Genomic DNA, 119327 nt, shown 5'->3' with positions numbered 1-119327 from the left:
TACGGTTTGGTGGTATTTCTCTTCATTTGAAAGTGAGAGGTTTTAGGTTCGAATCTCATGGATGGCGAATTTGATACCAAATTAGGCTGCCCATTGTGTGGCTTAGTCGAACTTTTCTTCTCTTTAATGTAAAAATATCGATGTACTCAAAAAAAAAAAAAAAAAAAAAAAAAAAAACCCCTTTTTAGTGTGGCAATGACCTTTTCCTTTCTTATTAGTTATGCAATGTAATTAATATAATAGGGTAGAGAACAATATGCGAAGCAATTACGAAAAATTATATGTATATAGGTGTATAATACTTGTAGAATTATAACTAAAAAATGTGCAAAAATTATGTGTATTAAACGTCAAAAGTATGTTCGTACATGTATAGTACGTCGAAGGTTTTTTTTTTAAACATTAATTTTAAGAAATCATTGATAAATGTACGACAAATGAAAATATTTAAAAGAAAAATGTATTTACATGTATAATACTTGTATTGCACGTAAATTTATTAACTAAATTATGCAATTTTAAGGGATACAATTAAACATGAGATAGGTCAAGAAAACAATACGATTTTCCATTACTTTCAACTGAATTATGTCCAGTAAATTAGGCTTATTAAACAGGTCTTTCTGTTGCTTCCACAGGCACAAATAGTCGGCCTTTACCCTTGTCTCTCCTTCTGGCTTCAATGTGATATGAGAAATATTTATGTACATAGTTAAAACTTTAGCGCGCACTTGTCAACCAAAAAACAAAACAAAAGAGAGTTAGGTTGAATATGTACAAGAAATGCCGAGTAACAAAAGTGACAAATAAAAACAAGTCGTTTGACCAAATACAAGATAGCCATCAAGTTGTAGGCCATTTCAGGTGGAATATATATTAGCCGGGCCCTGAAGTAGGTAGCCTGGACGAGATTACAACATTAATTTTTTTTTTTTCCTCCTGTGTTGTGTGTGCATTGAACCATAATATTACACGTGTTATACGTATAATACTCGTTTCATATTTTACTAAATATGCTCAAATTAAAATGTTTGATTTCTTGATATTTGATTATATGTATTTTCTCACAACTTGTGGTGTAGTTTTCGAAATTTTACGAGTAATTTTTGGTGGTTTATTCCAGGGTATCATACTTCTTTGCATGCGAAGATTCAAGTTGTCATCTTTGATGTAGAATTTATTCATACACGTGGTTGACAAAATTTGTGACTTAAAAGTGACTCTTTTAGGGTGATCTTTTGCTTCACTTCTTGCTCTTTTTCTCCTACTTGGCTCTTCTGGATTCGTTGGAAATATTTTTTTTCCCAATTGCAGCATATTGTTTTCCATTACTTTCATATGTTTCGAGAAGAGAATGTGGTTACTGACAAATTAGCCAATTTAGAATTACCCTTGTGTTCACTTGTTTGACATAATATCTCCTCTTTTTTCATTCGTAGTTTTTTAGCATTCTTGCCTACAAGTTTGTCTTCCTTCATGGTGTCTTTATTGTTTTGTAGTTTTTTTTTTTTTTAAGGCACTTTTTAAGTTTTATTTTAGAGGGTTCAATAGTATGTTCCCCTCTTCTTGTATTATTATTTTTTTGGTAATTCTCTCTCAGTTAAGATTTCTTTAAGAAAACACATCATATACTCTCCCTTCTCTTGGAACAATAAAAGAAAGAAACTTAAAATAAATATACAAAATAAAACCCGCCTTAGATTTTGCATTGAGGTAAATGGCTCACTTTCTCATTTTAAAAGAGTAACTTCTAGTCTTCTACTGTTAATAAGAGAGTAGAAAAACAGGGGAAAAAAATTGTTAAAAGATAACACAATCATTTATGGTGTTTTTGGGTCAATAGTCAATCACTTTGAGGGTAAAAACTAGGGAGGTGGATTATCTGCCCTCTTATTTCCATACTCTTCTCATGCATTTTTATTTGTGTAGTCACGGTTAAGGCACGTCAACATTTTATATTTCTATTACTTTTTATTTTATTATTTCTATAAAAAAAATTAATATAAAATATTAATATGGCTCAATCATGACCACACATCACAGAAGGACATGAAGAAAGTATAGAAATGAGAAGGCAGACAATCCACTTCCAAAAACTAGTAAATGTCTATTATGCTACAGACTTCCAAGAATGTACACGTAAAGGAACTTATGGATCTCATAGAAAAGTAGTGGGATGCTTATTTTTCCAAATTGTAATTTAATTGCCGAAGAAATATTATATATGTTTCAATGATTTGTAAATAAGTAGAACTCATGTAAATATTGTTTGCATCTTGCACATACCTCATGTGTGAGAGAAAGCATGACAACATGCATGCATGCATGCAGCAAATTCACTTATTCATGTCATTTGAGATCAATCAAATTTATACCTGGATTTAAATGCAACAGCAGGTTGATCCTCTAATTTTCTGTTTCTTGTTACGACACTACCCAACCAGGTCTTCGACGGTGAATTTTTACGTGAATTTAAAAGCAACAGCAGGGTAATCATCTAATTATCTGGTTCTTGTTCCCACACTTTCCAACCACGTTTGTGGCGGTGAAAAGAACAGGAAAATGGGGTGAGTCGTAATAAAGTACAAGCCTACAAGGAGAGTAAAGCCTTTGATGAAGGCACAGGCTGGACCTACCAACCATTGACGTGTCAGTTTCTGAACCAATAGGGTTTTGAAACGTATCAAGAATGTCATGTCACAGTTAAAGGCAATTCCAAAGTTCCATGCACTGAGGAAGATGACTGGTGGACCTCTATATATACGGGCTCTAAAAGCCTACACGGTTTCATCCTATTATCCTCTGTGTAATAGCAGTCTCGCTCTCAATACCTCTCCTCTCTCTCTCTCTCTCTCTCTCTCACACACGCACAAACAACAGTTCCTTGATGTTCCTTCTCCACTTTCTCTCTGTCTTTTATTTTTCTCAGGTTTTTCTCGGAAAAGAAAGTAAAGTCTGGTCAATTTCCATGTGAAAACTCCCCCACAAGAAAACAAAAACAAAAAAGAAAGAAAAGAAAAACCTTGGTTCCTAGTACCGGTCTCTCTTTTTCTCGCTCACACTTGCACTCTCACTCGCAAGTATCGCTACATTATTGTTGCTTAGTTTTTAGCTCCTTTTTTCTTTGAGAAAAATATACGTATGGAGGATTTTCACAGGATGAACGCAGGTGTGATATCTGCAGGCTCAGATGATCATGTGAATGTTCATCAGCAAGTTGAAAATATGGCTACTAGTACTAGCAGCGCCAATTGTGGTGGGTTTCATGGCAGTGGTCATGTGGTGGATGATCATAACATGCTGTTATTTGCGACGGAGGGTTTGGGATCCGATCATATGTCTGATCTGATAAAGTCCCAGATAGCCAGTCATCCTCGTTTCCCTGATTTAGTAGCTGCATACCTTGAATGCCAAAAGGTTAATTAATAATGCACAAGTGCATGAATATTCTTTTATCCTTACTGAATTTTGCAAACATTAATGATTTCTTGTGTTATTCTCTGGTTATTTAGTACTTACTGTACCTTGAAAAAAAAGAAGAAGATGTAACTGGAAGTAACAGAGGCTACAAAATCGTGGCATTATTTGTTGAATATTTTAGTTACATTCAGGGTTTCGAGCTTTTAACCTAGCCTACTCCTACCATCAATCTACACGCACCCTCACCACTGGGCAGTATGCAGGGTTTTAATTATACTGATTGGTTATTTTGAGTTTTTCGTAAAATAATTTTTTTTATTTTTATAGGTTGGAGCACCAGCGGAGATGAAAAATCTGCTTGAAGAAATTGAAAGGGCAAGCCACCCCATGAGCACTTGCAGTGAGATAGGAGCTGATCCTGAACTTGACGAGTTCATGGTATACAGTTTTATCCACTTTGAAGCTTCTACACCATATTAATTAGTTATTCAAGTTACTTATTTCTTTTGTGGCATTTTGAACTTGTAAAATTCTGTTTGATTGCTGAGAAAAGAAAGGAAAATGTACAGAAAAACTAGGACTTAAATCATGTTACATCTATTTCTTTTCGTTCTTTGTTTTGCAAGGAATCATATATTGAGGTTCTCCATAGATACAAGGAGGAGCTATCTAAACCATTCGATGAAGCAACCACATTCTTGACCAACATTCAAACTCAACTTAGCAACCTCTGTAAAGGGACATTCTCAAAAACCTGGGACTATCACTCTGGTATAAATAAATCTCTTCTGCTGTATATACATTTTCCTTTTTCAATTTAGTTATGTTGGAGGTTTTGAACAGAGGTGGATTGTCCGTCCTTCTATTTTCCTACTCTTCCTAACCCTCATGTGATCATTGTTAAGCTATGTCAATATTTTATATTAATTTTTTATAAAAATAATAAAACAAAAAGTAATAAGAATATAAAATATCGACGTGGTTTAACCGTGATCATACAAACAAAAAAGCATACGAGATTATGGAAATGGAAGTGCAGACAGTCCACCTCCGTTTTGAACCCCGAACCTATTCGTACTCATCACCCTAACCACTGTCACCACTCGGCTAATCTCAGTGGCTTATATATACATTTTCCTTTCCTTTTCATCCAGTCTAGGTTTTGGTTTCTTTTTTCTTCTTCCAATTGTACGAAGAAGAAGATACGTACAGGCATATACATCTGTTTATTCATCAGTCCAAAGGGGGTTGTATGCGTACGAGATTGTACCTGGCTTTCATTTAATTTGTTCTAGTTTTATATATGGACAGATCATGACATTTGGGATGAGAATAACATGATGGTGTTTTTTATGCTCCCTCATAACTCCATTGAGATATCACTTGTTTCACTAAGCCTTCTACGACTGTTTGGAAGTTATTTTAGGAGGACCAGAATCACTTATGGAGAGAAATATGTGAGCGGTGTTTCTCTATAAAACCACTTAAGGTGAATGGACCATATAAAGGTTTTGAAGAGAGAATTGTTTTCTTCAGTTAGAAAAAACAAACTGCCTTCATTTTACATAAAAACCCTCATTTCTATACGTAAGTAAGTTGTCCTAATAATAGTAGGGATCCTAATAGGAAGATATTGTGAATGAAATCTAGATTTTAAGTTTTTGTATTTTATTTAATTCGAGTGATATTCTAATTAATCTAATATAAACTATGGAGAGAGCTTTGAACTTGAACTTGGATGAAGGGTAGGAACACCCTACGATAGTCAACTTAGTTCGATCGCAAGTTTGGTCTATCGGGTAGAAGAAAATGGGGATAGGTTAAATGATCTATAATCTCTGGTCGGCTAAAAGTAATTAAAATTAATCTACCTGTTTTGGCCTGACTATTGAATTAAAAGTAATTAGCACTTTAAAAAGATCATCATGCACAAGGAGTGCAAGATGATTTTTTGGAGTGTGAATATAACATCTCCAATCAATAATCCTTTTCCAAAACCCCAAGTTATGTTTTCCTTTCTTTATTCATGGTACATTCAGTTGAGATATTAGTGGTCGTTTCTAAAGTTTGAGTAGCTGGGATGCTAGGGGACAGTGAGACTTGCATGTAAATTGCAATATTATATGCTTAACATAGGATTGCGGCCTAATTTTTAGTAATGCAGATGAAGGGGTCGGCAGTTCGGAGGAGGAACTTAGCTGTGGGGAGGTGGAAGCAGCAGAGGGTCAAGACACTGGTGGTGCTCGTTCTAGTGGTGATCGGGAACTGAAAGATATGCTGCTGAATAAGTACAGTGGCTACCTTAGCAGCTTGAGGAAGGAGTTCTTAAAGAAAAGAAAGAAAGGGAAACTACCAAAGGATGCCAGGAGTACCCTATCGGATTGGTGGATTACTCACTATAGGTGGCCATATCCTACGGTAATTTCATTACAATGTCTTTTCTGGTTTAAAATTAAAGTTAATGGAAAACAAACATGGACTATAACGTGTAATTCATCCATATATAGTGTAAAGGCTTATTTCAAATGCAAGTTCGCCCCCCAATTCTGTGTGTGTTTAGGATTATTTCAGAATTTGACGATGGTAAACATGTGTACATAGGAAGAGGAGAAACTCCAGCTGTCTGAGATGACTGGATTGGACCAAAAGCAGATTAACAACTGGTTCATAAACCAGAGGAAGAGGCATTGGAAACCATCTGAGGACATGAGGTTTGCTCTCAATGAAGGTGTCGGCGGGAGCATCGGAGGACCTATGATGTTTGACACTGGTGTTTGAACTGGAAATAGTCACGATGATATGTGATATCATTGTATCAAGTATTTGGTTGATTCTAATATTCGACCTAAATGTAGTAATGTTAAGACTTGTAGTAATGTTAAGACTTAAATGTTGTACATTCTGTATCTGTGATATATCCTTTGAGCTGAGCCCATCCTTTTCTTTTGATGGTCTCCTGGACCCTTTTATTGGTTTTGTGTAGATGGTCTCCTTTGGGCTGAGCCTATCCTTTTCTTTTGAGCTCAATCAGTGCACTCTTCCTATCAGATAGGGATGACAATAGTTTGGTTTGGGGATGAAATTGTTATATCCATCTTTATAATTACGAAAATTAACTATATTTATAATCATAAATTAACCATCGGAGATTATCCACAACTATACTCACCGGATAACGGATTTCATATCGGTTAACGAATTTTTTATCGGTTAACGGTTATATCCATATTTATCAAAATAAAAAAACTATATTCATCCAATTGACGCACAATAATTTAGTATATACTAATTTCATCATTAAATAGCTCCAATAATAAAAAACATAACAATGAATGAATTTTGCAAAGTATAAAAACAAGAGTATTGAATAAAACATTGATGATGTTGGTTGTTGATATCTCCCATAAGCATGATGTTTGGTGCATAATGAATATGGTATAGAGTTCAGCAAATACTATTATATTATATACTAAATATTTATGCGGTGAATAATGAATATAGTAATAATGGTAGAGGTTTACTCAAATAAAAAAAAATATATATATATATATAATATATTTTATATAATAATAAAAAATTATATTATATATTATTTGGTTCGGATTCTACGACGGATATGAATTGTGAACCTCTATAACCATACCTAAAACCATAACCGAATAAAGTTCATAGTTTTTTCCCATATCCATAATATACATGAATTTTCATACCCAAATCCGCTCTATTCGGACAATTATCCACGGTTATTGGGTTTAACGGCTACCAGAAATATTGTTATATATATATATATATATATATATCCTTCCTTTGTGAGAGGAGGCCAAATAGTTGTTGGACGTGGCAAAAATAGTTGGTCTTGGAACTCTTGCTTAAGGTGGAATTGCATTTCAATCAAGTACATATCCTTCCTTTGTGAGAGGAGGCCAAATAGTTGTTGGACGTGGCAAAAACAGTTGGTCTTGGAACTCTTGCTTAAGGTGGTGGAATTGGATTTCAATCAAGTATTATTGTCCTATGGATAGGCTATTCACACATCTATTTTTGTCTCTCACACATCTTTGTTAATTTTATGTCATTGATATTCTTCAATTCATTCAATCCGATGACTGAAAATTGAGAAGAGTGTATGAGAAGTAAAAATGAGTGTGTAGATAGTACTACCCTTTGTCCTATATCTTGCATTTTGCTAACTATAGTTAAACCTTTATAAATTAATAGCCTTGGAACTGAAGAAAATTTATTAATTTAGTGAAAATTAAATAATCGATAATTTATTAATTTATCGATTAATTAGTAACTTAATAATTTAGCAAGGTATTCTTTATTTTCTTCAATATTGTACATTGTATTTAATTTCTTATTTTACGAACTAACAAATCAATGTATTTGTTTAACTAAATAAAATTCATAAATCTATTTATTTTTTTCTAAAAATAGATTGTACATTGTTCAACCAAGTAAAATTCATAATTGGACCAAATCAGAAATTAAGTACATAGAGTACTCACTTGAGTGCCCAAGTGTTATCCTACTGGTTATGGTAACTCAGAGTCTAGTCATGTGTGAATTAACTTTATTCATGATTTTACATCTTGATTTGTGGAGAAGAACTTACATATACTTTTTTTATTCTAATATGGCATGAGTTTTAATCTTTACATGATAATAAGTGATAGGTTAAGAGCACTATCATCTTTACGTGTCACGCCCCTTCGATCCAGGTCACTCTTTTTTAGCGACTTTAGGTCCGTGGCATGACATTACGTTTTTGTTTTATGTAATTCATTCTCTATTTGTAAGGTGAAAAACTCACATTTTCTTTGATAAGTCAGAAAAATGCAACTAAGTGAAAGAATCTCGAATTAGAAGAGGTTCTCTCATGCAACTATTATATAATTTAAGTAACGTCACTATCCAATCAATATTTGTCACACATGTTTAAAAGTACATTATTTGTCGAACAAATAATTGTCGCATAATAAACTAGTGACATAAAAAGTCTCTTAAATCGGCTATAGGTAGATAAACTCTTGTGTGTATATCGATATAGTTGGTCAATTGATGCAAGGGAATGGCAATTTCTTTTGGTGATAAGAATGGTCAACTCACTCAACGTGGTGTCCCTGATAAAAATATTGTAGACTATAGCCAATAAATTTACATGAATATTAAATTTTGTTATCTTTTAGGTAATGTTATATATGCACGGAATTGGATTCATCGGGATCCATTTTGTGGGGATCTTAGGGATCCTTAAATTTTAGATATTCATCGTGTATCGTGCGGTCAGAAATCGTTTGATTTTTTTTATTTAAAGTTAAACACAAATAGTATCTGACGAAAACTGGCAGCACGATATACGATGAACGACTAAGATGTGGGGATCCTAGAATCTCCACAAAATGAATCCGAAGAGGATCCCTTTCCTATATGCACATCCCAAAAAAGTCCAAAACGCACAATTCAAACTACATTAGTATGTAGGTGATTTTAAGTATTCATCACCCAAAATGATTTAGTGCTATACTTGGAAAAAATATTCAAGTCTACAAATAAATAAATAAAAGTGTGGCTCATCCTGATGTAAGCCGTGATGAAATTGTATTCATTTGTTCATAATTGAATGCAAACACATACAAAAATTCAATATAAATTTGTAGAAATTAGAATTAATTTCTTATACATTAATACTCTCGATGCCCTTAGATTTTCTCATACAACTTATAAACTTTGTTGTGCTTTGCTCCCATAGTCCCATACCTCCTCTCCTTGTTACCCCATGTCGACACTATGAGAAAGAGATTCATATTGCAGATCTACATATGACAACACTCACCGCTCCAAAAGCGCCCTTATTTTAAGTGCACTATGCAGGACAACATTCCCTTTATGTCGACACTCTACACTACATATATATATATATATATATGTCCATATGCATATACATGAGCTTACAGTTTACAAACCCTAGCCCCAGCCGAATTTTTCCTCTTTAACTTTCTTGTACACTTAACTGAAATCTTGTTTTTAAATTAAAAAAATAAAATAAAATCTTGTTAGTAAATGTAATATTGATAGAGTAAGTTAGATCGATGTATCCAGAATAATGAATCATATATTTTTAAGAGTTTCATAGAACTGGTATTATATGTGTACTAATTCTAAATTAAAGGGATGGAGATTCAAACTTAAGTGCATAAGGAAGAGCATGGGCAACAAGCCCAAATCTAAACAATAAATATAGTTTTAGGAAACTTCCGAATTCTCCATTCCATATATTTCGGATCAATTATACTTTGCTAGCTTTCTAGCTAATTAAATAACTGGACAATGAATGTGGTAAAAAAATTCACGTACAAGAACTCAAAAGCCTGAAAGTCTCTACTCTGTACCTTCCCCTTAATATTTTGTAATTAAGGATCTGTGCAGCTTTCTCTCTTCTAATGTTGACATTATTTTATCTCCCGCTAATTGGATAATTAATTTATTTATCTTTAGCGTTGTATGAAATTCATGCATCTCTAGTCACAGGACCTTGTAATTTGTTGCAGATGGAAATCTATATACAGCTAAACAACCTTATTCTAGTCACTAGATTTTGTAATTTACTGCACATATATAGCTAGAAAAATACTTGGTATAAGTTAAAGAGACGTGATAACAGATATATAACCTTAGTCAGTTAGTCATAGCACAATGCAAAGATATCCAATGAGAGCCGATAAATTATAGGCATTCACTAGGGCAAATGTTAAATTATTGGAGCTTCAAGAGGCAGACATCTTTGGCTTTTCAGATTAGATGTGATGGGAAAGCAACAAGAATCGATAGGGGAGAATAACCACGATTGGTGAAACTCTTTGAACAAATCACAGTTAGACAAAAACCACGCAAATCAGTTGTTGTTTCCTAACCGACTTGCTATCAGATGACCTACTGCAACAGCCTTTTTTGTCCAAAAAAGCACAAAACACATTAAATATTTCACCCGAGGATCAATCAATATTGCAAATTTCATCTAATGAAATGACATGAGTTTTGTAATATTTCTGTAATTAAGGTTCTGCAGCTTTCTCTCTTTTATCTCCTTCTAATTAGATAATTAATTAATTAATTTTTAGAATTGGATGAACTTAATTCATGCATCTCTGGTATCTGGATCTTGTAATTTATATTGCAGATGGAAATCTATATACAGCTACTAAAATACTTGGCATAAGTTAAGAGACTTGATAACAGATATATCACCTTGGTCAGTTAGTCATAGCACAATGCAAAGATGTACAATGAGGGCTGATAAATTATACGCATTCACTGGGGAAAATGTTAAATTAATGGAGCTTCAAGAGCCAGACACATCTTTGGCTTTTCAGATGAGATGTGATGGGAAAGCAACAAGGATCGATAGAGGAGCACCGGCACGAACGGGGAAACTCTTCGAACAAATCAAAGTTAGACAAAAGCCACCCAAATCAATTGTTGCTTTCCTAAACGACTTGCGATCAGATAACCTAGTAACCTACTGTGACAGCCTTTTTAATATGTCAAAAAAGAAAAAAACACTAAATATTTCAACTGAGGATCAATCAATATTGCAAATTTCGTCTAATGAAATGACTGCAGAACCCAACAAAATTCTGGTCTCTCTCAATCTTTTCTTTTCTTCTCTGAGGTATCCCCTCCACTCAAACTGTGATGAAAACCCTACATGCTTATCCACATTGTACATAAAAGGAAATTTATCAAGTGGGGTTAGCCTAGTGATGAGGGTGAGAGTAAGCTAGGTCGAGGGTTTGGAACCATCCAATGTACCAAAAAAAAGAGAGAAATTTATTTTGAACCATACAATATCGAACCTCTTCTTCTTAACCTAAACCCAACTGGATGGGGTACAGAAGTCAGAGTAAACATTAATGGGCAAGCTAGTGTCTCATATATCAATGGTTGGCAATTAACTTTGGAATAATATGAGTTACAACCTTCTCAGCCCTAATTGAATTTGGAATATTGTGAATAAGTCGGAGATTCCTTTGCTAATTGATCTTGTAATTGACTCGCATTAGCCCTAATTGTTTGTTAACAAAAACCCTAATTGAATTCCACACACCTTTTTACTCCTGGCACACACCTTTCGGATAAAAGAACGGAGAAACAGAGTGTGCTAAAATATTTTTTTTCCTTTCGTTCCACTATTAACAATCTGAATAGGAATTTTCTCATTTTCATAAGTGCAAAATGAAATAACAAACATTATGTATCCAAAAATAAGGATCCAATTTCCATGTGATCTTATTAAAATTTAAGATTCCATAGTACATATTTGATATGTCACAATAATAAGTAGCTAGATAAACAGGTCAGATATGCATTAAACACATAATATTTAAACCAACTAAATGGATTTTATTTCCATGCATATGAGCAACATAGATGAAAGCATGAAGAAAGATCATCCAAGGATGTTTTAAGAAAGCTGTTCCTCAAAGGCCAACTCCTCAATCATGTTGCCATGTTTATGGAGGGGATTGAAGGCTTCAAGCTCACAACACTTGCTGGGAAGTATAATGGCACCAGCATTAAGACCCTGAGAATCAATTGGTGATGAGTGCTGAACAGGCAATGCATACTTACGCGCGATGACAATTGAGTTAATGACTTCATCGGTGGGATGAAACACAGAGAGAACCTCAAACCCTCTAAGATCATCACAAGGATCAATCACTGGATACAGAAAAGCCCTCGCACCGTGTGCACTCCTTAGCATCAAGGTTGCTCCTGGAGCCATGTATTTTGCCAAATGATCGATAATTTTCAGCTTCTCCATCTTGTCCATGCCTACAAGAGCAGCCAAAAACACAATTTCATAGTCTTTCAAAGCAGTTGTGACATCCATTATATCTGTGGTGTGGAAGACCATTCTTTTCGATAGGTCAGGATCGGAAGACACCAAGCCAAGAGCCCTGGAGTTGGCCGAAGCATCGATGTCATAGTTGTCGAAAGAGGTTTTGGTGAGGTGATATGAGGCCAAGACAATTGAGGTAAGGGGAAGAGGGCCAGAACCCACAAAGGCAATTTTTCTAGGCACACGAGTGACGTGTTGGCTCAGGATGTTGAACTCAAGTTTGCTAAGCCTGAGGTAATTGGAATAGTAAGGGAAAATGTCGAGATGGTCGAGAGGGTGTTCATATGAGCCTAGGATTGTCGAGAAGTGATTCTCCAAAAGTCCTTCTGCCTCTCCACAGAGCCTTATAAGGTTGGACCTTATTTCTTGCACCCCTTGGCATAACTTGGAAACATCGATTGGACTTGGTGGTATGCATGTGAGAACGAGTTGGGTGAAGAGCATGTCGACATCTTGGGAGGGTTTGAGGCTCTCAAGGCCTGAGATTTTCTCATACAATTCGCAAACTCTTTGTACCAAAGCATCTCCCTGGCAACACATGTCGACACTATGAGGATATGGTGATCAAATCTATTGGGAAATAAGATTGAAAATTCGAAGTTTCAAACACTCTTGAGAAAAATCTCCACGGCTTACTTGGTGACATCCTCCAGGAGTCGTTATTTATGGGCACTTGTGGGGTCCATGTTGTGAGGGGTTGCGAGTTGATTATTGATTTATAATGCATTGTGATAGTAGGTCCATCGCACCTAGATTGCCACCTCAATTTTTTTTTTTATTGGTGTAACAATTAGTACTCGATCATGAGTTCTGTAAAATTTCTAGAATAATATTAAGAAAATCAAATTTTAAATAATTTAATATTTGACATTTAATTAATAATCTAATTATCAACAATAATATTATTTGATAATAAAAAATTTATTTCCCTGGTATTATCCAAATTTTACAAAAATGCTAGAATTTTCTTGTATATTGTTTTTCTTATGGATGCACATATATTTGTAGTACATAGTCTTGTTGAGGAAGAAAATAACATTCATATTCTATTTGAAATAGAAAATACACCTGAAAAGGAAAATAATAACAATAATTACAATGCTATTTTTTATTACAACTCACGCCAACAAATATTTATATTATATATGTTATGTTGTCAAAGTGTGAAGTTAATAAATGTTATCTAAGGCGAACAGTTTGTGCACACCTTAGATAATTAAAAACATGCATGCCGTAACAATGAATGTAATTACGGTGATAATAGTTTAGAAATATGCTAAAACTGCTTTTACAATGTGTTTTTTTCTTTATTTAAGGCGTGAAAATGCACGCAGTAAATGATAGGAACTATTTTAAGGCATGGCCTTTTACAGATTGCCTGGTGTGCATCGTAAACAACTTCTACGACATGCATTGCGCACCATAAAACCTATGTTTTGGTGTAGTGAGCTTCAATTTTCTAATGTGGCACCATTAGGTTTTGAAATTGTATCAATTTATGCTTATCAATTGTATGACCGTGTATAGGCTAATGTGAAGTATATAATACTCAATATGGAACTTCTCTTAAGTCGTTGCTTTGTGCCTTAAAACGATAACCAATTGCATAGTTTGGTCCAAACTCTATTAGTGACAGTGTGGCTTGTCTGACAATTTGGAAATAAGTCTCACATATAGCATGTCATCGATTGAGTGGAATATTAGACATTCAAAGAGATGAATGTATAAATTGATTTTAATAACTTCATGATGTTATATGAGAAAATTTAAACTCCATTTAAAAGCTACCTCAAACTTGAGGAGTATAAAATGTAGTTTATCCTAGTTTTCATTACAATATCATTCAAGGGTGAGTTAACCTTCAACGCTTTACAAATCAGAGTCAATGGTGCTTCCTAGTTTTTAAACCTGAAACTTGGCTTTTCTCGGGATTGGACATGGCCATGATCCCAAGGCATACAGCTAAGTTTCGGAGTTACAAATTTTGATATGCTGGTAGGGTAGTGTTTTTTATACACTTCTTTTTAATTTTTACATATCTACATTTTCAGTTCATTCGATTTCACAGTTAAAAATTAAGAGATGTGTGATAGATAAAAATGTGTGTGAATAGGTAAAGTAGCAAGCCATCCCTACCAACGGTTCTGGTTAGTTCAGCAGGGAAAAGTAGTTATATGTGATGTAGAGCGATGGGAGAAAATGATGCCATCTCTTTTTTTCTTACATTGAATGCACAAAATGGGACCTAAATATAAATAAATAAATAAAGGGAGACAGGAGTCCTCAAAACCCTTTTTATGGTAGACACTCATGATCAAAAGCTAGTGACAACTGATAAGATCATAAATTTAACAATAGTACTTACTCTTAATTACCATTGGAGTTTGTAAATAAAAATTTAGACTATATTAGATTTTCGAAGTAGAACAATCTAAAACGCGAAATGTATATCCTCATCAAAGATACAGAGTTCTACACATTATATATGTATGATAGCTCAACACCGTCTCTTATTAAATTAAGAGAAAAAAGTAACATCTAGACAAATAGACATGAAAACACTTAAAAAACCTAATTAGATGTTCGATGTTACATGATCAATATCATAATGAGAAACAATTCCTTAACCTAAATAAGGCCTAGCTTAGATCCCCATGAACTCCAAGATGAGGTAAGTTGGATAAAGATTCTCCTATTTATACTTTCACACAATACTGATTTATATAGATAGTAAATTAAACATTTTCTTGAGATTGGCCTCATGAGTTACTATCAGCATCTTTCAGTTCACACTATAGCAATTGGCTTGACATTTTGTTGTGAACCCCACTTGCCTTATCCTAACTATAAACAATGTCATAGTCAGGTCCACATAATGTAATTGTCCAGATTAAAAATAAATAAATATATAACTTTGGTTGAGTTTTGAAGTTTCTTCACCCAAATTCTTCATTCAATATCAAAATGATGATAGCTGCTACTTGTTTTGGGAATGATTTTTGTGTATCATTCACACTTTTGTTTATATATGTCCCGTAATTCTTCTTCGGCTATTTAATTCAAAGATAAAAAATGAATATGAATGTGCGTCGATTACTTCTTTTTGTTTATATATACTTTTATTGGAATTATATTCTGCCAAATATTTTAGAAACAATTTCAAGTTAGTTTGGGCGAAGTTAATGATTCGGTTATGCAGTTCCTCAATCTCTAAACACACAAAATCGGTCCCGATTTACATCATCAGATATTCGGATGCCGTATATTGCAAAAATTAGATATTCAAACGTGTTACAAAATTACAACAGTGAGTTAATATTTTGTATTTGAAGACAAAACCTATGCTGCTGTTTCAACACATATCGTGTGGGGCCTTCATGTATCTACAATGTTGTCATATACACTGAGTTCTTACTTCTTAGACGTTGTCAATGTGCCTCGTAGCTTCCACTATGCTTATTCTGTTTTTTCTCTGGCTGAAGATTAAGTTGGCTTTACAGGGACTGGATGGCCACTATAATTCCAATCAGTAAAAGCCCCCTTCCTAATTTGAATTCAACTTCGTACGATATTGTTATATTAATATTATTTATTCCTTTTTTTTTTCAGCTTTAATTTTCTCTTTTTACTTTCAATGGTTTAGATACGATATACAATTGAATCCGAATGCTCTCCTTTTCCATTTTCTCCTTTCCCTCCAGTCCTTTCCTGTTTGAACACTTACAATTAAATCCGGATGCTCTCCTCTCTCACCTTCTTTATCCGGATTTAGGACTGGCAACGTAAAATAAATTTACACACAGAGAGTTAAATTATTCCTTGTATAAAAAAGAAAATTTTTAGTTGCCTTAATCTTAATTTTTGAAATCGAATCCACTGAGGGAGGTAACAAAGCATGGATGTAGACCACTGATAGTGTCATTTGGGTTTTGATAATGTTTTTATGTCCCTTTTGGTCGGAAGAAAAAGGGATGAAGCATGCAATGTAGGGATAGAAATAAAGTCTATCATGCAATGTAGGGATAGAAATAAAGTCTACTTGTTTGTGCCAATTTGGCCACTTTCACTCCCAACGATAGCTGCAACGCGACTACTCGACACTGAAATTGGGATTTCTTTTCAGAAATAGTGGGTTCAACTTTGAAAACTTATATATTTTTCATTTCATAAATATAAAATCATGTAAAATATTACACGGGGGATCTCATTTTGGTAAACCACATTGTACCACCACCAGGGAGATCACGTCTGGGTAAACCACGTTGTACTATCACCATGATAAAGGTATGACCACCAATAGAAATAGGTCAAACCTCTATTGGAGATATGTTTTATTGTCGTGAAGTAGGGCTGGAAAAGCAGTTTTAGATTGGTTAAATTTGATTATAATACTTACATGTGTTAAATACAATTACAATCTTGACGGTTAAATTGTGATTGTATTAAATACATACTTACATGTATTAGCTACATATATTCAAATGAGTTATATTCTGACTGTCAGATAATGATTATATTAAATAAATGTAAGTATTGCAACTAATTCTATAAATTTCAATGGAATAGTGTATTAGGAGTTTCTAGAGTCCATTTCAATCCAAGATATCTTTATGGAAAGAAAATGACGAGACGAGTCAAACTCGTTATTTTTCCACGACATAAGATGGATTTAGGGAGTTTGAGGATGTTTAGCGAGTAAAAAACATATTTAATTATTTTGGTACGTTCATGTTAAATTTTCTATGATTGTTTCGTGGAACTTTTTAAATATTTTTAGGGTTGTATATTAGTAATCTTTCGTTCTATTATCCATCAAAAGTTTCTCTCAGTACTTCAGTATTCTAGAACTTTATCCAACAGTAGCGTTCGTGATTTCTTTACTTATAACTCACTGTGTGTCATATATGGTTTTTCAAAATTTGAATGTGGTTAACTTGATTAAATTAACTTTTGTTCTTTTTAATCCGGTCCACATAACTTCCAAAATTCCCTCTTAGATGGTAACATTTTTGTGGGCATTTGGTGAAAACCTTTGGCAATGATTTTCAAATGTGCTAAGTTGATGTCATGGATTAATTCTGACATATATGATTTGTGTGTTTGGATATTATATTGTAAGTCTTTGTTTAGTAGGATCTTCGATTGCTTATGTTAATTTTCTTCGTTTTTTCAAGAGAGATGCTATTCACACTCCTAATTTATTATTCTGCCATCATAAGTTGTGTGTATCAACTGCTTTCTTTAACATAAAGTATTGGAAGGCCTGCCCTATGCCATCAAGCACTAGTTAATCATAATGCTTCCTATCTTTAATTTATGAATTTTAAATAATAAGAATCAATTTAAAGCAAAGGCCATAAGCATATTGGTTGGTTAGGATGAAGTCAAATGAACTGTGGCCATTTGAGCAACGAGTGTGTGTTGCCCACACGATTCCATGTGCCTTACACTGGCCCTGAGAGTGTGATGGGCATATTAGATCTTCAACCATACTACTTGCTAGTCCATGCAACGCCGAAACTTGAGCTTCAACTTGAGCCCTCATAAATTCACAAATTGCCTTCAAATCTCTTTTCGTGGTGAAACGAAATCCTTTGTTCCTTTCTTCATAACTTGTTGGACTCATCCCTACAAGTGGAAACTTTATACATGACAGGTGACTCGAATACGATACAAATATAATTTTTATGGTTTTTAAAAGTTTAGGGGGAGGATAGACTACTCATTCCAGGGTCAGTGCATACTACAAGTCTCTTTGAGAACTTTATAGAGAGGGTCTTAGCCCTTTTTTTGATTTTTTTACAGATTACCCATCAAAGGGAATTGCCAGCAACAGGACAACTATAATCGAATAAACTGGTACACAACTTTTTAGCATCTATAATCGATCTGAATCTGCTTTAATATCTTACTTGTGATGAACAACTTACATGAAACAAATACGTTAATGTTACGATATTTCAAGCTTTCCAAGTGCTAAAGGGTAATAGATTTAGAATACCGTCACATTAACATTCACATTGTAACGCTGCCCAAATCTAAAAACCTTAGCCCATCTCAGTCCAATAATGTTATCGATTTAATTTATTGCAGAAAAAGACCTTTCGCCCAACTCTTAAGCTAGAGGAAAGTTGTTGAAATTATGTTCAAGGCCTAGGCCCAGGGGTTGGGTTGCCAACTTGCCAAGTCAGTCTCTTCTATTTCAGAACTCCAAATTACTAGAGACCTCAATGGGAGAGGCTTGCTAGCTTACTACCCCTCCCCTATTTTTCTAAATAAACATAACTATGTATAAAATGTAAGACGATAGCAAAATGGCGTTTATCGATGCATTTCAAAGAGAAAAAAGACTCCGGTGTAAGAATGAAGCATGCAATTCTGTGGAAATACAATCCGTATGTAAAGTTATACACAAATATGAACGAGTCACCCGACCTATTTTCTTATATTACATCTACAGAATAAGATTTCGCGTAAAAGAACGGAATGGACCTAATTCATTTCATTCACCTCAGTTCAGAATGTTCATATGCTTCGGAGCTGTCATAGGTTTCATAGGCTTCAGCTTCAGGGTTCTCATATGTGGGGACTTCATCAACATTAGAGTCATCAGAACCTTCAGAGCTTTCATAAGCGGAAGTTTCACGAACTTCACTGTTTTCGGGTAGACCAAATTGGAGCAAGTAGTTCACTCCATCAATCACATCATATACCATCAATCCAATCCTACCTCCTGCCCAACTGCCCAATTGACTTCCCACAAGGTAACCAAATCTCCCAAGCCTTTGCTCTCCTACAAAGCCTCCTCCATAGGTGCCAAACAAGGTTCCCGTGCCCCTGATGGTCCCTTCTGTAATTGTACCACCATAGTATATGGCTTCAAAGAAGTCCCATCCGGACGAGATGATAGGACCTATTATCCGCTTGGCTTGCCGAGTTGCCAGCTTCGCTGCCTTTGCTCCCGCTTCCTGTGCTTGTTTGGCTGCATCTTTAGCAGATATCCCCTGCGACAATGCATCAGACAATTCACTTTCAATCGCCTTATGCCTTATCATCTCAACATGAGCAGCTCTGATGTTGTTAACATACAGCTTCACTCCCTCTTTCACAGAACAAGCTAGTGTTCCGGAACTCATATCAAAGCAGTTCAAGAATGTAAACTTCCCACTCTGAGATGCACGCTCTTCCCCAAGCAGTTGCCGACATTTTTCAGCTACGGCAAAAATAATCTAAATAAGTAGTGGATACACATTTTCTATACTAAAATACTAAAACCCTGAATGTTGCATTACCTAACATATATTAGTAAATCGCAAAATGCTTTACAAAACCTAAACAAACACAAACTCCAGACGCTAAACTATCACATAAGTAAAATATTAGGAATAGAAACATTTTATTTGCATCTCCATTCAACCAGAGGTCCAGAACAAAATGTAATATTAAACAACAGAACATTAACATCAAAATAGTGATTCATCTTCATTTATAAGTTCTCTATACTGATTTGTAACGTGGGTGGCAGGGTGCGGGATTCTTTTTCCTTTGCTCGGGTTTTTCCCACTGGGTTTCTCCGAGCAATGTTTCAACGAGGTACTCAAGTCCCAAACCTTGTAAGGTTTTGTAGCTATCAGCTCAGGTCTACAGGACAAATCAAATTCCCCACTCCCCTCAACAGATTCATATTAAAAGAAGAAAGACACCAATTTCCTAAGCCTTGACAATAAGGCGCAACATCGAAAGCTAGAGCATTATGTGGCAATGGGTGATTTGATATTTGTTATTCCTCGCTATCAAATATCATACACAAATCACATCACCACAATGATCCTAAAAGAGAGACCTAATTATACAATCTGGGTTCATAAAATTTTGGGATTTTCATTCAAACTCATACCGTTTGTTTGCAATGATTTAGGGTTTACAAAGATCCTAAAAGAGAGACCTAATTATACGAAGATCCTAAATCCAAAACCCTAAGCCAATGAAACAGCCAAAAGAACAGATCTTTACCTAATCAAGTAAGAAAATTTTCAAATCCCAGAAGATGGGTGAAAGAAATACTTCAAAATTTTAATTCTTCCCAATCAGTTTTCACAGAAATACAAAATAAATTGATAATCTTTACATGTATATGTGTATATATATCTATATGTGTATCTGTGTTTGTGTACCTGTGATACTGAGGACGATGATGCCAACTATGAAGAGCAGTAAATGGATTCTCTTCTTCTGGAAATCCATGGGATTATTAAGGTGCTTTTGGGGAGAAAAGAAAAACCCTAATTTTGGATTTGTATGGTGAATGGAGATGGAATTAGAAAAGCTCTGAAATGAAGAAGCTTCGATGACAATGAAGAATCTCTTAAGCCGTGTGAATGGAAGTCAAGACTCCAGATTTGAAGTTTAGCATGGGCCAGTGGGATTCGATTTGAACGACTGGACAATAAAACGCTGCGTTTTGTTGTAGGTTTAATTATTACCTTCTCCAGTCGAACCTGGGACTTTAGCTCAAGTGTCTCGGAGCAATTACATTCCCTAGTCGAACCTAGGACTTTAGCTCAAGTGTCTCGGAGCAATTACCTTCCCCAATCGAACCTAGGGCTTTAGCTCAAGTGTCTCAATGCTCCAAGATACTTGAGCTCAAGTCGATTGCACATTATTGTACTTTTAAACTAATCTAAAGTGTTTGGAGAAAGATTTAAATTTGAATGAATAGAGAAGACACAGCTGTTCTAATCAATATGATTACGCCTACGTATACTCTAAGTAATGCTGTTACATTTTCCTCTTGCCAATCTTTTTCTTGGACGGGTGGTTTTTCCTTTTTGTTGTAAAATGGGGTCAAGAACCCAAAAAAGAATTTACTTACAGACTTAGAAATAAAAGATAATAACCATGGATTGGTGAATTTGAACTTGAGTGCATGAGAACGACTTTGCCCAACCGGTTTAGTCAAGAGAGCGACTTTGCCCAACCGGCCTAAACCGCATCTGCTTGACCTGATATAGTTTGGTGGTTTTAGGCCTTTAGCCGAAAGAAGTTTGAGAGTTGCACTACAACTTATTGTCCCCATAACTTTGTGAGACTTTAGGCTTCTGCTGTAGTCCACAACTCAAACATTCAATCATAGAGTATTATTAAACTCAATCAAATTTAGCCAACAAGGCTTACAAATTCCAATCGAATGTCAAAGTAGATGCAGAGCCTCGTCTTCTTTTCTCCATGAGAATTCTCAGAGCCGGAAGAAGCTTGAAGTCACGATATATAAAGAATGGTGTGGAAGCTTGCAAAACATTCAGCTAAGGATCATAACATTTAAGAGGTGAGACCGAAGAGACGAGAGTACTATGAACACCAGTGTGCAGATGCTTACTGAATTATGCTTCGCCGGTGATGCAGAAGAAAATACACTTCATTAGGGTGAGATTGAAACCAATTCGGTTTCTCATTTCGATAGTTAAGAGCTAGATAGACTATAAAGGTGCCAGTCTATATCAGGAACAAAACCTTTATCAGTCATTTCCTTTCATACTATTTTGTAAGTAGTTTGACTATCAACCCTTTCTCCAACATCTCGTTAAGAAGCTCATTCACATCTTCAAGCTTGCCCTTTGCGCAATACCCTATGATCAACGCATCATAAGCTGCTATATTTGCTCGCACGCCTTGTTTCTCCATCTGTTCTCTGACCTTCAAATCCGCCCTGAGGTTTCCTTCCCTGCATTAGTCATCCATCAGAGTATTTGCATGTCAAGTTACTGGAAACAAACCCTTTTTGATCGTCTGCCGTCTGGTTTAAGAGTCGCAATGCCTTTCTTAACTTCCCTTCTTTGCACAATCAATCTATTCATACATTATGTGTTACAGATTTATGAGATTAACTTCCAAGCCCTTCACCTCCATTTCATGTAAAATGTTCATGGCCATTTCAACGTTTCCCTGTCTACACAAACCAGTAATCCGGCAGTAATGCCACAGTGTTGGGAAAATCCCTCCCTCTAACATTAAACTGCGCAACACATTTGCTTTTTCCATCAATCCATCCTTACAATAGGCATCAACCAACATATTATAACACTGGGTGCAAAGCCTTGCATTCTAATGTCGTTAAACCACTCTCTAGTTTTCTTCAGCATCTTCTTACAAAATGCATTTATAAGGGCATTGTAGGTAACAACATTTGGCTTCACACCCAAGCCAAGCACTTCATCCAGCAAACCACCAGCCTCATCAAGCTTCCCGTTGCAGTAATACCCCAATCAATCAGCGAATTATGTGTAATCACAGTCCGTTTCAAACCCTGCTTCCTTGTCGCCTTAAACACCTTCATCGCAACTTCTGCGTTCTCATCTTTACTACAGAACCCCTCAATCAAAGTATTAAACATAAACCTGACTCGGGCGAACAATATTCTACACCATCTCCATCAAAACGGCATCAGCTTTGTACATTTTCCCCAAACCACCCATCTTGCAAAGCCCATCAATCAGACTCTTATAAGCAACCACATTTGGTGAAATCCCCCAAGCCTTCGTGTCATTGGCAACATCCTTTGCCTTGTCCAATTTCCCAACTTTACACAAATCAGCCTTACTTCTCCTCCCAATCCTTCCACTGTACGCATTCAACGTTGAAAATTCTACTGTGCTCTGGTGTATCCTATTCAACATAACCAATTTCACCTTCCTTTAACAAAGCACTCAACAAAGGATTACAAGATAATTTGAACCCATAATTTCGAGCTCTCTGAAAGCTCCAAAACCCAAATGTATCTGCAAACTTTTCACATATGCCAACACCAACATATTGTACTCGAAAATGTACAAAAATGGTTTGCTACATACACATTGAAAGTTGAAACCACGTGAAAAATCAAAGAAATCGAATGCATTTTGGTGTTTCGGACAAACCCATCTAAGAAAGCTCGTATCTTTGAGTACCTGAGAGTTAGCTCTGGCTCGGCGCCGGAGCCGAACAGCTGGTGAAGAGCTGCGGCAAAGCTCGAGCCTTTGAGATGGGTTTTGAGCTCCGACCAGTGCTGCTTCCCTAGCAGCTCCGAAACGAGCGGAATGTTGAAGGACTGCACGGTAGGATTTTTGGTAACACAGGGAAGCCGAAGGTTCTGTTTGTTTACCGGGAGAGTTTGAAAAAATTTTATCGGGAAACTTCAGGGGTTCTGGATGCATCGTGCATTTTGCGCCCACCATTCTTTATGTAGTTCTTCATAACTACAGGGGCATTTTCGTCACATGAAAGTACGAGCGACAAGGGTTTATGAAGGGCTTTAACTTTAAATTCAAGCGCTTGAAGAAACCCAACTTCTTTTGCTTCAAGGAGTTTTAAGTTCCACAACAATGGCGGTTCTCTCCAACCCACTACTGCTCCGCTAGGGCTACCAAAAACCCTAAACCCTAAATTCAATTTCCGATTTTTCCCACAATTTCAACCGATTTGCTGCCAAAGACAAATGCTGAAGCTTCTGTCTTCTTCCTCCTCATGCCTCCAGGGCCGAATCCATAGCCTGGGTCCTAATCTGGGGCTCCGTCCCGGGCCCACCGAGCTCGCCTCGCCGTTTCTCCGAGTTATTAGCTCGCTCACCGGGTTGACTCGGCCCAATTCGGTTGGCCGAGCGTATTTTTGCTCGGACGGGAAAGATGGGTCTGATCAGGTGGCGGAAATTGAGGTAAAGAAAGCCGAGGCAGAGGGAGAGGCCGCTGAGTCGAAATCTTCGTCGGCAATTGTGCCCACAAATCCGAGACTCGACGATTATCTAACGGTTGGTTTGGATTTGGAGGTTTTGGTTATGCTAAACTAGTTTAATTGGATTAGGAGAAAATGAAGATATAGGAAAATGTTCAACTTACAGTTAATTGTTGTGTTTTTGAATTGTAATCTTAAATTTCGCAATTCAGTTTATGTTGGTGTTTGTGTTGTTAAGGATGTTTTTAGTTCTTGGGATGTTTGTTCAAGTTTGTTTGTGTAAGTGTTTTTCTTTGTTAAGTAGAAAGCCAGAAAGTTTGTGTTCTCCGAACCAACAGATAAGTTGGATGATGGATTCATGAATTATATACCCTATCTATCCATTAACTTTTTGTTTCCTATTACCTTTCGGTCAGGTTTTAGCATTGCCATTGCCGCATCGACCGCTCTTTCCAGGGTTCTACATGCCAATTTATGTGAAGGTACATGAGATTATTGGATACAGTGAAAATCAAGTTGGCATTTTGGTTGTTGGGTCAATTCTTGAATTGCGGTTACTGCAAGGTGTTATATAACATTTGACTTACTGAACTAACTAATCTGTCGCTTCTGATGTAGGATCCTAAGTTGTTGGCAGCTTTACAAGAAAGCCGAAAACGGCATGCTCCATATGCTGGTGCTTTTCTTCTCAAGGATGAGCCAGGGACTGATCCTAGTGTGGTCTCAGGTTCTGAAACAGATAAAAACATAACGGACTTAAAAGGGAAGGAGTTATTTAATCGTCTGCATGAAGTCGGTACTCTTGCCCAGGTATCTAGTTTACTCCCAAGTTCCATATGCCCTTAATTCTGTGGATTAACTGGACATACAGTATAATTTCCTTAAGTTTTTATGAATTTTTATACCTGTTGTCTTCATATTTCAGATTTCAAGCATTCAAGGAGACCAAGTTGTTCTAATTGGTCATAGGCGACTTCGAATTACAGAGATGGTGAGGGAAACTAATCAGTAAGCATGAACTTTTGGTCAATGACTTTAGCAGGCATATTTAGCATCTTTTTTTGGCTCATCACCTCATATATGTCTCGCGATTCATTTTCACATTTCATTGAACTGATTATAACAATTTATTCTAGTGAAACTTTTCAATATTTAAGTATGTGCCCGTAGATTTTGCAATTGCAAATACACACTCAAACACATTTATAATACAAATTGGTATAGTTAAACTAAGCGAACTTATGGCTTGTCTGCAGGTTGAGGAGGATCCTCTGACTGTAAAAGTTGACCATCTCAAGGTCCACATTTGTCTCAATTTTTTACAATTCAGTTTGTTTATTTTTGGAGGTTCCACATATAAAGTAGATTTTTCTCTCTCTTTTGGGTTTATACTTTGTATTTCAGGACAAACCCTATGACAAGGATGATGATGTCATAAAGGCAACGTCGTTTGAGGTTATATCGACTTTAAGAGACGTTCTGAAGACTAGTTCCCTTTGGAGGGATCATGTTCAAACATACACTCAGGTTCAGTTTCTCATAATCTGTGAAATTTAAGGCATCTTTCATTTTGAATGCCTCTGTTCTTCAAAATAAATTTATTTGCTTGCAACATGTGAAACCTTTTTTTCCTCACATTTTGTTTTTTCCTCTTTTTATTTATATTTGTGCAGCATATAGGTGATTTTAATTTTCCAAGGTTAGCAGATTTTGGAGCGGCTATATCTGGTGCAAACAAGTTTCAATGTCAGCAAGTGCTTGAAGAGCTAGATGTAAGCATAGGTTAATCAATTCGTAACTGGGATGATTGATGTGACTTTATACTCAATCTTATCATATCGACAATGCTTTCTAACCATGCAATTTTTGCTCAGGTTTATAAACGTTTAAAGCTTACACTGGAACTAGTGAAGAAAGAGATAGAAATCAGCAAGATTCAGGTGTGACATGCCAATATGTCATTGTTTTGTAGCATATATTCTCCACTATGGTTTGATTCTCTTTTGTTAATTCCTTTTTTTGTTATATCTAGGAATCTATTGCAAAGGCGATTGAAGAGAAGATAAGTGGTGAACAACGCCGCTACTTGTTGAATGAGCAGCTTAAAGCAATAAAAAAGGTGTTTGTCTCCCCTCTCCAACCATCATTAGACATTTTTTATGCCATTACCCCATTGGATGTGGATGAGGATTTCTCAGTGATCTGTTTTCTTTATGAGGGGTTTTATATCCATTTCTTTATTTCATTCCTGGGGATTATGTAAAACTTACTGGGCTTGACATGATGCAGGAACTGGGATTGGAGGCAGATGACAAAACAGCACTTTCTGGTTAGTATTATTTTTTAATATTTTTATTTTATTAAGTTAACACTCTTGCAAACCTAGATATTGTGTGTGTGTGTATGTGTGTGTGTATTGTTTTCCCTGCCTTTTCAAAAGTCAAAGGCTGTTACATTACCGTGAAATCGAAAACAAATATATGTTTGGCCTTCTCTATATTGTTATAGATGTTTAGTAAGACAAACGTTGTTTATGTATTGCATTGTGTGATCACATGATGCATACAATCGAGGACTAAGACTGACTTTGTATAACATTAAGTTTCTCGACCATGCTTGCAAATATGTGCACATCATGGCTGCTGTTGGTGCTTTCTCACATCAGTTTTATTCTGACTGTGACTCAAGCATGTTTGTAGATAACATTGATAATCTATTCTAAATATTGATTGTTCATATACATAAAGGTAACGGCTGCATCATTTTTGTGATTCTGTGGTGCAGCAAAGTTCAGGGAGAGACTTGAACCAAACAGGGAAAAATGCCCACCTCATGTGTTGCAAGTTATAGAAGAAGAGCTTACAAAACTGCAGCTTTTGGAGGCTAGTTCCAGTGAATTTAATGTGACGCGTAATTACCTAGATTGGTTGACTTCCATTCCATGGGGAAATTACAGGTTTTTGCACTATTCAATTTAGTTAATCAAATTGCGAAGGATGTTCGACATTCCAATAATTGATGTCATATTTGTGGCTTGGATGCTGAAAGATAATCTGTTTAGACTCCTTGAACTATACTATGAAGCCATTTATTGTTAATTTAACACCATGCCATACTTGGATAGGAATATCTGTAATGAATATTCGTTTATATAAATCTAAAATGGGATAATGGATACTAGCGTGAGAAGGTTTAAAAAACTATAAAAAGATATATTTGGTAGGTATATAAGATATATTATTTGAGTTACTGTCCTGTTCTTATTATTTTGTGGTAAGCATTATTTTGTTATTTAATTGAAGTAATGCGTCCTTATTGTATTTTTAACTTTTTAGCAGATTTCTAAATATTACAACTTCTCTTATCCAAATCCCAAATGCAGTGATGAGAACTTTGATGTTCTTCGGGCTCAAAAGATTCTTGATGAAGATCACTATGGATTAAGTGATGTAAAGGAAAGGATATTGGAATTTATTGCTGTTGGGAAACTTAGAGGAATGTCACAAGGTTGGTATAGTTTTCATCTTTCACAATTGTCTACCTTGATTTAGTAGCATTGCCTCATTGCATTGTTTATCTTGTTTCTCAGGCGCTGATTTAACTCTTATTTTATATTGATATCCAAGGTTGTAAAAGATGCTGCAAATCTGTGCTAGTTTTCATGATAGCAGTGCGGATTATTGATATTCTGCTTATTTATCACAGGGAAAATCATTTGTCTCTCTGGTCCACCTGGAGTGGGCAAAACCAGCATTGGTCGCTCAATTGCACGTGCCTTGAACCGTAATTTCTACCGATTCTCTGTGGGAGGATTATCTGATGTCGCTGAAATTAAGGTATTTAGCAAGCTTTGTGCACTGAAACTTTGATAACAACTATACAGCACGAGCTATTCCTTATATACTTCTAAAATCACATCCAGGGGCATCGTCGGACCTACATTGGTGCTATGCCAGGAAAGATGGTACAATGCCTTAAAAACGTGGGAACAGCTAACCCTTTAGTTCTGATTGATGAGATTGACAAGGTAATATATTATGGCTGGTTGGCTTGATTCATATTGTACCTGAGAGACATCATATTGCCGGTCTCTTTTGTAGTTTAGAGTGAGGAATGGTTTCTAAAATGATTATTTACAAAACCAGAAGTGCTTTGAGTTTTGCAATAAGTTCATGGTTGTTTAACTTTGCCTTGTCTTGTGGCAGTTGGGAAGGGGGCATGCTGGTGATCCCGCAAGTGCTTTGTTGGAGCTTCTTGATCCAGAGCAAAATGCTAATTTTCTTGACCATTATCTTGATGTTCCAATTGACCTGTCAAAGGTTAGTTTTTAATATGTGATTTTTAGGCATTCTGATGTCCTACTTTTGCTGGTAGTATAATTGCAATTTTCAAGCAATCTGACGTATTTGTGTGAAGGTTAAACTAGTATAATTAATATCTTTTAGAATATAAGTTGCAGGCCTTGCGGCATGGATGAAATGTAATAATGATTACAGATGGTTTCTTTTTATTCCTCTTGTTCTTAACTTGATCCTGCCTTTGGAAATTTTGTTACAGGTTCTGTTTGTTTGTACAGCAAATGTTGTGGAGAATATACCGAATCCTCTCTTGGATAGAATGGAGGTTATTTCCATAGCTGGGTATATTACTGATGAAAAAATGCACATTGCTAGAGATTATTTGGAGAAGACCACACGTGAAGCATGTGGAATTGAACCTGAACAGGTTGAAGTGACCAATGCAGCTCTTCTTGCTCTTATAGAAAATTATTGCCGTGAAGCAGGAGTTAGGAACCTCCAAAAGCACATAGAAAAGATCTACCGCAAGGTTTGTCGCCAATGTCTAGATTTAGATCACCAGCACAAACTTTTAAACTTTTCTATATGACGAACCATAAAACTCTATACACTTGATTTAAAGTTTAGGTCTGTAGAGCTACTGCTTGAAAATGTGGAACAAATTTGTGACCTTTTTGCTTTAACCTATCTTTTATACCCTGGCAGATAGCTCTGCAACTTGTTAGACAAGGAGCATCAGATGAACCTGCAGTTGCTGACCAAAAGTCTCCCACTAGTCAGATTGATCTCCCAGTCGAACCTGGAGTTCTTGAAGCTCAGGTTGTAGAGACCTCTGAGGCCAAAGTAGAAGATATTGATAAAGTAGATCAAAACGTGGACCAGACTGCAACTGAATCCTTAGAGAAGGATCTCCCAGCCGAACCTGCAGTAGGTGAAGTTGTGGTTGCAGATACTGATGAACCTACGGATTCAAAGGTATGTGATAACATATAAAGTTACCGGGTAGAGGTTACTTCACAAGCTGTATGAGTAATGGTGCAACTTGAGTGCAATCTTAAGAATTATTTTACACCTGAGAGCGTTTAAAGATGATTCTTATTTTAAAGAAGCTTGTTAAACTGCCCCTCAATTCAATCCCATTTCATCTGTTTCTGCTATCCGAATGTGTTTGCCAACTGAAGGATTAAATGGTTGTACTTGTCTTTACAGGATGCGAAAGAGACGGAGAAAATTCAGGAAAGTGAAGGTACAAAAACAGTTGAAAAAATCTTGGTTGATGAGCCAAACTTGTCTGATTTTGTTGGCAAACCTGTTTTCCATGCTGAACGCCTCTATGATCAGACTCCGGTTGGAGTTGTGATGGGTCTTGCTTGGACTGCCATGGGCGGTTCCACCTTGTACATAGAGACCACTCAGGTTGAGGAAGGAGAGGGGAAAGGAGACCTTCATGCAACTGGTCAACTTGGAGATGTTATGAAAGAAAGTACCCAAATTGCTCACACAGTTGCAAGAGCGATATTGCTCGATAAAGATCCAAGCAATGCCTTCTTTGCCGATTCCAAGCTTCATCTACATGTTCCTGCTGGGGCCACACCAAAAGATGGACCTAGTGCTGGTTGCACCATGATAACATCCATGCTGTCCATTGCCATGAAGAAGCCTGTCAAGAAGGATTTAGCAATGACCGGCGAAGTAACGCTAACTGGGAAGATCCTCCCAATTGGCGGGGTAGGTTGAGCGATCAGACATTTATTAAGAGTTTAAGTTGCATTATATTCTCTATTTAGGAAATTTTATCGAAGTTTGCTGTAATGCTTTTGTGTACATTGTGGTGCATCTCAAACTCATCGAAACTTCATGTTTGCATACAATTTAGGTTAAGGAGAAAACTATAGCAGCGAGGAGGGGAGGAGTGAAGACCATAATATTTCCTGCAGCCAACAGGAGGGATTTCGACGAGCTTGCCCCTAATGTAAAAGAAGGTCTTGATGTTCACTTTGTAGAGGATTACAATCAGATATTCGATTTGGCTTTCGGTGATGGCCAGAACAAGGACGAATAGGCCTTCTTCCCCAGCAATTCTCAAGATAGAACTGAAACTGCCATACGTGCCCGGTATGTGTTTTCTTGTCATCCTTGGGTCAGGACCATCCCCATAAGCATCAGAACAGGACTAAGCCAAATTAGAACAGAGATAAATCATTTTGATGGCTGCAAGGCACAAGTTTTTTTTTTTTTTTCTTATTTAAATTTATTCACTTTTATATTTGTCTTACTGTTCTGGTGAAATTGAAGCATCCAATTGCCCCATTTTGTAACAAGCACATTTGAGCAGAATTTTGACATATCTGTGGAACGAATGAGGGAAATTTTCTAATTATTTAATAAATATGGAAGTTAGTTTTTTTATATTTTATTTTATAAATTTAAGGCTCATTTGGAAGTGCTTTCAAAAATATTGAAAACGTTTTTAGAGAAAATGTTTTTAGGTTCTAAAAGTACTTGAAGTGTTTCCTTATAATTTACTTATTTTTTACTAAGAACTGGTTCAAAAAATATTTCACCTACACTGCTTTTAATCATTTTAAAAATACTTTCAAACGATCTTCTTCTAAGGGTTGCTGAATAAGGATGAATCAAAACAATTGAGATTGGTGTTGGTGCGTTTATGATTTGATTACATTATTACCCATCTCATTAGCATATATTAGCATTTCAGTATCTTCATAATCACTCAGAATGTGCCGTGTGAAATATGAGTATGAAGGAGTGTGTGTCATAATATGCTCGAGTGCTCTTTGACAAGGCCATTTTCTTCGTAAGGATCTCACTTTTTGTTTCCATTGACACTTGGATTTATTAAAGAATTGACATTTTTGGAACAAGTTTATGTAAGTCCTATTTTTAAGGAGACTTACATGCACACCCGAACTGCATATACTCATAATTGGTTTGAAAAACCGTCACTTTTGTGTCCTTATTTTATGCAAATCATTTTTTAGAAAGACTTACACCACACCCCTAAACTTCACTTACGCACGACAGGCACAGTTAATTTGACCTCCCTATTTCTTGCAAGTCTTTATTCCTCTTTTTGAGAGACCTACATATGTCCACCTCAAACGCCATTATACCATTTCAGAGGAATAATATAATGTAATATGAGAAAGTTAAACGCATAGCACTGCCTATCGTCCGAGATGTGTTATGGTGACATCCCAAGGTGCATTATGTATGTCCATCTCTTGCCTCATTGGACAGTTAGAAAGTGGATCGGTGTAGCTTTTTTGAGTACCATCGACTGTTTTGGAGGAAAAAAAAAGAAAGCTCTTTGCTTTCTGCTGAGTGTGATTTTTTAGATTAAGACAACTCCTCCACCTTGCAATCCTTTGTCACAACATGAGATACTATTTTTTTTCCTTAGCCGTGGTGGAGCTCTCTCTCTCTCTCTCTCTCCCCAAACTCCAATCAAAACCAGCATGGAAGATTTGAGTTTTGCCAATATCTTTAGAAGTTAGTCTCAGATTTTGATTGAATGCACATGCTATTTACACGACTTTATCAAGTATCAGTCCAACCTAAACTACTTCTATGACAGTATAGTTTTTTAGACATTTTAAACATATTACGTTGTCAAACTGTAAATTTGAAATTTAAAGTCTTATTTAGTTGTATGCTTTAAATTATCAGTAATTTGTAATTTTCAAGGACGACATTGAAGACGTGCAAACAGTTCATCGGAACAGGACTCCAATTTTAGAGCCAAAATTTAGGAAGGCTCCATAATTTCTCATCCTCCTATATATTACATATGCACATATTACATATTTCCCAATAAAAAGTTTTCAGTTAACATATGACTATACAAGATATTAGGTTTCTACATTTCTCTAACAATTAAACAATAAAAATATAATTAACTTGTGTATTACTTCCTCTACCTCTTCCATCCTTGCTCCTTTTTCAAGGGTTTACCCTAAATCATGAAAAAAAAAATTAGTTGAAATTTTTTGTTAGTTGAATACGGCATGAATTACATTGTCCAAAAATGAAATCTTGGAATACTATCTTAAGGAAAACCCATATTTTGTAAAACTTGTACAAAATCCTAAAATGTCAAAGACGTCCCTAATAATACTCTTAAAAACATGACATAACATAACATGTCAAATCATAAGATAATTTTCTTGTGCTTATACATGAGATTTCCCACGTCCACTAAAGTGATTAACATTGATTAGTATCTTTGACGATGGTTTGACACTACTATAGTTTGCAAGAAAAATAAAACTTAATTACAATCGTGATATGATGAAGATTCCATGTTCTTTTTGTTGCCATGTCATCACGCGTGCATAGCTACATATCAGCTAAGCTTGCAGATAATCGAAAAATAATGCTGATAAGACCTTTAAATTGCATGATTAACCATGTTAAATCATTACCAATAATTCAAAGAGAAATGTCTCAAAAGTAATATTTTTTATTAATTTTTCATCACCTCATGTTTTTTACATAATTCTACGAAAAATTCAACTTTAAAAAGAGCTTACTTAGCATTTTTTTTTATAAAAACCAAACCTCAAATTTAACCTGCGTGGGAACCCTAATGACTAACCTACGTGGAAACCCTAGTGATGAACCTGCTTGGGAAACCCTAATGATTACCCTACTTGGGTACCCTAATGAGTACATCCAAAATCAGATAAAGCTGCAGCCTGCATGAGAGGACGAAAATATCCAAATTTAAAGGACCCCATCAAGATTTCATGCATGAACCTTCGAGATTAAGTAGTAGCAAGCGATGACTCGAGAAAGAAGAGAAAAAGGAGGGCCTACACTGGGTCATATTTCCACCAGGAAAATCAAAGGGAATGTTTGGTTTTTCAAGTCACAGAAATAATGGGACCCCAAAAACCAGTTGAATTGAATCTATGAAAACCATTACTATCGAAATTGTGCTTGCTCTTATTTTATAATTTTTTTGGAAGAAAAAAGAAAAGAAAAGAAGAGAGATCTAAGATTAAATCATGTGCGTATAATCAGTCAAAAGTGGAGGAAATTTTTGCAAAATATAAATTGAGCCTGTGACATTCAAGCAAATTGATTTCATCATTTTGCCTTTTTGCTTTATATGGCAAATAGGAGGTGCCTGACTACCATTATCCAAATCTAATCCGTATCATGCAAAGATATGATATATCCACATCACGAAGTGTTACAAGTACTGCCACATATTATTTGCGTTTTGACTTTATGTTTTTAGGAATTTATTATTGAGACTCTAAAAAACTTATAATGCATTCTTTTGAAAAAATGCTATTTTTTTTGTAAAAGATTTATAACTCAAGTGTAGTTAAGAGTTGTAACCCACCCCGAGTTCAGATTTTCAATAACATCTCTCAGCAAATCTTTAAGCATGCATGTACTCTAAAATCAAATGCAGAGGGTTCACCAAGTGCCTTTGGACAGAAAACCCTAGCTAAGCTTATGACATTCCTAATCAGTTTATATTCGACTTGAAATAGCGCTACGTTGACATTAGTGTTGCACGAAAGTTCTCATTTGGAGGCCTAGTGGATTTGATTGGGTAGATTTGTCTAAAAACAATGCATTTACGAGCGGGATATATAGACTATATTCACTCAAGTTTTGGATTGCCACCCCCATCCACTTGGAACATTTCCAACACCAGTTTCATATATTCATTATTTTTTTCCTAATTAGGCAAGTGAAGTTAATTAATTATCATATGGGATCATCCCATCAACTTAAAAATTACACTTGAGTTTGCTGATGCATCAATCACCAAAAGTTCTGATTACAACAGCAAGCAGCCACTTAATTAATTTACTAACTTGCGACATAATTTGTTAATGCCACGAAGTAAATATTGTTTTCTACCTCATTAACACGTGGGTTTATTAATTAAAATTCTATAATTAATGACGTGGGGTAGGTGCTAATCATCTCTAACAATTCATGTTAATAGTAATCATGTGTTAATTGTTAATAGTACTCATGTGTTAATCACCAACTAATAAGAAATCATCATCCTCTTATGCCGTCGTCTTGTATGTGCTACATATTGGAGCATTAGGCTGCTAATCTTGTGTAATTATATTTACTATTTAGTGACGTGCATTAAATATCATCGACTTGCCCTTCACTAATCACATGTCACAATGTTTAAAGCGCAGACAAAAATAAATTAATACTATGAATAAAATAATGTTCCCATACAAAAATGAAATAAATTTTTGAAAAGTTTACGAATCATTTTCAACAAACACAATGGATATGGTGTAATACAATTTTTTTTTTTCCTTGAAATGTTTACAATCATTTTCTTGTTTCCAATAAAAAAAAAAAAAACAAAATAACAATGCATTTTCTTGTACAAGCAGACTATTGCAATTGCACTAAAGAATCGTTTGAAATCGTTTTTAAAATGACTAAAAGTGTCACATCCTGGTTTAGGATGGATCACTTTCAGGACCCGCTCCACCACCGTAGCACGATATTATCCGCTTTGGGCTTACCATTCCCTCACGGTTTTATTTTTGGGAACTCTTCCCAGTGGGTCACCCATCATGGGATTGCTTTAGCCCCCTTCTCGCTTAACTTCGGAGTTTCTACGGAACCCGAAGCCAATGAGCTCCCAAAATGCCTTGTGCTAGGTAGGGATGAGAATATATATTTAAGGATCACTCCCCTGGACGATGTGGGATGTCACAAAAAGTGTTGTTGGAGAAAAGATTTTTTGATTCCAAAAGCATTAAAGTGACTCATGCAAGAAACGTTAGTTATGTACTTCTTATATGAAGCAATTCAAGTGTTTTTCCATGTTTCACTTGCATTTTTACTAATGATTAATCCAACATTTTCATCAAAAACGTTTTAACCATTTTAAAAGTACTTTCAACCAATCCCTAAATTATGGGATAGGGCTTTAGATTGGACAAACTGAAACTGACATGAACTGTGGGCAAGCTGAGTATATATGAATGGAAATTTGATAAGTTGAAATTTGAACAAATCATTTATGAATGGAAATTTGGTAAGTTGAAATTTATACAAATCATTTCTTAATCCAAATTAATAGTACTTTTACATACACAAATTAACAGATAAATTTTAGCGGTAATGATATGAGAAACTAATAAGTATAAATATATTAACATATATATTTCACCCAATTCGATCAATGTATCTTAGGGTGATAACCCTGTTTCTATAGCTTTATACCTTTAAATGAAGGAAATTTTAACGAAAAGCTCTTGATACTGTTCATTTTAATGAAAAACCACATTTTTACATTAAAAAGTCAATCCTAATACTATTCACTTTACCTTTTATTTTGTCATTATCGTTAAATGAATTGGGGAAGCAAAACCCTATAATGAATATGCGCTCTGTGTAAATTGTTGAGAGTATCAATCCAACATCTAGGAATCGAGTAACTTTGTATTTGTTTATAAGTTGTTGGGATGCTCTCAATATTGAGAATTAGTTTTATGGTGGAATTCAACTTTTTTCATGATATTAGAGCATGTTGTTCCGTATGTAAATTGTAAAGTCCAATGGCTACATGTGCTCCATGTCCCATGAGCTAGGCTTGAAAGTCCCTCACAGGTGAGGAGGTTGAAAGTAGCAATCCCATATCGGAAAAAAGAGTGACCTTGCATGTGATGTGTTTATAAATAGTTGAATTACTCCCATATTAACAATTGGATCAAAAGTATATTTTTTATTTTCTCAAAGTGTCTCCCTCGCTAAAATGCATATTTATTGCAGTGCGACTTCTTTGTTGCCTATACATGTTATTCAGTGGTGTAGTCAGGATTTTCAAATAATGGGGTCATAATTATCAACCAAAAAGCTTCATTGGCCATTTTGTCAAGCATTTAGCAGGTACCTGCCAATTCCTGCCAACATATGCCGAAAGTTCATGCCAACATATGTCGACAACTACTATTATTTGTAGAGGCTTGTCGAGGGCGGATGCAGGATACTATAGAGTAATGTTGAAGACTGCCAATGCTTTTCATGAACTAAAGAATTTCATACAAGAAGAGAGAAAAAAAAGACAAATATGATAGAAGCAAATAGAAGAAATATGAGAGGGGGTTATAATTTAGTTTGCCTTAACTCTTTATAGTGGTCAAATACAATGTATAGACAACTATTTATGGGGTTTTTGGAGTTATTGGGTCAAAGACAACCAATGACCCCATATTGACTCCGCCACTAAAGTGATTGGTTGACTTTGATGGAACAAAGATATTTTTGCAAAGCCAATTCCTAGTAGAGAAAATGTTGGGTTAACTCGATTCATTATTTCATTAACAATGCCAACTCTGTTTTAAAAACAAACTATTTTATATAAGAGAGAATTGTTGCAGTCATATTAGATTAGAAATGTGATCGTGTAAATTCTAACATATCTAGGATATCCTTATGGGATTCTACCATATCTCTTAGACTAGATATTATCTTATTAGAGTTGTAATCCTTTTAGGGTAAAGAATTTACCTTCCCTACTACTATAAATAAAGGCACAATAGGGTGGAATAACACACACCTCAGAATTAAATCTCTCTCTTGCCGCCGACCATCTCCCTCTCTAGTCCTAAATATTGTTCAGTAAATTAGGCCTACAACATGTTATCAGCACGCTCTTGCCAGAAGCTAAGGAACTGAAGGATCGTAGGAAGAGGCTCTTCTAAACAATCAAAGGCTTAATCGTTTTCTGCCAATCAAGTTATTTTAAAATAAATTAAGATATTTGAAACGACCTTTAAGTATGAAAACATTCCCCATGATACATGAGCCCCCTATATTTATATTTTCCTTTCAATTATATATATTGCATATGTGTTCATATATTTTGTTAATATATATATATTTTCATGCAATACGCAATTATGCTATGTGGAATTTATGAGTTAAATCATCAAAATTAATTTAAATCAATTAGGATTATTTTTTAACCCTAGAATTCGAAAAAAAATTGGGATTTTTCGTGGTTGAGCCGCGGCTCCAAGCCGCACCGTCAAACCAACATGGCTGGCTTGCAGTCATGTCATCACCAGGGCGACGTCGTTTCAACGCTATGGACCACCTTGCAGTAGCCATGTGGGCTTGCTACTGCTACACAGACAACAAGGCTTCGGCATGGGTTACGTTTTCCATGGGCTTGAAGCCTGAAGCCCACCAGCAGGCATGTAGCCTTGCTAGGCTGTCCTTGCAACCTTGTTGGGCTATCCTTGCAGCCTGGCCCAACTTGCCAGCAAGCCTTTGTGCTTGCTGGCTTTTGTCCTAGCCTTGGCCCGCCTGCAACAAGTCTCGGCTTGTTAGGTTTTGCCACCTATCACGGCCCGCGACCACCATAGCTAGCCTAGATGGCCATGCTTGTTTCCCACAGCCCGCGATTGGGCTTCGAGCACACACCCCAGACCGCACATGTGTTGGGCTTATGTCCTCTAGCGCCATTTTGGCCCAAAACCAGCAGCTTGGGCTGCTGGGTTTCTTCCCAGAACAGGCCCGTGGCCTGCAACCATGATTAGGCTGCATTTGTAGCCAACCCATGGCCCATTAAACCCCTTTAGGGCCTTTCCCCATACACGACAATTAACCCACTGATATTAGGCTATGCTTTTTTAAATCCAATGCTATATTTTTTTAGCATTCCCACTAAGATTAACCCGAATGTTATTATTTTGCTTCTACGATCAAACCTAAATGGTTACGATCTATTGAATTAATTAAAGTCACCCGCAGTCCATTAATCTAACAATTAATCCAAAATTATTGGCCTAAAGCTCACTTTTTGGCAATTAACGATTCAATAAATTATTTCTTTTCTTTGAACCGTTAACTATCTTTCGTAGTCATAACGCACTTACACTTGGGTTCCTGAAGCAGTCCACAAATTCGCTACACTTAATTGTATATTGTATTCTGTGTTCTTGCAAGTACCCCTACATATGAACTAGACATTCATAACTAAATTGAACCTGTAGTTTCAAATTTAATGCCTTTGAAACCCCGAAGTTTTCATAAAACAATACACCCATGAAAAACTTAATTTTTTTCATGAAAAACATGTCTTAGAACTTGAATGTTCTAACTTTGATGCATATGGATGCGTTATTTCTCATAGCACCAATCACAATCTTGTTCCCTCCATTTAGTGGATTGTCGAACCGTTACAAGTTCGATTTCACTTATTTGGACGTTTCTAACCGAAACCACTTTATGTGGATACAAGACATGAATCTCCACTTGACTATCAAGAAGCTAAGAAACCATTGAAGCCAACCATGACATGGAAGAGCTGAATACGCATTGACCATAATCTTCATGCGAAGACTTATGCCCGAAGTATTACAAATGAAAATACCTCTCGAACAAGGATTCCATGTCTCTTTAGCTCACTCCTACGGATCGTCTAATCATGAAAGATATTGCCTAAAGTACACCATAATTTCGTCCATGAATGAGTACGATTCTGAAGTTTATAAATCCGATTGAATTTTGATTGGAAAATGTTTTTCTCGTCCTTCCATGTTTCTAACTTAATTCTGAAGCGGCAATATAAAGAATGAAAGTTTACCAAATTCTCATATCTGATTTCTACCACACTTGTAAGAGAAAGGTACCTCAACAATTTGGCTAGGAGATACTGAATGATATAAACCCAGTTTCGGTTGGAGTCTACCGAATGGTAATGCTCTGCTTCAGCAAAGATGCCCCAGGCATGCATACTCTGCTTCGACAGAGGTGCACCGAAGGGCATGCTATGATTCAGCAGAGGTGCACCAAACGATACTGCTCTGTTTAGCAGAGGCTTACCGAACAAACCTTTTCAGCTTCGGCTGGAGTTTATCGAACACAAGTATGGGTTTATCTTTCTCACAATCGAATTTCGAGCTTGTTTTTACAACATATGGTAAAATAAAAGGCCTACCATAGTGTGGCATCATGCTTGAAGTGTGATTTTTGGCACCTAAGACTTAAAACTTCAAGAATAAGGGATATTGTCCCTGAACCTTAACCTTATAGAATTTACTTCCGTCTTGATGGAATAGATCATTGGTTGTGCAGCTATTTGTGACTCTACCAATGTCATTGAGGAGTACCATTCTCATAGTCAATATGTGAGACTAATTTTGCTCCACCGAACATTGTTGGAATAACAGCATTTTGACATGGATGGCCATGTTGGCCGAATCCCCTTAGTAACTTTGGTTTGCTTTGTGAACATTTTTCTATGGATTCAAGTTTGGTGTTTGTTTTAGTTATGGATAATCTTATTGATGTTGTCCTCGAATGTAAGTTCATTAAATCATGTTTCTAATACATGTGGCCGAATTCACTTAAACACGTGATTAGGTATGAATGTGGGAAAATTAGTTGTTTGGATGAATGCGATACTACGCACACTAATTTTATACCTAAAAATCACATATCTAACAACGGATTTAGGTCTATCCAACCTGATTAAAAACATTGGCACGCTCCTCATTGCATGAATGATACTATATTACCATTTAAGAGACTTTATATTCTCCTCATTGCAGAAAAATGTCGTTGAGTTTTAAGGATATTTGAGATGACAATAATCATGAATGAAACCACTGATGGAAAATAGAGTAGAATATCTTTGCACCACTTCCAAAAATGAGCTTGAAGCTTTGTTTTAGGGCCAATGGCCTGTCTCCTAACTGAGAACACACCACATGTGGTTGTGTGATTAAGCAGTTTACTTACTTTGGCACGACCATTTGGGACACTTAGGTCGAACAATGATGCCACGATGTATGTCCTTACCCGAAGTAAGGATTTTGTGCTTACAAGCACAATTAGCCAAGCCTGCTCATTGGGGAAATTGATTTTCTACATCATCCTAAGCAAAGATACGAAATGACCCTATTTTCATAGTGGATTTAAGGAAATATATGTGGACTAATCCAACCAAAATGTGGACCATATAAATACTTATGGTTTTGGTTAATGAATCGACAAACTGGTTACATGTTTGTCCACACACATTGCTGTTAAACCCCATAGCTGATTTTAAGGATCCACCACCCTACTTATCCCATAAAGTCTGGAAGACTGGATAATGCTAGAGAGTTGATAACGAAGGTTTTCGATAAGTATTGTATATCTTTTGGGTTTATAATTGGACATCGAATTTCCATGTTCACCCTAAAACAACTCGCATAATGATCATAAAGCGCAATTTAATTGATCACCTGGACTTTGGTGAATGCACCAAGTTTTAGGTTTCTGCCTATGGTTATGCAATCTTGTACGCATCTATGTTAGTCCGCCTTGAGGCCCGTTGCTACCCAACTTATTTGACATTACAATTGGTTACTAGGTACGAACTTGACGTTTCGTACTTACACATTTGGGTGTGCATTCCATGTGCTAAGTTAGCCCTTGCAAGCGATCTCTTTACCGCTTATTTACGGATTGTCACTTCAATGAGACAATATTCTTGTCGTTAGGGGGAGATAAAAATGTCAACATTCCTGTAGAATGACGAAAATTTGCGTGGATGTTGCTTATTATGTCTCATCTCGACCCTCTTACCACACAAGTGTGATAAGCAAGTGCGATGAATTCTAGCTTTTAGAATGTTGCTCCAAACGCATTCCTTTGATCTAGCTAAAGTGACAAGATCATATACTAGCTGCAAACATACCTGCAAGGATAGATGTACTTAACGGACATCGAGTCAACATCCTCGAAGGATATGCCGCCCTTATTAGATGGTTTGGCCGCCCCCTATTGGACAGTCTGGTGCACCAACGGATAGCCAATCAATTTGTCTTGACCTGAAGCACGATAGATTACTCGGTTCATAGGATTCATTTCCTTAGAAGAGGAAGATCACGACACAAAATGAATCCATATTCGATCATTATCTTAATCATTTCCATCTCATAAGATTAATCCGGATTACTCTCAAGACTTGAAACTCTTGGTCCAGTATACTAGTTTGGTTGAGATAATGGAATTGGAATGAGATTATCATCGATGATATTTTCACTTATATGGCAGCTACTGACATAAATGAAAAGCAACGATATCGAACCATTAGTGACAATGTAGAACTGATTAGACAACCAAAATCACAATCCAGGTTAAATTCCTTACCAAAGTATGTTTGGAGCTGTAGTTCCTACACTGCCCAAGGTAACCCTATTGTGTTACTAGTGGGAAATGAAGCATAATGAGATGAATGAAATATTGTGATATTAGTATTTCTCCATGGGGATATTGATACCGAGGTTTGCATGAAACTTCCCGAAGAATTACATGGACTTATTCAAATATTTTCAAACCACAGAACACCCTCTCAACTCGTTTGAGGAGTTCATTTACGGATTGAAGCAATCTGGCGGATGTGGTATACCCGTCTAAGTGATTTTTGATTAATTAGGGGTTTGAAATTATGTCCTTGCGTGTTAAACTATGAAGTCTTATTCCAAATTGTTAGAGTTAGAGTTTATGTTGTTGACATGAATCTCACTAAGACTCTAGAAGAGCTTGAGAAAATTGTCTCACACTTAAAGACGGAATTTGAGATAAAGGATCTTGGGAAAACTCGTTTATGCTTTGACTTGAAGTTTAAGCGTTGTTCTTACGGTACTTTGGTCTATCAGTTAGATTACACCCCAAATGTGTTACCTTTGAGTATACCTATGATCTTCCATACGCTATATGCAAATGAGACCCTTGAAGAGGTTATGAAATTCAAAGTTTCATATGTGTGTTCAACTTTGCGCTTTATTCTACTTAGCTCATTTCATTAGATAAGACATCTCATTCACTGTTGATCTATTGGTAAAGATGCAACACCGCGCCTACACGCAGCCACTGAATTGGTATTAAAGACGTTTGTCCACTATCCTGAAAGGTATTACAGACTTGGGCTAATCCTAACACATCCCGAATGGATCCGACCCCCTTGATCCTCGGAATGATTCTTGCCTTGTTTGTTATGCTGATGCAAGTTACTTATCAAACATGTATAAGGCACATCCCCGAATGTTTATGTCTTTACCGTTAAGGGATATCGTAATATCTTGGAGGTTCACGATATGACCTTAGTTGCGAAATCTTCAAATCATTCCAATACTCACCTTACTTCACTACGCCAGTACACATGAGACATGGTTGAGATCTCTTGTTGAGCATTTCGAAGTACTTGCTGTTTTCATCTATCGTTGAGTCCCAACAACGATCCATGAAGATTATACCGCATGTATCAACCCGACCAAGACATGATACATCAATGAAGTCAACGCCAAAACATATTACGTTTACATCTACATCAGTAAAGCATCAGGAGATTGAAGTCATGCAAGCCGATACCATACAACCTTGCCGACCTCTACACAACGTCATTGCCGAAGTCAACCTTCTTGAAGCTTGTGCGAGGAATTGGTATGCCTAACTATTCATATGCAATGCTTGTAGTTCGCATTTGGAAATTTTGTCAAACTTATGGGGAGTATTCAGAATTATACCCACGTAATCCTAATGTACTCTCTTTCCCTACGATTAGGAGTATTTTTCCCACTAGGTTTTTGCTACCTAACTAGGTTTTGATGAGGCACTTATCCTGGGCTGGTCATACCCTTGTGAGTTCATTTACTTGCATCCAGAAGACGTATAGTTTTGACTTAATGCAACTTCTCACCTTTTTCCTTAGTCTATGGTTTTTATCCCACCTTGGGTTTTACTATAACGAGGCTTTTTGAGTTTTACCTTTTATGCAATCTTCCGTTGATTTGAAACTCGCATTTGCTCATTTTGCTGACGACTTCATCAAATGTACTTACTTCTTCGCTGAAGACCTGATGTACCATTTGTTTGAGTATTTACACACTAAAGGGGAAGTGTTGCAGTCCTATTAGATTAGGAATGTGATCGTGTAAATCCTAACATATCTAGGATATCCTTATGGGATTCTACCATATCTCTTAGACTATATATTATCCTATTAGAGTTGTTATGCTATTGGGATAAAGAATTTACCTTCCTTACTATTATAAATAAAGGCACAATGGGGTGGAATAACACACAACTCAGAATTAAATATCTCTCTTCTCTCTTGTGCCACTGGTCCTCTCCCTCTCTAGTCCTAAATACAGTTCAATTAGGCCTACAACAAGAATTACATTTTCACACCATTTAGTTTTTGAGTGATTTTCAAACTCAGTCCCGTAGTCTCAATTTTCTCATATCCCATCATATGATTTTGAAATAATAATGATATATGCCTATGAGTAGTATAATTGTGTAGTCCTTCATTAAATTAATGACACGATGAGTGTAAAGCCTAAACGTAATATATATGAAAAACATTCATCATGGAGCTTCAACTTCTCCTAATCAATGCTTTTTGTCCCTTGGCCAATTACACAGTTTGTGCAACATATAACACACCGTCAATTTCACAAACATTAGACGTTCAAACAGTTAAAAATAATGTAAAAAATCATTATGCACCATTTTCTCCATGAATTTTTGCACTAAATAGAGATTATCCCTAAAACTACATAAAAACCAGCTAGATTATAACAAATAAGTCCCTCCTTTTCATTAGTAACATTGTACATATAACGAAAAGCAAACGTCTAGAAAGATTGCTTAATTAACAGAATTAAAATTTGCCATGAATAAAGTTTTCACTAACAAAAATTTTCCACCCATTTCTAACTACCCAAGCTAATTAACAAGCATTAGAAATTGGCAAACTCCAATGGATTCCAACAAAAAGTTTTTTTTCTTTAGCATTTGTATTTGCTGGTATCTTGTTTTCTAGTTTTTGTGATTCTTTCAAAACGGTGATGGACGAATTATAACTCTTATAGATTTTGGTTTATTTATTTTTTGTGTGGTTTATTATAGGGGTTTAAATTTTGTTTTATGTGGAATTTGTATGGGATTTGTTATAGGTTTATGTAAGACTTTACTTTTTCTTTTGTTTGGTTTTATTCATAAAATTGTCATTTTGATTCTTCATCCATTTTTCGAAAGAATGATAAAACTTAAATTGACAATAATACAAAAGGGAGAGTGGATGGAATTTGAATTGACACTGTAGAGAAGGTATGGCGACAAAGAACAATAAAAGTGTGCGAGAGAGTTAAAATTAAAAAAAAATAAAATGTCGTTTTCAAGAGACATTTTCGAAGAATGACTATTATAGAATATTTCGATATAAATATTCAAATATTTGATATGACATATTTTTTATTTTCTCCAATGTCTCAAGTTCTTATGAATATTAATACTGTTTTTATAAGTTACAAATATATATACTTCTTACACTTAATTTTTACACGCAATTTATGTTTAATTATCACACATTTATTAAAGTAAGTTTGTAATTGTTATTGACACACCCCGACCGAGATCAGGGCGTGCTGGCCGTCACACGAAGGTGACGTAACCATGTGCGCGTGCGGAAGCTATTAAGATAGTAATATAAAAGTACGAATAATTAAAAACCTAAAAGCATACAAAGTACTAGTGTATGTGAGACACAATTCAGAGCAAGTCTACGACAGTCCAAAAGGAAAAGATACGACATATGTACACCCGAAGGTGACCCTACAATGGTGAGTGTCTGTCAGAAATGCTGGGGCGCCCTCTGGGATAAACCACCGAACTTGCTAGACCACTAGAACCTGGAGGGGCGAAAAACAAAAGCGTGAGTGGGCAAAAACAAAGTTCTTTGAAAACTCTTTAGCAAAATACATTCTAACCCCTCGCCGTAAAACCTGTATACTTCCCAGAAAATGAACATATATACGTATGTATAGATATGTCAATCATGCTCCATGATATGTCATTCATGCTCCATAATATGCCATTCTGAAACTCATAATCAAATATAAATGCTCAAACGTAAATCACATCAATATCGTATAATCTAGCAGCCGGGAGTCACCTAACGTGACCTGTACGGCTGTAGATAGAGCTCCACGCTCAACTCAATCACTGAATCTGCACACGAGTCGGAACCACCTATTGTGGTCTGTACGACAAGCTGGGTGTAATATATATGTATGCTCTAGTGCTACGATCACGTGAAGCTGGGCGATAAATCGCGGGTCACCTACAAGTCGGAACCACCTAATGTGGTCTGTACGACAGGCTTGCACCTATCTTGGATCCAAGGCGAGCATGCGGTGCTGGTGAACATACACGTGAAGGCTGGGCCCTGGCCTCGGGCGGGAGCACTAACACCGGGGGTGCAGATTATAAGCTCTCTAAGCATTTCAAACTACGATTGCATAATAAACAGGAATGCATAATAACGTGAACACCGCTTACCTGGCACTCACCTGTGCGTCCACAGCAGCAAATACACATTTATATATATATGTATGCCACTACTAATACATGCGATGATGCGTAAACAACATTCATATGATGCATGGCATAAAACAAACCCTTTTTCCATTTAATTTCTGGGAATTAATATGTATATAGGTATATACGGAAAACAAAAGCCCACTCACTGGTAATTAGAAGGGTCGTAGCCCCCCTGCCTCGAGTGCGTACGCTCGTCCTCGGAAAACGAATCACCTAAACGCGACAAAGTTACGAAAACATTAATTTAAAAGCACCTAAGCAACTTCTCGTAATAACTTCTCATACATTGCTCAAATTGGACAATTGAATATACCAACGTGATCTACACAACCTCAGGATCACACCAATATTTTTAAAATAATTTTTGGACCACGCACGCGCCCCCACGCGCCTGACCACGCACGGACCCACGCGCCCCCACGCGCGGCCCACGTGCACTGCACACTGACGGCGTCAACTGACGCCGTCAGGAATATTCCGTTATCCTGACGGAATATTCCCTAACTGACGCCGTCACTGCCGTTAGGAATATTCCGTTAAACTTAACGGAATATTCCCCTTTCTTCTCCGGCCAGTCGCCGTCGCCGGCGCCGCCGCCGTCGCCGGCGCCGTCGCCGGAAAACTGGGAATTTTTCAAACCTTGTTTTCTCCTTCGTTTTTCAACCATTTTTCACGATTCAAAAGCCAAAATGAAGCTTAGGACTAGTAGAATCACGATAGACTAGTTTCAAGGCCTAAAAATTGCTAGATCATACCTGTTTTCAAGGTCAAATCTCGGCCAACTTTCGAACCTAGCCTTCCCGACGTCCAAACTCGTCCAACGAACTACTCCCAAGCTCCTGGGAACCTCACAAACACAACTACAAGCTTAGAATTTCCTAAAACAAGCTAGATTAATCTTGCATGAACAGTGTTCAAATCGGACCTCGTCGAAACGACGTGAAAACAACGATATCCTTACCTGAAAATGGCACCACTGGACTCCTCTCAGCTCCACGAACACGATGGTGATCTTGGTTTCTCGATTGGTGAAGGTTTGAGTGTGTTTGTGTGTTTGCAGAAGGAAGAAGAAGAAGAACTCGGGGAGAGTGAGAGAGAAACAGGGAAAAGACAGAGAAGAGACAGGGAATGAGGGAATCCCGGGGGAGTGAGACGAGGTGTAGGAGTGTGTGTGTGTGTGTGTGGTCCTACACACCACACAACACAAAACTACACGTAAAAATAACAACTAGGGGTAAAATCGTAATTTCAGTGTACGTTTTAATAATCCCGGGACGGGATGTTACAACCTACCCACCTTAATAGAATTTCGTCCCGAAATTCAAAACAACTAATTACACCCCTAACGGTCAAAGAACAATCTAGGATATAAATCCCTCATCCGTTCTTCTGTCTCCCAAGTAGCTTCTTCAACCGAGTGATTCCTCCACAAGACTTTCACCAAATTCACCGTTTTGTTCCTCAGAACCTTCTCTTTCCAATCCAAGATCGTTAACGGTTGCTCGTCATATGTCAAATCTGGATTTATCTCTAACGGTTGAGGAGGTATCACATGTAACGGATCGGCAACATAGTGTCGGAGCATAGACACGTGAAAAACGTTATGCACTTTAGCTAACTCCGGAGGCAACTCCAACCTGTAAGCTACCTCACCAACTCGTTCTGTGACCGTGTACGGTCCAATGTACCTGGGACTCAACTTCCCTTTCTTTCCAAACCGCACAACACCTCTCCACGGTGAAAGCTTCAGAAATACCCAATCTCCGACCTCATACGTTCTGTCCGTAGCATGTCTATCTGCTAAACTTTTTTGCCTGTCCTGAGCTGCTTTCAGGTTAGACTTAATTACCTGAACATTTTGAGTAGTCTCCTCGACAATCTCCGGACCCACTAAGACTCTTTCGCCAACCTCTGACCAACACAACGGAGTGCGACAAGATCTACCATACAAGGCTTCAAATGGCGCCATGCCAATACTCGAATGGAAACTGTTGTTGTAAGCAAATTCCATCAAATCCAACCGCTGGTGCCAAGCATCACTGAACTGTAACACCGAAGCTCGCAGCATATCTTCCAAGGTCTGAATAGTTCTCTCAGACTGTCCGTCCGTCTGTGGATGATATGCCGTACTGTAAAGTAGTCTCGTACCCAAAGCTTCTTGAAAAGCTACCCAAAACTTCGATGTGAATCGTGGATCACGATCCGAGACAATACTTACAGGGACACCATGGTACTTTACAACCTTCGAGATAAACAATTCCGCTAACCGGTTCAAAGAATACTTCTCTCTCACTGGAATGAAATGTGCCGACTTAGTGAGCCGATCAACGATCACCCAAATGCCATCAAAGCCATTATGTGTACGCGGCAACTTGTACACAAAATCCATAGTGATATTTTCCCACTTCCACTCTGGAACGGGAAGCGGTTGCAACAATCCAAACGGCTTCTTTCTTTCTGCTTTAACCTGCTGACAAACAGCACAACTACTCACATACTCAGCTATCTCTCTTTTTATACCCGGCCAATAGTAAAATGGTCGAATGGTATGATACATTTTAGTTGCCCCTGGGTGCATGGCATAAGCCGAGATATGTGCTTCATCGAGAATTTCCTTCTTCAACTCCACATTACTAGGCACGAACATTCTACCCTCTAACATCAACATGCCATCAGAATCACGAACTCTGAGGTCTCGCCTCCTTCCTTGATCTCGAGCTCGAATTAGTTCTTGAGTCTGTTCATCAGCTACTTGAGCTTCAAGCACCCGATCAACTAAGATTGGTCTAACTTGAAAATTAGCAAGTAATGCCACATCTCGATCTTCTGCTTCTAACCTTACTCCCGTAGCACGCAAGTCTACCAAAAGAGGAATACGACTAGCGTACAATGCATTGATACGACCATGTGACTTCCTGCTAAGTGCATCGGCCACTACGTTCGCACGACCTGGGTGATAGTCAATCGTGCAATCGTAATCGCTGAGCAACTCCAACCACCTCCGTTGACGAAGATTAAGTTCCTTCTGGGTGAAGAGATACTGAAGACTCTTGTGATCTGTGAAGATCCTACACTTCTCTCCGTAAAGATAATGTCTCCACAACTTCAACGCAAAGATGATAGCAGCCAATTCCAAATCATGTGTAGGGTAATTCATCTCATGGGTTTTCAACTGCCGCGAAGCATAAGCAATCACCCTACCATGCTGCATCAATACACATCCCAGACCATTCAAGGAAGCATCGCTATAAACCTCGAAATCACCACTATCGTCCGGAAGTGCCAAAACAGGTGCATTGGTAAGACAATGCTTCAACTGCTGGAAACTTTGCTCACACTTATCATTCCATTCAAACTTAACATCTTTCCTTGTTAACCTCGTCAGTGGCAAGGCAATTACCGAAAAATCCTTAACGAATCTCCGATAGTATCCCGCCAAACCAATGAAACTTCTTACCTCAGTGACGGTTCGTGGTTGCTCCCAACTCTCCACAGCTACAACCTTTTGAGGATCAACAAGAATACCTTGAGCAGAAATGATATGCCCCAAAAACGCGACTTGATCTAACCAGAATTGACACTTGCTAAACTTAGCATACAATTGGTGTTCCCTCAACCTCTTCAACACCAAAGTAAGATGTCGAACATGCTCCGCTTTGGACTTAGAATACACCAGAATATCGTCAATAAAGACAATAACAAATCTATCCAGGTAAGGCTGAAATACCCGGTTCATCAAATCCATAAAAGCTGCCGGTGCATTAGTCAACCCAAATGGCATAACCAGAAACTCGTAATGACCGTAACGAGTCCTGAACGCCGTCTTAGGAACATCATTCCTACTAATCTTCAGCTGATAGTACCCAGACCTCAAGTCTATCTTAGAAAATACACAAGCACCTCTCAGCTGATCAAACAAATCATCGATACGAGGCAATGGATAACGGTTTTTAATCGTCACCCGATTCAATTGTCTGTAATCGATACACAGCCTCAAAGTTCCATCTTTCTTTCTCACAAACAACACTGGAGCTCCCCAAGGTGAAGTACTAGGCTGAATGAATCCCTTATCCACTAATTCCTGTAACTGCACTTTTAATTCCCTTAACTCAGCAGGAGCCATACGATAAGGAGTTAAAGAAATAGGATTGGTACCTGGAAGCAACTCAACATTGAACTCCACATCTCGATCTGGGGGTAAACCAGGTAAATCCTCAGGAAAAACATCAGGGAAGTGTCTAACCACTCTCACATCCTCAATTCTGCTAGGAACGGTCTCTTCCAGCACCACATGAGCTAGATACCCCTGACAACCTTTAGACAACAACTTCTTCGCTCGCAAAGCCGAAATAACACCGTGTCTTACTCCGCTCTGCTCACCCACAAAAGTAACCTCAGGTAATCCAGAACGGTGAAATGTAACTACTTTCCCGTAACAATCAATGTTGGCACGATAGAAGTGCAACCAATCTGTGCCCAATATCACATCAAAATCGATAATATCTAACGGGATAAGATCCGCTGGCATAACCACATCCTCTACTATCACTGGACATCCTGGGTACATACAATCTACGACACATCTCTCTCCTCTAGGCATATCGAATTCTAAATCGTACCCTAGAGGTGTGGGGCGAGGTTGCGTCAATTGAGCAAATGTATGAGAAATAACGGAATGTGTAGCTCCACAATCAATTAAGACTCTAGCAAAATAACCAAGAATATTTAACGTACCCATTATCAAGTCCGGGTTGTTCTGAGCATCCTGCAGGGAAATATTGTGAATACGCCCCTGGCCCTGCTGTCGTCCACCACGACCTCTGCTCGCATGAACACCGCGACCTTGAGCTCCACGCCCCTGACTGGGCTGACCCATCTGTCTCGAAGATCCTGCACTACTAGTGGCATTCTCACTCTGCTGATATTGTCCTCCTTGGTACCACTGAGAACCACCAACTGGAGCTGGAGGATACGGCATGTAGTTGCTGGGATATAAGGAATAACCACCTTGTGAATACGAGTCCTGGGGATACTGATACGGTCCCGGGGCATAGGGAACAGCATCACCCTGATAATGATAGGCACCACCTCTACCTGCTTGACCATAATTACTCGGACCCTGGATTTGCCGAATCGGTGCAGGTGGCGGCATAAAGGTCTGCTGCGGCTTCTGCTGTTGACTCTGGGGACAATTCACCGCTCTATGTCCCACCTGTCCACACGTGAAACAACCACCGCTAAACTGCCTGCACTCGCCGAAGTGTCGGTTATTACATCTACGGCAAAATGGAATTCGGTTTCGGCCACCATCACCTTGTCTCTGGCCTCGAGCACTTCCATAAAACCTACCTCCGCGTCCTTGTCCAGAGGCACTGAAACCACCACTAGACGAACTTGAACTCGCACCACCCCTTTTAAAGTTCTGAGTTTGACGAGGCCCAAGCGATGTTTGACCTTTTCCTTTGTCGTCTTTCTTCTGATTGCCGTTTTTCTCTTCGTCACTATCACTTGACATATTCTCAGAGTCCTCTACCCTCAACAATATCTCATAGAACTCCTGGTAGGACTCACAGTGAGTAGTCGTTACCATAGAACGCCATTTCTTCTTTGTGCCCAAGCGAAAACGACGAAGCATCTCCGCCGGATTACCAGCGACATCAGGATAGTAACGAGACAAATCAGTGAACTTACGATAATACTCGTTAGCCGTCATCTTTCGTTGTTTCAACTCAGTGAATTCCTGTTTCTTACGGTCGATATACTCAGGGGGTACAAATCTCCTTTGAAACACATCCTTGAAAACATTCCAATCGGTTCTCTGAGCTGGAGTCAACATACGAAGTTCTTGCTCCCACCAAGCTGCAGACTCCATCTCCAGAAACCATGACGTTGTCTCGACCCACCTTTCCATAGGAAGGTTCCCCTGGTTATGTAACACACGAAAAGTCTTCTCTATGTGTTCCAACCAACGTTCTGCACCTTCGTGACCCTCATTACCTTTAAACTTATCCAACTTCAGGTTATACATAGTCTCCAGAGGAGTCCTCTGGGGAGGGCGCATCACTGTTTGAAGGGCTGTAGCAATCACTTCCCCCAACTGAGTAAGATCAGGGAAATTAGGCTCGTCTGAGCGACGTGGTTCCCGACGAGGCGGCATGATTCTGACAGAAGACACCAACTATTAGAATACTCACAAAGACACAGGACTGCCAAACCTAGGCTCTGATACCAAGCTGACACACCCCGACCGAGATCAGGGCGTGCTGGCCGTCACACGAAGGTGACGTAACCATGTGCGCGTGCGGAAGCTATTAAGATAGTAATATAAAAGTACGAATAATTAAAAACCTAAAAGCATACAAAGTACTAGTGTATGTGAGACACAATTCAGAGCAAGTCTACGACAGTCCAAAAGGAAAAGATACGACATATGTACACCCGAAGGTGACCCTACAATGGTGAGTGTCTGTCAGAAATGCTGGGGCGCCCTCTGGGATAAACCACCGAACTTGCTAGACCACTAGAACCTGGAGGGGCGAAAAACAAAAGCGTGAGTGGGCAAAAACAAAGTTCTTTGAAAACTCTTTAGCAAAATACATTCTAACCCCTCGCCGTAAAACCTGTATACTTCCCAGAAAATGAACATATATACGTATGTATAGATATGTCAATCATGCTCCATGATATGTCATTCATGCTCCATAATATGCCATTCTGAAACTCATAATCAAATATAAATGCTCAAACGTAAATCACATCAATATCGTATAATCTAGCAGCCGGGAGTCACCTAACGTGACCTGTACGGCTGTAGATAGAGCTCCACGCTCAACTCAATCACTGAATCTGCACACGAGTCGGAACCACCTATTGTGGTCTGTACGACAAGCTGGGTGTAATATATATGTATGCTCTAGTGCTACGATCACGTGAAGCTGGGCGATAAATCGCGGGTCACCTACAAGTCGGAACCACCTAATGTGGTCTGTACGACAGGCTTGCACCTATCTTGGATCCAAGGCGAGCATGCGGTGCTGGTGAACATACACGTGAAGGCTGGGCCCTGGCCTCGGGCGGGAGCACTAACACCGGGGGTGCAGATTATAAGCTCTCTAAGCATTTCAAACTACGATTGCATAATAAACAGGAATGCATAATAACGTGAACACCGCTTACCTGGCACTCACCTGTGCGTCCACAGCAGCAAATACACATTTATATATATATGTATGCCACTACTAATACATGCGATGATGCGTAAACAACATTCATATGATGCATGGCATAAAACAAACCCTTTTTCCATTTAATTTCTGGGAATTAATATGTATATAGGTATATACGGAAAACAAAAGCCCACTCACTGGTAATTAGAAGGGTCGTAGCCCCCCTGCCTCGAGTGCGTACGCTCGTCCTCGGAAAACGAATCACCTAAACGCGACAAAGTTACGAAAACATTAATTTAAAAGCACCTAAGCAACTTCTCGTAATAACTTCTCATACATTGCTCAAATTGGACAATTGAATATACCAACGTGATCTACACAACCTCAGGATCACACCAATATTTTTAAAATAATTTTTGGACCACGCACGCGCCCCCACGCGCCTGACCACGCACGGACCCACGCGCCCCCACGCGCGGCCCACGTGCACTGCACACTGACGGCGTCAACTGACGCCGTCAGGAATATTCCGTTATCCTGACGGAATATTCCCTAACTGACGCCGTCACTGCCGTTAGGAATATTCCGTTAAACTTAACGGAATATTCCCCTTTCTTCTCCGGCCAGTCGCCGTCGCCGGCGCCGCCGCCGTCGCCGGCGCCGTCGCCGGAAAACTGGGAATTTTTCAAACCTTGTTTTCTCCTTCGTTTTTCAACCATTTTTCACGATTCAAAAGCCAAAATGAAGCTTAGGACTAGTAGAATCACGATAGACTAGTTTCAAGGCCTAAAAATTGCTAGATCATACCTGTTTTCAAGGTCAAATCTCGGCCAACTTTCGAACCTAGCCTTCCCGACGTCCAAACTCGTCCAACGAACTACTCCCAAGCTCCTGGGAACCTCACAAACACAACTACAAGCTTAGAATTTCCTAAAACAAGCTAGATTAATCTTGCATGAACAGTGTTCAAATCGGACCTCGTCGAAACGACGTGAAAACAACGATATCCTTACCTGAAAATGGCACCACTGGACTCCTCTCAGCTCCACGAACACGATGGTGATCTTGGTTTCTCGATTGGTGAAGGTTTGAGTGTGTTTGTGTGTTTGCAGAAGGAAGAAGAAGAAGAACTCGGGGAGAGTGAGAGAGAAACAGGGAAAAGACAGAGAAGAGACAGGGAATGAGGGAATCCCGGGGGAGTGAGACGAGGTGTAGGAGTGTGTGTGTGTGTGTGTGGTCCTACACACCACACAACACAAAACTACACGTAAAAATAACAACTAGGGGTAAAATCGTAATTTCAGTGTACGTTTTAATAATCCCGGGACGGGATGTTACAGTTATGGCCAGCTGATCACAAAAAAGTTATTGACAATCATTATGTTATTGCTAATTATCATGTAAAAGATATGAGAAATGCTAAGTAAACTCTTTCGAATTGAACTCTATATGGACTTTCTGTCACCTCACAGTTTTATTAAATTATGTGCTAATATTATAAAACATTATGCCAAAAACATAATATGGTGGAGAGTCCATAGATTCTACAGCACCACCACCATAATCCAATTGTCACAACTCATACCTCCTAATACTCAATAGTCAATGGTATAAGCCTCCTATTTTTCATTAGTATCGAAAAATAAAGGCTTAATCGAATAAATGATCCCCGCAAGTGGCCCTTTACATAGCAGTGGAAAGGTATTGAGTTGGCTTGGGTTTAAACTCAACATCTAATCTAATAAAATCTATAGTTCAACAAAATAAAGAAATGATCCCCATAGTGATATGCTAATAAAAAAATAACCCATGTGATAAACAAATTAAGAATTAAACCTCTGAAGTGGAAACCGTTAGGATGCGTTTGTTGCATCAGACTGTCTCGGATTGGACTAGCTGCATAGACTAAGTTGGACTGGCTTAGACTAGACTAAGCTGGACTAACTTAGTGAGGTGTTTGGTGCAATATCAGACTAAATAACTAAAATAATAAAAATAATAATTAAATCTTATCTTTTACATTTTTTTTTCTTTTTTTCTTTCCCTTTTCTAGAAAACTCTCCCACTCCCGAAAGCTCTCCATCGTTTTCTCCTGCCCCTCCAACTCCCTCTCACTCTCACTTTACTTTCCCCTTCATCGTCAAACTCCATTCATTTTCACTATTATCAGAAAAAGCCATCTTTTGGATGTTGAAATTGCAAACCATCAAACTCCATTCCTTTTCCTCAAACTCCACCCTTTTCACAATTCAAGCATTTTTGAAGAATATAATATAGGTTTTGTAATTGATTTTTGATTTCTGGGTTTTGGCAGATCCGTATCTAGGTTTTGGTGGGCGTCATGGAATTTGGTGACTGTGTCATGGCGGATGAAGGCACGGTCAAGCGAAGGTCGAGCAAGGTAAGGATCTAAGCAGAGGAGAATTGTTGCCTCTCGACTGCAAGATCAATGATAAACACGAGATGCGCGGCGCAGTGAGTGACGAATCTGCCTGTGTGACATCCCACATCGCCCAGGGAAGTCATCCTTAAATGTATATTCCCATCCTTACCTAGCACGAGGCCTTTTGGGAGCTCACTGGCTTCGGGTTCCGTAGGAACTCCGAAGTTAAGCGAGAAGAGGGCTAGAGCAATCCCATGATGGGTGACCCATTGGGAAGTTGCTCGTGAGTTCCCAAAAACAAAACCGTGAGGGAATGGTAAGCCCAAAGTGGACAATATCGTGCTATGGTGGTGGAGCGGGCCCGAGAAGTGATCCGCCCCGGGCCGGGATGTGACAAATTGGTATCAGAGCTAGTCCCTGGGCGGAAATGTGCCAACGAGGACGTCGGGCCCCTAAGGGGGTTGGATTGTGACATCCCACATCGCCCAGGGAAGTGATCCTTAAATGTATATTCCCATCCCTACCTAGCACGAGGCCTTTTGGGAACTCACTGGCTTCGGGTTCCGTAGGAACTTCGAAGTTAAACGAGAAGGGGGCTTGAGCAATCCCATGATGGGTGACCCACTGGGAAGTTGCTCGTGAGTTCCCAAAAACAAAACCGTGAGGGAATGGTAAGCCCAAAGTGGACAATATCGTGCTACAATGGGGGAATGGGCCCGGGAAGTGGTCCCGCCCGGGCCGGGACGTGACAATTTGGTATCAGAGCCTAACCCTGGTCGCGTGTGTGCCGACGAGGACGTCGGGCCCCTAAGGGGGTGGATTGTAACATCCCACATCGCCCAGGGGAGTGATCCTTAATGTATATTCCCATCTCTACATAGCACGAGGCATTTTGGGAGCTCACTGGCTTCGGGTTCCGTAAGAACTCCGAAGTTAAGCGAGAAGGGGGCTAGAGCAATCCCATGATGGGTGACCCACTGGGAAGTTGCTCGTGAGTTCCCAAAAACAAAACCGTGAGGGAATGGTAAGCCCAAAGCGGACAATATCGTGCTACGATGGTGGAGCGGGCCCGGGAAGTTGTCCGCCCCGGGCCAGGATGTGACAGCCTGATTTTGGGTTTGAGTTCAGGGTGAGGAGAGAGGAAACAGAGATTAGGGAGAGGTCGTAGCTAGTCCCATGGTTTCAGGGACTCTCGCTAAGAACCTTTAGCGAAGCCTTTAGTGTAGGCGAGTCTGGGCTAGTCTCATTAACACTAGTCCCGGATGATAACAAACACCGGACTGGACTAATAGTTAGTCCAATCTAGTCTAGTAACAATTACTGAGGGCAAACAAACGCTCCCTTAGAGATTAAGCCTAAATTTGAAATTTCTGTTGAGGTCCACGTCATGCACAAGTCTTCAGATTCTCACCCAACTTCTTAATTCCGTTGAACTGTTCTAAAAAGAAAGAGACCACACCCAGTCAGCAAATACCAATAGTTTAATTCTTGATTTTTTTTTTCCACAGAAGCTATGTTTTGAACAAAAATAAATTTTAAAAACCACCCATTTGGGCAAGCATTAGAATTTGTCAAAACCGAAACTCGCCCCTCGGAAAATAAGACCATAAACAACTATACAAGTGAAAAACGAATATGAAAAGAAAAGTGAATAAAAAAATGGAATAAACCCTAATTTTGTCATGGGAATGATGGCCCTTAACCTTGTGGGGCCAAGTAGCCAAATAAGGAAATTATTGGTAGCATTTTTGCTTGCATCCTAAATTTTGATGCATGCTCATTATACTCCAAATCATCTGTCAAGTGTGTTTTAACTTAATTTTGGCTAATTTTTTTTTAAAATAAAAAAATAACATTTAATGTATAAATTAACTAGAATTAAGTGAAATAAATAAATAATTAAATGTATGATAAACGTCCATCATAATTAAGGTGGTGAGCAAAATGCTTCCGAATCATTTTCAAGTATCCTCGTGTAAAATGATACCTCAGCAGTACTCCGTCAAAAGGAGTCCCAAAAATCCCTCCCCCTTATAAAGCCGAAGCCAACCTCGGCTGGTTGGCTCTGCAATTCTACTCGCACACGTTTATTTGCTTTGTTTTCCTTCGTTTCCTCTCTTTACGCCGTTTCTCTCTTCCTCTCCTCTCTCTCCGAAAAACCAGGAAGAAGGAAATAAGAACAAACAGAAAAAAAAATGGTTGTGGATTCTAACGGAGATTTCAAGTGGAACAGTAATAGTGATGGTAGTGAAGCTTCTGATTCTGCTTCTGAGCGGTCGCAAAATTCGTCTCTGAATTCTAAGAATGCGAAGCGTATCATTGGTTTTGGTTCTTGTTGCGGGCCTTATATCTCAGAAGCTGCAAACAAGAGGCTCAAACAAACTCCAATGGATTCCTACAAAAAGGTATTTTTGGTTGTTGCACTTGTTTTTGTTTTGATTTTGTTTGTTGGTTTTGATTTAGTTTTATTTCTTTCAGCCCGATGGATGGATCTTGAATTCTTCATCATTTATTTTTGTGGTGTTTATGCTAGCTAGTTTCTGTTTTTAGGTTGATTTGGCGTTTGCATGGTCTTTTTAAGGTTTTTGGACTTTCTTCTATTTTCAATACTCACTTAAATTAATATTTAAAGTGCAAAGTACATCGTTTGAAGTCAATGTAACTACGTTCACGCATTTCTTTGCATGACTTTCTTGATTTATTTTTAACTAAACAGTAATTAATTCCTAATTAATTTTGTTTACTTCCCATTTTCTGCAATGTCTTTCCTATGCAGTGATGCTACCATTTTGCTATATTGTTTTTTAACTTTTTTTTTACTCATTCTTTGCAGGTTCAATTGGCTCAAACTCTTCTAAGTTTAAGTCCTCTTGGTTTGAACCTTGGGGAGACACCCTCTTTCATAGACTTGATTGTACCTGGAAAAATCAAGACCAAGCGTTCGCCCGAAGTTAATCCCAATGCTTTTCAGTTAATGACTGAGAAGGAAAAGTTGAAGGCTTCTAACTTCAGTGCATCGTTTCTCCGAATTGGTTCATGGCAGGTTGGCAAGTTTTAAACAATCCATGACACACTTAATGTGAAGTTGCATAAGTAAATTTTTTTGTTCGATTCTGATTATAGTTTTGTGCAGAGAGTAGCTCACAATGAAGGTGATTTGGTGGCGAAATATTACTACGCAAAGCGAAAACTGGTGTGGGAAATCTTGGATCAGGGTTTGAAGAGCAAGATTGAAGTGCAGTGGTCTAATATTTTGGCAATGAGAGCTGTTATCAAAGAAAATGAGCCCGGCATTCTAGAAATCGAGGTAACTCTTGTTTATCTTCGTGTTCATAACTATTAATTGGACTTGATTTTAATTATGGTAATTTTGTTCTCAGAATCTTGTTAATGTGGTGATGTTTTGCAGCTGAACCAGCCACCTTCGTTCCACCGGGAATCGGATCCACAGCCGAGAAAGCATACAATGTGGCATGCGGCATCAGATTTCACCAATGGTCAAGCTCTTATTCACAGGTCCTTATCTTTATTTTCTCTTCACGTTTCTCCTAAACCCTAATTTTTCAGCACTTGAGCTGATGTAGTTTTTTGATATCTTCTGTTCGCAGGAGGCATTATGTTCAATTTCCCCCAGGCGCCCTTGACAAACACTACGAAAAGCTTATACAATGCGAAAACCGGTTTTTAGAGATGAGCCAAAGACCTTTCCCGAGTCAAAGATCTGCTTACTTTCTGTCAGCCTTCCACATTGGAATTGCAGAATTTTCTTTCAATTTTGATAGACACGGGGCGGAAATCCCCTCCGATCTGCAGTTACCCTTTTCGCCGTGCGTGCAGACACGTTTTGATCCTACTCAACAAGTTCAAACATATGAACAACCCAAGCCAACTCTTAGGATCAAGGATTCAACTTCACCAATATCAGGTACTTTTATTGCTTCCTTCACAAGAAAAGCTTTTATTAGGGCTTCAACTCTTGAGAAGAACAATACACTAATGTTGTTTCCCCAAATATCTTGTGATGATATAGTAACGGATTTTTCTTCGCCTTTAGATGAGGTTATTGGAAGCCAAGCGGTTCAAAATCCAAAAATGCCGGTTTACTGGGATCAAGGAATAACCCGAGAAATGATAAGTGTTGCGGATTTCTTAGGAAGAGAACAACTTCCTAGACTTGTTTCTGTTGCTGGAGCAGCACAAGCAAATCCAACTATTTCTTGTCAAAGCTTCAATGTATATAATCAAGGATTAGGAAGCCCTAATCTTGACTCCCAATGGCTGAGTAATATCGAAAACCAGCTAATGATCGACTTACAAATCAAATTTAGCGATAAACAAGTCATGCCCCAGGCCAACTCACTCCCAGAGCAAGTGAATTATGCAGTAGCAGCTGATATAAAGCACCCAGATTATGTACAAGAAATGGCTGATAAACGAAACTTGGTTTCTGGTGCAAATGACCTACTTCAGCCTCAACCGAACAACTGGGTGATGCCACCACCTCAGCCAGGCAGCTGGGTGGCTGCCCGGAACTCAGGGATACAAATAACCGAGAACTACTCAACGTCTTCATCGTTCACTCAAAATTTGACTGTGGAAGAATTTGCAACTTACAACAACTTGGCCAACCGCTTGAAATGATTCACAGAGACGAATGAAAGGAAAAACCTACCGGAGATGAGTGTATATTGCCTCAGCTTCATCCCCTGGTTAGGTTAGTTTTTATTTTTGTAGAGAGGGATTAGATAGTCTTAATTCCCTGTTTGTTTGGTTTAGTTAGTGCTTTCTATTTAACTTTCTGATGGGAATCGATGGCACGTACGGTCAGTTACCAAGTGATGATCTTAAAGCCCAAATAACTTTTTCAAAAACTGCATTCGGGTTTCAGCTTTGGAAATGCTTTTTGTCAAACAATGAAGAGTCCAAGGGATGTTTTTGAAATTTCATCAAGGTTGAGCATACAAAATAGGCATTTCCCTAAAAATCTCTCCGATTCCGATTTAACGATTTTGTAATAACCTGCTTAATCCAATTTAATCCGAGTGTAAAAACTTCGACATCCATTGATCATACAAGTTATCCAAATCCACAAAAAATTGCAACAACAACAACAACAACCAATTAGCATTATCGCACTACATAGGATCGACTGTATGAATTCAAGAATGCCACTGAATCCTAGAATCCATCGAAAGATCGATTATACAAGAATAAATCCTCATCAAATTATCAATTATTAATTGATACTAAACTTTTGTTACACAGGTAGCATGACAATTTTTCTTTTCTGAAAAAGTGATTTCTAAACTAATACTCTAATCCGCATGAAGATGAATTCGAATTCAACTAGGTCGACACAATGCCCTAGTCAACCGCCCTAACCCACGTCTGCCACAATGCACAAAATTAGAGAATCTCGAATGTGCAATTTATACACTTTCCTACAAAACTAGCCAAAGAATTGCGAACAAGATTGTCATGAGGAAGCAGTTAGCTCAAGTCTTCAGGACTTGTGATTCTTCAGGCGCAGCAGCTAGAGGTTCATCAGACTTGGCTGCAACTTGATTCTCCTCTCCTTGTCCTTGTGCATTTATCTCACTGTAACTCCTCTTCTTCGACGCGGAATTTGATTTCTCTTTCTTATGTGAATCACTTGCTGCTGCCGTTTCCTTCCCTTTCACCTTCCCTTTCCCTTTCGCTCTTCCTTTCTCTTTTCCTTTCTCCTTGGCATTGCCACTGGCATTGGCATGGGCATTGACATTGCCATTGACATCGGTATTCAGATTGACACTAGTATTGGCACTGGTATCGGCATTGGCATTTTCTTTAGCATCTGCTGGAGGAGGAAACAGAGGCGGTTCGCGGCCGCTCAATCGACAGAAACCCCCTTCAACAGTTCTGCTGATTTCCTTTCCCAACCCATTGTTGTCCAAAATCAACTCCCAAACGGACAGAGACCTTTTCGAGCACTTGGGCTTCAAGCTCCTGCCTTGGTGCATCAAAAAGCTCTCTTTTGTCTGCTTTTCGGCACCAGGAGTGTTGAGAACTTTGCTCTGCTCCGCCATTTTAATGGTCGTGTTCTTAAGCTCTTCCTGCAAATACCCATTAAAACCATCACCATTACAATTCACAATTCATAAACAAAACATACAATTTCTGCTCAAAAAATCATAACTTTTAGACAGAGAATTACATTGGCTTTGAGCTGATTGATCATCTTTAATCTGAGAGCGTCAATGGTGCCGCAGTTCATCCGAGACTCCAATGCGTCTTCTGGGGTTATCACTAAAAACTATGCCCAGAAGACCCAGCTAATGAAAAGGAGACAAAAAAAAAATACTTGTGGTCATATACTCATAGTATGGATGACTCAATGTAACCCATGTGGTGAAAAACTATTAATCATGCTTCTGCGGTGGGAGTTTGTAACCATATTGCAATTTTCATTTAAAGTCCGTCTGAAAGTAGTACACGAGACACACAAAAAAGGGAAAATACCTATAAAATGACATTTTTAAACCATGCACGAGAGCCTCATATGCAATTTTTGAACGAAATTTGAATAAAAATCTCACAGAGGCGGTAAAAAAAGCGCTTCCTATAAACAGATAGACCATAAAAAATGAGATTATCCAATATATTAACTTTTACCACTGAAACCAGCTGATCAATCTATTACTGCATTACAAAATCGGATTATTGCTGAAACTTTTGATATCAAAGAATACTGTAATGTAGTTTCCGTTCTATCCTTTCATTGAATATACAAATGCCATACACTCCCTAATTCTTGTTGTCTTTGTATGGATACTTGGATCGTCATCGCAGCTGGTTGATTTGCCGTCAAATACAGGAAGTTTGATGTCTGGACATGCAGCACAGATTCAGCCTAGGCAAAGATACGCAGGATTGTACTCGAAATTTCAAAACCCGTTTTAGTTGTCATCTTCATCTTTATCCAAGCACGCTGATAAATAGCTCAGGATGAAGCCATCTAGATCTCCCTCAAGGACAGAATCGGGATCTGAGACTTCATAGCTCGTCCGAAGATCTTTCACCATCCGGTATGGCTGCATTAAAAGTAAGAATGGAAGTTAGTCTGACTTAGGTTCTTAACGTTATTGGTGATGGTGAGAAGAGTTGTGTGCGGCTAGTGCTAGAGCATACCTGGAGTACATAGCTGCGAATTTGGCTACCCCAGGTTATGTCTGTAAGAGATTGTGAATACTGTGCATTCATCTTATTCTGGCGTGCCATCTCAAGCTGGTCTACTCGTGACTGAATAACAGCCATTGCTGAAGCCTTATTCTGATGTTGTGATCTGTACATTGAAGAAAGAAGAAACTCCTTGATTAGGATGACAGTTGACGATTCTTGGTTCAAAAAATATTAAGTGAAAAATGTGTGTTGAACACCTCTCATTTTGACAAGTAGCAGTAATTCCAGTAGGAACGTGAACAATCCTCACAGCACTATCGGTTGTATTAGCATGCTGGCCTCCAGCTCCCCCAGAACGAAATCGCTCAATGCGCAGATCAGATTCATTAATTTGTACATGCTCAGATGCATCTCCCAGGATTGGAGTCACAGCAACAGCAGCAAATGAAGTGTGTCTGCGCTTATTACTGTCAAAAGGTGAGATCCGTACCAACCTGTGCACTCCTACTTCTGCTTTGGCATATCCAAAAGCATACTCACCATCAACTTTGATTGTTGCCCGCTACAAGAAAGGTTGATCTGAAGTTAGAAAACTAGCATAATCTTCAGTTTAGGGCTTTACTGCAATATAATCAGGGTGGGATGGTGGATTTCCACATGCTTGGGATAGGCTAATTTCATTTACTTTACTGTGCAAATTATTGCTACAGATGTTGTTTGGATCCATTCACGAATAGAAGGATCGGTGGATAAGAAGATGAACCTTGATTCCTGCAATCTCACCAGGCATTTCATCCACCACAGTCATGTTATATCCGCGTCGTTGAGCCCACATTTTATACATCTGCATGACCATTGCTGCCCAGTCATTGCTCTCTGTACCCCCAGCTCCTGCTTGAACCTACATTGGACAAAACTATCTAAGGCTCTGCTTGGCATAGATCAATCACAACTATGGTATTTTTCACCATGATAGCATCTATATAATAAGTAGAAAATATCAACAACTAGTGCCAATACATGAATCAAAGAATATGGGAACTGTTGATGCAGAAAGCACGATTCATATATGAAACGGACCTCAATGTAACACGAGCAAGGATCCTGCTCCCCAGCTAACAAAGCTTCAATCTCTTTCTCCTTTGAAGTTCTTCTCATATTGAGCAAAGCGTTCATGGATTCCTGCATATGGGAATCCGTATAACTAACTAAAAAGCACAATGCATGCTGTTCTCAAGTACCTTATTACTTTAGAGAAAGAAATAAACTTTATGTTAATGATTCAACATCTGACCATCCTTCTTTGCATCAACGTAGACTGTATAGTGTTATTGCATTGATTCTACATTCTCCATTAACAACTAATGTTATATGTACGTTTTTCCTAGTCATTGAAAAACAGATACTAGTATGGACTTTTCACTATTTGGCATACACAACAAACTAATTATATAGTTCGACGCATAAGTTCAGATAGCAGAGAACATCATACATTAAATCTATTATAACCAGTGAATAAAACATCAACTTGGTGCTAATTATTCAAGGCGGCACAAGCCATGAAATAACATGCCTATGAGAAGTATTGAAGGCCCACCGATTCCAGCTCTGCGTCATTCTCTTCACGGGCAAGCTTTACCATGTCTACATGCTCAAGCAATTCCCGCTCAAATGCCTGCACTTCTTTCATTTTACCCAAAAGAGACCCATGCTCACGGCTTATCTTCCCTGCGTGTACAGGATCATTCCACAGGTCTGGCTTATTCACCTCCGCTGATAACATATCCAACCTAACCAGCAGCTTCTTCCACTGCCACCATAAAAACATCTACTTAAAATTTAAGCAGAAACGGTTGTACACAATCCAAAACAGAAATTCATTCAGCATTTACTAACAACAGTTATACTTCAGTCTCAGACTAACAGAAGACACGTATGAACTTCAAAATTAAGCCGAAATATGTCATACAATCTAGGAACTAGACATAAGGGCAGTTTGATTCAGCATTTATCGAAGGAACAAAACATACGGGCTGTTTGGGAGTGCTTCTCTGGGAAGCGCTTCTACTAATAAGCTCTTTTGTTACAAGAAACACGTTGAAATTTTAATGAAACCACGTGCTTCCTGAAAAGGCACTTGGAAGTGCTTCCTGAAGCACCTAGCTCCAGAAGGTGCTTCTACGAGCCAGAAGCACTTCTAAGTTTTTTTAATGCCAAAACGGTTCTATAAGCCTTATCAAAGAATTGAATCCCTAACATAAGCAAACAAAATTATGCTTCTAAATAAAACTCATTAATTAGCAGAAAAACATGAAAAAATGATCGCATTTCAAATTGTACCTGCAAACGTTTCTTAATAAGATGAATGGACTGTGCAATTGCAGCAGCATGACTCTTCCAATCACTCTCATCCTCATCCAGAATCGGCCACTCACTAGCAATGATTCGATCAACCGTCAGCCCGTCACACGTCGACGGCTCCACAGCAGCCTGAGTACCAAACAAGCAAACCAACCCGAACCTGCCGCGACCCGAATACAAACTTTTCACCGTTGGCAGCCCCAATACACCACACCCGCTGATATTTTTCCCTGAAGCAGCATTTCCAGAGCTTAAAGCAAGAGGCTTGGAGCCCGAAACGAAGATACTACTCGAAAAGGTGGGATTTTGGAGGGACCCGGATGGGATTTTTGAGGTATTGTGAGAAAATGAAGAGATCCCAGAATCCAGAATATTGCGTCTTTCAATTGGATTCCGTAAATTCTGAGGGTTTGAGGGTTGATTTACATTTCTGGGTTGGGATTCAGACAGAGTAGAGAAAAGCAGATTGGGGAAAAAGCGGCTTTTGGCTTCTGGGTTTGGGCAGAGAAGCTGCCAGGATCCACTACGACTTGCTCTCCTTCTGAGCATGAAAGATGACATCTTTTCTGATGTTTGAATTTGTGGGGTTTAACAGAAACTCCAATTGAGGGTTTTCACGGGAGCTGCTCGAGTCGAATTAAAAGTTGAAACGATGCCGTTTTGAAAATATTGTTTCCTTTTGTTGACGAAAATGCCCTTCCCTCGTCCTTTCCTCTCTCCCCAACCCGCCACTGTATTGTTCGCCCCCAAAGCCTTCGTCTTTCTCAGCCGCCGCCGAGCCACCATGTCAGCCCCACACGACGCCGCAAATCCCAGTTCCCAAGATGCGCTGCAAACCCCAGGGAACTACCCCGTGCCCCTCTCCCCGCCTCTTCCCGCCATCTCAAAGCACATAGAGCTAGCGAGAGCCATGTCCGCCTCTTCCAAATCCAGCTTCTTCTCCCTCTCGAGAAACGACGTCGTCTACGAGGACGAGTGGCTCATTGTGGCCAACAAGCCTCAGGGTGTTTACTGTGAGTCCGTGTTGGAATCTGTCCCTCAGCTTCTCTGTGACTCGGCCGAGTCAGGTGAGTCAGGTTAACTCTTCCATTTCTGGTCTGCTTGTTGTTTTCAAGTGCTTTTTCTCGTTATGTTGGCTTAGAAGTGCTTTTCTCACCACTATGACGAACACGACCTTTCCTTATTTTGAAATGTGCTTCTGATGATTGCTGGTTTGAAATGTGCTTCTGATGATTGCCAGTTTGAAATATTCCAATTCTTCAATCCTAGTTAGTTTAAAATTCATGTAATCAATGGAAGTTAATTGGGATCAGGGCTTAGTTTTATTGTAGATTCTCCAAGCCAATTAGCAACAACTTCTGCTTATTCGAAAAGCCATAATCTAATTTAGGAAAAGCTTTCCGGTTCATTAGATATGGGAATACTGACTACTTGCAATGGGCCGGAAATTTTGAGTTTGATTCCTGTGATCACATAGCGAGTCAGAAAACTTAAGTCAATAAGAGAAAGCCGGATTGTTAAGTGCAATGGGCCAGAAATTTTGAGTTTGATTCCTGTGATCACATAGCGAGTCGGAGAATTTGAGCCAGTAAGAGTGAGCCCGATTGTTAAGTGTAATATATGGCTCTCGTGAGTTTGATTCTATAAAATAGTGGGTCAGAACTATTAAACTCACACCAGTTCAACGACAATGTTCATAAACAAGAATCGAACTCATATAAACCACTATGGACGGTCTTAAACCCCATAATGGACAGAAAAGTGCTTCTTGGGAAAAAGTTGATTTTTGTTGCTCTTTCTTGAACACTGATTTAACTTTTGAGTTCAACTTATCAGTTGCAGAGACCCGAACAAAGCAGCCAGAGCTCCATCTTGCAAATCGACTTGATCGCGACACTAGTGGATTGATGATAATAACCAAGTCACACAAAGTAGCGGCCAAGCTTGTGAAGGCATTTACAGATCACAAAGTTTCCAAAACATACATTGCACGCTGTCTTGGTTCAGCTCCGAAATGGGAAAGAATCACCCTCAAGTCAGGTCATGGTCGGTCAAAGTTTGGCGCATGGCGAGTGTATGCTGCTTCAGATGTAGGTCGGACACTTCCAGGTGGGTCAATGGTCAGAGACATGGAAACATCGTTTGAAATTTTATCAGTAAATGGACAAGGGAGCTACGAAGAGCCATCTGAGTTTAAGAAAGATGAAGCAAATGTTGTAGTGGTTGAAGAGAAAGCTGTAATAGATGGAGACGCAAAGAAGGACGAGATTTTAGTAAGAGCCCGTCCTAGGAGTGGACGAACACATCAAATTCGCTTGCATTGCCAGTATCTTGGAATTTCCATAAGAGGGGATGTCAAGTATGAGGGTGTGTATGAGTGGAAAGGGACAACTTATGACGGCCATGAACTTCATGCGGAGAGCTTGTCTCTTGAGCACCCTGTTACTGGTCTTCCAGTAATGTTTCGGGCACCTGTACCTTCTTGGGCCAGCCAGGCGTTGCAGCACTAGTTAAGTTCAATGGTTCTGTGTTCAAAGCCTGGGTTTGAGAAGATCTCCCAATCATGGTTAGGCTTCATGCATAAAAGGAGAAATGTAAGCCAACTTGATTTAATGCGAAGGGAACTGTAATTTCGAGACTTTTCCCTTTGCAAATATCTCCCGCTTCAACATGGTTACTTGCTATTGTCTGCGAAAAATGGTTTTGGGTTTGATGCCGAAGGCTAGCTTACTGAGGTCTGCAATTGCCAGTGCAGCTTTCTCCTACCTCGCCGCTTGCTCCTTTGTTCGATCATACGTGGAGAATGGATTTGGGATTCAAATCAAAGGTCATCAACTTTTGTAAGTAACAATTTACAAGGAAAATCTGTTGTACCATTTCTTCTCAAATCTCTCTCATATGATTTGATTTTGCAATTCTGCTTCTGTTTAAGTTGTTAAACTTCTCTCCCTTGCATATTTGGTACGACTCTGCCTTTTCTCTCATTGCGTAAGCTCTCACGTCCTTTTGTTTTTGTTAATGTGGGAAAACGAACCCTCCAACGTATCATAATCCTAACTCGTTACTCGACTCTCTCTCATCATTTGGGCCAACTCCAAAGACTTCTTCAATACACATTGACGTCCAATAAGCTCCCTCACAACATAGAACAACTCCTGTGCAAGACATTAGAGGGAAAACATACGCTTTCATTGACCAATCCGATAAGCTCTGATGTCCTTTTCATTTAGAATTAATCTGTGTAGTTAAAATTGTGGATTTCAGAGCAATATAGAACCATAATATGTAGAAATTTTCAATATGCCGAAAACACGGCCTAGTATACCAAGTGTCATAATATAATTGATTAAATGTTTATTTTAAGTATTGAAACTAATTGTATTATTACACTTAGTGTACCTTATTGTGTTCCCCACACACTAAAAACATCTCTCGGTAGTGCTTTGGAAACAAACAAATTTAACTTTGAAAATACCATTTTTCAAGAAGTTTACGATCTGTTTTTTTTTTTTTTCCTTTTTCAATCATTAATTCATTGAATCCTGTAGCTGAAAAATTAACCATTTTTTATGACTGTTTCCACAATAACCACATAATGGTTATGTGGTTGAGGACAAATTTTAGGCTCGTATTTCATCCAGCACGTCCTAGGTTTGATTTCTGACATTAGTGAATCACACATGGTGGCAATAAGAAGACTTGAATGATTCTATGAGTCTTCCCGATTCCTAAAAAGATAGACTGTCGTGGTAAAACTATTAGCTAGTCCCTTAAAAATAAAATAAAAATAATATATATATATACACACACATATACATATTACCGTTTCGACATTGTTAGCAATATTCTACTAAACAAAGGGTAGAGAGCTTATTAAGTTTCAGATTAGTCTAAATTAGTAGGTGTCAGAATGTTTTGTAGTTGAGCTACTATTCTTAATTTTAACTTGTAAGAGTGAAAGGGATCAAATGCGTGACAGACTGATCTTGGTTGCATATATAATATTCAATTTTTGTTTTAATAATTTGTAAAGCAAAGACTTTCAAGGCTCAAGTGCGGTAAACGTGTTGATTTTGTAGAATACAATCAAGAATTCTTCTCCCACCGGCCACCATTAAATCTGTGGACGCGAATTATGTCAATTGATAAGAGTATAATATCGCTTTTTGCACTTAAGTATCGTTTTGTCAAAAACTATAGTCGCTTAATAAAATGAGACTTGATATAGACTTTTTCTAAGTTATCTTTTTGTTGTATATATAAATGTTTCTTTACTGCAATTTGAATTTATTTGGTATTCAAGTTAGCATCACAATGTGCATTAAAATCAATTGCGTGCAGAGATTATAAAGCTTCCATAAAAAAATTGGTAAGTAATCCTTCTTCCTTTGGACTTTGTTTGGTACAACACCGACTGTGATTTTTCATAACCTAATTGAAATGTTTCTTCTGATATCAAATCAAATAAAGGTGCAAGTTACATTAGCATAATAAGAAGATAATATTTAACACAATATCAGAGGTTATGGTTGCTTGCTTTCCAAGGTAGTACGAAATAGTGCTGGTAAGTGAACGAAGGACAGACTAGACTGGACTAGACTATTCCCTAATGCTTTTCCTTTTGGAGGTTAATTTTATTAAATTTGGAGGTGGTGTTACTACAGATAAAGCCATTTAACTTTGCTATGTTAACTATGAATTACCAAAAGTAACTTCAACATTTTAAAAAAAAATTCGTTTCAATCATCCTTCACCTCAAAGACTTTTGGCCTCATTTAAATGAAAAAAAAATATTCAATAGAGCTGTTTAATTTCTATTTAGTAAGATCGTGTCAGCTAAGTGCATAAATTTAAAATACAGAAGATTTCATACTTTTGTTTGACGTGCTCTATAAATAGAAAATCTTATGTTTTAGTAAGACAGTGATTAGCATAAATGTAAATTTTGTGATTTATATCAAGTAATTATTGAGCTGGTGCTGATTTGGCCAACTCTATCCATCAACGAGAAAAAGGTGTCCTTAGGGACAGGGACAACTCCGAGCCTATGACAAAACTAATACCAAATAATCAAACCAACCAGTTGTGCCAGTCCAAGGTATATATAAGAATCTTCCCCCAATTCCCACCTGCCTTTCAAACCAGCAAGCTTTATAGCTTTACAGATTCCAATCCCCATGCAGTGCAATGATAATTTTAGAGTACACCAGATATTGAGAAACTTAACGGTTTAGATGTGCGTTCGAGAATTCAAAGAAATTTAACAAGCGGATGTGATCCAATTAAAAAACATAATACACTGTACATTGTTGTATAGTAGAAGGACTCGTGATCCAAACCCACTAGGATATCGTTTGGATTTGGATAATTGATGCAGTTGTAATATATTAGTAAGATTACAAGGGGCTGCAGTTCAAACCCACCAAGCATTTTTCTTTCCCTTGCCATAAAATATCTCAGATATACCAAGAAAATTATTGAAGGAAGCAATTGTTGTGTGTGAGATTTTGGAAGATGGGTTTGCTCAGTGAGGGACTGACACAGGTTGTGATTCCTTTGGCTGCGGTTGTGGGGCTTGGTTTTGCTTTGTTGCAGTGGTTTTTGGTGTCAAGGGTGAAGGTCTCAGGTGGGCATGGTGAGCGAAATGGGTACAAGGACAAGCTCATTGGAGACGAAGAAGAGGGTGTTAACTCTCTTGACGTTACCATCAAGTGTGCTGAGATCCAGCATGCCATTTCCATTGGTGATCTCTCTCTCTCTCCTTTCTCTCTCTCTCTCTCTTTCTCTCTCTCTCTAATTCTTGTAGTTGTTTTACATTTTTTTTACCATTTCATACCAGTATAAGCTGCATCCTAATACAATATGTCTGTTCTTTAAGCAATAAGAATCCTCGCTGAAGGTTTCGTCGCTAAAGCATCATTTTGTTGTCAGATCACACCCAGAAAAGAATGAAAAACACAAAATATGCTTTTACTACACTTTTAATGTGTTTGCTGAAAATTTAATCCTGTGTTTTTCATTTTGTTGTATACTCATCACAGCCTGAAAAGAATAAAAAACTATGTTCTTGCTTCCCTTTTTAATTTTCCGGCGGAAGTTTTCGTCACTAAAGCATCATTCAGTTGGTGATCTGTGATCACACCCTGAAAATAATGAAAATTTAGTACTTGGTACCTTTTTAATCTTCCTCGCCATAGCATCTGTTGTACGGATCACTGATCAAACTAAAAAAGAATGAGAACTATGTTGCTGCACTTCTGTGACAGTAAATTTTAAATCTAACTTTTGATTCGTATAATGTTTCTAGGGGCGACCTCTTTTCTGTTTACCCAATACAAATACCTCAGCATCTTCGTTGGCGTTTTTAGCGCCATCATCTTCCTCTTCCTTGGCTCAGTGAAGGGTTTCAGCACCAAAAGTGAACCCTGCACATATAACACAGGCAACATGTGCAAACCGGCACTAGCCAACGCCTTCTTCAGTACCGTTGCCTTCTTGCTCGGTGCTTTTACATCTGTTCTCTCTGGCTTTCTTGGGATGAAGATCGCAACGTATGCCAATGCCAGAACAACCCTAGAAGCAAGGAGGGGTGTTGGGAAGGCTTTCATCACCGCTTTTCGCTCGGGTGCTGTGATGGGGTTCCTTCTTTCTGCCAATGGACTTTTGGTGCTGTATGCGTCTATAAACCTATTTAAGCTGTATTATGGTGATGACTGGGAAGGACTGTACGAGTCAATTACTGGTTATGGACTTGGAGGTTCTTCAATGGCACTTTTTGGAAGAGTCGGGGGAGGCATATACACGAAAGCAGCTGATGTTGGTGCTGATCTTGTTGGGAAAGTTGAACGAAATATCCCCGAAGATGATCCACGAAACCCTGCTGTAATTTGCTACATCTCCCTTTTGTACTATGTTTTTCTGCCCGTTTGTTTTAGATTTCCCAAATGCAGAGTATCACATTTGGCCTATTGAGAATTAGTCGTACTTTTTTTTGTTAAAAGTAGTCAGAAGTTCTTTTTAGTTGTATGAGCGCTTTTGGTTTTGTGTTTCTTTTTCAGGTTATTGCAGACAATGTGGGTGACAATGTAGGAGACATTGCCGGGATGGGATCTGATCTGTTCGGATCTTATGCTGAGTCATCTTGTGCAGCATTGTTTGTTGCATCCATATCATCCTTTGGCATCGGTCATGACTACACCGCTATGTCGTATCCCTTGATCATAAGCTCAATGGGGATTGTGGTTTGTTTGATAACAACCCTTTTTGCAACCGATCTGTTTGAGATCAAGAAAGTCAGTGAGATCGAACCCTCCTTGAAGCGTCAACTCGTTATCTCAACCGTCTTAATGACTGGCGGGATCGCCGTGGTCACTTTTGTAGCTTTGCCATCAGAGTTCACTCTCTTCAGCTTTGGAACCAATAAGACTGTCAAGAACTGGTATGCCTCTTTATATCCCCAACTTCTGTTCTTCCCAAGTAATTCTTCGTTGTGACTGTTACACCATCACGGTCTTATCACTTCACTCATGTCATAACACGTATCCCTCTATTAATTCATCGTTAATTTGAATTACGTGCTGCAGGTACCTCTTCTTTTGTGTAGCAATTGGCTTGTGGGCTGGTCTTGTTATCGGATACACTACAGAGTATTACACTAGCAATGCTTACAGGTGATCCGATTAATTTCCTATTAGTTGTGATTAATATAACACTAGAAATATTGTTGTTCATCAAAACCCTGATGCTGATTAATATGTTTGATTTGCAGTCCGGTACAGGATGTGGCGGATTCTTGCAGGACTGGTGCTGCAACAAACGTGATTTTCGGGCTGGCTCTTGGTTACAAATCAGTCATCATTCCTGTGTTCGCCATTGCGTTTGCTATCTACGTTAGCTTTAGTTTGGCTGCCATGTATGGAATTGCTGTGGCTGCTTTGGGAATGCTCAGCACCATCTCCACAGGTCTTGCAATTGATGCTTACGGCCCAATAAGTGACAATGCTGGTGGGATTGCAGAAATGGCCGGGATGAGCCACGAGATACGCGAAAGAACAGATGCTTTAGATGCTGCTGGAAACACAACTGCTGCTATTGGCAAGGTAAAACAAAACTAGGCGCATTCTCGGATCCTGAAAGGGAAAATTTACTTTCTCAAGACGCATTCTGAAAGTATGGTGATTTGTATCCCTTATTTCGATTTTGACATGTTTTCTTGTATGTCTCAGGGTTTTGCTATTGGATCGGCTGCTCTTGTTTCTCTTGCTTTGTTCGGTGCCTATGTCAGCAGAGCCGGAATAGAGACTGTTGATGTGTTGACGCCGAAAGTCTTCATTGGCCTGCTTGTGGGAGCTATGCTTCCCTACTGGTTTTCTGCCATGACAATGAAGAGCGTGGGAAGTGCAGCGCTTAAAATGGTCGAAGAGGTTCGCAGGCAATTCAACACGATTCCAGGGCTCATGGAAGGAACAGCAAAGCCAGATTACGCAACATGCGTCAAGATTTCCACAGATGCTTCCCTCAAGGAGATGATCCCGCCAGGCGCTTTGGTCATGCTTACACCACTCATTGCCGGCACCTTCTTTGGAGTTGAAACTCTTGCCGGCATTCTTGCTGGTTCACTTGTTTCCGGTGTGCAGGTAAAGTAAACCTTTCTCGTGCTGTAGATTTTGAATTTCTCACACCCTTCAGTTGGATTTACCGGCATTTGCTAAGACGCGTCTCCCTTTGTTTTCCTCCACAGATTGCCATTTCTGCTTCCAACACTGGAGGGGCATGGGATAATGCAAAGAAATACATAGAGGTAAGCATGCTTTTGCGCTCGATTGAGCTTCAGTTGTTGTTAGAATGTGAGCATCCAACCCAAAATCAATCGTGCACATTCTAATAACCCGCTATGATATACCTGCAGGCCGGCGCTTCAGAACATGCTAAGTCACTAGGTCCCAAGGGTTCGGAGCCCCACAAGGCGGCCGTCATAGGCGATACGATCGGAGATCCGCTCAAGGACACTTCGGGTCCTTCGCTCAATATTCTGATCAAGCTCATGGCTGTTGAGTCCTTGGTGTTTGCTCCGTTCTTTGCAGCTCATGGAGGCCTCCTCTTCAAATGGCTTTGAAAATGGAGTTGCAAATCAAGTTAACCGCGGTATATGTGTTAATAAAGATGGAGCTTTTCACTTTAATTCCCAATTTTACTAGAACTATGTATGTGCATGTTACTCTATGTTGCATATCAATATATATATATGTATCCACAGTCATATTTGTCAAAAATATTTCTTTTGTCAAAATAATATTTTAACTTCTTTGGTGTATACGAGAAAGGTTGCTCTTTTGTGATTGAAAGATCACAGTTCGAGTCATGAAAACAGTCTCATTGCAAAGCAAGGGTGAAGCTGCGTACAAAATACGTCACCCCTCCTGGTGTGCGACCTTCGCAAAGTAGAGAGCCTTGTTGGCTTGGGTCGCCCTTTTAACATTATCAAGTTTTGACTTTGAGTGTTGAGAGGAGAGAAAATTAGCTACAGTTTGAGTGTCATGGTGGTGATATTCGACCTTTTCATGTGTTATAAAATATTTTTGTTTTTTAACGTAATGATCTAATTAGTGTTAATTAAGGTTGATGGACCAAGAAGTAACTTCCATACAAAGGCTAAATTTTTTATTAACTAGGAATCAAAACTAATGATCACCTTTTTCAACGTTGAAAAAAGAGATAACACAACCATTTGCCGACTTCTTTCAACCGTGAAAATGAGAAGTAATATGACCAACTGGCAACCTTTTTCAACATTGAAAAAAGAAGTAACACGAACAACGTTAATTTTTGGCTGAAAACGTCAGTTAGGTTACTTGAAAACAATAGTAGATCAATTCAAAGGCAATAACCATGATAAGCACAAATGCAAATCATGTAAGAAGGCGAACTCTCTGACCATTTCATATGATTAAAGTTAAACGAGCCTTGAGTGACTTCCAATCCAAGCATCCAAGGAATTGCACAGCAGAACACAATGAGTGCCGTCCCACTATGAAAATTCATACATTTAAGCCTACAACAAGTTTGTCTTATGGTATGGAGTTATGTGCCTTTTTCTATGTTTTTGTCCTTAGCAAGGTCACAATCCCACTTATTTTAGTATATATCCATATGGGAAAGCTTTCATTTTTAAATCAAAAGCAACAAGTTCATTAGATAAACCTTCAAGCCTAAAGTGGGTAAACTACGAAAGCAATCATAGGTTAGTCGTTAAGGGCATTCACTTTTACATTTGATCCTTCGAGTTTGAATTTTTCGCAATCCTAATACTATTTATGTAAAAGAAAAAGTAAATTATAGCAAACAAAAAACGCACAAACAATTAAACAGTAAACATCATTAGAGCTTAGGTATTACAGTAATCAAGTTCGAACAACCCATATGTTGAGCTTTTCTTTTCTTTTTTTTTTTTTGGTGAAAAGATTTTCTTATCTTTTTCATGAGGATGGAGCTATAAAAAGAAGCTACTTACTTTTTCCTCAATTTATTGAAATTAGATTGTTGTAATTAGTGTGTTTATTTAGGAAATGTGATTATATAAACTTAATATAGAATTCCTACGAGGGTTTGGGTTTTGTGTTACTTTTAGGCAAGAAAGTTCATCATGAAATAAAGATACAAGACCAAGGGTGAACAGTGAACACATAGTTTTCATACACCTAAGCTTTTCCTTTTCTTTTTGGGGTGTAATATCCACACACCTCATTTTACTTCTCACACACCTCTTGATAATTTCTGTCCGTTGATCTTCTTTAATTCATCCGATCCGACGGCCGAAAATTAAAAAGATGTGTGAGAAGTAAAATGGGGTGTGTGAATATCACCCCCCTTTCTTTATCGCCCCTCTCTCACCCAATCTCAAAGTTAGCTTTACAACAAATCATCCATTTATTTTTCTTTATATTTCATAATACTTTTTCTTTTCGATAGTTGTTTACACTAGCTTATTTGAATATCAATCGTATTTAAGATCCTTTGATTTTTACAAATTTTACAATCAACTAACTATAATAATTTTCCTTTAAGAAACAATCTAACATTTCAAACTGCAAATCGTGACTATATTAATTCATATTCTAACACAATAACTAGGAGAAATGTTACATCCAAATACAAAGTCAATGAATTCTGATCCGGTCTTGAATATTCCAGTGTGGAAACGTAAGACTTTGATATTGTCAAATTACGATCTTGTACGATATTACTAAAATTCGATAGTCCAAAGACATTGTCAAACAATACAAAAGTTTAATCATAATTTGTGATTTGTTTACCCCAATCCTAGTCTCCTATAAGTATTATAAGTATTAAGATGTTTTTAGATGAGAGATTTTTCAGCGTGTTGGGACATGACTTGGTACATTAAGGGTTTGTTTGCTAGGCCGATTGAGATAGGTTGTGACCAATTAAAATAGAGTTTGTAGTGTCAAAATGTGATATTGACAGGACTGAACATGATAGGTTATGAATTCACAATAGTGTGTGTTATCTAACCAATCTTATACACGAGTTACAAGTCTTGTTTACAAAGCCTAATTAATCTTTGTCAATCCAATCTTATCCCTAAAGTTCAATCTCATTCAGCCCACCAAATGAGCCTTAAGTTTCATAACACAAGTGGTTGGATATATAAATAAAATAAAATTTCTAACCACTCGTATTATAACACTTAATGTACAGTGTCGTGTTTGCGGCACATTAAAAATTTCTTTTTTTTAGTGGGCCAAATTCCAGACCTTTTACAAAGTTACCAAACTAAGGCATTTCCGTAAACTCTCAATTCCTCCAACCTACGTGGCGCACCCAATTGCTGCAGCGCAAAATTCAGTGAGGGACCAATAAGATCCCGCCACCTCAGGCCAATGACAAGACGAAACCACGTGGCGAGTTTCTATTGGTCGCGTCTTCCAGCGAGGACTCTTACCCCAAGATTAAAAACCACTGCTGTGAAAACCGATTATATATAACAGCCCTGCAGGGATCGAGCTTCCTCATCAGTCTCTGTAGCTGCAGATTCTCTCAGCGTCGAAAACGATGGCGTTTAGGGTTCGAAACAACTCGAGCTTGCTGTCCCTGGTCCTTCTCTCTCTCCTCGCCATAGCCTCCGCCAAGGTTTTCTTCGAAGAACGCTTCGAAGGTATACATACATCTCTCTCTATGTTTCTCACTCTGTATCTATAGGTGTACGGATTATTTGATGTCGTCGGTTTTTGGTTGCATTTTCTATTGATTAGAGTTTTAGAGGTTTTGTGTGCGGTAATTGAGTTGAATCAGATGTCATTTCTGGAGGATCGGTGTTGGTTATGAGTCTGCTACTCGATCTGATTGTGTTCGTGGTTAATGTTTTATGAATACTGTTAGTGTGAGTTTAATTGACGGTTTTCAATTGGATCTGCTAGAAATTTGATTAAAGTTTGAATTTTCAACTTGATTTGTGGTTTCGTTTATGTTTTCGAATCGAAATCTTTGGGTATTGATGTATCTGTGTGTGTGTATGATAAATGTGATCAGTGAAGTGTTTGTAAATTACAAAAAAAATAGGGTTTAGGGTGATGTTAAATTTGATAAATGGTATTGAATGGAAAAAAAATCAATAATTGTAAGGTTTCCAGTCCAATTTCAGTTCAAAGATGTTGCATTCGCTGTTTTCAATCTGCAGTGTCACAGGTTGTTAAGCTCGTATATGATTTTGAACAGAATTAAAGCTAAATCTCATATGTTCCGTTAAATTGATATTCTATTGTTGCTCTATCCATTGGTTGGCTCGAGACTCGTTTCTTTCTGCTGTTGAACTTGTCAATTATTAGTGATGTTGCAATCTTGACAGAGTTTGATTGGTAGGAGCTCGAAAAGGCATAGATTTTGCCTGATACAGTAGTAGTCAAAGTGGGGCAGGCGTAGAATGTCAAATGGTATCATGTGTAGGTCAAGTAGTATTAAAAGGGTCTTTAAAAAGTGAAGAAGCTTACTTCTCTTGTACATTTAACATGTTTACTTCTCTGGTTCTTTACTTTTTACTGTTTCCAGTGATCTTTTTTGCTGTTCTATTGTCCTGATTCTTTTTTCTCTTGTTTCTTGTGCTATTTCTCAAATACTAAAAGACGGATGGGACAAACGTTGGGTTAAATCTGACTGGAAGAGAGATGAGAGCCTTGCCGGAGAATGGAACTACACCTCTGGCAAATGGAATGGAGATGCTAATGACAAAGGTATCTGTTCATAACCAATTCTGTCTCTTGTGTTAATGTTATCTGCAGATTTTTTACTGTGTTCATTGCTTTATTTTTTATATTGTGAAGATCGTCCTGATGACCAGTTTCGATGACTTTAACATCTTGGTACAGGTATCCAAACAAGTGAGGATTATAGGTTTTATGCCATTTCAGCTGAGTTCCCTGAATTCAGCAACAAGGACAAGACCCTAGTGTTCCAATTTTCCGTGAAACATGAGCAGAAGCTTGACTGTGGTGGTGGCTACATCAAGTTACTCAGCGGCGATGTTGATCAGAAGAAATTTGGCGGTGATACCTCATACAGGCAAGTGATATCCCCATTTGATCTGACTGTTTCGTTATCTTTGCATCAATCTGTTTACCTCATTTAATAATTTCTGACATGGTATATAAACTTTTATGGTTTGCAGTATCATGTTTGGGCCAGATATCTGTGGATACAGCACCAAGAAAGTTCACGCAATTCTTAACTACAATAACACAAATAACTTGATCAAGAAGGACGTCCCTTGTGAGACTGATCAGCTTACTCATGTTTATACCTTTGTCCTCCGCCCAGATGCTACCTACAGCATCCTTATTGACAATGTAGAGAAACAAACTGGCAGCCTCTACAGTGATTGGGATCTTCTGCCTCCAAAGAAAATAAAGGATCCCGAGGCCAAGAAAGTATGTACCTATAATTGAACTCTTGAGATATCAGTAAACTATTCATAACTGAAGTGGTGATTAACTAACTGTCTAATATCGACAGCCTGAAGATTGGGATGACAAAGAATACATTCCTGACCCTGAAGATACTAAGCCAGAGGTAGTCACGCATTTTATATACAAATCATCTACGCTTATTCTTTTTAACTAAATATACAAGCATGCTGACTTTCATTGTCTGTTTGTAGGGTTATGATGACATTCCCAAGGAGATAGTAGATCCCGAAGCCAAGAAGGTAATGATTTGACTTGGGTTTCCAAAATACTACACATGCACGGAAGAGTATTTTTGTTGCTCATTAACGTGATTTGGTGTTTCAGCCGGAAGATTGGGATGATGAGGAAGATGGTGAATGGACTGCCCCAACCATTCCCAACCCCGAATACAAGGGTGAATGGAAGCCAAAGGTTTGTGGAATTCAGGTTTGAATAATATCTTGAAACGTAACTTTTAAGTTCTCTGTCCTAATTTTTCTCCGCCACTATGCAGAAAATCAAGAACCCCAACTTCAAGGGAAAGTGGAAGACACCACTCATTGACAACCCAGAGTTCAAGGATGACCCTGAGCTGTATGTTTACCCCAACTTGAAGTATGTCGGAATTGAATTGTGGCAGGTAATATTGTCTGTTACCTTTCCTCCTGTTTTCTATTTTTGTTCCCTCAGTAATCAAAGTCTGATAAGCAAGATGTGGAATGTCCCAGGTGAAATCTGGAACCCTGTTTGACAATATCTTGATCGCTGATGACCCGGAGTATGCAAAGCAGTTGGCTGAGGAAACATGGGGAAAACAAAAGGATGTATGTCATCTAGCATACCTTTTTCCGTAGCGCTTTCTAACAGTATTCCTTTAACATGTCTGATTTGAGTTTCGTGCAATTTCAGGCTGAGAAGGCAGCATTCGAGGAAGCAGAGAAGAAGCAGGAGGAGGTACTCGAATGTTTATTCACAGAGTCCAAATTATTTTCGCTATTAGTAATCGTGTGTTTTTCATTCTTATTAACTTGTTACCTTAATCCTTTTGACAGGAAGCAAAAGACCCAGTTGATTCTGATGTAAGCATACAAAACTTACACCTGAGAGTTTATTAGCTGATCTTTTTCTGCGGTCCCTAACCGCTTCTCTGTGTTTTTCAGGCCGAGGAAGAAGATGATGCTGACGCCGATGATGCGGAAGATGACTCTGACGCCGAATCTAAACCAGACTCAGCTGAAGAGAGCGCTGAGGAGGCTGAGAAACATGTAGGTTTTCTTCCTTTTTGCGATTTACCAACTATACGACTAGTCTGTTTACTGATTGGTGCGCCTTGTGCTTTGTGTTTTCAGGACGAACTGTAGGAAGGGAAGCACCGAAAAGTTTTAGAGAAAAGCTTCGGCGTCAAGTGCTCCATTTTTTCCTTCGTTATTTTTTAGCTGTAGAACCGTTAAGAGGAAAGAGATACTGCTAAATGTTGAATGTTGCTTATTTCTTAATCTCTCATTTAGCTGTTTGATCCATGTGAGCAAAAACGATGAGATGTGTTTTTGTCTTTTTCATAATCACATGAGATTAGTTTAAACTGAGTAGTCCTCTTTGAATTTTTCTGTTGAATCAATATTTTCCTTATTTATATTTTGCCTTGAATGCTAAAATGGTCCCTGCGGTTTACACGGCTAAGAAAATGCTCATTGAATTTCCAAATTAGATTGGTTGTCAAGTTTACGCTCTCTTGGTTGCTCATTTTGTTTTTAGTTTTTCTAATATAAGAGTGAAATTAGATGAAACGATTCATTGTCTCGAATTTAGATCGATAATGGGCGGAGTCGTCGAGTCGGGAGAGAGAGGAGGACTGAGGTGAGGTCGAGAGAGAGATAGAGTTGAACTTAATTGAGCGGTTTAGATTAAATCTCAACCAATCCGACTACTATAATAATTTATAATCTTATATGTTATGAATTTTAAATTTAAATTGTAAAATCATAAAATTCGGTTCGATATTACTGATCTGTGATCCCGAAGCCTGTACCAAACTTTCAAGAATTTTTCGATTTCGGTTATTGAATGATTAGATAATTTTTTTGGGTGGAATTCCCTTTTTTTCCTTTGTTTTTTATAGCCCTGATTTATGCATGGATCAAACGTTGATGACGTCCAAGACCAAATTTTGGTGTGGAAAGAACCATTTTATTAAAAATTGGGCATTCAAAAAAAAATGGTGAGCTTTAAATAGAACGTCTACTTAGTATTACGATTTAATGGTATTCATTTTCAATGTCTTCAGTTTTACTCGTTAAAAACGAATTTAAACAACATTATTACTACTCCACCTCTCATATTAAAAAAAAAAAAAAAAAAAAAAAAAAAGAACGATCATTTCCAAAATTGATCACCAACCGCATTATAATCCCCAATTCCCAATTAACCTAAACGCTGCAAAACCAATCATCCATCTTCTTCGTTTTTCTCACCATGCCAGATAAGCCGCGAGTGCACAAGTATGACATATGGGCCGTCCCACCGGATGATGTGTCGGAGAGGATCAAGAAGGTGATGGACGGTCTTCGCGAAGAATTTGGTGGGCCGGAGATCCGACCCCACATTCCGATTACGGTGTCGATCCACTCGGATCACGAGTCCATCGTGAAGAAGTTCAGAGAGAAATGCACGGGAGTCAGTTACGATTGTAAAATTGAGCGCGTGAATACCAGTCCATGTGCATTCTATTACCAGTGCGTTTACCTCTTCATCGATCCTGAGGTTTCATTCTATTCGTTTATTTTCACTCAAATCTTATCAATCTTCTCTTGTTTTTTTATTTTATTATGTATAATCGGTGTTTAAAGTATCTACCAAATTGTCAATATTTCCGTTCAAATATTCGAAAAATTAAAGATGAATATTGGAAAGAAGATGAAATAAAAATTTCACCCTATACAGATATAGAAAAATTAATAAATATCGATGATGTTTACCGATTTACTACATAAATTTTGTTATAACCCATTACAGATTTCGAACTTTTGAATTTTTTTTTTTTTTTTGGAGAAATTTTCTCTAATTTTGATTAAATCTGAATAAGTTGATATACCCACTTCATTGCAAATCGATGGCAATATATCCATCGATATTTTCATAAATTTGCATATCGTATTTTAAATATTGTTACAGTTGATATTCTATATTAAATTCATCTATATTATGAAAAAGATAGATTCGAACTTAACTGCAAATGAGCACACTTGTTGTATCCAGTTTGGTTAAGAACAATTATCTCTTTTAGTTTGAGAGTTATTAGTTATGTGATTGTAGTCGATTAATTTCTCAGGTAATTCATATGAAGAACGTGGCTGGGAAATTTGGACGCTTGGGTAAGATCAATTTGCCTTCCCATACAAATTATTGATTCAAAATTAATAAAAACTTCATGCAGAATTTCTACAAGTTTTGTTCTATATCACATGAATGTTTGTTGTGAGAGAGATGATAATGTATACACTCGTTAAATGTGAGTTTTTCTTGAGAAGTGCTCAACTAGTTATCATGAATCGAAATGTTCTCTTGGTCATTAAGGGAGCAAGTAACAAAAATGTTACTTTTATTATATTTTTTGTACCGTATATATACTATTTTTTTAATAGAGATATAATTCATATGTGTGGGAGGATCCTATCTCTATTAGAGAAATGATACAAACGTGGTATGAAAAATTTGATAGGTGTAACATTATTCAGTAGGAGATGTATGGTCATTCACTTTTAAATTTGATATAAAGGGCGGAAAATAAGGGTTTGTTTGGAAATTGTTTTAATTGATTGAAACTACTCTTAGAGTAAACATTTTTTGAGTTTTGAAAACAAATTTTCTCTAAAAGCGTTTTCAATCATTTAAAAGCAATTTCCAAACTAATCCTAAATGAATGTTTTTAGTGTTTTAATTTCTACACTATACCAAATCTAAGAGTGAGCGAACATAACCAGAACTCTTAAGTTGATATGCATTTGCTTTGAAGAACCAACAAAAGGACTCTTTTGTCTAAAGATATATTCCCTAGGGTTTTGTAGATTGCCATTTCATTGACTGCAAGTTTTGTTAGGGTTTGGTGCTGAGCACTAATTTATTGAGAATTGACAGGGAAATTGTTATTGGCACTTCCATATAATTTAGGAGAGATGGGGAGTTTCGAACTTGGAATGCATGAGTGGAAACCAAAATTCTATCCATTAAGATATTAGACCGCTTGCATATTTTTATTGCTTTATAACTAATGATTATTCCATTGGGTTTGCAATTAACTGTATCCATGCAGGTCCTATGCCACATTTGAGCCTCCTCTATGGGCATCTGACCGACGAAGAGAAGCAAAAGGCTAAAGAAAAAGTTCTTGCTCTTGATGGTGGCATCGTTGGTCTCCGTTTCACGATGAGACACCTCGTTTTGTACAAATGTAACGACGATATGACTCAACAGACTTGGGAGAAGGTTGCTGAAGTTTTTGGGTAACTGTTGTAGCTTGTGTCAAGACCACCTCCGGCCATGTCTTCTCTCTTGCTGAGCTTGTCGCCGCACACAGAAGTCTCTGTAAGTTTCGGAACTTTCGTTGAGTGATATGAACTCCTTCTGGATTATACGCTGTATAATCAACTGTTCAGAATCGCGGGTTTTAAAGATTAGCAGAGCTCTATATCGTTTTATAACTATGTTCTTGTTCTTTTAATACAAGCGATAAGTTGTCATCGTTGCGTACTTTCTTGTAGCTGTCCGCAACCCTTTCATCAACCCGCACTCTCGTCTTGCAATCCACCGGCTTTCCGTCGATGCGAAAAACTCTCTTATTGTTGTTACAAACTACCCAATTTCCAACAACTTTGGCAACAGTTGCAGTCTCATCTCTCACTGGGATGGAGATTCGAGCATGGCCTTGGAAAGAAGCATAAATTGATACACAATGACAATGTGTAATCGGATTAAGCATGAATTGAAGCCAGTGCAACTATATACATGATATCAATGGACCGTTGCAAGTTAAAAGTGATGCGACACGTTTAAAACACTCTTCGTACTTGATATCCGTAAGCCATGCTTAATTTAGGAATGACATCAACTCTGGATTTATGTGTCTAAAGCTTGCAAACCGAGAGATTTAGACTACTCAGGGGAGACAGAAAGAGATATGGGCCAGGTTTTTGGGTTTTTGTGAAGTGACTCAATGATATAGACTATTAGAGGCGATGTGATGGAAATTGAGTGATCCAAATCTCTTGATTCTTCGGTCGCAAAGATCCGGAGTGAATCTCAAGTTCTTAGAGATCTCGTAAAGTTGACTTTCTTTCAAGGTCAAAAGCTTGAAGAAGCTTCTCAAAAGTTGACAATATTTTAGATTTTCGTTTTTTCTTATTTCGTTCACGAATGGATTTTAGCTCTTTCCTATTCTGGTTTTCTGGTAACTATACCATGTTCTAAATTATTTTAATCTAAAAGAAGGAACATTGAATTTGGATGAAAAAGCAGAGTGCACATTACTGTTCTAAAAACTGATATAATGTGTGCAAAATATCGAACTTGAATGAAAAAGGCAGCACACACATTAATGTTCTAAAAACTGATGTGACTTATGTGTGTCAAAGGGCGACGAGCATAATACTTTGGAAAACTAGTCTAATTCATGTGTACAAAAAGGCGGCAAGTGCTATTTCGCCTCCTTATACTAAAAAACTAATCATAAATCACATGTATAAAAAGATCGCGAGTGCAATACCTCAAAAATTGATCTAATTCACTTGTGTGAAAAGACGACAAATACAAAATATATTGAAAAAGCTAAAAGTGGCGAACATAATACCCAAGAAAACTTATCTAAGCCACGTAGAAACACTCGTAGTACTTAATATCCTTAAGCCGTGAAAAGACGACAAATACAAAATATATTGAAAAAGCTAAAAGTGGCGAACATAATACCCAAGAAAACTTATCTAAGCCACGTAGAAACACTCGTAGTACTTAATATCCTTAAGCCATGCTTAATTCAGGAATGAGATAAACTCTAGATCTTTGTATCCGAAGCTCACAAACTATGAGAATTGAACCACTCAAGAGAAAGAGAGAGATCTGAGCCATTTAAGTTTTTAGATTTTTATGAAGTGGGCTAGTAGAATGAGTTATTAAGGATAGTAAGATTAAAATTAAATGGTCCAAATCTCTCGATCCAAGACTCCAGACACAAAGATACGGATTGAAACTCAATTTCTTAATTTATAGGGATCCCGTAAAGTTGACTTTCTTTCATGATCAAAGGCTTGAAGAAGCTTCTCAAAAGTTGACAATAATTTAGATCTTTTTTTTTTATTTTTTTATTTTTAATTTTGTTCACAATTAAATTTAGCTTTTTCCTATCATAGTTTTCTGGTAATTATACTATGTTCCAAATTACTTTAATCTACGAGAAGAAACATTGAATTTGTATAAAAAGGCAACGCGCACATTAATACTCTAAAAACTGATGGTGTGTGCAAAACTTCAAATTATATATACATGCGTAATTTTCTTAACAATGCATTCAAAGAGAAGCTTCGACCGCACCCAAAGCTTAAACAGTCAAATACAAACGCTTGTTTTTCTTCACCAGGATGCACCATTTCCCAAACACAATTATTCACTTTTGCTCCCGGCACTTGTTTTTGGCTTCTTGACAATCAAGACGGGACAATTGACATTCTGTGCACAGTGATTGCTCACGCTCCCAAGGAAAGCCCTGCAAATTCCCAATTATTCTAATTACTTCCAAATTAATTTCATGATTTTTGTTTTTATTTTTTTGTTTTGTAAACCAGTTATACCGCCTCCGCCATGTGTTCGTCGCGTTACTGTCCGTCCAAGACACAAACATTCAATCTTAAACGGGTACATTTTTTTTTTACCCGAATAAAAAAATTTTGAATTTGTATCTTGGACGTATGAATAACGCGGCACATAGACTCTGTTTAATATCTCCAATCTTCATATTGTCGGAAGAGGATTCTCTTTCGAATTTATTTTATGCGATCCTAGAAATCTCCATGTCCTAACTATTTATTTAAATAAAAAATATTAATTAATATTTTACCGCACAATATACGTTGAATATTTAAAATGTTAAAATCTTTAGGATCTCCATAATTTGAATGAATCCAAGTCCCATATTGTCAATATAAATTGGGACCTACCTTTTGATGCCGCCGTAACCGTGGCTTCCCACGACCAACACGTCAGCACGAAGCTGCTCTGCCATCTGGCAAATGACATCCCTCGGATCTCCGTCCTCTACTTTCGTCTCCACCTTAACCTGGACCAGGGGCAAAAACATCACATGAAAAATCACAAAAAACCAAATGACGATTTTACCCTCACAAAATCAATATTCTGACACTTACATCCTGGCAGAGGTCCCTGCACGTCTTCTTGGCCTTCTCCATCACGCAGTCCGCCACATCAGCAGCGTACTTCTCCATCGCCGCCCAAGTCTCAGACGAAAACAAATACCCTGTTTCACAAGCAAATAACAAAAAAAACCACTGAATCTTCTTTCCCAAAATAACCTCAATGTTGCCACAAAATACCGGATGGATCCTCGCTCCTCCTACCTGTGCCGTCCAGAGCGGTGAACACTGCTCGCGGGGGCTTGGCGTAGAGTAGGATAAGGGTATCTTTGGAATTTTGCGCGACAATATTCTTCAGGCACCACGACAGCGCATGCATGCTCTCCTCGCCTTCGTCGACGGCCACGAGGATCCTCCTTTCGCCTTCTGCCACGTCAGTCATGTTTAATCGATCGGACGGTTGAAATTCGAAAACAGCTTGAGAGATTTTCTGAAGTGGTTTTTGAAGGGAGCTCGGTTGATGGAACAAGGGAAGGTGAAGTGGGTATATGTAATAAAAAGATGGGTGGGAAATTGCTGTGGGCGGTTTGTGGGTTTGGGCTTTTGTGGGGTTCGTGGTTTTCTGAGACGGTGGGCCTGTTTAGGGTTTTGAAGATTATCTGGATTCTGAAGTTTGGATAAGATTTGACTAATTAGTATAATATCTCAGTTAACTTGACATAAAGGTCAAAGTTTGGTCCACTTTGCTTCTTTATATAAAAACAAGGACTTTTAATTAAATGGTCTCTAATATTGGTATTAATCTTTATATTAGTTTATGAGATTTGAAACCGATAGTAGTGGTATTTAGATTTGTTCACAGTTGATTTTTTTGATTTTTTTTGAAAATTTTCTATTTAATAAGATCAAAATGACAAAATTATCTTCAATTTAATAAACAATTATTTTAATTATTTTTAGGTATTTTTATCATTTTCTCTTATTTAATGGAGAGTTTCAGAAAATAACGAAATAATTGACGGTGGACAAAATAATTCTCTTGAATTTAATTCTCCAGGACTAGAGTTATGCCAATTTTAAAACATTTTTGATTAAAAAGACTTAAATTTAGGGAGTTTTAACGAAAAATCTGTGGTACTGTTCACTTTAACGAAAAACCATATTTTTGCACTAAAAAGTCAATCTTAGTACTATTCATTTTACCCTTTATTTTGTTCTTATCGTTAAAACTCAAAGTTTTCAAGTCCTTATCATTAGTTTTCCTTTAAATTTATGGATCATAGTTGCTAAGTTCTTTAGTACTTACCAAATTTCTTGTCCAACCTTCACCAAAATGGATAAAACAAAACTAGAAAAGAGAAGGCATTTATTTATTTTATTTTATTTTTTTGTCAGAAAGAGAAGGCAATTAAACAAAAAAAGAAAGAAAAAAATGCAAAAACAATCCCTACCGACGAAATTCAGCTAAAACTGAAATTAAAAAATAATAATAATAAATCAGATTCCAGCTGTTCGAAATTTAGAATCTAACGGCCGACAATTGCCCAAATGAGCCGTCCGATGGGACCAAACCCAGTAACAGTTCCACATAACGCTCTCTAGCTATTTCTCTGTCTCTCTGATTTGGGGGGAGGCTTTCGATCTGACGATTTCTGGGTGGAAACACCATGTTCTTGTTGGATTGGTTCTACGGGGTTCTAGCATCGCTCGGATTGTGGCAGAAGGAGGCCAAGATCTTGTTTTTGGGTCTCGACAATGCCGGCAAGACGACGTTGCTTCATATGCTCAAAGATGAGGTCTTTCTTCCAATCCCATCCTTTAAATCCGATTTTTAACAAATTTTGTTGGTGGGTTTTGGGTGCTTACGAATGCGGTGAAAGTTATGATTTTTTAATGCTTCAATGGTGTTTTGGAATGATCGGTATTTTGGTTTCAATTCAAATTTTGGTTTTTGTTTTATTTTTAATCAGTGTGGGGTCTGTTTGGTTGATGGGAAAGTGAAGGAAAAGAAAATATGGAATGAAGTAATAGTTTTGAGAGTGTAGTTGCTAATTGTTATTCAATTGAAAAAATTTTCTTTTCATAATTCCTATGATTTTTCCACATTAGGAGCTCTGCGTCAATTGGTTAATGAAGAATTCAGGTTTAAGACAATATTGACTCACTGAAATTGTATTATTTGGAAGGAGAGAAAATGAATAAACCAATTTACTATTGTCATTGTTTTGATTTATTGTGATAAGTAGCGGGGAATTTGATTTTCTGACTCTGGGTTTTGTTGTTGATGGATTGTTGCAGAGATTAGTTCAACACCAACCGACGCAGTATCCGACGTCCGAGGAGTTAAGCATTGGGAAAATCAAGTTCAAGGCTTTTGATTTGGGCGGGCATCAGATTGCTCGCAGAGTTTGGAAAGATTACTATGCCAAGGTATCATTCATGTTTTAACGTAAGGATGTATTGTATGCATGTGATGTGGCAACTGCTTTCTGCATATATGAACTGCTTGAGGCCTTTTCTTTTACTTATGAAAATTATGCGGTTTGTGTGTGCTCAGCGAGCAGCATTGTTCTTGTATTTTGTAATAGTTTGCTGAATAAAAATTAGTCAAATAATGAAATCAGAAACGAAATATATCTTCGCCCGCAAGAATAGCTGCCGTATGATCATCTCTTGACACAGGCTTGTAGTAAAGTTTTGGAATAGTTATGCTTCCGTAATCCCAGATAAAAGTTTTTGTGTTTACCTGATTCATGGGAGGCAGATATAAATAGTGGTAGTTCACTGATAGTACCTTATGTCTTTAGAAGGTATGCTAATAGTACCTTACCACACACTCATCCTTTGCTTTGCAGTTTCATTATCTGGATTAATGATGGGTTAACGAAACACAAATGTCTGATCAGAAGTGGGAATAAACCTTTCGTGTCGATTGCCATGTTCTGAGATCACCTTATTTCTTTTCAACTCCTGTGAAGGATTTCTATTTGCTAGGGACTTCACAGTAGAACCTGGGAGATGTAGTTAGATATGTTATATATTGAATTGTTCTCCAATAAGGTCCTTAAATAACGTGTGTTTTTCACCCCGTAGATTGTATATGATTTACGTCTATGTATTTTAACCATATACGGATAGCTGGGATTTATAGTGGTGCAGTGCGACAGCTCCCGAATAGGTCCTATTGAGAGAATAAGATAATATTTGGTTATATACTAGACTATATTTTGGAATCTGTAATTGGAAAGAATTTTGAGATTTGGAACTGCCTAAGAAATTTGAGGGTAAGTTTCAAGCTATGCAAGTTTTGTCTTGCCACTTCGAGTTATGTTATCTCTACATTTTCTTGATCGAAAAAGGAATGTTATCTCTACGTTTCATCCTTGGTGATGCATTTTGTCTTTGTTGTGCAAAGGTGGATGCAGTTGTTTACCTGGTGGATGCTTACGACAAGGAAAGATTTGCAGAATCGAAAAAGGAGCTGGATGCTCTCCTCTCTGATGAGTCATTGGCCACTGTTCCATTCCTTGTTCTGGGAAACAAGATCGACATACCATATGCGGCCTCAGAAGAAGAGTTGCGCTTCCACCTCGGTCTGAACAACTTCACCACTGGCAAGGGCAAAGTGAACTTGCAAGACTCAAATGTCCGTCCCCTCGAGGTCTTCATGTGCAGTATCGTTCGCAAAATGGGTTATGGCGATGGCTTCAAGTGGCTTTCTCAGTACATTAAGTAGTAAAGACTAGGCTTCTCACTTTTTGTTGTTTCCGATTAATTCAAGCTGTTGGAGATATTTTGCCTCTTTTCTTTATGATGAGCAAATGGTATTGATAGTTCACATTCTTGTGAAACCGGCAACAAAATTATATGTTCGATCCTCTTCTCATGTCCCACACGTGGGTGATTTTTGTTAGACATGATTTATGAAGACCTAAAAGATAAACGGTTTAGATTGTTGAAATACATTACGCAGTGGCTCGTAGAAACGTGTCAAAAGTTGTGTAAACAAGTAGTGTAACGGATCCGTCATATATACACACATCTGTCCATTGTCTAAACCATCTAAATTTGGGACTGCGACACTTTGATTTGTTTTTTTACAATGCTATGATTGGGTTGAATTTGTCAAAGGACGTGTTAATGAATCATTTGACCCGATTTTAATCTGAATTCGATGTAATTAATAGAATATGAAACTCTGTTAGCTTAACAAAGCAAATATGGATTTGAAAATCCGTTAGTTTAACAAAGCAAATACGAATTTGAGCTAATCCGATGGATAATGTTCCAATCTGACCTGGCATACAAATATATAGAGTAATCTGAACTTTCTAGAATGTATATTATTGATTAAGAAAACAAATTTTTTTTTTTTTATGGTGATTGAAAAAACATGTATAAGAAATCATATCGTGTTATCGAATTAAATACTCGTTAACTTAACAAATCATATATGGATTTTCTTATTAAACATCCGTCGGATTATCCGACCAGATTATTTTACTTAGCACTTCAATCTAAAATAATCTAATCCGAATCCGATTCATTTACAAGTCTATATATAAGTGCGAGAAATTCGTAAAAGTAACACTTTAGGTGGGCTGAATAGGAAAGCAAAATTTCCTAAACAGAAGAGGACTCTATATATACAAACAAGGCACTCGTCGACTCTCTCATCCTTGGCAGCAACTAGTTAATCAGCTCTCGTTCTTCTACTTCCTTTCTTTCACTTGCAAATCATCTGTAATGGGGCGTTCCCGTGCGATCCAACATCGTATAAACACGACGAACTCTCGTCCTTCTGGTTCCTCATCTCACTCCCAACCCTCCGATCCGACTGAGTTCTGCCCCGAAAGGTGGTTCAAAACAAACAACGAAGTTGAAGTGTCAAGCAAGGAAGAGGGGTTCATCGGATCGTACTTCGCAGCTAGGGTTGTAGCCAACATGGGGGACAACTACGTTGTCGAGTACAAGGAGCTGTTGGAGGATGACGAGCGCACGCTCTACAAAGAAACCGTCATGGCTCACGCCGCCCGCCCTCCGCACCCGAACAAAACCCGACCTTCAAGCCCAAGCGACTCATCTGCATACAACCAAAAGTTCGGTTTCGGGGATTTGGTGGATGCGTACGACAACGACGGGTGGTGGACAGGGGTCGTCACCGGGGAGAAGGGCCGTTTCTGCGCCGTGTTCTTCGAAACAACGTCGGAACATGTTGCTTATCCGGCTACTCACTTGAGGCCTCATCTGGATTGGAAGAAAGGGATGTGGTTTCCTGGCAAGAATAGGGGAAGGTACTTGCATGGGAATCCAAATTTCTCAGAAGCCATGACGGAAGTTATCTTGGATGAAAAGATCGAGCAGTCAAAGTAAAATACATCAAGTTAATTAATCAAAATCCTAAGAGGCAGTGTGGTTAATTTGGAAGGAAAGATGGCGGTTGACGGAGAACAAGAGGCTTCGACCATGTTTTTGTAGTTTTCTTGTTTAATTATGTTCAGTTTTTTAATGCAACCATCATATATTGAAGTCAAACATTTACAGCATATAGTTGGTTTTCGTATTTAGATTGGACTTGATATATGGTTAATTTTCCAACACAACGTATACTTTTAGCTGGCAACTGCTCTTGTTTTACCCCTCTTTTTTTTTTTTTTTTTTTTTTTTTGTGATTCTAAAATTACAATGCCTTAGCCTAGCAACCATCATAGATGGCTCAGTAGTTGGGGCGAATTTCAGACTCGTATTTCCCATTGTTCGTTCTGAGTTCGGATTCTGACGCTGGTGAAAATCACACGATGGTAATCAAGAGAGGCTGAAATGCTTATGTGAGTCACAATGTTCCGAGAGCACGACACATATAGTAAGTGTAATAATACAATTGGTTGGAATTAGGAAGAAAAAAAATTTCAACCAAATATATTATAACACTTACAAACTATGTTTTCAGCACAATAAAAAATCTCTCAAATAATCCCGGTGATTGAGAGCACTCCCTCTAGCACTTGAAAGTCGTGTGTTTCGTACCTTGGGCCTCCTACTATTCACGCATTCTATTGAGCCCATTTGTATACATAATTTAGATCCATTATTTAAAACTAGAAATTAGATTCTCATCCCTCTTTTTTTAACTCCATTGATTGAAACTTTATTCTTTTTCAATTTTTAATCAAGGACCCTTGGTTATAATAAACATCATTAATTATTTCATAATAAAATATTTTACATATCAAGATAATTAAATTTTATTTCTAAATATATTCATTTAGTGTTAGAAACGTTACATTTGATATATTTATATTTATGCCTAAATTTTGTATCATATATTTTTATTTTTAAGTTTATACCCATTTTAATTTGCAACCCCTTTTTAAATTCTGCCAATTTTCTTTTTCAGTTTTAGTTTGTACCCATGTATTAATTTCTTATTGTGTCCATATTTTTTCAAACTTTTATTTGTACTCTTTTTTTTTACCATTTATTTGTACCCATAATTTATCTAATAATGTACCAATTTGTCTTTAAAAATGTACCACTTCGTTATATGTAAAATGTACCTTTTTGATTTTTGTGTGTCTAAAATGTACCCATTGTTTTTTTATATGAAATGTAACAATTTTTTTATATATATAAAACGTATAACCTTTTTTGTATAAAATTTACCAACTTTTTGTATGTAAAATGTATCCTATAAAAATTACCAATTTTTTGTATGTAAAATATCATTAATATAAGTAATGGCAAATCATGAGTTCTATTTAAGTATAATTTTTTTAATACTTTCAACAGATTATGGATTTTATTTAAAATTTCATTAATATGAATAACTACAAATATCAAATTTAATTCAAAAATTATAATAACCTACATAGAAATGCATTATTACATTAATTTCAGGAACTTCAATCAAAAACCAAAAACAAACAAGGTTTCAATAAAAGAACGTTGATGAGTAGGGACCAGATCCAAAGTTACCCTATTTAAAAAGGGAAGATTTTCACACACATTGTTAAGTTTTTCATACACCCCTCTTAATTTTGGCCGTTGATTCTATTTGATTTATTCAATTCAATGATCATAAATAAAGACGAGTGTGTACGAAGCTAAAAAGGGTGGGAGAAAATCACGTCACTAAAAAAAATACTTCAACCATCTGAAACATCTCTAGGGGAAGGCACTTGGACTTAACACATCATGAACAATCATAGATTACTGCTACGACGAAAGATCTTGTACGTTGTGGTTTGTAACATGTTATTCTTCATTCGATGTTGTGTAAGATAACCGGCGATTGCCTCGGTTCGGAGTCAGAATTACCGAACCGAGATGACCGGTGATTGACTGGTAACATTAAAACAAATTGACAAGCTTCAAATGCTATACCAGAACAAAGATGAAGCAAACCCAGAAGCATTACGAATCTTAGCGTAAAATCTCTTCCATTTTCCCACGAACCTACGTTGTGTACAAGTCCGAACGCCTAAATTGAGTGGTTCGTATGGTACAGTGGGTCACTCAGGAACAAAATACATATATAGAAACCACTCAGATTCGAAAAGAAACTGCGAAAGTTGAACTTAGCTTGAAATGATCACTTCTTGGTTGAACCGAATCCACCAAATCCCATCATAGCTGCAACGTCAGGATCAATTTCGGTTTCCTCTTCGACTACCTTGTCTTTCTGAATCCAGGAAACAAGATTTAAAAGAATCAGTCGACATACAAAAATCAGCTGCAAAATATTATGTAAATTAGTACAACGTAATTCAAGAAAGATATCAAACGCTACGAATTTGGAGATTCCAATCTCTGCCTTGAAAACATTAATACGGAACCAATTTTTTTACCAACCTTCTTCTCTTTCTTCCTTTCTCGACGCTGGCGCTTCCGCTCTTCCTCTTCTTGCTGCTGCTTCAAGATCCGCTCATCAAGATCTGAGAGGGAGAAGGAAGAGATGTCATTTTTTTTATCAGTCGTCAGAACAGGTGGGACCAAAATCTCTGAAGGGATTCATTTACATCTCACTACTTCAATGTCTTACCTTGCTCTGTGAAAGTGCCATCAGTTTTCCGCTTCTTGAGCTTTTCAAATCGTTCCTGAACCTGCATTCAAAGCTTAGTTATGCTTATTCCCGTGGAAAAGATTTTAACAAGGAACTTCCATTTTGATCACAAAAATAAGGATTCAAATTCTACCTGTTGGAGAGATGCCCGCTCCACCCGCATAGACATACCCAAAGCTCTTTGATCTACAACAAAGAAAATAACCATTCAAAAGATAATTATAATGAAAATAGAAACATATTTACATATTAATTCTTATAATAATCATTCCGATGGAGATTACATACGTTTCTTGCCATTGATATGATCCAAGTAGTTTGCAGAATCTTTTACAACACACTCACAAACCGAACAATAGTATCCAGCCTGAAAAAGAACACAACAATATGTTGAAATAAAAAGACTACAAAATAACAACTCATAACCGTACAGAGACAGTACTATATACATTAATGTGTTTTTCACATAATCGAAGGGCAATGATTGCACCCAAATCCTGGCTTCACATGCGGTAACTCAGCCTACACTAGATAAGGATTCTGTAGGAAAGCTACACAGCCTAACAAATGAGGGGATATACTTTAAAGAGGAGGGGAGACGAGGGTCAGAGGGAAAGAAAGAGAAAAGAAATACAAAGCCTTTAGTGAGCATAGTCAAATTGGCCACTGTAGTAAGAAGAATGGCCGCTATAACGTGGTTTCTAAATTGCTATATTTCTCTTCCAACCGTCTATAATACAGTCAACATAAGGGATGATTCCGCAATCGGTCGTAAGTGTTAGCCATCACATCAAAGTAAAATAAAAGGTTAGGCAACAATTCGGGTATCCCAAGTAAGCACAGTAATGAGTTAGGAACAAAACGTATGGATTCATTGTTCATACATCCACACACACAACGTGAAGCATCTCCAGTAATTGTCTAGAGAACAGAAGCTAAAACAATCAATCTGAACAAAAAAGGAAGAAGCACAAGCACATTAATAAACACAATAATTTAGGATAACAGTGATAACGCAAATCATAAACTCCATAACTGGATATTGAATGATAAGTATTTACCTGCTGGCTTAGAGGTGCTATTGGAGTAACAACCTGAAAAAAACATACAACGAATAAATAAGTTAATGACAAATAGTGATAAGAAACTTGTAATAATTAGTTAGTAAGTGTCAAATCTGTAAGCAACAAAATATCCACTAAAAGATCCTATGGATAATTCATCAAGAGGGAAACAGCATCGTTCTGATGCAACTCAACAGAGCAGGCAGGACATGAGAAACTCCCATTTGAAAGAGGCAAACATCGCACTATAATTTTCTTTGAAGTAAAGCAACACAGGAAGAATAATGCTTGTGTTCCCCCAATGGGGAATGCATAAATTCCACATTTAGCGAATAATGTATCTCCATCGTATAAACTCCATAATCGGAACCGTTCAATTTCATAATCTTCTTTTGAAGATCATCCTTGCGAAAAAATTATTCCAAACAGAAATCGTTTAATCATCCATATGTATCAAATAAATGGATGGTTCATCATGAATATGTTACTTGGTACTCACACCATTGATTTGTTTCATACATTTGGATGACCAAACGATCTCCGATTCGAATGATTTTTTGTAGGCATGATCTTCAAAAGAAGATTAAGAAATTGAACGGTTCCAATCATGAAATCTATATGGTGAATATATGCTATTCGAAAGAAGTGGGATATGTGCATTCCCTATGTTGCTGACAGCAATTACTGCTTCAAACTATTCACAAAACCAGAAGACAAACTCTAACGGTAAATATATCATTCTGTGAACATACTGCATCAAAGTGATGATTTTCCATCAAGACGTAATAAGTTAACTTAGCACAGAGCAGCGGTATATCAGCCACTAGAAATCCAAAAGCTTCTACTCAGTTAAACATGACAATAAAAGATATTAGCATCTTCACAAAAACTAATTCACAGGCCGATAAGTAGTTAACTTAAACAATCTCATTCTTCAGGAAACCGATGAAAAGATCAACAATCTAAAAGCAAACGGGGCAAAATTCAGCCAATTACAACTATGCACTTCAAACAATAAAAAGCTCACCTGTGTTTTCCCCAAGCGAGAATTGAGATCCACTTCATAATCCCTGTGCTTCAATGGCTTCCTTTGCACTGGCGGGCCTTTCGCTACACACATAAAGCAAACAATACTTTCAGTTTGTACTAAAGAAAACAACTCTAAGAGCGCAAAGATACCGAAATACAAGATTGAGCAAACCCACATTTGGATTTATGCGGTCCTCCCTCCTCCTCCTAAAGCACATTGTAAAACACCCAGATCAGGAAAAACTCAAAAACATGTTACAAACTTACAAACCAACAAAAAGCAAGAGACTTTTCGAGGTGCAAACCTGTCTTTCACGCTCACGAGCTCGCTCCAAGAACTCTTCTCGATCGAATTTCCTTCTGAAAGTATTATCTACTCCAGCACCCTACACAAACATATTGGGAATCAACAAGTTCTGATTATTTAATTACCCAAAGATTACAAATTTACCATGAGTTTTCAATTACTGGGAATCAAGAGGTTCAGCTAACTGAGCAAATTGAATAATCATCAGTGATGGAAAGTGAGGGTTTTTGGGAAACTGGACTTACATTATTGCCGGCCATGGATGCGCAGTTCAATCTTTGAGCTAATTTGCAGTTTGGTCCTTGAAGGATGCAATTGAAATTTCGGGAATCTCCGGGAGGTGGAGATTGGAGAGAGGGCTAACCAGCAGAGGTGTCGAATCCCCAACGTTCTGAAGCAAAAAGGGAGGAAGAAGAAGAAGAAGCGAAAGACGGACGCGAGGAATCCGAGCTCAAAAGTTCAAGGATTTTCAAATCGTAGTATAGCAAATATGATGATTTCCAGTGCATTGCCAACTCGGGCGTTTGGTCTAGTGGTATGATTCTCGCTTCGGGTGCGAGAGGTCGTGAGTTCGATTCTCGCAACGCCCCTCCTTTTTTGAGCTTAATACATTTGCACACGTGGCGAAACTTGATTTGCCAAATGATACAGTCGAAAAATAATAAATAATAATAATAATAAAAAAGTCCAACGGTGATTGCATTTGCACACGTGGCGAAACTTGATTTGCCAAATGACACCGTCGAGAAATAATAAAATAATACTAATAAAAAATAAAATTCCAACAAAGGCGGGTATAAAATACGCAAATCAACCAACTTTATTCAGAAAGTTTGAAAACGATGGTGAGCTCGAAGACTCTGTTCGCTTTCGGAGCCCTAGCGCTGCTACTCGCCTCGTCGGTCTACGCCGACGACGTCGTCGTGCTCACGGAGGACAACTTCGAGAAGGAGGTCGGTCAAGATCGCGCCGCTCTCGTCGAGTTCTACGCTCCCTGGTAATCTCAGGCTTTCCTAATTTCAACGCTGTTTGGTTCTCGAGATTTGATTTGGAAAACGCTAAATTTAGCTGCTGAGGTTTTGTGATGATCTTGTTTGTTGTTAATTTTGAAGGAAGTGAACGCAAATTAGTGTGAGATTAGTTGAATCAAGTTTAGGATTGAAAATGATTTGAATTGAATTGATTAATTTAGTTTCTCGGATTGCGAAACATGAATCGGAATTGGTCAATCGTATCGGCTATGGTGATGCTGAGATTGATTGATTGATTGATTGGAGATCTGCGATTAGGCAATCCAGGATTCTAGATCTAAGGCCAATAATTGATCGAGGCAAGAAATGTTTGAACTTATTTCTTATATATATAATTGGAATTTTTGGTAATAAGTGTGCGGTTTATATGTATCTATGGTGAATTTTCATCGAATTTCGATTAGTATTGGACTAACATCATTTCTCCGGATGCGTTCTGTTTTGCCTGTCATTTCTTATCCATATTTTAGGAAGCATATAATGGATACGTTTCTTTAGTTTTTATTTCGCTCGTTTTAATGGAGTATGGTTCGTACTTACCATTACAGGTGTGGCCATTGTAAGAAGCTTGCACCAGAGTATGAGAAGCTCGGTTCAAGTTTTAAGAAAGCAAAATCCATTTTAATTGCAAAGGTAGGTTTTATATTACTGATGTCCGTATTGTAGTTTGTGATAATTGTATTATATACCATGCTATTGGATTTGTGTCTTGCAGCAGTACATACTAGGAGTCTACAACTATAATTAATTGACTGTTTTTAATTTATTTGCTGTTTCTCAATAGGTTGATTGTGATGAGCACAAGGGCGTTTGTGGCAAGTATGGAGTTTCCGGCTATCCCACAATTCAATGGTTTCCTAAAGGGTCCCTAGAACCCAAAAAGTGAGTCTGTTTACCCCTATCCCCTGCTTAGTTTACATGAAAGCATTTTTTTTACTTATGAATGGATGCTCTTGCCACCGAACCGTCTAACCAAATTTCTGACGATGTAATATTCTTCACCATCCTTGTTTGTATTAGTAATGTTGGTTTACCTTTTCTGATTGAATTTTACATGATTTAGGTATGAAGGTGGCCGTACTGCTGAAGCTCTTGCTGAGTTTGTGAATAAGGAAGGAGGTACTATTTTGACCTTGTAATGTTATTCTACTGAAAACGAACTGAATAAATATGTCGATATTTATTGGTTGGTTGAGTTTGTTCAATTCTAATATACGCATCCATTTACGTAATAATCCTAAGCTTATGATTGATCATGAAGCTCTTCTTTGCAAGCAGGGACCAATGTGAAGCTTGCTGTAGCCCCATCCCATGTTGTGGTACTTACGCAGGATAACTTTAATGAGGTTGTCCTGGACGAAACAAAAGATGTGCTGGTGGAGTTCTATGCACCATGGTAAGATTATGTCTTCAATTTTCCTTTTGAATGCTTAATATTGAATACTGTTTTGTCGGTTGTTGAGTCAATGAAAGCCAAATTGGTGTACAAGAGGGAGAGGGGGATTGTACAATATTTATACCACCGTGTTTGCAATAAATCGTAGTGGAATTTTATGGGTGTTTTTGCAACTCTAAATATGTTTTCCCCCCTTTTTCTTTTCATGGCAGGTGTGGACATTGCAAATCCCTTGCTCCTGTAAGTGTATTTCTGCTCCTTCAAATCCGTTATTGCAACCCTTTATCTAGTGCTTGAACAACGGTTGATCTTGATTATTTATTTTTTGTTCTATCCAGACTTATGAGAAGGTTGCCTCGGCATTTAATTTGGAGGACAGTGTAGTGATTGCTAATCTTGATGCTGACAAATACAAGGATTTAGCTGAAAAGTGAGTTAGTAGTTTAATAGTATCCGTGAACTTCTGGTCCTTATTTTAGTGTTGTGTGTTGTACTCTACTGAATCTATATTTTGTTTTCGATCAGTAGTATATTTTAATGATTCGGATGAAATATCTTCAGAGTCAACATAATAGAAAAATGAAGGAAATGGAATTTATGAATGGTGAATAAATGGACCTAATACAAGGCTTCCTGTGCAGGTATGGAGTTAGTGGATTTCCCACATTGAAATTTTTCCCAAAGAACAACAAGGAGGGTGAAGAGTATGGTGGCGACAGAGATTTAGACGATTTTGTAAAGTTCATTAATGAAAAATCTGGCACCAGCAGAGACGGAAAAGGACAACTTACTTCCAAAGTCAGTACCCTCAATTCATCGTGAATGCACCTTATCAAAATCTTGACCTTTTCTTATCAGTGTTCTTCGTTTATGTAGGCTGGCATTCTTGAAAATTTGGACGAATTAGTAAAGGAGTTTGTGAAATCTAGCAACGATGAGAAGAAGGCAATCTTTTCCAAGATAGAAGAGGAAGTTGGGAAACTTGAGGGTTCGGCTGCAAGGTTGATACACACTCTAGTTTGATCACATGATACTTGCACATACTGAAAACGAACGTAGAATCTTTCAGTGATGATCTTAACTAGATCCCTTAGATCCGTACTTTTGCAGTTGATCTTCTGATTCACATGATGTTAATTTCTCATTCTGTTTGAATTTCAGATACGGTAAGATCTACTTGAAAGCTGCCAAGAACTCTTTGGAGAAAGGTCCTGATTATGCAAAGAATGAAATTCAGCGGCTTGGGCGCATACTCGAAAAGGTTTGACCTTATATTATACTCTTTCCAGTACTAGCAAGATGCATAGGCCTTGTTTAGCGAAATGGATAAGGTTGCATGATTCGACTGGGACTTCGTATGTTATAGGACTGTCTATTGTGAGGTGCGGGATTAGATAACTGGATATAAAACTTTGATGCATCCAACAGTGGGAACTATATATCAATAAGGTTCCGAAACTTGGAATTGTAAAAATGAAATCGTATGCTGAAAAAACAAAGTTAATCTGTGCATATAACGGTTACTGATCTACATGGACATTAACATTTTATTTTGTTTTTGTCGATGCAGTCTGTCAACCCAACTAAGGCCGACGAGTTCACTCTCAAGAAGAACATTCTATACACCTTCACTTCATCCTCATGAGGAGGCACTTCCCACGGAGGGATGATTCTGTAACCTAGTTTCGGTGAAGTCTCCCAAATTCTCCGGATCTTGGGAAGCGACAGCGTTTTCAGTGTACTATCGATACACATCTTTTACTTTTAACATTTTTGCACTTTTAAGTTATCATTTGTAGTAGTGAAGGATACCCGTCATACCATTAACAATAACCTAGTGTTTCTGTTTCGTCTTCAACGTTTATCTTAAAACCATTGTGGATCTTCCCATGTGATTTAGCTTCCGTTCTTCGTTGGTGATCCGACAATGGGACGTCAGATTTGTAGCTACGATCGGACAGTCCCAAAACAAATACCAGTTACATCGTCCTAAGTTCCAAACGAGTACTTACAATTAGCCATAGTACAAAATGATTCTCTGAAAATCGTCACATGGATGAATCATGATGTAAGCTTTTTACCCCACGACAATGGGCGTGGGCTTGTTTCGATGTTCATGGGAGGCATCATTTGGGAGCGGATAAAGACAGAGAGGTCATGTCGCATCGAAAGCTTGAAAGTTGTAGTAACATCGACCTTTTCTTTTGCAACTGCTTGGCTTGTCGGAAGTTTTATCTTGAGCTGTAACTGCTTGCTTTTTTTATGGTTGTTGGGGAGAGGTTAACTATAAGAGGAAACTATTGTACTAACTATTGTACCCTAGTATCACCGTGGTTGCGAGGAAGAGAATTCGAGCTTAGGTGTAACAAAGCATACGTATGAAGTCCCAACGAGTAATTAGTCATCTAGTTTTGTCAATCGTTTGATGTGGGGTTTTGTATTCCTTAACACATCTCCTCGCAGGACACACATGCAACAAGTTTTATATCGACGAAAGCCATGTCATATCAAGATTTTATAGAGACAGGTCCCGGCTCACTAAAAAAATTGATATTGGTCTTCAATTGCATCTTACTACCTACACAACATGCTAGTGCGAAAATTTTATTACAAAAGGCCTTGGTGCAACCAGAACATGAACTACACAATATAAATCAGATTTGTCAATCTTCTGGTGGTAACCCGTTCTTATATTCTTCAATATATTTTTATATACATCCAAACCATAATTTTACGTTCCTCCACTCGTCAAGCAAGTACTTTAATGAGTTTAATCACTGGCGACACTCAAGTCTATGACCATGGAACAACATTGATAGGCAGAATATAAGGATTTGGATCCTATTCGGATCCAAGTTGTGGGGATCCTAGGGATCCTTACATTCTAGTCGTTTATCGTATATCGAACGGTTAGAAATTATTTAAAATTTATTTATTTAAAATTAAACACAAATAGTACCTAACAAAAATTAACCTCATAATGCACTATGAACAAGATATGAGAATCCTCACAAAGAGAATCCGGAGAGGATCCTCGTCCAGAATATAACTACATGGTGGTTTAGTTTTCAAGATTGGGGATTTGAAGCTAAAAGAGCCATAAGATTAAGGGCAAAACAGCAAATATATCCACATGATGAGCAAAGCAATTGAAATTAAAGAGGAGATGGGACCGTTTGTAGTAAGAACCAGATGTTTTGAACTGCAAAAGTTGATGGAGATCGATCGATGTGTGTCAAGTTGTTTTTCAAACAGATCTTCCCGTTGCGTCCTACTTGGATTCAAGACTTCATGACGTTGAAATAAAATAAATATCTGGAAAAATAAGCCCATGCCATGAACAATAATGAAGACTGGGTGAGGGGGCCATGATCATGATGGGATTTTGCTGCTAATTTCTCCATGCTAAAAAATAAAAATTAAATTGCATGTCCCCAGCAGAATAGTGGAATTTGGGGACTCAGATCTGATCTCATTGGTATTTGGCTTCTCTAGAAAATCCCTTTCATTCGCAAATGGGAGGTAGGGGAGAAACTTCGATGGGGCTGACTTGTTAGGGCAACTTTAACATCGGGTGACATTAGTTGGAGTTGGGTCGGGTTAAAATACAAGGTACTTATGCTTTTGTGAGAGATTAGCTAATAATGTCGTGGCCGGGAATCCTACGTAAACTTTTTCATGAGTTAGTTCAGTTAATCTGAGTAGTGCGCTCAACAGAGCTACATGATTAGGGCATTATTATATCAACGCGAGGTCGAGGTTGAGTGTGACTAAAATACATGGTATACATACTTCTACGAGAGATTCAATACAGATGACCTGATCAGACATTTATGTTCAAAAGTTTCAAAAATTGTCTTTGTCAAAAGAAAAAAAAGCTTGTTAGCCCTACAACCTATTTTACTTGAATTATCTTCCAATTCTAGGACCTCCTTTAAGTAGAGTTTACATAATGAGAAAAAGAGAATCCAAAAAGAGATGCAAAATGATGGATTTGGATTGTTTTGAGTTGAATTTATACATGAAAAGTTGATGAGGGAATGTCTCAAAATTTCAAACTCCTCCTCCTTTATGTCAATAATGTGTAGGACTAGGAGGCACCATGTCCCTTGCAAAAACTCCATCTAAGATCTACTTATTTGATTGTTTAACGGTGTAATAATTGATTACCATAAAAAGCAAGTAATTATTTGAGACAAGTAGATTATTTGGGTCCCAAAACAAGCTAACATCACAGGAGGAGGAGGATTCTATTGGGTCACCTCAGCGTCTCTACCAAACATCCCAACCACCATCTCATGCAAAATGTGCATTTGCAGCACCAAAGCTTCTGCCATGAACACATGGTTAGGTTTTCCTCCATGATTTGCGAAATGCGTCACGTGATAAAATAAATACCGATAAGATAAATACTGATAATGAGATTACATATGGAATAATGTTATCCTCTTAATTTTCAATCGTATGATCGAACGAATTGATGAAAATCAATGGTAGAAAATTAACAAGGTGTGTAAAAAAGTAAAAATAAGCGCCTGAAGATCTCTACTATCAATTATACAAAAGAATTACTTCAATGATCATGTTCATGTACATTAATCACTTCTTCTAATTTTCCCAAATTAGTATTATGTTTTTCTAATGATGGGAAATTTGAGGGGAATTTACCAAAAACAGTCACATATCATTATCCCAAGGGTCAAGAGTAAACTTTAAGGGAAGAGATGGATCTCCATCTCTACCTCTCTGAAATTTAAGGATCCATCCCCATGAAGAAAACTTCAAAGTATTAAAAACCATGGAAATAAATCATAAATAAATTGATTGATTCCATCATACCCAGTAGTAGTATTGACAGCAGAGAATAAACTAAAACCGCCACTGCACTCGATTTTGCGGCAAAACTCGAAAATAAAAGAATTTTCAACATAATTTTAATCATCATATAACAACCCATCAAAATACAGAAAGACTGCTGCAGCTCCTCTTTTTTCAGAAGAAAAAAGGAGATCTAAAGTAGCTAGCTAGCCAGCCTTCAATAATTACACAGATAATCACACAAAATCCTCAAAGAAAAAAAAAAAAAAAAAAAAAAAAAAAACTAAATTGAAAAAAATCTTTACACTTCCTCCTGAATCCACCACATCAAGTTCCATGGAGATTGCCATTGGAGACCTTAAATTTGACCTTACCTTGAAGAAACAGGATTCAAAGCCCTAGCAAACCCAGAGTTCATAGCAGCTCCATAACCCTTTGAGCTAAACCCTAAGCATCCAAGCAACCCTTGCCTGTAAGGCAAGTAAGTCTTCTTCCTCATTTCCTCTGCCTGAGCCCTGTTTGCAGTGTAATGCAGCTCGTGAAGCGACGGCGCCATCCGCCGCTTACCAACTCCGTTGGTGGGTTTTCCGGCCGCAGTCTTCTTCCCCGAACCGCCACCCCCACTTCCCTTCAGTTTTTGCCCCTCTGAGCCCAAGTTCAAAGGATTGCTACATTTGGGGTCTTTTAGAGCAGAGCCCTGGGTATTCTGACCGCCCTGTTTCATGGGTTTCTTCTCCTTGGCGGCGGAGAACGAAATCGACGACCAGAACTTGTGGTTGCTGCTCCGCCCTTCGCTTTTACTCCGGTGAAGAAACTCCTTCAAAAAAACCCACTTCTTCGAGTTCCTCCCACCCGACGACGACCGAGACGACGAAGCCGAAACCGAAGGAGTAGTAGTGGCGGTGCTGCTCTCCTCCGCTCCCTCTTCGTCTTCTTCCCCATTTTTCGCCACTACTTTCGGATCTTCAGCAAAGTTGCAGTCTTTCTCATCAGCTTCAATAATCTCGTCGCTCTGTTCCCACTCGAAGGGCTCATTTCTCAGAGGGGACATAGATCTCGTCCTCCGCCGCAGCGACTTGTCGCGGAACCTCAGATCTCTGCCTCTCACGGGCTCCAAACCGCCCCGATCCGCCTCGTCTTCCCCATTTTCCGCCTCGAGATCCAACAACGGAGCCAGAGTCTGGGGCTTTTCCAGGTGGGTCGAAAGCTTCATGGGTCGGATCTTCCCGTTCAAGAACAACTCGTCGGCAGAGCTCATCGGCCCGGTCGAGCCCGACCCGCTCGACCCGAACCGCGCAGAGAACTCGAACTCAAAACCCATAGAAACAGAGCCGTTGCCGCCATTCTTCTCAAGCGAACAAGAGTTTGACTTTGTGGTCAACCCGAAGTGCATTGGGCTCGCCGGAGCACTGTAGAAAAAACCACCGACCGTCCCACTCCGTCCGGGGCTCGACGGCGCGCTGACGTAAGGCGTGGAGCAGGTGCTGTCGTAGTCTTCAAAGAAAAGCTGGTCTTGAAGCTGGGTTTCGCCATTGCTAGGGTTTGGAGGGTCGGGTTTCGGTTCAGGGTTTGGGGGTTGGGTGCCATTGCCGGGTGAAGTTTTGAGCTCCATTATTATTTTCCCTGCAGCTTTGTTTAGCGGAAAGAGGAGCAGAGAGTCAGAAAATATAGTGTGCAGAGTGGGTGCCAAAGTTTACCCCTTGAGATTCACTTTATTACTTTTTGCCATGTTCCTCCCATCGTCCGTACTAGAGGTCTAAGTTTTAAATTTTTAATTTTTAATTAGGATTAATTAACCTAAACAACTAAACTAATCTACTTCCCGTATTGGTTAATTTGGTCTTAAAAAATAGCAAAGATATAAATTCCCTTAATTTGTGAGGACCATTAAACCACCTTGTTTCATGTAAAAAGTGGGAATTATTAATGCAATATTTGGTAATTAAATGTCTACGTCAGAACATCTTATAAGTTGGTGGAATTTACATTTATGACCCAGTTAACACGTCATCACTTTGAATTATATTATCCAAAAGTGCAATGTTATTAAACTAATTATTAATTAGTAAATAACATTACCACTTAACGGCTATGAGAAAAAGAAAAGAGAGGTCAATTCATAATCTCAATTGGCACCCTGTATGTTTAGGGTGATTTTCACAGAATTGGATCCTTTCCGGACCTTAGTGTCCGGAGCTTAAGGATCTATTCATCTGGACCGTACAAATTGAATCAAACGTCCCTATTAACTCATTTTCATACTTCACTACACAAAATCAACGGCTCTGATTTCTTTTACACACCAATCAGCGGCCCATATGAATTGATTCTTAGGTTCCGGACACTAAGGTCTTGAACAGATCCAATTCTAACTTTCAAAATGAGTTGTAAGATCATCTTCAAGTGAGAAGTTAAATGCTCTTTTGTTTTATTTGAACAAACGATATTAATTTATACTAAAGGAATGAGGAAGTAAACTAAGTATCATAATGAACTAATAATAATGTAATTCAAACTCGCATTTGACGAGAATCGAACTTAAATTTTTAACTTATAAATAAAGAAAAATATTATTAAATCGTAATACTAAATGACTATGTTTAAGTAAAGGAGAAGAAATGTATTTTGATTTTGTGCGAACAATACCCATAACAATTAACAACTACTACAAGTTTACGGCATAAAGAGAAGAGATTTTTCCAAGTGACGGGAACACCATGACACGTGGTGTTCCCTCACACATTAGGATTTAGTTTTTTATATTTATTGAAATATAAAATTGAAAGATATTTAAGATGTCAAATCCTAATGTGTGAGGGAACACCACGTGTCATGGTGTTCCCGTCACACCTAAAAATTTTCCCATAAAGAGAATTAAAAGGCCGCAAAACATAGAGAGAAGAGATGGGATGGACTTTGGAAAATGAGAAAGTAGCTATCTCCATAGACACACTTAAATAAATATAAAGTGTTCAGAGTTGAGGAGGATGAGGAGAATTAGGAGGAGAATGGCGAGTGAGTGAGTGAACTGCACATTGCCCTCAAATATTAGTATTTTTATTGTTTACAGAGTAGTTTGAGCGGGTGTGAAATTTACTTACAAAAATCAGGTTGTCTAAGTTGATACTGATAACATGACAGTTATATTAGTATGACTTCAATCATTGTAAGAGTCATACTTTAAAACCTAGTAGTTTATAATTTGCCAGTCCACTATTAAAGTATAATTCTTACGAGTTCAATATACTAGTATCACGCAGACTTTTTCCGGCCTAAATCGAAAGGTCTTATTAATCATGGTTGCTTTGCTTCTCTCTCTCTTCACCTACACAAGAGAGAAAGTGTTTGCCTCTCATCCCTCTTCAATGCATAGTTGCTTCTGCCATAGCCGTCCTCCTTATTTCGTGGGATTTTTAATGTGTGTTTTTTGGAGCATCCAATGCACCGGAGACCAAAAACTCAAATATTGTATTTTAGCTCAATAACGAGGCTAATCATCTCTAACTTATCGGAGACCTAAAAACTCATATTTGATTTTCGACAAAATTGAGATCAAAATTTGGATTTCAATATGAATTTTGAGTCCAAGCATTTCCAATCAAGGACGGAGCTGTATAGGGCCTGGAGGGGGCATCCACCCCAACTCAATTGTGTGTGTGTGTAATTTTGCATTCCAATTCGCAAACCCTAATTAAACTACAAATGAAAAAATGGACTGCATTTCAATTCCAACGTCAGTTCTAATTAAACTATAAAAAAAATGGTCCAATGGAAAAAAGACAAGGTGTATCCACTAGTTTACATGCTTGTGACATTAGCACTAACTCTTCCAGTTGCTACTGTCACCGTTGAAAGAGCATTTTTGGCCATGAAATTTTTGAAGAATCGATTGAGAAATCGAATAGGATATCAATGAATGAATAATAACATGATTATTTTTATAGAGAGAGATATTTGATGGTATTTGGTAATGATGTTGTCATTCAAACACATAAAAACGCGTCGAGGAATATTGTAAGATATTGTATGAAAAACTTTATGTATTAATATATAAGTGTTTTGTGCAGTAAATTTTTGAGTTTTTTTAATTATACCTTGTTGTTTGAGGTACAAATTTTTTGCTTCGTCCCTATTTCCAATGCAGAATTTTGAATTTGACTCCACTATTTTTTGTTATTTATTCAATGCAAAGTCTCAAATCTTAAAACTTAAATATAAGAGTATATAAATATTTGCATTGGAGGAGAATACCAAAATACTCAAACCCAAAGAATTTGGCTAACCTGCGTATAAATCAGGTTTTCTATGTTTGATTTGTATGACATTCAATACAAATTTTAAGATTTGAGTATTTTAATAGGAGGAGAGGGTTTTGACAACTTGGGTACGTGAAGTAAAACTCAAATTTTATTTTTCTTATGTTAATGACATTTTTCCTTGTTGGCATGAATTCCAAGTTAGACACAAATCATATTGAAACTCAATTGAGTCTCATTTTTGCCGAAAACTTATATATAAATTTTAAATCTCATGTGCATTGAAGAAGTTTGAACTTATATTTAGGCTCAGATATAAGATTTTAGCTCCAATTTAGTAAATGGATGTGGCCTCGTAAGCTCCATATATTACTCTCTCAAGTCAACAACTAAACTCACTCGTATTTCGATCATTACATTTACATTAAGAAAACACGAGAAATTCTAAAAGACTATTTTAAAATAGAATTTTTCATGGACTATTTACCGCTTTACAGTTTAACGTTAAATCATGTATCAACATTATAAAATATTATATAAAAAATGGGAGACAACAGAAAGTCCATAAATAGTCTCACTTTTGATAAAGTCTTCTTAGCATTTCAAAAAACATATATAGATTTGCACCCAATTAAAATAAATGAAATTAACGAAAAGTAAAAAACAAAACTTTAGTTTTAATGAAAAATACAAATAAAGGTGTAGTGAATATTACAAAGGAAATGTAAAAATATGATTTTTCGTTAAAAGTGAACAGTATTTTGAGTGTTTCGTTAAAATTCTCATTAAATAATCTAATCTAAAATTATATTTAAAAGAGGGCAACATGCATTATGCCATAGGGAATTGGATCATTGCCTCGAGATCCTATTGATCAGACAATATGGACCGTTAGATTTTGATCTAACAACTACAATTATTATAACTTTAAAGGAACCCTTTATTTGTAGTTATTGGATCAAAATCTAACGATCCATGTTATCTGGTCAATAGGATCTCGAGGCATTGCCTCGAAGGGGATCCAATTCCATGCCATAGCTCTCTTCATAGGATCCTAACTTTTGGGCAGCTGTCCCAAGGCTGAGGTTCTGCATCTATACCTATACTCTCCCCCGTCTAATTAATAATTAACAATTAATCAATTATAAAAACCCCAATCTGCCTCAGTAAAACCATATAGTTTAATCAGAATAAAGATAACAAAAATACTAATTAATCTTGTAATCTGCATCCTTTGTTGATGGAGTCTCTTTTCAGATTTCCCCTATCCAAGAAATAAGAATATTGGTTTTACAGAGAGGTGGCCAATGGATTTGGATCCTCTCCTGAGCAAGGTCCGAATCTTCATGTCCCAATGACACGAGCCGTTGGATTAACGGTTATAATTTAGAGATTCTTCTAAAAGTTATAATAATTATAGCCGTTTGATCAAAATATAATGATCCTTGTTATTAGGTCAGGAGGATTCGGATCCCCTGCTCAAGAGAGGATCCAAATCCGTGGCCAATAGCCATGCTTATGTAGCATGGGAAATATTATGAGCCCACATTAGAACCCAGAAGAAAAATGTTAACCTGACTCTTGCCAAAATAAAACTCTCTATAAACTCTCTTTCATTTTATAGTTTGACGTTAATTTCTGTGTCAACATTATAAAACATTTATTATGCCAAAAAATGAGTTGACAAAGAGTCCGTGAAGAGTCTACAGAGAGTCTCAAGTTCAAGAAAATCACCTTAGCGTTTCTCAATCCAAAATAATCAACGAGTACAAGTCATTGCCTGTCCAGTTACTTAACTACCAAGCTGAAGCTGAAAGATGTGTTTGATAGAGTTTGGTTCATATGGTGCAAAATCGAATCTAAATTAGGCAAAGAAATTGAGAGCATGACCATGTGCATTTTGCCACACCATCACATGCTCTGCTTTTTCTTCTATTTTTTGTTTGTTTGCACAATGTGAATCTTGGGGTTAATGTTCATAAATCTGGTTTTTTTTCCCATCCACAAAGATTAGTCAATGAACATTAAATGAAACCCATGAAAATCATCGTCCAAAAAGAACCCTATGCTTGATGTGTTTGGTAAAGAATTCTGCAAGTGTCCGCTACTAAGTCTAAGTAGATGGGTATTATACGTAAGGTTTTACCGACAAGGATACTTTCCGAATTCTCTGTGTAGGGATTCGAGAATCAATCAATCATGTCCGTTTGCATATCGTGAGGTTAATTTTCGTTAGGTACTATTTATATTCAATTTTAAATTTAGAAATTTAAAATAATTTTTAACCGCACGATGTACGATGAACAGACACGATTGATTGATTCTCCGGATCCTCTCCTATTCCACCTTTAAGGATACCGGTGTGGTTACATAAAGGCTTTTTAGTCAAAATGAGATTGGCATAACTCCTTATTTTGGTCATTGACAATAAAAATCGATAGATATGGTTTCTGAGTTGTCCACTGTAAATCAATTTGGTCATTATTCCTTAAAAAGGTGGTAATATAGTCGTTTACGTGATTATTTAATGAAGATATTGACAAATTTTTCGTGGAAGACCAAAATGATTTACAGCTGACAAACTCAGGGGTCAATCGATTTTCATTGTCAAGGACCAAAGTAAAAAGTTATGAAAACGTCAGGATCATTTTGGATAAAATGTCTTACACAAATATAAGGTTATAATTGGTACTAATTAGTACAATTTTTGGCAGCCATGGATTGGCTTGCCAATAAGATATCAACAGTTATGGCTTTTGGTTTTATGTGAAGCTCTGTTAGGTTAAGTTAGTTAGAAGGGTCCTCCATTGAAGCAACACTAACACAAGCTCTGTTGTTTTGATCAAAAGCTTGTACAGAGCAATGGGTCATACAAAAGGCCCACTTCGTGGCACATGATTTACCAACCAGGCCAGATTCAACCAACAGTTGGTACAAGGAAACTGGTGTTTGCATTATTGTATGCTTTTCATGACTGACTGCGGTAAAAGATGAATTTTTTTATTTTTATTTTTATTTTTATTTTTACTATTATTGGAGAGAGGGAGAGAGGGAGAGAGGGAGAGAGTTAGGAACTATTATAATAATTTAGATATGGTGTTTGTATTATTGTATGCTTTTCATGACTCTGGTGTGGTAAAAGAATTTTTTATTTTTTATTTTTTTTACTATTATTAGGTAGAGGGAGAGAGTTTGGAACTATTACAATAATTTAGAGAGTGGAAGTTTAGAACACAAAACACTGGGGTAGAAGCTCAACATCCCATCTACTAAAATATTGGACCACACGCAAAAATATATACATGGTTATCTGTTTCGAGTGAATCCCACATCTGAGAAATGAGGGACCTTGCTTGTGTAAATAAGTAATTTGGCTATTCCTTATATTGCCAATTAGTTTTATGGTGGAACTCCAACTTTTTTCAAGATATCAGAGCATGTTGTCTCACGTTTGAAGCCTTACGGCCATACATATTCCACATCATCCGATTTGTGTTGTCCACACGTTGGCTTGACAATTCGACACACGTGAGGGGACGTGTTGAGAGTGAATCCCACATCGGGAGACCTTGCATGTGCTTGTAAGTAATTGTAATACTCCTACATTGCCAATTGGTTTTAGAGTGAAACTCCTACTTTTTTTCATCATCATTTATAGTAAAAAAAGAATTGCAACTAAAGTAACTAAGAGCGTTTATCTCTGTATTCAAGATTCTGTTTTCAAAATTTCCTCTTCCAATATCGATTGTATTGAAAATAGAAAAATTACCAATTCTTTCATAATTTAACCTAGAGTAAATTGTAGCAATGGTCCTTCAACTTTAACTTAATTGGAGCAATAGTCACTCAACTAAAAATCCATTAGCATTGGTTCATCAACTCATCAAAACGTGCAGCTATAGTCTTTCAACTAAAAATCTATTACCAATGGTCCATCAACTTTAATCCAACTAGAGAAATGATTCCTCAACTTTAACCTAATTATAGAAATGATCCCTCAACTTTAACCTAATTGTAACAATGGTCTTTCCAACATAACTCATTTTGACAAAATTTTGACGAAATTGATGAAAAGGACCATAGCTACATATTTTGATGAGTTAATAGATCAATGATAATAAATTTTCAGTTGGAAGACAATAACCATTGCAGCAATTTACTTTTTAACCTATATAGCATCTCGGCCCGGAAGTTCGCTTATGGCGACTAACTTCTTAAGCTGGCACTTGAACTTTGGAAGCAAGCTACAGCTAGATCAATCAATGAATGAATCTTTAATTCAATGTGATGAAGTTTTCGGAACATGTTCTGACAATTGACCTACACAGCTAGCCTTTGTCCCCCTCAATGGAGGTAAGAAATGCAGTGGAAGATAAGGCCGGTTGGTTTGCCATGGTTGAAATTTTTTTTTTTTTTACTGTTTTTACATTACTCTACTTCTGTTTGTGGTTAAACAATAAAAGGAAAGAATTTAATTCATTTTACGGGGTTACCAATGGGTTGGTCTGGTAACGAGTGATTTGATAACGATTCAATTAGTTAACGTATTGATCTAAAATTTTATATTTTTGTGTCTAATTAACGAATCGCACAAAATTGACAAATCTAATTTTACCTCATTTGTTTACTACTACCCTTGATCTTCAACTGCCCTTGTGTGAGTAGGTCATGACTGTTTATACTCAGCATTAACATGACATATTCTCTCCTAATTTTTAAGAGAATCTACTTATAACTGAACATGTATATTCTTGTGTTTATAACACTTGTTATGTTGTATACGTTAGAAGATATTCCGCAATGAAGCAACATGTTTTCTTCTACTTTATAACAATTTTAGCTCACCTGTTACGTTGCTGCCTGATTAGAGCAGTTCTCACTGTTGAACCAACGTGAATCAAGTGAGACCAGAATACACAGGGTCACATACTTTTTTCAATTTGTGAAGAGATTTCCTTGCAACCAATACGTTATTCTAGTGTCGTCACTCGTCTAATGGATGTTTATCACGTGTTCAAAAGGTATACCACCCGTCCAGCAGACGCTTGTCAAGTGATGAATTAGTAACAACAAAAATTATTAGGTGCTCTGGAGTACATATTCCGAGTATTTTAACCGTTAGATCTTGATTTTTGTATTTTTAAATAAAGATCTAACGATTAAAACTCCCGAAGTACTGAATCCTCCGGAGCACCTAAGAATGTTCCTTAATAACAATACAGTCTATCTGATTTGTAAAAGCTTCCTTACAGATGACATGTTCCAAATGCCCCTAGTAAGTTCTTCTCCTCAGTAGGGTTGAATATATCACTTGGGGAGTTTAGTAATTTCGACTTTGAGATTGGACCAGTGCTGGGAGTCAGATTGGTACCATTAGGAAAACTAGAACCAGAATCACATGGTTCCACTAAATGGATAAAATCCCTGACAAGGTCTCACTCAAACTTCACACCAAGCCAAAATCTCTGGTTAGTAGTATCCAGGCGAATGGAATCTTAGCGGTAAAACTAAGAATTACATAAAACCGAACGACAAGATGACAATATCTTAAATCAATAATGCGATGGTATTGAGATATTTTAAAGTTAAAATACATGATACGTGATAAGTTTTGGACAATAGTACCTTAATGTAAGAAGTTTAGTTAAATTTCCCCATTTGATAGATCGGGACAGTAGGAGAATTTTCTAGTATGCACCAGTGGTAATTTTCCATTAGAACTTTAACCACATGTTCAGCCATCGATTGTCTTGGTGCATGTCATACACCGAAATATAGTAAAATTTTGTAGTACGCACAAGCTAAATAGTTAATACATGGCAAACTTAAAAGAGGGCCTAAAAGTTCAAAAAATCAGGCACCAACTCTTCCACCAGGCAATTTAGTATCCCCTTCTCAATCTCTAGACCCTCCTCAAACGCTTCAACTTCAAAGTCGAGCCATCTTCCACGCTGCGTGCTCATGTCCTTGTCCACAAGCTCATCCCCCATCAGCTCTCTCATGTTTTTCCAACCCGAAATCTCTTTGTGCAATTCCTCAGCTAATCGTCCCTTCCTCTGAGACAATGCGGTCAATCTATCCCACGCTTTGCGGCTTCCCACAAATATTTGCTTGCATCTGAACTGCAGGGCTTCATTTACGCAGTCAAACACAATCTTCTGCTCGAGCTTCGGATATTCTTCTTGTTCTTGATTCTCCAAATGCTCAAAGAGACTTGGGGTGATGACGTGTTGAGCATCACCCAAGGCGAAATCTTCCATCTCCAGATCTACATTGCTAAGGACGTATCTCACATATTCCAGTTCCCAATCATTTGAATGCGAACTTGATATCATAGTCGTACTCTTTCTACTCGCATCCCCTGTAGAAGCTGAAAAGGCTGAGTCGAGGAACTCTGAAACACCATATGAAGAGAGTGAACTGCCTTGATCTTGAAGTTGAGCCAATGAACATCTCTCACTGTCACTGCCTGTAAATGGAGAGCATTGCATGCATGTTAAGTCATTTTTCTATCACAAGAACATGTGTATGTTTCGTTATAACATAGTGCCTAAATCATATAAAGAGGTTTCCTTTTTTCTTTTTGGTACAATGGAGGTCGAAAGGGGGAGGGGGCGATTCAAGTCTTACAAGAGGTTCCACTAAGCTTGTCTTATCTAATTTACTATGCAAGACTATCAACTGGCATAGAAATTCTCAAAGCTGTGTAATTCACGTTCGTGCATATGCATAAAACTCGCCCCCGCGGAACAGATCTTTCATATTTTCTCGGGTTCACTAGGTTTTTGGCTATTCGTTGATGGTACTGACTACTGAGCAAATTTGAAGATATTCACAATGCAAAACAACTCTTTTAATCTGACACTTAGATCTAAGACATTGTTATGAATGTATGTACTGGAAAAGGAAGATATAGAAAAGAAGACTGTAGTTGTACCTTTGGCGCTACTTCTGTTATCTGTGCAGGTTCGACTCTCAAATGAGTGTCGACGTCTATCAAATTCATTTCCAGTTGTAATGTTTCTACTGCTACTGCTACACTCTTCCACCCCTTCTGATCCCTGAAATTGTTTAAGAGAATTTGACTAGCATGGTGAGTAAATCTTCATAACGTAAAATCAGATTTAAAATAACGCAGCTATTGCAAAGATTAATGGGACCAGAGTGAAAGAATTTTATCCAAAATTTCAAATATTTATAAAATGTGAATCGTGTTCACAAAGATGGATCAAATACAGAATACCATATCTTGATTGCTTATATTGTCATCGATCTCTCAAAAATATTTTCACCCTGCAGTAGTGGAATTTGAATTTTAATACAGAAGCTTCACTTGAAGCACGGATTCATATCTTAGGACGACCTATATTTGAGATGCCTATAAAACAAACTAAATTACAGTGGTTTCTGTCACTTAACACCGTATCTGGTTTTACTAATTACATTATCTGCGGGGCCTATCCACATCCCAAATATTCATCCATATGCTGAATAATTTGCTTCAATTATCAATATTGTTTCATTTAGTTAGTATAACTAGTCCATGCATTAGATTTTGTGTCCTAGCACAAACAACAGATGAGCCCCCAAACATCTTAAGTGCCTTTTCACTCGATCATGATCGATCATGAAAAACCAAGGGCGAAAAATCACTAGTCAAGAACATTAAGAATAAAACAGAAGCTGCAAAAGGAAAAATCTATATACGGAAGAAACTAACCTGCCACTGCTGGTTAACCTCAACTGACAAGCAATCATAGTCGTCTGTGCTGTCAATTTTATCTTTGGTTAAACCAACTTTGAACCCCTTGCCTCCTGATGTAGTGCTTCCCACACTGGAAACCATATCTTGCAAGCAAGACATAGAAGTACCAGAAGTCACTTCACTGGATTGGTTACGCTGAGATGACTCGACTTTACATGACAGTTCTTGAAGCTTTTGTTCCAGAAGGACACTCAAAGCATCACCACCAATCACATTCAACCCAGGAGAAGATAATGTGAAATTCTCTGGATGGAACTGCTGATCGTTGTGAGCAGAAGAATCAATATAAAAGCTGTTATTTATACTTGTGAGTTGACCAGGTGACTGCAATTCAGAGAATGATCTTTTCAGGGGAGACGTGAATGTAAATGAAATAACATCCATGCCTTGGTTCCTATTATCTGCGCCCAAATTGGAACACCCGTTCCTTGAAACATTACATTTCACTGACTTTTCATCTCCACCGATATATGAATCACCGGAAACAGTTTCTTCTGAATGATCATCCTGATGAACAGACCTTACCTTTCCAGAAATAATCTTTCTTGTGGATAATGGAAACTCTTTTCCATTAGCAGTTGCCCTTGAGCCCAACTTTCCGGATCCAATTTCAGAGCTTACAATAGTCTTATTCACAGTTTTCATTGGCCCAGTAGAGCCATTTGGTGGCCGCATTCTTCTAGTAGGCTGATTTGGAACCATACTTTTTGAAGTCATATTATCTTTGTTAGAAACACAATTCTGCTTCTGGTTATTCTGCTTGAGCGCAGTTCTGGCGCTCTCAATGGAAGTTCTCTTATGCGTAGATGTTTGTGTACTTGACTTGCTCTTGGAAAACTGATTTTGTTTGACCTCATTCTGTTCCTTCTGGTTCATAAAACTTCTATTACGACAAGAAGTCGACCCCTCCCTTTTCTGAATATTGACCTTTGCTTGTTCTGCAAGGGATGCTGATTTGCCCTTATTCCTTACATCCCTGTAACTTTGTTTTTCTGAATCCACAGAAGCCTTGGCTACTGGTACATTATCTGACCTGTTATGGTGCCTGTCACTAGGCAGTCCTTTCATATACCTGAAGTCACTAGCTTCCTTGGGTCTTTCAGGTCCTGATGCTTTATGCACAGCTTCCATCTTCTCTTTCAAATCCCGAATTCTCAAGGGAATCGAAGAAGGCCCTACAGATGACACTTTGCTCCTGGCAGATGCTCGAGGGCTTGCCTCAATGATCTTTGAGGCCGCCTCCATTACATAAGCTGCATTTTTTGGTGGAATGAAGCCAGGACTCTTGATAGGCGACAAAAGCTTATGGTGAGTAACTGGAATTGACTTGGCTGATTTTGGAGGCAAAGCTTCTGTTTGAAATCTCTCAATTGGGTGGCTCGGCACCCCCTGTGTCCTAGGCTCTACAAGATTCCAAGAAAACCTATCCAGCTTCTTTGGCACATTTCTGTACTCCGTGGCATACAAATCACTCCACAAATTACGACCGCTCCTCTCATATTGAGATGCTTTAAGCGACTGGGAGTCAAAGAGTAGGGCAGAAGATGGCTCGGGGTCGGGGGCAGTTAAAGCAGGCAATGAATCCAGACCCATTAATCTAGCAACTACACCAGGGGCTCTAGCCTTAGATCCCTCATCACTAGTCACTGATGAAGCACAATTCCAATCACCACTTCCTTTATTACTCGAAGTGGTTCCAGTTCCACTTTCATCCACCTCTACCTGAAAATATCCCAATTGTATAACAAGTAAAAACGCAGATTCTCAATACTTTCATCACATGAAAGACAAACACTAGTATGACCAACATAAGAGGGTAGAGGATCGTTGCCTACCCTACAGAGCCCGGACTTCTGGAAACTCTCCACATTTTCTTTTCCTTGCTTTAATCCTTTACAGTCAAAATGGCATAAGTTAAACACAATGCATAACTAAGGACCACCACTTGCAGATCAATAAGCAAGATATACACCAAAAAATAAGTAAAATTGAAAATATATCTACCCGATGATTCAGAGCTGGCCGAGAAGAGCTTCTTCCGAGATTTTCCATTCCAATCAAACAAGTTAAGAAAGCCCCCTTTAGAACGTCTCTTCCCAACCTCCATTTTTGTCTTCCACAGACCTATCGGAGCCTGGGATTCAACAAAATGGATCACTTAAACAGAACCCATGTGGCATATGTACCAAAATGCTTGAACCATAAATGTGCAAAGGTATTCAAATATAACAATACTAACAACTAATTAGCATAAATTAAGACCTAAAACTTATCTACATTGCTTATTGACAAATTGACAAAACAAAATTACACTCCTAAAGTTTCAACATCTGCTTAAAATGTACAAGCATTTTTCAAATCAATACCACAAAATCGGATTATACCACTAAATCAATAGAAAGCAAATGGGTACCCTTTAAAATCAATAGAAAGCACAAATCTCTAATATTTTCAATCAAAGTCTCACCTGAAATCCTTCATCTGCAGAACCCCATTTTTACACACTCCAAAGTTCACTCCAAAGTTCACTCCTTTTTTCTTCTTTTTCCTTCTGTAGACAGAGCCAAATCACTCAAATCCGACGCTTCCGAACTCAGCAACCAAAGATTCAAACACGCAGAGCAAGCTTAAGTCAAATGAGTAAACCTTGAGTCAATTGAACCACATTCACTTTACCCAAGAACCCACATTTCCAAACCCCAACTCTTTCTTTCTATTTTTGGACTCATTCTCGTGCTGAAAAACAAGAAAAATCAGGAGTGGAGGAAAAGATTGAAGATCTGAAAGCGTAGAGCAGCAAAATCATTTGGGTTTCGAGAGTAAAAAAATAGTCTTTAAATTTCAGCAACAGAGAGAGAGAGTCTTTGAGAATGCAACAGAGGAAAAGTGTCAAACTTGAGAGAAATCAGAAGGGAATTTGCAGACACTGGGGGGGGAGAGAGAGAGAGAGAGAGAGAGAGAGAGAGAGTTAGAGAGAGAGAGTTTGAAATGAGAGAAGAAGAGACGTTATCACTGAACAAGGAATCGGGAAAAGAATGAAGAAAACAAACCGCTGTGAGAGAGAGAGCTGCTGAGTGGCTGATGAGTCCAAAGCTTGCGAAAATTCCGCTCCTTTTCTTATGGGTTTACAAACCCATTTTTACATTCCACACTGTCCTTCAATTTTTGACAATCCAATCGAATACAACAACAACAAAATATTTTTTCATTAAGTGATATCGGTTATATGAATCTTAGAACGTTATTAAATAAGATCAACAATCGAATCCAATGAATTAAGAAAAATAAAAATTAACAAGGAACTATCCGAAAAAAAAAAATAAATAAATAAATTGTGAATAGCACCACTTGCTTATTTTGGTTATTTATTATTTATTTATTTAAATTTTTTTAGGGTAAATCATGTGCCACTGCGTATGCGGTCATGCCACGTGACCATAAATTGATGGTTTTGGGCCCTACCTTTAATGCCAGATCGATCGAAGG

General features: G+C 37.8%; 18 protein-coding genes, 2 non-coding genes and 1 pseudogene across 25 annotated transcripts; 12 read left to right on the top strand and 9 right to left on the bottom strand.

Moving 5' to 3' along the window:
* The first annotated feature begins 2788 nt into the window (after nt 1-2788).
* Nucleotides 2789-6389, top strand: LOC137746032 (homeobox protein knotted-1-like 1). The gene is made up of 5 exons (XM_068486079.2): nt 2789-3417; nt 3748-3858; nt 4047-4191; nt 5585-5838; nt 6022-6389. The coding sequence occupies exons 1-5, from the start codon at nt 3142-3144 to the stop codon at nt 6196-6198; spliced, it is 963 nt and encodes a 320-aa protein (XP_068342180.2). The 5' UTR covers nt 2789-3141; the 3' UTR covers nt 6199-6389.
* Nucleotides 6390-11673: 5284 nt separating this feature from the next.
* Nucleotides 11674-12971, bottom strand: LOC137746238 (nicotianamine synthase). The gene has a single exon (XM_068486312.2). The coding sequence runs from the start codon at nt 12860-12862 to the stop codon at nt 11885-11887; it is 978 nt and encodes a 325-aa protein (XP_068342413.2). The 5' UTR covers nt 12863-12971; the 3' UTR covers nt 11674-11884.
* Nucleotides 12972-18680: 5709 nt separating this feature from the next.
* On the bottom strand, nt 18681-20739 carry LOC137745649 (uncharacterized). Its single transcript, XM_068485639.2, has 2 exons — nt 20497-20739; nt 18681-19535 (listed from the first exon to the last, which is right to left on the bottom strand). The coding sequence occupies exons 1-2, from the start codon at nt 20564-20566 to the stop codon at nt 18829-18831; spliced, it is 777 nt and encodes a 258-aa protein (XP_068341740.1). The 5' UTR covers nt 20567-20739; the 3' UTR covers nt 18681-18828.
* A 936-nt stretch (nt 20740-21675) lies between these two features.
* Nucleotides 21676-23492, bottom strand: LOC137744166 (pentatricopeptide repeat-containing protein At5g52850, chloroplastic-like; annotated as a pseudogene). The gene is made up of 2 exons (XR_015954020.1): nt 23266-23492; nt 21676-22984 (listed from the first exon to the last, which is right to left on the bottom strand). The product of XR_015954020.1 is annotated as a pentatricopeptide repeat-containing protein At5g52850, chloroplastic-like (transcript).
* A 77-nt stretch (nt 23493-23569) lies between these two features.
* Nucleotides 23570-30732, top strand: LOC137744955 (lon protease homolog 1, mitochondrial). Its single transcript, XM_068484781.2, has 19 exons — nt 23570-24101; nt 24442-24507; nt 24644-24835; nt 24951-25016; nt 25282-25323; nt 25430-25552; nt 25699-25797; nt 25900-25965; nt 26058-26144; nt 26315-26354; nt 26810-26981; nt 27408-27532; nt 27731-27861; nt 27948-28052; nt 28231-28344; nt 28583-28852; nt 29029-29298; nt 29533-30051; nt 30200-30732. The coding sequence occupies exons 1-19, from the start codon at nt 23793-23795 to the stop codon at nt 30383-30385; spliced, it is 2982 nt and encodes a 993-aa protein (XP_068340882.2). The 5' UTR covers nt 23570-23792; the 3' UTR covers nt 30386-30732.
* A 26546-nt stretch (nt 30733-57278) lies between these two features.
* On the top strand, nt 57279-60156 carry LOC148692192 (uncharacterized). The gene is made up of 6 exons (XM_088682002.1): nt 57279-57686; nt 58115-58324; nt 58415-58588; nt 58691-58797; nt 58890-59206; nt 59336-60156. The coding sequence occupies exons 1-6, from the start codon at nt 57477-57479 to the stop codon at nt 59920-59922; spliced, it is 1605 nt and encodes a 534-aa protein (XP_088538128.1). The 5' UTR covers nt 57279-57476; the 3' UTR covers nt 59923-60156.
* Nucleotides 60157-60498: 342 nt separating this feature from the next.
* Nucleotides 60499-61665, bottom strand: LOC137745496 (uncharacterized). Its single transcript, XM_088681553.1, has 2 exons — nt 61475-61665; nt 60499-61373 (listed from the first exon to the last, which is right to left on the bottom strand). The coding sequence occupies exons 1-2, from the start codon at nt 61532-61534 to the stop codon at nt 60777-60779; spliced, it is 657 nt and encodes a 218-aa protein (XP_088537679.1). The 5' UTR covers nt 61535-61665; the 3' UTR covers nt 60499-60776.
* Nucleotides 61666-61897: 232 nt separating this feature from the next.
* On the bottom strand, nt 61898-65361 carry LOC137745583 (Peptide chain release factor 2). Of its 2 annotated transcripts, XM_068485556.2 has the most exons (7): nt 64780-65361; nt 64037-64249; nt 63520-63621; nt 63203-63340; nt 62697-63001; nt 62449-62602; nt 61898-62351 (listed from the first exon to the last, which is right to left on the bottom strand). In XM_068485556.2, the coding sequence occupies exons 1-7, from the start codon at nt 65359-65361 to the stop codon at nt 62217-62219; spliced, it is 1629 nt and encodes a 542-aa protein (XP_068341657.2). In that variant the 3' UTR covers nt 61898-62216. The 2 variants fall into 2 exon arrangements, with proteins under 2 accessions (XP_068341657.2, XP_088537678.1); XM_088681552.1 differs by lacking the exon at nt 63520-63621.
* A 130-nt stretch (nt 65362-65491) lies between these two features.
* LOC137745584 (RNA pseudouridine synthase 1) lies at nt 65492-67784 on the top strand. 2 transcript variants are annotated; one of them, XM_068485558.2, is made up of 2 exons: nt 65492-65867; nt 66637-67784. In XM_068485558.2, the coding sequence occupies exons 1-2, from the start codon at nt 65492-65494 to the stop codon at nt 67308-67310; spliced, it is 1050 nt and encodes a 349-aa protein (XP_068341659.2). In that variant the 3' UTR covers nt 67311-67784. The 2 variants fall into 2 exon arrangements, with proteins under 2 accessions (XP_068341659.2, XP_068341658.2); XM_068485557.2 differs by having other exon boundaries at nt 65492-65876.
* Nucleotides 67785-69931: 2147 nt separating this feature from the next.
* LOC137745582 (pyrophosphate-energized vacuolar membrane proton pump 1) lies at nt 69932-74072 on the top strand. Its single transcript, XM_068485555.2, has 8 exons — nt 69932-70543; nt 71108-71682; nt 71859-72238; nt 72384-72470; nt 72569-72899; nt 73026-73436; nt 73541-73600; nt 73709-74072. The coding sequence occupies exons 1-8, from the start codon at nt 70315-70317 to the stop codon at nt 73913-73915; spliced, it is 2280 nt and encodes a 759-aa protein (XP_068341656.2). The 5' UTR covers nt 69932-70314; the 3' UTR covers nt 73916-74072.
* Nucleotides 74073-76667: 2595 nt separating this feature from the next.
* LOC137744918 (calreticulin) lies at nt 76668-80391 on the top strand. The gene is made up of 13 exons (XM_068484734.2): nt 76668-76975; nt 77940-78047; nt 78183-78375; nt 78482-78740; nt 78826-78882; nt 78971-79018; nt 79104-79190; nt 79273-79398; nt 79487-79582; nt 79668-79712; nt 79811-79837; nt 79919-80023; nt 80108-80391. Exons 1-13 carry the CDS (start codon nt 76873-76875, stop codon nt 80117-80119), a joined length of 1266 nt encoding a protein of 421 aa, XP_068340835.2. The 5' UTR covers nt 76668-76872; the 3' UTR covers nt 80120-80391.
* A 709-nt stretch (nt 80392-81100) lies between these two features.
* On the top strand, nt 81101-83494 carry LOC137746309 (cyclic phosphodiesterase). The gene is made up of 3 exons (XM_068486386.2): nt 81101-81518; nt 82087-82129; nt 83068-83494. The coding sequence occupies exons 1-3, from the start codon at nt 81231-81233 to the stop codon at nt 83259-83261; spliced, it is 525 nt and encodes a 174-aa protein (XP_068342487.2). The 5' UTR covers nt 81101-81230; the 3' UTR covers nt 83262-83494.
* A 1720-nt stretch (nt 83495-85214) lies between these two features.
* LOC137745700 (uncharacterized) lies at nt 85215-86840 on the bottom strand. 2 transcript variants are annotated; one of them, XM_068485696.2, is made up of 4 exons: nt 86378-86840; nt 86168-86277; nt 85961-86079; nt 85215-85509 (listed from the first exon to the last, which is right to left on the bottom strand). In XM_068485696.2, exons 1-4 carry the CDS (start codon nt 86553-86555, stop codon nt 85407-85409), a joined length of 510 nt encoding a protein of 169 aa, XP_068341797.2. In that variant the 5' UTR covers nt 86556-86840; the 3' UTR covers nt 85215-85406. The 2 variants fall into 2 exon arrangements, with proteins under 2 accessions (XP_068341797.2, XP_068341796.2); XM_068485695.2 differs by having other exon boundaries at nt 86354-86650.
* Nucleotides 86841-87634: 794 nt separating this feature from the next.
* LOC137744946 (small COPII coat GTPase SAR1A) lies at nt 87635-89951 on the top strand. Its single transcript, XM_068484767.2, has 3 exons — nt 87635-87909; nt 88412-88543; nt 89529-89951. The coding sequence occupies exons 1-3, from the start codon at nt 87781-87783 to the stop codon at nt 89847-89849; spliced, it is 582 nt and encodes a 193-aa protein (XP_068340868.1). The 5' UTR covers nt 87635-87780; the 3' UTR covers nt 89850-89951.
* On the top strand, nt 88833-88952 carry LOC137746369 (small nucleolar RNA snoR83). Its single transcript, XR_011069839.1, has one exon. It is a non-coding gene; the product is annotated as a small nucleolar RNA snoR83 (small nucleolar RNA).
* A 706-nt stretch (nt 89952-90657) lies between the features above and the next one.
* Nucleotides 90658-91703, top strand: LOC137744206 (protein AGENET DOMAIN (AGD)-CONTAINING P1-like). Its single transcript, XM_068484069.2, has one exon. The coding sequence runs from the start codon at nt 90860-90862 to the stop codon at nt 91484-91486; it is 627 nt and encodes a 208-aa protein (XP_068340170.2). The 5' UTR covers nt 90658-90859; the 3' UTR covers nt 91487-91703.
* Nucleotides 91704-93507: 1804 nt separating this feature from the next.
* On the bottom strand, nt 93508-97005 carry LOC137745413 (uncharacterized). 2 transcript variants are annotated; one of them, XM_068485365.2, is made up of 10 exons: nt 96821-97005; nt 96574-96654; nt 96445-96475; nt 96267-96349; nt 95237-95269; nt 94464-94542; nt 94309-94361; nt 94155-94215; nt 93965-94047; nt 93508-93794 (listed from the first exon to the last, which is right to left on the bottom strand). In XM_068485365.2, the coding sequence occupies exons 1-10, from the start codon at nt 96833-96835 to the stop codon at nt 93705-93707; spliced, it is 609 nt and encodes a 202-aa protein (XP_068341466.1). In that variant the 5' UTR covers nt 96836-97005; the 3' UTR covers nt 93508-93704. The 2 variants fall into 2 exon arrangements, with proteins under 2 accessions (XP_068341466.1, XP_088536830.1); XM_088680704.1 differs by having other exon boundaries at nt 93508-93845; nt 96821-96982.
* Nucleotides 97006-97093: 88 nt separating this feature from the next.
* Nucleotides 97094-97165, top strand: TRNAP-CGG (transfer RNA proline (anticodon CGG)). The gene has a single exon. It is a non-coding gene; the product is annotated as a tRNA-Pro (tRNA).
* Nucleotides 97166-97364: 199 nt separating this feature from the next.
* Nucleotides 97365-100860, top strand: LOC137744157 (putative protein disulfide-isomerase A6). The gene is made up of 11 exons (XM_068484026.2): nt 97365-97572; nt 98155-98239; nt 98391-98488; nt 98670-98725; nt 98885-99002; nt 99215-99242; nt 99341-99432; nt 99644-99800; nt 99879-100003; nt 100164-100263; nt 100573-100860. Exons 1-11 carry the CDS (start codon nt 97418-97420, stop codon nt 100645-100647), a joined length of 1089 nt encoding a protein of 362 aa, XP_068340127.2. The 5' UTR covers nt 97365-97417; the 3' UTR covers nt 100648-100860.
* A 3062-nt stretch (nt 100861-103922) lies between these two features.
* Nucleotides 103923-105497, bottom strand: LOC137745946 (uncharacterized). The gene has a single exon (XM_068485979.2). The coding sequence runs from the start codon at nt 105430-105432 to the stop codon at nt 104191-104193; it is 1242 nt and encodes a 413-aa protein (XP_068342080.1). The 5' UTR covers nt 105433-105497; the 3' UTR covers nt 103923-104190.
* Nucleotides 105498-113759: 8262 nt separating this feature from the next.
* Nucleotides 113760-119110, bottom strand: LOC137745606 (uncharacterized). The gene is made up of 6 exons (XM_068485581.2): nt 118309-119110; nt 117846-117975; nt 117677-117732; nt 115797-117563; nt 115014-115137; nt 113760-114545 (listed from the first exon to the last, which is right to left on the bottom strand). The coding sequence occupies exons 2-6, from the start codon at nt 117946-117948 to the stop codon at nt 113914-113916; spliced, it is 2682 nt and encodes an 893-aa protein (XP_068341682.2). The 5' UTR covers nt 117949-117975; nt 118309-119110; the 3' UTR covers nt 113760-113913.
* Between the last annotated feature and the right edge of the window lie 217 nt (nt 119111-119327).

Source organism: Pyrus communis, chromosome 12 (genome assembly GCF_041283825.1).
Source record: "Pyrus communis isolate YQ-2024b chromosome 12, ASM4128382v1, whole genome shotgun sequence".
In the NCBI taxonomy this organism is placed as follows: domain Eukaryota; kingdom Viridiplantae; phylum Streptophyta; class Magnoliopsida; order Rosales; family Rosaceae; genus Pyrus; species Pyrus communis.
Note: the sequence above shows the minus strand (reverse complement) of the source record. Positions and strands in the feature narration are given on the sequence as shown.

Bases quoted from the DNA above. Each gene is read 5' to 3' on its own strand.
- LOC137744157 (XM_068484026.2), top strand. From the start codon at position 97,418: ATGGTGAGCTCGAAGACTCTGTTCGCTTTCGGAGCCCTAGCGCTGCTA. The intron at 99,433-99,643 runs GTGAGTTAGTAG...CTTCCTGTGCAG, and splicing joins TACAAGGATTTAGCTGAAAA to GTATGGAGTTAGTGGATTTC. The intron at 100,264-100,572 runs GTTTGACCTTAT...TTGTCGATGCAG, and splicing joins TTGGGCGCATACTCGAAAAG to TCTGTCAACCCAACTAAGGC.
- LOC137745584 (XM_068485557.2), top strand. From the start codon at position 65,492: ATGCCCTTCCCTCGTCCTTTCCTCTCTCCCCAACCCGCCACTGTATTG. The intron at 65,877-66,636 runs GTTAACTCTTCC...TCAACTTATCAG, and splicing joins GGCCGAGTCAGGTGAGTCAG to TTGCAGAGACCCGAACAAAG.
- LOC137744946 (XM_068484767.2), top strand. From the start codon at position 87,781: ATGTTCTTGTTGGATTGGTTCTACGGGGTTCTAGCATCGCTCGGATTG. The intron at 87,910-88,411 runs GTCTTTCTTCCA...GGATTGTTGCAG, and splicing joins TTCATATGCTCAAAGATGAG to AGATTAGTTCAACACCAACC. The intron at 88,544-89,528 runs GTATCATTCATG...TGTTGTGCAAAG, and splicing joins GGAAAGATTACTATGCCAAG to GTGGATGCAGTTGTTTACCT.
- LOC137746309 (XM_068486386.2), top strand. From the start codon at position 81,231: ATGCCAGATAAGCCGCGAGTGCACAAGTATGACATATGGGCCGTCCCA. The intron at 81,519-82,086 runs GTTTCATTCTAT...TTAATTTCTCAG, and splicing joins ACCTCTTCATCGATCCTGAG to GTAATTCATATGAAGAACGT. The intron at 82,130-83,067 runs GTAAGATCAATT...GTATCCATGCAG, and splicing joins TGGGAAATTTGGACGCTTGG to GTCCTATGCCACATTTGAGC.
- LOC137744206 (XM_068484069.2), top strand. From the start codon at position 90,860: ATGGGGCGTTCCCGTGCGATCCAACATCGTATAAACACGACGAACTCT.
- LOC137745496 (XM_088681553.1), bottom strand. From the start codon at position 61,534: ATGAACTGCGGCACCATTGACGCTCTCAGATTAAAGATGATCAATCAG. The intron at 61,374-61,474 runs GTAATTCTCTGT...GGGTATTTGCAG, and splicing joins TCAATCAGCTCAAAGCCAAT to GAAGAGCTTAAGAACACGAC.
- LOC137746032 (XM_068486079.2), top strand. From the start codon at position 3,142: ATGGAGGATTTTCACAGGATGAACGCAGGTGTGATATCTGCAGGCTCA. The intron at 3,418-3,747 runs GTTAATTAATAA...TTATTTTTATAG, and splicing joins CATACCTTGAATGCCAAAAG to GTTGGAGCACCAGCGGAGAT. The intron at 3,859-4,046 runs GTATACAGTTTT...TTGTTTTGCAAG, and splicing joins CTGAACTTGACGAGTTCATG to GAATCATATATTGAGGTTCT.
- LOC137745946 (XM_068485979.2), bottom strand. From the start codon at position 105,432: ATGGAGCTCAAAACTTCACCCGGCAATGGCACCCAACCCCCAAACCCT.
- LOC137745413 (XM_088680704.1), bottom strand. The intron at 96,350-96,444 runs GTGGGTTTGCTC...TTATGTGTGTAG, and splicing joins AGGACCGCATAAATCCAAAT to CGAAAGGCCCGCCAGTGCAA. The intron at 94,362-94,463 runs GTATGTAATCTC...TCTTTGTTGTAG, and splicing joins TCATATCAATGGCAAGAAAC to ATCAAAGAGCTTTGGGTATG.
- LOC137745583 (XM_068485556.2), bottom strand. From the start codon at position 65,361: ATGTCATCTTTCATGCTCAGAAGGAGAGCAAGTCGTAGTGGATCCTGG. The intron at 64,250-64,779 runs GTACAATTTGAA...TTATGGTGGCAG, and splicing joins TTATTAAGAAACGTTTGCAG to TGGAAGAAGCTGCTGGTTAG. The intron at 63,002-63,202 runs GTTCATCTTCTT...CCTTTCTTGTAG, and splicing joins GTGAGATTGCAGGAATCAAG to CGGGCAACAATCAAAGTTGA.
- LOC137744918 (XM_068484734.2), top strand. From the start codon at position 76,873: ATGGCGTTTAGGGTTCGAAACAACTCGAGCTTGCTGTCCCTGGTCCTT. The intron at 79,191-79,272 runs GTTTGTGGAATT...GCCACTATGCAG, and splicing joins AGGGTGAATGGAAGCCAAAG to AAAATCAAGAACCCCAACTT. The intron at 79,399-79,486 runs GTAATATTGTCT...GGAATGTCCCAG, and splicing joins TCGGAATTGAATTGTGGCAG to GTGAAATCTGGAACCCTGTT.
- LOC137745700 (XM_068485695.2), bottom strand. From the start codon at position 86,555: ATGACTGACGTGGCAGAAGGCGAAAGGAGGATCCTCGTGGCCGTCGAC. The intron at 86,278-86,353 runs GTATTTTGTGGC...CTTGTGAAACAG, and splicing joins GAGGAGCGAGGATCCATCCG to GGTATTTGTTTTCGTCTGAG. The intron at 85,510-85,960 runs GTAGGTCCCAAT...GGGAATTTGCAG, and splicing joins GGTTACGGCGGCATCAAAAG to GGCTTTCCTTGGGAGCGTGA.
- LOC137745649 (XM_068485639.2), bottom strand. From the start codon at position 20,566: ATGGATTTCCAGAAGAAGAGAATCCATTTACTGCTCTTCATAGTTGGC. The intron at 19,536-20,496 runs GTACACAAACAC...TTTTTGCCGTAG, and splicing joins CATCGTCCTCAGTATCACAG to CTGAAAAATGTCGGCAACTG.
- LOC148692192 (XM_088682002.1), top strand. From the start codon at position 57,477: ATGGTTGTGGATTCTAACGGAGATTTCAAGTGGAACAGTAATAGTGAT. The intron at 57,687-58,114 runs GTATTTTTGGTT...CATTCTTTGCAG, and splicing joins CAATGGATTCCTACAAAAAG to GTTCAATTGGCTCAAACTCT. The intron at 59,207-59,335 runs GTACTTTTATTG...CTTCGCCTTTAG, and splicing joins TTCAACTTCACCAATATCAG to ATGAGGTTATTGGAAGCCAA.
- LOC137745582 (XM_068485555.2), top strand. From the start codon at position 70,315: ATGGGTTTGCTCAGTGAGGGACTGACACAGGTTGTGATTCCTTTGGCT. The intron at 70,544-71,107 runs GTGATCTCTCTC...TAATGTTTCTAG, and splicing joins CCAGCATGCCATTTCCATTG to GGGCGACCTCTTTTCTGTTT. The intron at 73,601-73,708 runs GTAAGCATGCTT...ATATACCTGCAG, and splicing joins ATGCAAAGAAATACATAGAG to GCCGGCGCTTCAGAACATGC.
- LOC137745606 (XM_068485581.2), bottom strand. From the start codon at position 117,948: ATGGAGGTTGGGAAGAGACGTTCTAAAGGGGGCTTTCTTAACTTGTTT. The intron at 117,733-117,845 runs GTAGATATATTT...TTGACTGTAAAG, and splicing joins GGCCAGCTCTGAATCATCGG to GATTAAAGCAAGGAAAAGAA. The intron at 115,138-115,796 runs GTTAGTTTCTTC...AAACAATTTCAG, and splicing joins AGGTTAACCAGCAGTGGCAG to GGATCAGAAGGGGTGGAAGA.
- LOC137746238 (XM_068486312.2), bottom strand. From the start codon at position 12,862: ATGTGTTGCCAGGGAGATGCTTTGGTACAAAGAGTTTGCGAATTGTAT.
- LOC137744955 (XM_068484781.2), top strand. From the start codon at position 23,793: ATGCTGAAGCTTCTGTCTTCTTCCTCCTCATGCCTCCAGGGCCGAATC. The intron at 25,966-26,057 runs GTGTGACATGCC...TGTTATATCTAG, and splicing joins TAGAAATCAGCAAGATTCAG to GAATCTATTGCAAAGGCGAT. The intron at 29,299-29,532 runs GTATGTGATAAC...TTGTCTTTACAG, and splicing joins ATGAACCTACGGATTCAAAG to GATGCGAAAGAGACGGAGAA.